Source organism: Macaca thibetana, chromosome 15 (assembly GCF_024542745.1).
Source record: "Macaca thibetana thibetana isolate TM-01 chromosome 15, ASM2454274v1, whole genome shotgun sequence".
Taxonomy (NCBI): domain Eukaryota; kingdom Metazoa; phylum Chordata; class Mammalia; order Primates; family Cercopithecidae; genus Macaca; species Macaca thibetana.
The window spans coordinates 65871437-66015615 of record NC_065592.1 but is presented as its reverse complement, the minus strand read 5'-3'; the positions used below and the strand labels follow the sequence as shown (position 1 = coordinate 66015615).

Sequence of the window (144179 nt, the reverse complement as noted above, 5' to 3'; positions counted from 1 at the left end):
AACAAAACCACATACATAAATAAAAAAAAAAAAAAAGAACAAATTGGTAGCCTGACTAATACTGATATTACCATGCTTTAGATATTTGCTCATTGACAGGTAAAAATAGATCCCTATTTTAATTCCTACATTTTGCATTACTAAGAGCTGTTATGTTTAATGGCTGTTTGGTATTCTACTTTACTGAATTTGAATTGAGCATGTATCATTTGGTCTGTTTCTGGGCTCTCTGTATTTTGTTTCAGTCATTTTGTCTATTGGGATTTAAAACTATCATATCTAAGTTATTCTTTTCACAACTACAATATTCCATTGCATGGAAGTATCCTAATTTACTTAACTGAAATTTTATTTATGGATGGATATACATTCCTAGTCCTTTGATATTAAAAGAAAACTGAAATGAGCATCCTTTATACAACCTTTACATAGATGTCTTTGCTGTCAAGTGAAAGTATATCTTTAGGATAAAACCCTAGTATGATAATTACTGGGAAAATAGTATATTCATTCAAAATATTGATATTTGTTGCATAAATGCCTTCCAAAGAAGTTGTAGCAATTCTCGCTTTTTTTTCCATCAGTGGATAAATGTGCATGCTTCCCTAAACGCTTACTAAAACAACATATCTAAGTTTATCTGATGTGTAAAATGGCAAATCACTTTTTAAATTTTGTATTCCTATTTGAATTATAGTAAACATATTTTTATTAAGTGTATAAGTTACATTTCTTTATTTCTCTTGGCAAACTGATTCAAATTTTTTGTTCTTTTTTTATTGGGTTGTTGGTTTTTTTCCTTATTAATTTTAATAGCTCCTTATATCTTAAGGACATTAGTTTTAACATTTTCTATTTATGTTATCCATGGTACTTCTCTGCAGAAGTGTTTCATTTTGATACAGCCCTATTTATTTACTATTTCTTTATTGTTTCTGGCCCTTGAGTCTTTATTCTAAAGGCATTTCCACTCCACTCTCATAAAAAATTATCACTCATATTTTTATTTGGTACTTTTATTTAGTTGCTTACTAACTTATTTTAAGTTTACATTCTTGGGCTCTCAGGAAATTATTTTGGCATGAAGAGCAAAGTCTTAAGTTTCTTTTTTCCAAAGGGCTAGCCAATGCCCTCATAGAATTAAAAAAAAAAAAAAATACATCAATTCCCCAGTGATTTGGAATACACTTTTATCATATAGCAAATTCACATATGCATTTGGCTCTATTTTTGAATTGTATTTTGTTCCATTCATCTGTCTTGTCTACTTTAGCAACAGTACCAACCATTTAAAATTAGTTTTGAGAATGCATTTTAATACTAGAGGTACCAATCCTCTTTAATTACTCTTCTTTCTTTTTTAAAATACTTTTTTGAGTATTCTCACATATGTATCTTTGATACACACTTTGGAATCAACTTATCTACTTTTGCAAAGGAGTACATTAAATTTATAGATTTTGAGACAACAGTTTTACACTTGGAGTTTTCATATTTAGAACTACGCATGTCTCTCCAATTATTCAAATTTATTTTATGTCTTATGTAAAGTTTTAAGCTTTCCTTCACTCAAATTTTATAAGTTCTTGTTAATTTTATTTCTAAGTATTTTATTTTAAAAGTTACATATAAGATTCGCGTTTCCACTACATTTTCTGAATAATGTGTACTTATAAGAATGCTCTACCATTTAAAAATCAATTCTCTCACCAGATACCTTATAGAATTCTCATTATGTCATCTGTAAAGAAGTAATTTGCCTTTATATTTCCAATTGTATATCTGACTTTTATAATTAAGGAAAAAAGGTGCTCCCAACTTAAATAAATACGTGGAAGTAAAACAGACTTTCCTGTATTTGTATAATGTATAATACATTGTCTCTCTTTTAAGTTGTGGCAAAATACGCGTAACATAAAATTTAACATCCTAACCATTATTTAGTGTACAGTTCAGTGGAATTAAGTACATTCACTTAATTCCACTAAATTGATGTTGTGCTACCATCACCACCATCCACTCTTTCCATCTTGTAAAACTGAAACTCTACTCATGAAAAAATAATTCCCAATTCTTCCCTATCCCCAGTTGTCAACCACCATTCTTTCTGTCTAGGAATCTGACTACCCTAGGTACCGCACATAAGCAGAATCATACAATATTTGTTCATTTGTGATGGGCTAATACATTGTCTCTTAATGGAATACAGAGATATTGGGGAAAAAACATTCTACAATTCATGTTAACATTCACTATTTCTTAATTTTTTTAACATATCAACTGCTCATTGTTTCAGAAGTTAAATAATTTTTATTTTATAACCAAAACTAAGTCACCACTGTATTATTCCACTCCTTGTTAAATTTATATGAATTTATCATTCCAAGTTCAATTGTTTATAGTTCCTTTACATCTGATAGACCTTTTCACATACGTATATCATACAGAGTTGTTCTTAATGTGCTGTTTTAGATCTGAAGGTAAATTAGAGATAATCTTCTTTAATACTTCTTTTCTTTTTAAAACAGAAATGCTGATTCCCCAAAATAGGACCAAACTTATAAAGAGGAAACTGAATCCCACCCAGCCCTAATGAACTGTATTTCAAGGGCATTAAGAGAAGTAGAGAATATGAAATTAAAATCATTGTCAACATTTTTTGTCTCTTAAATAAATCATAGAAACAGTTAACACTCTAGAACACTGGGCAAAGCATATACCCCCATAACAAACAAAAAAAAAAAAAGAGGGAAAAGATAACTTTGTGGGCAATTGTGTTATAAATTTAAGACCAATCCTGATCACCTTCTTGTGAGTATTTTAAAAAGTTGTGAAAACTTGAGGCTATCATATATTCACCTAAACATGCCATGTCAACTAAATTCAGTTATTTCATTACATTTTAATTATGTTCAAGTTCAATGGGAAAAACTAACAAGCATGGAAATGTTAATATATTTATAACATATATATAGTAATGTAACAATTTCCCTCTCAATCTTTTCAGAATGCATGCATATATTACACATAACTGTAATCAGATTTTATACAATTTTATTTCCTACTCTTTCAACTTGATGTCAATTAAAACACATTCTTACTTCTCTACATAAATCAGATCTCTTATGCTGAGAGGTCTGTGTTACTCAGAGGGAGGATCTATTGAATGGGTAGAAGAGGTATATAGAACTCAAATGAATTACATGCGTAAATTCAGGCCAAATTACACAAGTCTCCTAGGCCTGTGGAGAAAGAAGCCGAGCAGGGAGAAATGTCACGAGGTAGGGATGCTTGACTGCTTCCCGGCCTCAGGAGTGAGGTCACAAACACAGTGGAAGCTCAACTTAGTGGAGTTCAAGTCTCCAGAAAGGCAGAAACTGCATATGTCTCATTTCTGGTTGTCTGGTTACATTAATTGATGTGTGATAATAAAAACTGTGTGCAATCTGGTAAACAGTATCAGAGGTAGAGCCACAACTTGATGTAGGTCTGAGGAGAACTTTGGAAGAATTGTGCACTGAAAGCTCCCAAGGCTGGGATCCCAAGCTCCTAAAACAGTGTCCACTACCTACAGGGCTCTCTGTAGACATCTGTTAAATGAACAACTTCTAGTACTACACTGATAGGAGGAAGAGGCCAAAGACATTGTATGCCTTAATTTTGATAAACAGCACATAAAGCTGTGATTATATCCTGTGGATAAAATGCACAGCTTGAGTAATAGTTCTATTACATGTATTTTTACCTAATTGACAAAATATATTCAAACTGTGCATTAATAATTCAAGATACATGCCATAGGACTCTTGTCCTTGGCTTTGTCTGCTTTAGTATTTTCAGTAACAATTTGAGACTGTAGTTCTTCAAACTGATTCCTTGACGGACTTGGTATTTTGTTCATATTATTGCTTAAACATAGGCACACACAAGATTATAAATATAGCTATGGCTTTTATACAATTACAAATCTAAAATTTAAAAATAAAATGAAAATATTATAAAAGTCCAATTAACAACATTAATGTGACAGGTGATGTTCTTTGGTTGACATGAAATCACTGGTTTACCACATGTGTCATCCTGACCTCCATGGAGCAGGTGATTTTGAGCCCCTCGTGTTCATACTGTGAAGGGCCTGGTGACGTCTGTGCAGTTATCATTCCATAGTCTGACACCGTGTCCTTGGCCTTAGCCTAGCAAAAACACGTCAGCGATATACTAGGTTGCCTAGTTTTCTTTTCTCATTAGCCTTTGTCATTTTGGTGAGCAGTTTGCACGCTATTGCAAACAAATGCACCAAAATGTCATGTCAGTTCCAAGATGTCTAGAATGTTCAACTTTTTGTATCAACTTTAAAAGAAACACTGACAATTTTGAATTCTTGTAGAGAAGTCATTCAATAAATAATGACTGAGCACTGACTAGGCATAGGGCAGTTGCCAGATGTGGCAGATCCAGTGATGAACTAGACAGAGCTCACTCCTGCCTGCAGGAAGAACTTAAGGATGGTTTCTTGAATTTGCAGAGAACGCCAGACTAGGAAGGAGATGTAATAAATGGAAATAAGATCTGGATTATCAAGGATTTTTTGTGTGTTTGTTTGAGACAGGGTCTTGCTCTGCCACCCAAGGCTGGAGTGCAGTTGCACAATCACAGCTCACTGCAACTTCAACCTCTTGGGCTCAAGCGATTCTCCCCACTCAGCCTCCCTAGTAGCTGAGACTACAGGCGTGTCCCAGGCTAACTTTTTGTAGAGATGGGGTTTCACCACATTTCCCAGGCTGGTCTTGAACTCCTGAGCTTGACCTTCCACCTGCCTTGGACTTCCAAAGTGCTGGGACTACAGGTGTGAGCCACTGTGCCCTGTCATAAAGCATCTTTATACTTGTATCTTCATTATAATATTTTGAAATTGCTAAATCACTACATAAAACATAATTGTGAGTGATACAGAAGGCTATACACTAAAAACCGAAATCTTCCCCTCTCTGGATACACAGCCCCTAGTCCCACTACCCAGTGGTCACACCTGTGCTAACTTGAACCTTCCAGACCTTTCCACAAGATTGAAAAACAAATTCTGAAAAAGGTCACTCAGTGAGTACAATTCCTTATTTAACCCTTAGCCTCTTCCTCACCCAGTGGCATTTTCTGAAAGATGTCCTTCTTATGTGAGAGAATCCTCCTAGGTTGAAGCTAAAAGGGGTCACAGAGTCTGGACTTGGGAAAAAGGCTTCACTTTTGAAGATTCGTTACCCTGTTCTGAGTGTTGTGAAAAGGATTAACAATATTGTATGTACAACACCTGGCACACAGTAGGCACCTAACAAATAGCAAGTGTTACTATTACAATTTAATATGATGTGTGTCCTTGAATGATTTCCGGCTTTTCCAGTATAGTGTGTTTTGTTTATGAAGTGGTGGCAGTTCTTTTTTTGACAATCTTGAAAAAAATCGTCCTTTAATGTGGCTGCCCACTGGGGATTATAGCTTTTCATAATCTTTAGAAAAACCACTTCTCAGTCACCCTTCCAGTGGACATAATATGCCCCTTGTCTTCACGGAGGAGATGTCAGAGGAGAGGTGGAGGTTTGGTCATTTGAAGTGAGACAGGGTGTTAGTATCAGGACCATATTTCTTTTCCAACTCTAAAATCTAATTTCCTCCAAAACTGAGTTTAACAGTTCTGCATTTACAGCTCAAGTTCCTGGCGTCCCACCCCCTCGCCTGTGATACATCACTTAGGTCATGCTTGGAAAGTGCTTTGAAGGAAATGGGCCCAGAAGTGCTAAGCAGAATGACATGATGCGAGCGGACAGTGGGGAGCCACAAGAACAGATAAAATCTTCTGTCTCTGCTAGCTTTCATTTTCTCTGGTAGGTTTTATGGAAACTTCTCTGGTAGATTTCATGTTACACTGGAAATAAAGCAGGAAGTCACATTTTTATGAGTAATACGTATGTTGAATATTGAAAAGAATAACAAAGGAGCGGATTGGAATATTTGCACTCAGTTGGGTATAATAAAAATAGTTAGAAATTCAGAGTCAGCCACTTTCCACTATGCAATATTTTAAATAACAACAAAAAAAATGAATTTAGGAGAAGGTGAACCATGGAGGAAAGATTTGGGGAAAATTTCTTAAATTGGAGAAAGTAGTTCTGGAGAATTTACAAGGTTCTTGGTCTATGGAGAAAGTTTACTTAAGAAAATTCATTCATCCGTTCATTGATTTATTTGTTCATTTATTAAATAAACTTTTACTAAATACCTTCAGAGGTCCAAGCTGTGTACTGGGCACTTGTATAGAGAGCACTGATTCCTGCTATAGTGGGAGCAGGATAAGTGGTGTCCCTGCAGAACATGGAGAAGGAAATCTTCTGGGAAAGTCAGGGAAAGCGTTCCTCCAGGAAGTGATAACTGAACAAGGGGTGAACAAGTGTTTTCCAGGAAGATATGGGGAGGGAGTCCGTGGCAGTGGAACAGCATCTGCAAAAGCACAGAGAAAGACATGGCAGAGTGAGGGAATGATATCCTGGGACACGGGGTGTGCCCAGTTGGGTTTAGAAGTGAGACCAGAGAGAATAGTAACAGTATTTTGTTACTGTGTTCATTGGTACCACACCCAGTATATCATTTCTAAGATTCAAGAGTGGTGCAGCACAGAGGAAGGTATGGGCTCTGCAGTCAGACTTCCTGAGCTCAACTCCTGAGTCCCATAAACACTAGTTCTGTAACCCTGGGCAAGCTGCTGGCATTTCCTCCTCTGGAAAATGAGAGTACTCACAGTTTAATCTCTAGGGCTGTTGTGTAGACACAGCAGGCTGATTGCTCCTGTTCTGTGACTGCTCTATGTCCTTTGCAAGATCAAAACAGATAAAATTTAGACGTGTTTGTGCATTATCTTCCATAGGGTCATTATTATCATCACCAACATTGTCATCATCCCACAATACATTGATAGAAGAGGCTGCATTTTATTGTATTTGTATGTATTTATTTATTTTGAGACAAGGTCTCACTCCAGTTGACCAGTTTTGAGTGCAGTGGCACAATCTCGGCTCACTGCAACCTCGACCTCCCGGGCTCGGGTGATTCTCCCACCTCAGCCTCCTAAGTAGTTGGGACCATAGGCATGCACCGCCATGCCCAGCTAATTTTTTGTATTTTTAGTAGAGACAGAGTTTTGCCATGATGCCCAAGCTGGTTACAAACTCGGGTCCTCAATCAATACACCTGCTTTGGCCTCTCAAAGAGCTGGGATTACAGGCTTGAGCCACTTTGCCCAGATGAAGAGGCTATTTTTGTAAGTGCCTCCCAGCTGTGTGTAAGTAGCAATGAACTAGTTGGAAGGAAAACCCCAGGCCATGTAGCTCAAGAAGAGACACAATACTTTGACATAGGTAATAAACGGATTTGATGATTTTTAAAATAAAGTAAGTGGGGTTGACATCTGAGGAAAAGTGTTTTCTCTTCCTTCCAAATGCTAGAGTGCTGAACTTAGTATTGTGTTTCTGGGCGCATTCTCCCAACCTCATCTTCACTCCCCTCAAATTGAAAAATCATATGAGGAGATACATTCAGGAGACGAATCCCAACAACATTAATAAAACAGATGGATTACTTGACCTATGAATATATTGAGAGAATATTTTAACTTCTGGCAACCAGCTTAGGACTGAATCACTGATTAGTATATAGAAAAGTAAACCATTCAAAGATCATGGCAATTATTAACACATGGGAAAACAAAAACTTGCTCAAGGATGGAAACATAGTCTTGATATATAACACGGCTCGGTTGTGAAAAATATTCACCTAGTTATATTAACGCAGAAGTTGAATATGTTTCTATCAAAACTTACTCTATAATTATAGTGCAAGGATGTAGAAGGGAAAATGTATGTGTGTGAGTCAGACAGGCAGGAGAGGACAAAATACGTGTAAATGCTAAAGCTGAGAACTCAAAAGAGGACACTTGAACATGTTATTTAGAAATATGGAGGCAAACACCAGAAGAAAAGAAAAGAAAAGAAAAGAAAAGAAAAACAGTGAAAAGGTTGAAAATGATTACTTCTAAAAGGAGCAGAAACAGAGGTTACTATTTTTCACAATAAACCTTCAAAGGTACAATTTTTTCCACTATAAAACCTATGCACATGTATGAATTTAATAGAAATAAATATGAACTCTTTCAAAAAGCATGAAGAGAACAGTGTTCAGTTTGAAGTGTTTGAATCAAGGGCTGCATGGAAGGGAGTATCAGGATATTAAACCAGTGAATTTTGGTTGAGCCCATTGTGTAGGGCTTCAGAGGGCAAGGAAAAGATGCACATTTTTAAGCGAAGGAGCGACAAGGTCACATCGTACTCTGGAAAAATTTGTATATAAGCTCACCCTGCAGGAATTAGGAAAAGTTTAAAAACAGGGAGGTGAGTGTGCAAACTTTTGCAAATAGTTCTGGCAAGCAATAATGACTTGCAGAACCAAAGCAGTGGATATGGGCATTGAGATAACAAAACAAAACATAGATCTGACTGATATATGTGAGGTGGGCTTATCTTATCTATTTGAGGAGTGAGGAGGGCAAAGTGAAGCCAGGTTCCTGGCTTAGCAGACTGGGAGGATGGGGGTGCCAATACTCAAAATGGAACTTCACAAAGAAAAGCAGGTTCTTAGAGGCGAGGCCAGGGAGGAAAAAATGGTGAGTCTGTTTCTGTACCTATGAGAAGTGACTGAGGGACATCCAGAGAAAGAGCTAGTAAATGCCTACCAGGAGAGCAGGATGGAGAAAGGGCAGCTATCGAGTGACCTGGGAGTCCCTGGTTATATGTGGCGATGGGTCAGGAGGCCATCACAATGTCCAAGTGAAATGTATGGTGTGAATCAGAGCAAAGTCTTGGCTCTGGAGAATCAACATTTTAAAGAAATAATCAGTAGGACAAAGGCCAAAAAAGACAGTGAAATGTCAGCAGAGAAATAGGAGAACTAGGAGAGAGTGTCATCACCAAAGCCATGGCAGATGAAAAAAGGAGTGTGTGAATAGGTCCAAAGTTCTCAATAGAAGTCAAAGATGGACAAGGAGAACATCAGTGACCTTAACAAGGTATGTGTAGAGATGGAAGGTGAGCCTGATTGAATTGGTTGAGTGAACAAAAGTTGATTAAGTAGATACACAAAGCATGGCAGTGCCTTCAATACATTTGATGGAAAAGAGAAGAAAGAAAATACAGCATGTAGTGAAAATCCATTTATTTTTGCTGTCCAGTGCCCCTCCCTTCCTTCTGGCTACACCAAGCCTGCCTTCTTTTGAAGAACTGCTCTACCCTCCACTCTTAGCACAGGGGTCTGAAAATGTTGCAATCATGGTACCCATCACAGGGTAGCATGTGGCCCCAGGAAGGTTGATTGGAGTCATCCCTGAGGATGATTCCACTGGAAATAAAATTGGTCATTCCTTTCCGGTGGCAATGCTGAAGAGATATGACCCTGGGAGACACCCACAGCCATGTTTCCAGATTGGTGGAGAAATAGTCCGGGTGAATGAAGCCACACAGAGAAAAGCAGATATGTATAACACAGAGACAAGGCATCCTCTGGAGCCCCTCAGGGGCCTGAGCCACCCTCAGCTGTCTTTCCTGAAGCCTGGCTGCTTGTTTGGCTTCCACTTCAGCTGTCTGAGCCACCCTGGGACCCATCCTACCAATCCCTCTTGTGCTTAAATTCATTCAGGTTGCTTTTTCTGTCACTTGCTACCAAAATAAATAAAATAAAATAAAACCTTATAGAGAATGGTAACTTGTAGGAAAGGCAGGTTGGGAAGATAGATAGATAGATAGATAGATAGATAGATAGATAGATAGATAGATAGATAGATAGATAGACAGACAGATAGATAGATAGATAGATGGATAGACAGAAGACAGAGAGAAAGAGAGAGATGATAGATAGCTCAATCAATAGCTAGACAACGGATATACTATTATATGAAGATATTTATATCTGTCTCTCTATATGTTTAGGTAGTTATAGATGTATTGAGGGAAGAAGCATTGTTTGAAAGCAGAGGCAAATGACTCAGAAAATGGAAAGGCTGATCATATAAGGAAAGAGGATGGATGCTAGAGCTTCCAGGGTAAGTGGGATGAGATGGGACTGCAAGCTCAGGTAGAGGGGGTAGTCCCTCTGAGACAGAAAGCAAGAACAGAAGCAGCTTAATATGGTTTGGCTGTGTCCCCACCCAAATCTCATCTTGAACTGTAGTTCCCATAATCCCCATGGGAGGGACCTGGTGGGAGGTAATTGAATCATCTGGGCAGTTATCTCCATGCTATTCTCATGATAGTGAGTGAGTTCTCATGAGGTTTTATAAGGTACTGTTTCTTTGCTTCTCTCTGCACTCCTCCTTGCTGCCACAATGTGAAGAAGGACGTGTTTGCTTCCTCTTCTGCCATAATTGTAAGTTTCCTAAGGCCTCCCCAGCCCTGTGGAACTGTGAGTCAATTAAACCGCTTTCCTTTATAAAGTACCCAGTCTCAGGTATGTCCTTATAGCAGTGTAAGAACAGACTCACAAAGGTAAATTCAGTGGGGGAAAAACTTGAAGAAATTCAGCCCCATGCTACATTTTCTGCAAGGTCATTTCTGAAAAGTAGGGGATGGTTTTAAGGTAAGTGAGTCCAAGGAGAGGAGAAATCACTTCAAATCACTGCCCTGAGCCATGAGAATGGGAGCTGGCTAGGAACAGGAATCCAAGTCTCAGTTTCCTCATCTTTAAATACCATACCATGGCACAGTGCAGCGATGTGTGTGAAAGTTATCATCTGTAAAATTGTGTGCAAGCTGTTATTATGTATACGGTCTATTCATTTCAAACAAGAATATAAGGGCATTTACTTAACCAATTCTTGTTTATCTGAAGCAAATTGGCAATTTTTTTTTCTGTAAAGAACTGCATCATAAATTTAAGTCTTTGCAGCCCATATGAACTCTGCCATTGTAGCACCTAAAAAAGAAAGGAAACCCTGGCACATGCTACAGCATGGGTGCAATTTTGAGGACATTATATTACGTGAAATAAGCCAGTCACAGAAAGACAAATGATGCATGATTCTATGTATAGGAATACCTCAAGTAGTCAAAATCATAGAAACAGAAAGTAGAGTGGCAGCTGCCAGGGGCTGGGGGGAAAGAAGATGAGTTCTTTTTTTAATGAGTGTAGAGTTTCAGTTTTGCAAGATGAAAAGAGTTCTGGAGATGGGTTGTACACCAATGTGAATATACTTAACAGTATTGAACTATACACTTAAAAATGGTTGAAATAATATATTTATGTTATGTGTATTTCAACACAATTTGAAACAAAACAAAACAAAATAGGCCACTGGCCAAACTTGGCCCTCAGTCTAGTTTACCAACCTCTAATTGAGAGAGTCAGGGGCTAATGACTATTGAAAAACAAAAATAACAATTTCACTCATTCTAACTGCCTGTGAGTGCTTTAAGGGCAGGGCAATTCTTGGGCCTCCCTGCATCTCTAGGACTTAGTCTTGTGGGAGGTAAATCATGGGTGCTCAATACATACTCACAACTTGAACCATGGTTTCTCTACAGCACAGGTGTCCAATCTTTTGGCCTCTCTGGGCTACACTGGAAGAAAAAAAATTGTCTTGGGCCACACTAGCACTAACAATAGCTGATGAGCTGAAACAAAAAAATTACAAAAAACCTCATAACGTGTTAAGAAAGTTTATGAATTTGTACTGGGCCGCATTCAAAGCCATCCTGGGCCGCATGTGATCCACAGGCCATGGGTTGGACAAGCTTGCTCTACAGCAAACTCCTAGAGAAGGTTGAGTGTGGAGCAAAACAAATGTGAGGATGAGAAGGAAAGAGGTAGCAAACATTATTTTCCTCAAAAGAAAACTAGTTGCAAGAGCACCAAGGCTCTCCCCAGAATAAAGGTTCCAATACATTAAAAGTATCCTAAGTCCTGGGACCACTTAAGGATCCTCTGAAAAGCCATTGTGTCTGTACCCTCCAGGGAACTGCTTTCTTTCCAGTGTTGTTTTTTCAGGTGTACCTAAGACAATGTTACAAAATCTCTTGATTGAGTTCGAAACTGTCCTGCTACGCTGTAAATGTAAGATTTCTACCTTTCAAGTAAGAGAACAAAGTTGCCTGTGACAGGAAGGTCCACATTATACACATTCCCCTGGGAGTGAGCTCTCTGAGGTGGGGTGGGTGAGGCGAGACAGGTGGCTCCACTGCTTGGCAGTGACTGTCCTCAGAGATGGCATTGACGCCCATCCATTTATGCCAGTTCTCTGTGAGGACTACCTAACTACACAGTAGTTTCATCCAACCCATTTCTGTAAAGGGCATCTCCCCTGAAGTCTGGAAATGGTTTTGGTGAGAACACAGGACAACATAAGGTCACCACATTATCAGGGGGCATCGTAAAGGGATTTCTGGAGCCTTCAGAACCAATGCCCAGTTCATAGCTTTCCTCTCAGAAAGCCAAACCCCGGGCAGGGAGCTGGGAAACTCTCAAATCCACCTTCAAAGTCGAGACATGCTCATATTTTATAAGGTTCAATGTTGAAAGTGAAGGTTTGATTGTTGGCTCCATAAAAATGGGAAAGGAAGAAAAGGGACAAAAAAATGTGGCCTTGCAGGGTAAGACTTTTATCTAAAGCAGGTACATTGTATGACTCCAAGCCAAGAAACAAAGGGAGCCTTGTGTACCTTCCCTCTGCAGGTCGTTGTAATGCTGTGATGAGAGTAAAGGGAGTCAGGGAAATGGTTTTTGTGCTCCGTGGAAAAGAAAGAGCAATTCATGAGAGCTGCAAATAGGAGGCTTGCTCCCAGGCGCACCAGCAGGCCTGGCTTGACAAGCGGTCATGTTTCAGAGCTAGGAAAGGAGGCCTGCCGAGCTGGGGGAGGGGAGGGTTCTCCCTGCTGCTGATCAGCCATGCACAGGAGGGAGGATGCAGCCTCTCCCCGAAAACATAATCAGAGCAGACCAGGAGGCCCCTTCCCACTTGGGCCCGGTGCCCTGTGGGGAGGCACAGGTGGTTAAAAAACCGGCCCCATGGCTCCACTGCCTGTTCTCGGAGGCAACCCCAGTGCAGAGCCCTGTCCAATACGGCAACACCAGCCAGCAGCAGTTACTGCAGACTTGAAATGTGGCTGCTCTGAATTGAGATGTGTTGAAAGTTTAAAAAACACTCTATTTCTAAGACTGAGTACAAAAAAAGTTAAAATATCTTGCAAATAATTTCTGCATTGAATACATGTTGATGTCATAACATTTGGGGTATATTAAACTAAAGAAAATAAACAATTAATTTTACCACTGCTTGTTACTTTTTAAAAATGTGACTGCTAGAAAATTTTAAATTCTATATGTGGCTCACATTGTATTGCCTTTGAACCATGCTACCTTGGAGAACACAGACTAGCTCTAACATTCTCAGCTAATTTCCTTTCTGGTGTTTGGATAAATGAGAGAGTAAGACTGAGGAAATAAGTCCTAGGAACGAATTCATTTACAGTCCCAAAGCCTGTAGCTACTGCTGTGAGGTAGCTAGTTCCTACTCTAGCTTAGGGACGCTATGGATTCATCTACTGCCTTCTCGGCTGTCAAGCCCTTGGGTCTGATTTACATAGTGTTCTTGGCACCTAGCCCAGCACCAAGTGGTCCCTGCATTTGTCCATAGACTAGATGTGGCTGTATGGGCGAATGACTGTGTTCACTTTGTGAGATTTTCCTGTAGTTCTCCACCTCTTCCAAACCCAATTCATAAATAAAGAACTTTGAAAATGAATAGGCAGTTATAATAGCTTATCATTACTATACACCAAGTCCTGGGAAATATCTGTGTGGGAAAGACTGAAAACACAGGTAGAAATGGGGTGTCACCTCTCAGGAGTGGCTTCAGTTTTGAAGTGATGGAGTATGGTGAAAAGGGCTCCAGTGAGGGATCCAAAGCTCTCCATTTTTAGTGCAATGTCACCAGCACTAGCCACATGACTCTGGGCAAGTGACTTAGAGCTGCCACACCTTACTTTCCTTTTCTAACAAAAATGCTAACCGTTGTCCTGATTTCCAATTCAGGTAAAGAGCAAATGAGAAAACATATCCCAAAGCACATGCCAGCATTTAGAATATGAACAAATTAATGTTATTTAGTGTTGAGTCTTATGAATTAAAAAACAAAAGGTCTCAGTGTTTCCCTCTGAAGTGAGCAATGGTATCCGGGACTGGTCAGAGGGCAGGAGAACCAAACCCAACTCTGTCAGTCAGGCAACAGCCCTGTGGATGATCTCACAGAGTCCACAGCCCCACCAGCTGCTGGGGGATTGAAGTGGTGGGAAAATCAGAAGTGTGTTCACTTCACAAATGCTGGAACTGAAACAGCTCTGGGACGATTGGTACTACACCCTTCTATATCAATAAGAAACACACACAAGAGGCAGGGAGGTTAAAAGAACTGTCCTGGGTCACTCTGCCAGCAGATGCCCACCTTTATGTCAAATGCAGTTCTCCCAGTGCAGAGCAGAGCTCGTCCCATGGGGCCCCATGGACCCTCCTCCTGCTGAGCTTACGGTAGTGTGAGGGAGACAGAATCCACAGGTCATACCAACAGGAATGTGAGGCCCCTTGAAAAGCAACAATCTGATCGGCCACCAAGCTTTTTCATCTGCAGGCTCCAGCAAGGCTCCATCCAACAACAGAGAAGGCAGCTTCACTCACGGCCAAACAATGAGAAGACTGAGTTTGTTGTTGTTTTAAGTACGAAAAAGGCTACTTTTATTGAGATAAGATTATATTGAAAAGGAAAGACACTGTTAACAGGTTTATTTGATTGATGCTAGCTAAGTTCACAGTAAGTGGCTGCATGCTCCTGAGCACATTATGCTGAATGTGCTTTATCTCATAAATCACCCTAGCGTCACAATAAAAAAGTTAAATTAACTTTATTGACCCCTGCTGGTTTTTAAATCCTAAATAGGACTTAAAACCTATCTGCAAATTGTCCAGATTTGCTAATTACTGTAGCTGGGAGGAGTTGACTCCCCCAGTGCAGAGGGGAATCCAAAGAGACGGGTGTATTTAGTGCCAGACAGGGTCAAACTTTCAGGTCACCCAGCAACAACAAAGGGTGTCTCTTTCATCTCCCTGAGCCTGGCACTCTCCAGCTCCCAGGAGGCCTGCCTCTTGCAAACCCCACCCACTGTCCTAAGGCTGGGAACTACTTAGGTTTTGCCATCTGCCTTACAGCTTTTGTCTGATGTCCCAAGATAATTTTTTTAAGGGATGGGGAGGGGGTATACAATATGGAGGCAGTTTATGAAAAATCTTCCATCTTCTCACCCCCTGCCCCATCACACACACACACACACACACACACACACACACACACACACACACACACGGCTGGAGAATAGACAGTAAGGCTTTGACTAATGATTCGTATCTGATTCGAGAGATGGCACTACTGTTATTCATGGTAAAGCTGTTACCAAGGAGAAACTCTAGCTGGGGAAACCTGGTCCTAAGGGAAGAGCATTCCAGATGGAAATGAGCGATGTCAAGGGCAGAAGACTAAGTTCTTTTAGAAAAACCGGTTTTGAGAACCTAAGAAAACAGCAGATTGAACAAGGTATATCCCCTACATGAGGCTGCCAAAGAAACACACAGTTGATTATTGGAGAATGCAAAAGGCTAAGGAATCAGTGGTTTCCCTTTAAGATTGAGGGACAATGACTAGACAGAATGCCCTTTTCTTTAATAATCAAAAGAGCTAAGAAGTGGATGTGGAAATGAGTGTTAAAAGCAGAACTATCACTAAGTTACATGCTTGGTAACAAAGCTTGAGCATGAGCCTGTGGGGTTGGGGTGGGCCGGGAAAGCAGGAGGTGGAAAGTGATCTAGCCCCAGTGGTGGGAGGCAGGCAGGCAGGGACATTTTGAGAAAGAAACCCTGGCACCATGGTGGAGGCAGGAAAAAACATCCAAAGCCACAGCAAAACCCAGAAAAGGGACTGAAGCTCACAGGATTATTAACCCAGAAGGGACCTGGAAGATCTCGTGGTTGTCAACCACTGATGTCTGGTAAGCCTGCTGGCCTGGCTGCAGCAGAATCACCAGGGAAATAAAGGAAATTATAGATTTTTCATATTTATAGGATTGAGGGCAGAAGGATTATTTTCAACAAGCTCCTTGAGGGTTCGCATATGCAAAGAAGCTTGAAAACCACTTATCTGGTCCACCTCCCAGTGCCTTTAATTTACAGATGGTGAGGCTGAGATTAAGTGACTTGCCCAAGGACACACAACTGGTTGGTAGCAAAGGAAGAACTGGAATCTGAACGTGTCGTTTTAACCAGTATTATTTTCTTGGCTCCACAATGCCTCTTCAAATTTCTATTTGGGTACAAGATTGGTTAGCTCCAGTTGAATAGCAGTCAACCCCAAAATGTAGCCACTTCGCCACCACGTATTTAGCTCATAATTATGTGGGTTAGCAACTCAGCTGGGTGTTTTTTCTGGTCTCAACTGGGCTTCCAAATATGTGTGGTCAACTACAAGTCAGCCAAGTGACGCCTTCTGGGTCTGCCTGACTCTCAGCTGGGGCAATAGGGAATGGCTGGGTCATATGTCTCTCACTCACAGCAACCTAACTGAGTTTGCCCTAGTGGCAGCTGGGCAGGTTCCAAAATGGCGAGTGCAAGACGCAAGGCCCCATGTGGCCTAGTTGGAACCGTGTGTAATCAATCTGCCACATCCTATTGACCAAGGCCATCACAAGTCCAGCCCAGATTCCAGGGGATGGGGAGTAAACTCTCCTTCTTGAAGGAGAATACTGCAAAGTCACATTACAATGAGCATGCATGGAGGGAGAGAAATAATTTGAACTGTTTTTGCAACGGCATTGTCTGCTTTCCTTAGAGACCCCCTTGCCATTATACCCCATGCTCCAGCCAAACTACAATCCCTATTTCCTAAACATGCTGCCAGGTCTTTTTAGAAATCTACATTTTGGACCTGCTATTTCCTTGAACTAAAATGCCTTTTCATCCCCACATGCGCTTTCATCCTTAAATTGTCCTTTAGAACATAACTTACGATTCCAAGTTCCAAAAGGCAAATTGAAGATGCCTTTTCTTCTACCTCATGAAAACTTAGTAAAATCACATAAAAGGAAATTTCTTTATAAAGATGCATAAACCCACAAGGGCAAAGAGAAGAGAAGATGACAGGTGATAAAATATTTCAACAAAACTTTGGGATGTGCAAAGCACATATATGATATCCAACTTAGCAGACCAAAAAAGGCTGAGCACCTGCAAGTGTGGGGGAGCCAAGCAATAAGGTGAATCTCATCACAGAACCCAGAGGACTCAGAAACTAGGAGTACTGGATGCCTAGGAAGGCAGGGGTGGGTGGTGTGAAAACAGGATTTGTTGAATGTATAAGAAGTGGTTGACACTCCTGGATCTGCTCAACCTCCCCACACAATCATGTGAATATCCTTCTCCACCCAGAAGCCTGGAGAGATTAACCCTGAGGAACCCTGCACTTGGAAAGAGCATGCATAGCTCAGGATAGGGGTGCCATTCTGAAAACAGTAGGATAAAGGAGAAGTCTACATGCTGGAAGGTGAAACTCCCATCTGTATATCCAGCTTGGTTCTGGGAAAGCTGACAACTAGACATATACCTTCCAAGCAAGAGACTGTAGGATTCCTCTTTAGGAAAATTAACCAGCCCTGCCAGCATGGTGGCTCACGCCTGTAATCCCAGCACTTTGAGAGGCCGAGGCGGGTGGATCACTTGAGGCCAGGAGTTCGAACCCAGCCTGGCCAACATGGTGAAACCCTGTCTCTACTAAAAATACAAAAATTAGCCGGGCATGGTGGCACGTGCCTGGAGTCCCAGCTACTAGGGGGCTGAGATGGGAGAATCGCTTGAACCTGGAGGCAGAGGTTGCAGTGAGCCGAGAGAGCGTCACTGCACTCCGCCTGGACAACAGAGTGAGACTCCATTTCAAAAAAAAAAAAAAAACAAAAGAAGAGAAGACAAGAGAATTAGCCAGCCCAAGAGAGAAGACCTGAAAATGTTGACATTTTTGAGCTGGACAGTTAAATGCCAGGATAACCGCCTGATTCCCCCACAGTGGGAATCAGGTGAAAATTATAGTGAAGCCTCCAGTCAACAGGCCTAGCCCTTCCATACAGAGCTCTCAGGCAGCTTTATACAGGAACAATCTGCCAAGGTCATGAGACCTTGGAGCACCGCCTCTGCTATAACAAAACCAAACATCCCAAAAAAGAAATGGGCAGTAGGGAGTGGAGGTCCAGTAATAAGAAAGCGAAGTCCATGTTTTCCATGGAGATAAGCCAATACACAATATTTACCTTTGAAAAAACCCAAGAAAGGCATATTATTTAGAAAAATATTGCTAGCAGAACTAAGACCTAAAAGTGCTGGAAATCAGTCTCCACAGAGTGGGACCCTAAGGAGGAGAGAATGGAGGTTGGCTGCATTACTTTTGCTAGAGTAACTGTTTTTAAATAAACAAAATCTACTTACATGTCCTCTTTGTTAAAGACTTTGTCTCACCAGCTAGTCGATGTCTCGCCCGTGTTTTCACATAATTGTGCTCATAGGACTAGTTCATTGAAATGTGCGTAAGTCAATACATCGATGAGAAAACATTCATGCTATAGCCTTTAACTATACTTGATCTGTATTTTATTTTGTTTAATTGTCTGTCTTTCTTACTAGGCTTTAAGCTCTTTGCAGTCAGCACTAAATCTTAATTTGGTGCTAGACATTCAGAAGATGTTTCCTACATATGCGCGAGATGGGGTAGTGGGGAGTGGAAAGAAAATTACAGCCAATTCAAAAGGCAAAAATTTCTCCCTTTATTTAGTGTCTTTCTATTCTATTTATTTTAAATTTCTCTGTTTATAATCAGCCTGTTCCTAAAAAGTGTTTAAGTCACCTTACAGAAGCATATCCTAATTGAAAAGAAATAAGTGAAGAAATTAGGGTAGATGGAAGCCTGTTTTTTAAAAAAAATCACACCAGCACATTATTCAAAATGAGAAAGAGAGAGAGGGAAGGAAGGAGGGCGGAAAGAGGGAGGAAGGCTTTGACGTTTTTAATATAGAAATTTTTCATTTTAAAAATAGAATTGAATCTGTAGATTTTTCACTTGTGATTCCTTCTGCCCATCCATTTGTTGCTTTGGATCTCTGGAGAGTGAGATACAAGCATCATTTGCTTTGTTTATAGTGGAGCTAATGCCAATCATATTCAGTTTATCATTTAAATAAACAGCATTCTAAAACTAGAGAAACCAGTTCATCCAAAAACCAGAAGTTTAACTTCAGCCAATTCTAAAGCTCCAAGTTAGAAATTATTATTTTATTTTATTTTATTTTATTTTATTTTATTTTATTTTATTTTATTTTGAGACAGAGTTTCGCTCTTGTTGCCCAGGCTGGAGTGCAGTGGCGCGATCTCAGCTCACTGCAACCTCTGCCTTCCTGGTTCAAGCGATTCTCCTGCCTCAGCTTCCCGAGTAGCTCAGATTACAAGTGCCCACCACCACGCCTGGCTAATTTTTGTATTTTTAGTAGAGACAGGCTTTTGCCCTGTTGCCCAGGCTGGTCTTGAACTCCTGACCTCAGGTGATCCGCCCACCTTGGCCTTCCAAAGTGTTGGGATTATAGGCATAAGCCACTGTGCCCAGCCTAGAAATTATTTTAAATGAAGTGATGAAAAAATTTCATAATGTGTGTTAGTGATGCTGGGGTCAACCATAAAAATACATGTAATAAAGTTGCTAATTGTTCAGTTTATTTAACTTTTTAAAATCCCATTTCCTTTCCAGGTTTTAGGTTCAGAAATTTTAAATGCAAGACTGACCTGTGACTCTTTTAATCATGAATTTGAATTTAATGGAGTCAAACTCATCATATGTATTTACATATGTAAAGCATTTTACATATGTAAAATGCTTTACAAGCTTGGGAATCAAACGCCAAAATATTAGCATAAGAATTTGATATTGGCTGTGGGTTTGTCATACATAAATAGCTCTAATTATTTTGAGATACGTTCCATCAATATCTAGTTTATTGAGAGGTTTCAGCACGAAGGTATGTTGAATTTTATCAAAGGCCTTTTCTGCATCTATTGAGATAATCATGTGGTTTTTCTCATTGGTTTTGTTTATGTGATGGATTACGTTTATTGATTTGCATATGTTGAACCAGCCTTGCATCCCAGGGATGAAGCCCACTTGATCGTGGTGGACAAAACTTCTTGATGTGCTGCTGGATTGAGTTTGCCAGTATTTTATTGAGGATTTTCGCGTCGATGTTCATCAGGGATACTGGCCTGATATTTTCTTTTTCTGTTGTGTCTCTGCCAGGTTTTGGTGTCAGGATAATACTGGCCTCATAAAATGAGTTAGGGAAGAGTCCCTCTTTCTCTATTGTTTGGAATAGTTTCAGAAAGAATGGTACCAGCTCTTTTCTGTACCTCTGGTAAAATCCGGCTTTGAATCCATCTGGTCCTGGGGTTTTTTTTGGTTGGTAGGTTATTAATTACTGCCTCAATTTCAGAACTTGGCATTGGTCTATCGACTTCTTCCTGCTTTAGTCTTGGGAGGGTGTATGTGTCCAGGAATTTATCCATTTCTTCTAGATTTTCTAGTTTATTTGCTTAGAGGTGTTTATAGTATTCTCTGATGGTAGTTTGTATTTCTGTGGGATCAGTGGTGATATCCCCTTTTTCATTTTTATTGTGTCTATTTGATTCTTGTCTTCTCTTCTTTGTCTGGTTAGTGGTCTATCAATTTTGTTAATCTTTTCAGAAAACCAGCTCCTAGATTCACTGATTTTTTTAAAGGGATTTTTGTGTCTCTATCTCCATCAGTTCTGCTCTGATCTTAGTTATTTCTTGTCGTCTGCTAGCTTCTGAATTTGTTTGCTGTTGCTTCTCTAGATCTTTTAATTGTGATATTAGGGTGTCGATCTTAAATCTTTCCTGCTTTCTTCTGTGGGCATTTAGTGCTGTAAATTACCCTCTAAACACTGCTTTCGCTGTGTCACAGAGATTCTGGTACTTTGTGTCTTTGTTCTCACTAGTTTCAAAGAACTTATTTCTGCCTTAATTTCGTTATTTACCCAGTAGTCATTCAGGAGCAGGTTGTTCAGTTTCCACATAGAGAATAAAATACCTAGGAATACAACTTACAAGGGATGTGAAGGACCTCTTCAAGGAGAACTACAAACTACTGCTCAAGGAAATAAGAGAGGACACAAACAAATGGAAAAACATTTTATACTTATGCATAGGAAGAATCAATATTGTGAAAATTGCCAAACTGCCCAAAGTAATTTATAGATTCAAGGTTATCCCCATCAAGCTACCACTGACTTTCTTCACTGAATTAGAAAAAACTACTTTAAATTTCATATGGAACAAAAAAAGAGCCCATATAACCAAGACAATTCTAAGCAAAAAGAACAAAGCTGGAGGCATCATGCTACCTCACTTCAAACCATACTACAAGGCTACAGTAACCAAAACATCATGGTACTTGTATCAAAACAGAGATATAAACCAATGGAACAGAACAGAGCCCTCAGAATAACGCCACACATCCACAACCATCTGATCTTTGACAAACCTGACAAAAACAAGTAATGGAGAAAGGATTCCCTATTTAATAAATGGTGCTGGGAAAACTGGATAGCCATATGCAGAAAACTGAAACTGGACCCCTTCCTTATACCTTATACAAAAATTAACTCAAGATGGATTAAAGACTTAAACATAAGACCTAAAACCATAAAAACCCTAGAAGAAAACCTAGGTAATACCATTCAGGACATAGGTATGGGCAAAGACTTCATGACTAAAACACCAAAAGCAATCGCAACAAAAGCCCAAACTGACAAATGGGATCTAATTAAACTAAAGAGCTTCTGCACAGCAAAAGAAACTACCATCAGAGTGAACAGGCAACCTACAGAATGGGAAAAAATTTTTGCAATCTATCCATCTGACAAAGGGCTAATATCCAGAATCTACAAGGAACTTAAACAAATTTACAAGAGAAAAACAAACAACCCCATCAAAAAGTAGATGAAAGATATGAACAGACACTTCTCAAAAGAAGACATTTATGCAGGCAACAAACATATGAAAAAAAGCTTATCATCGCTGGTCATTAGAGAAATGCAAATCAAAACCACAATGAGATACAATCTCATGCCAGTTAGAATGGCAATCGTTAAAAAGCCAGAAAACAACAGATGCTGGAGACGATGTGGAGAAACAGGAACACTTTTACACTGCTGGTGGGAGCGTAAATTAGTTCAACCATTGTGGAAAACAGTGTGGCGATTCCTCAAGGATCTAGAATCAGAAATATCATTTGACCCAGCAATCCCATTACTAGGTAAATACCCAAAGATTATAAATCATTCTACTATAAAGACAGATGCACACATATGTTTACTGAAGCACTGTTCACAATAGCAAAGGTTTGGAACCAACCCAAATGCCCATCAATGATAGACTGGATAAAGAAAATGTGGCACATATACATCATGGAATACTATGCAGCCATAAAAAGGATGAATTCATCTCCTTTGCAGGGACACGGATGAAGCTGGAAACCATCATTCTCAGCAAACTAACACAGGAACAGAAAACCTGTTCTCACTCATAAGTGGGAGCTGAACAGTGAGAACACATGGACACAGGGTGGGGAACATCACACACCAGGGCCTGTCAGGGGGTGGGGGGATAGGGGAGGGATAGCATTAGGAGAAATACCTAATGTAGATGATGGGTTGATGGGTGCAGCAAACCACCATGGCACGTGTATACCTATGTAACAAACCTGCACATTCTGCACATGTATCCCACAACTTAAAGTATAATAATAAAAAAAAAAAGGAAAGAAAGAAAAAAAAAAGATTTTGAAGTGTTCTCAGACAGGAACTGAGAAGAATAAAAATCGAGCAATTCCCCTGGATCACATCTTCCCCGTCTTCCTTTTGCATCCTAGTCCCACAATGAATATAGTTTTGAAATACAATGAGAACATATAGGATGAAGGAGAAATCACATCTGAGAGAAGGTGAAAAGACTGAAGGAAATACATGGGAGGAAGTACTCCAGCCTCGTTCATATGACCAGCATCCAGTACAATGCACGGCCCACAGCAGACACTCAACGTTTGCTGAATATAAGAAGCTGAACAGCCCTGCTGGGAATGTACAATCAACATTTGATTCAGCGACACCTTATTTTCTTATCTCCTAAGCTTCTATTACCAATCTTATCCTCCTCTGGTTGACAATCTTTCTTTAAAATATGCTTACACATTAAATATGATTATTGGCAAATTTTGCTATTCTGGGAGCCATTCTGACAATAAAAGTTTATATGTTGATTTCACAGCTTTATCCTCTGAATTAATTTTATTTTCCTAATTTCTGATTTTGGGTGTGCACCTCACTTTTGCTCTCCTGTAGTGCCCATGTGAGGAAATGGTATCTGTTTCTTCATATTGCTGTGAGGAATATATTGTATACTGTAAACAAAGTACGTGACGTGTAGTAGGCTTTAAATAAATATTTGTCTAAAAGGATGGTAAATCTTAGGCATGTGTGCTGGAAATTTCCCCTCATGTCTGAAATAGATCAATTGCTAAATGATCATAATACTCTTCCTTATTGAGATGAAACACACCCAGATTTCTATTCAGTACGACCACCGCCAATTGACGAAAAATAGAAATTCAAACCTTATTTGCCATCCTCATTCCAAACTATGCAACCCATGGCACGATTCTGGGCTATTGCTGAAGTGAGTGGTCATCCCAGTTCCAACCCTGTTTTTAGTGAACATAGGATAATAAGTCTAGTAACCAAGCATTAGAGACACAGGGTTTCACGCTGCCGTCCTGGCTGGAGTGCAGAGGCGTAATCATGGCTCACGGCAGCCTCAACCTTCCTAGCTCAATCAGTTTTCCTACCTCAGCCTCCTGAGTAGCTGGGACTACAGGTGCACACCACCACACCCAGCTAATTTTTTGTATTTTCTGTAGAGAAGGGGTTTTGCCATGTTGCCTGGCTGGTCTTGAACTCCTGGACTCAAGTAATCCACCTGCCTTGGCCTCCCAAAGTGCTGGAATTACAGACATGAGCTACCGCTCCTGGCTGTCATCTTACATTGTACTTATATTTATACCCTTTATATACCATGATATAAATTCTTTTCAGATTTCTGGAAGATGAAAGAACTGACACATTTTTGAAGACAGATAAGTAGGCCTTTTCAAGGGTGACACAGCCTCTTTGTTTTAAGGGACTAGAAGAAATGTAACCAGGATACAGTTGGATTCAAGTCCGACAAACCAGTGTGCTTCCCTCAAGAGTGAATCGGTAAATATCAGTCTCCCAGTCAGCCTTCTTGACAAAGTAGAAAATCTTTGCGTCAGTCTCTAGGATGAGGCATGGAGAGTGAATATGTGCTTTAGATAGAAATTGAAATGAAAAAGAATGCAAAGTTGTATTAGACTATGAATACAATTATGTAATGAATGCGCATAGCAAAAAAAGACTGGATGGAAAGACATTAAAATAAAGATTGTGGTCTCTCTTAGGATGAAGTTATAGATACTCTTTTTCTTTTTTGATTTTCTATAATTTTTTTAACAATAACATTAAAAATAATGAGGTAACTGTTTCACAGTCTATACTTTTCTAAATAAAGAGAACACAAGAATAGAGCAAACAGGGCTCTCTCAATTTGTAAGGGACTGAAGTAGAGAGAACAGGCAAGTAAACAATGAGCATTTTCTTCATTTCCTGATTCTTGACTATGTACAGAAAGAGACAAACTCATCTGAAGGCAGCCACATGTCAAAATCATGAAACAATGAGACTTCCATATTCCCCAGGAAGGGAAGGTCTTGCTACCTCCAAAAGAGTTAAAACTAAGCACTGGTTCTCTAACTGTACTATTTTAGCTTCCCTGTCTCTCTGTCTCTCTGTCTCTCTCTCTGTGTGTGTGTGTGTGTGTGTGTGAGCGCACGTGTGTGTGCGCATGTGTATGTGTGTATTTTGAACACAGAGATAAGTATGAATGATCTGGAATCAGAGTCTATTCTTTGCATAATCTGGTTTTATCCAGAGGTACGTGATAAAGCTATCACACCTACGAAGAACTGAAAGTTTGTGTATCCTCTTCAAATACTCCAATATTGACTGTTTTGAAAAGACTCATTTTAATCTGGCCAACACTGTAACACGTTACAGAGATCTCAGCTTGCAAGAAAAGTCATAATAATAAGGAAAAGCAAAAGAGTGTTGTCCTTTCATTGTAATCTGTTGGAAGAGATGTATACTTTGAAATGAAACATTTAATAAGAGAACTCTGAACACTGTGTCACTATGAGGAAGCCGTCTTTTTTATCTACAAGAGTCCTGTGTAGTCAGGTGCATTACTAGCTATTTCCAGAAACTTGGTGTCTGAATTGGAAATAACGTAAGAATTTTTTTCTCTCAGAAGTTATAGTTTTCTCTCCTCTAATTACTAGTGAAATGTTGTATCAAAGCCAAAATTGTGATCTTAAGTTGCAAGTTCATTTCCATCCTGTGACATTGTGACATTGTATTTGTCTTCTCCTTCTCCTTCTCATTCTCCTTCTTTTTGAGAGGAAGACTTGCTCTGTCACCCAGGCTGGAGAGCAGTGGCTGGATCTCACCTCACTGCAAGCTCCGCCTCCCGGATTCACACAATTCTCCTGCCTCAGCCTCCCGAGTAGCTGGGACTACAGGCGCCCGCCACCACACCTGGCTAATTTTTTTTTTTTTTTGTATTTTTAGTAGAGATGGGGTTTCACCATGTTAGCCAGGATAGTCTCGATCTCCTGACCTCATGATCCACCCACCTAGGCCTCCCAAAGTGCCGGAATTAGAGGCGTGAGCCACCACACCCGGCCTGACATTGTATTTTTCACTCATCTTCTTTAGAAGAACGGCCTTAGAAATCTCCCTCATGTTGATTTTAAAAACTTTCTATTTTCTCCAAATCTTCTGAAAATACAGATTTGCATATTAACACAGCATATATCCCCTTTGACTTGCATGCAGCATGCCATTTGACACTGCAAAATGGGATTGAATTGATCTTGTCTCTTGATGAGAGTTTTACTGACAGATTTGCTGTGAGAGTTCGCTGCCCATTCATTCTGACTGGTCCAGCTCACTGGCTTCTTAATCCTTTGCTTTCTTGATTTCCCTAATGTCAACCCCTTCCTGCTCACAATCACTCCGAAATCAAACTTGCTCTTAAATTTTTTGTTCTGATTTCATCTTCCTTGACTATCTGTCACATTTCTTAATGTTAGTCATTCCTTTTTTTACTTCCTTACCTCCTTTAAGAGCCCCTTATCACCTGCCTGCACTCTAAATATAGAAATGCTCAAAAGTTGTGCCTTGTCTTTTTTCTTTACATGCCTGCTTCCTTGATAGCCTAAGCCACTGTCACCTTCCTCTCACTTCCTCCACTAACTGTATATTTGGTTGCATTGTTTTTCACTCATGTTGACGTACTTCAATTTTAATAAGTGGCTTCACCTCAAAGTGCCTTATTCCAAAATGAGATCATTATCTCCTCACCTAAATTAACCCATAATCCTAAATTTCCTATTTTCATTTGTGACAACATAATTTTTTTAGGGATCTAGGCTCAAACGTAAATGATATTTGATATCTTGTTCTTTCTGGTTCCAAACACCTAGACAGTTGTGAGGTATTGCTAATTCTATATTGCAGTATTATCTGAATTTTCCCGTTCTACATTTTCTATACTGGTTTATATTTTCCTTCTATCCGAAGGATCATTACAATGAGCTCCTCTTAGTCTCAGTGTTGCCTGCCACAAGAACCTTCCTTAAATTGTGGCTTCATGCCGGTGCCTGCTCACATCATTCCTGGGTTTGGGGATTGGCCTGCCCCACTTGCTGCACCTGCACCGGCACACACCACTGCAGGATCCTGAGTAGAGGCCTGTGCTGCCCACTACTGCCAGTGTGTGTGCATGTCATCCAGGAGCCTGGGGATCAACCTGTGCCCTGCCCACCTGTGGGCAACATTTGGGGGCTGAGGACATGCTTGCCCGACCCATGGCCACCGCTGCCAGCGGCTGCATGCGTCATCTGGGTTCAGAGAGCAAGCTTGCCCTGCCCACTACCACTGACACCTATACCTGAGGGCACTGCCCAGGGGCCTGGGGATTGATCTTCCCTGCCCACTACAGCTGATGCCTGCAGAAACCATCAGGGGGGTCTGAAGACACCCTCCCAACACATATGTACTGCCACCAGCACATACGTGTGTTGTCTGGGGACCTGGAAATGGACCTGCTCCATCCACCAGTGCCAGCACCCAGGTGCACCATCCAGGGGCCTGAGAATAGGTTCACTCCACCCACTATGACCAGCGCCCAAGTGCACTATCCAGTTTCCTAGAGATTGATCCACCCCCCCCTGCCCCACTGGTGCTCATGCATACAATCTGGGGGCTTGAAGACAAGCCTACTCTGCCCACCATCACCAAAAAGGGCACCCAAGGATTAGCCCACCTGGCACCTTTGTCCCTAGCACAGCCTCACCACAGCATCCATAAATAATTGCAGTTGAGACCACTGAGGAACTCATAGGACCACTGATGCTGATTACAGCCAGAGAAATCATACAGAGACTGCAGTGCCCACTCAGAGTCAAAGCCAAAGCACCCAACCAAACCAACACTATATATACATATACATAGTGTTGACTTTTTTCACATATATATATGAAAAAATATTTCCCTACAAAAGACAGTCCATAAAATGGAAAGCAGCTACTGCCACACCAGATGCACAGATTTTATGTAATGACACACACACAAAAATAAAACCATGTAAAAAGCAAGGAAACATAAAACCTCCAAAAGAACTCACTAAGTCTCCATTAACAGATCTGAAAGAAAAGGAAATTTGTGAAACGCCTATAAAATAATTCAAAATAATGATATTAAGGAAGATTGGTGAGACACCAGAGAACACAAGTAAACAATACCAAAAAATCAGAAAAACAATTCATGATCTGAATGAGAAATTACACAAAGAGGCAGATATCATAGAGAAGAACCACACAGAAATCCTGGAAATGAACAATTGAATTAATAAAATAAAAAATATAATTGAGTGCTTCAGCAATAGACTAGATCAAGCAGAAGAAAGACTATCTGAACTTGAAGACAGGTCTTTTGAAGAACATAGTCAGACAGAAAAAAAAAATGAGGAAAGCCAACATTGACATATGGGACCCTACAAGGCAAAGAAATACTTGAATCCTGAGAGTTCTAGAAGGAGAAGAGGTGGCCAAAGGCAAAGAAAACATATTTATTAAAATAATAGCTAAAAATTTCTCCAATCTTTCGAGAGATATATTCAGATACAGAAAGCTAAAGAATCCCTAAATAAGTTCAATCCAAAAAGGCCTTCTCCAAAGCACATTATAGTCAAATTGTCAAAAATCAGACAAAGAGAAGATTCTAAAAACAGGAAGAGATAAGCATCAAGTCACATATAAGGGAGTCCTCATCATACTAACAGTAGATTTCTCAGCAGAAACTTTACAGGCCAGAAGAAAATGAGATGATGTTTTCACAGTGTTGAAAGAAAAAAACTGTCAGCCATAAAGTTTCTCAGACAAGCAAACTGAGAATTGCCCTACAATAAATGCTTAAGGGAGTCCTATATCTGGAAGTGAAAGATGATCTCTACCATCACAAAAACATATGAACATATAAAACTCACTGGTAGGGCAGACACACAAATGAGAAATAGAAGGGAGTCAAACTTCACCACTACAGAAAACCACCAAACTGCAATGATAAACATATGAGAGGAAGAAAGGAACAAAGGATATACAAAACACCCAGAAAACAATCAATAAAATGACAGGAATATGTTCTCACCTATGAATAATAGCCTTGAATGAAAACAGATTAAATTTCCTACTTGGAAGATACTGACTGGATAAATGGATTAAAAACATCCCAATTATATGCTGCCTATACGAACACTCACTTCACTTGTAAAGATACATATAGACTGTGAGTGAAAGGACTGATAAAGATATTCCATGCAAATGGAATCCACGAGCCAGCAAAAGTAGCTATACTTATATCAGATAAAACAGGCTTTAAGTCAATACCCATAAAAAGTGAAAAAGAAGTTTATTATATAATGATAATGGTGTCAACTTAATAAAACAATTTTAAATATATATGTACACAAGCCAGAGCACCCAGATATATAAAGCAAGTATTATTAAACCTAAAGGTAGCAATAGATGCTAATATAATAATAGTTGGGAAATTCAACACGTCACTGTCAGCATTGGACTGATAATCTAGATAGAAAATCAACAAAGAAACACTGGACTTAAACTGTGCTTTAGACCAAATGAACCTAACAGATTTTTACAGAACATTTCATCCAATAGTGGTAGGAAACACACTCTTCTCAAAAACACATGGAACATTCTCTAGGTCATGCTTGGGCACAAAACGAGCCTCAAAAAAATGTTAAAAATCAAACTCATACCAACTGTTTGTTTGTTTGTTTGTTTGTTTGTTTGTTTGAGAAAGAGTCTTGTTCTGTTGCCCAGGCTTGAGCATAGTAGCAAGATCTTGGCTCACTGCAACCTCTGCCTCCTGGGCTCAGATGATTCTCCTGCCTCAGCCTCCTGAGTAGCTGGGATTACAGGCATGCACCACCATGCCCAGCTAATTTTCGTATTTTTAGTAGAGACGGTGTATCACCATGCTGCCCAGGTTGGTCTTGAACTCCTGATCTCAGGTAATCCGCCTGCCTTGGCCTCCCAAAGTGCATACATCAATGAATATGATATAGCACATCAACAGAGTGAATGTCCAAAACCACATGATCGTATCAATAGATACATAAAGTATTTGATAAAATTTAACATAACCTCATAATAAACATTTTCAAAAATTAGGCATAGAAGGAACATACCTCAACGGATTAAGGACATAGATGGCAAACCAACAGCTAACATCATACTGAATGGGCAGAAACTGACAGCCTTTCCTCCAAGAACTGGAAAAAGACAAGTATGTTTACTTTCACCACTTTTTTTTTTTTTTTTTTTTTGAGACAGAGTCTAGCTCTGTCGTCCAGGCTGAAGTGCAGTGGTGTGATCTCAGCTCACTGCAACCTCCAGCTCCTGGGTTCAAGTGATTCTCCTGTCTCAGCCTCCCAAGTAGCTGGGATCACAGGTGCTTGCCACTATGCCCAACTAATTTTTGTGCTTTTAGTAGAGACAGGGTTTCACTGTGTTGGCAAGGCTGGTTTCAAACTCCTGACCTCACGATCCACCCTCCTTAGCCTCCCAAAGTACTGGAATTACAAGCGTGAGACACCGCGCCCAGCCTCCCCAGTCTTATTCAATATAGTACTGGAAGTCCTAGCCAGGGCAATCAGGCAAGAGAAAGAAGTAAAAGGCATCCAAACTGGAAAAGAAGTAAACTGCCCCTCTTTGCAGACAACATGATCTTATATAGAGAAAAACATAAAGACTTTACCAAAAAACTCTTAGAACTTATAAATGAATTCAAGAAAGTTACAGAATACAAAATCAGCACATAAAAATCAGTAGCATTTATATAAACCAAACACAAACTGGCTGAAAATGACATGAAGCTATCCCATCTACAATAGTTACTCCCCACCCCCAAAATACCTAGGAATGAATTCAATCAGGGAGGTGAAAAACTTCTACAATGGAAAGTACAAAGCACCGATACAAGAAATTGAAGAGGACAAAAACAATGGAAAGACATCTCATGCTCATGGATTGGAAGAATTGATATTGTTAAAATGGCCACATTACCCAAAGCAATGTACAGATTCAGTGCAATCCCTAACAAAATAACAACGACATTCTTCAGAGAAATAGAAAAACACTCCTAAAATTGGCATAGAACCACAAAGACCCCAAATAACCAAAGCAATCCTGAGCAAAAAGAACAAAGCTGGAGGCATCAACTATCTGACTTCAAAATATACTACAAAGGTATAGTAACCAAAACAGCATGGTTTTAGTATAAAAATGAACACAGGCCAATGAAAGAGAATAGAGAATGCAGAAATAAATCCACGCATTTACACTCAACTGATTTTTGACCAAGGCACCAAGAACATACATTGGGGAAATTACAGCTTCTTCAATAAATGGTTCTGGGAACTGCATACTTATATGCAGAAGAATAAAACTAGATCCTCAGCTCTCACCATATACAAAACTCATTAAACTGAACTAAATTAATTAAAGACTTAAATGTAAGACCTAAAACTATAAAACTACTAGAAAGAACACATTTGGGAAATGCTTCAGGACACTGGCCTAGGCAAAGATTTTATAGCCACTCCTTAAAACCATAGAGAACAAAAACAAAAATATACAAATGGGACTAGGTTGAACTAAACCGCTTCTGCACAGCAAAGGAAACAATCACAGATTGAAGAGTGAAGTTGTCGAATGGGAGAAAATATTTACAAACTATTCATCTGACAAGGAACTAGTACCCAGAATATACAAAGAACTCAAACAACTAAACAGCAAATAACCAAATAATCACATTAAGAAGTGGTCAAAGGATTTGAATAAATATTTCTCAAAAGAAAACATACAAATGGCCAACAGGTATATGAAAAAATGCTCAACATCCTAATCATTAAGGAAATAAAAATCAAAACTGCAGTGAGACATCATCTCACCTCAGAATGGCTGCCATCAAAGAGACAAAAACTAACGAAGACTGATGAGGATGTGGAGAAAAGGGAACTCTTATACACTGTTAGTGGAAATGTAAATTAGTATAGCCGTTATGAAAAACTGTATAGAGGTGTCTCACAAAACTGATCCAGCAATGCCACTCCTATGCAGTTTTTCAAGGAAAATAAGTATATCAAAGAAATACCTGCACTTTCATGTTCACTAGAGCATTATTCACAACATCCATTATATAGAATCAACCTAAGTGTCCATGAATGAATGAATGGATAAAGAAAATATGGTATGTATATACACACAATGGAATACTGGTCAGTCATAAAAAAATTGAAATCCTGTCATTACAGCAAGATGAATGGATCTGGAGATCATTATGTTAAGTAAAATAAGCCAGGCACAGGAGGACAAATATTGTATGTTCTCACTCATATGTGGGAGCTAAAAAAGTTGATCTCATGGAGGTAGAGAGTAGAGTGATGGATACTAGAGGCTGAGAAGAATGAGCAAAGAGGGATGAAGAGAGGTTAAAGGATATAAACATACAGTTAGATGGAAGAAACCAGTTCTAGTGTTAGATAGCACAGGAGGCTGACTATAGATAATAATAATTTATTGTATATTTCAAAATAGCTAGAAGAGTTGAAATGTTCCCATCACAAAAATATGATATACGTTTGAGGTGGTGAATATGCTAATTATCCCGATTTAATAATTACATATTGCATGCATGTATTAAAACATCACTTGTACCCTGTGAATATGAACAATGATTATGTATCAATTTTTAAAATTGTTGAAAGTGTGACCTTGACTGTGACACATTCCTTGCTCAAAAACATTCAATGGCTCCCCATTCTCCAACAATGCAGGAGCTAATACTTCAGACTTGCACACATAGCTTTCTAGACTCATGTCCCAACACCCTAGGTACACTTCATATTGAAGTAAAGTAACACTAGCATTTTTTTGTTTCTATATTATCCATGTCTTCTCATTTTGCTAATCCTCTTCCATTCATCTGAAATATCCTTCCTGGTTATATCTATTTCTGGAAATCTTATTCATCCTATTAGGTCCAGTTCACTTTCTTCATAAGCCTTTCCTGACCCCACTGGACCACACACCTACCATTTTTCCTATTTTGTTTTCCTATTCTGCCTTTTAGTATTGCATTTGTGTGCTTTATTGATCAGAAGTGTATCATCAGAAGATGAGAGCTTGATTCCCAGTCTAACTGTCATACTTAGGGCTAGCCCATAACCCCTTTGAGCCTTGGTTTCTTCATTAATTAGATGCATATAATATTTTAGTATAACAGTGATTAAGATTTGGGGATCTGGAGGCAGATAGACTTGGATGTGAGTTTTAACCTTTGCACTGCAATAATGCTTGTAGTGGCCTTGTCTATAAAATGGAGATGTGAAAAGGATCTACCAGCTATGCTAAGGGTTAAATGAGACAATGTGGAAAACTCTTAGCATAGTGCCTGGCACATGGTAAATGGTTACTAAATATTGCCATCACTAGGACTGTCATTAATTCCTTCATAAGATTGTTATGATAAACATGTGAAGTAGGACAAAAGCACTCCGATAGCATCAAGGTCCCTACAAACACAGGTTATGATCAACTGTGTAAACATCGGCTGGAATACAGGATAGGGCAGCAATTATGGGATCTACATTCAAATCAGAATGCAGAATGTAGACGTGCATGCTGCTATAAACCACAATAGACTATGTAATATATAAAACACCATCATTAGGTCAGACTCTGTTCCATCTTTATCTTTGAATCTTCTGAGATGGTATGACACAGTGGAAAGAGGAGAGCCTGGGGTTTTATAAGTGCCAGAGCAACAAACTCTGAGTCTCAGGGTTTTTATCTGTAAAATACAGCTAACCACATCCATTGCAGATATTAAACAGGGTGATTATGAAATTCTTATTATAGTATTTGGCATAAAACAGCTGCTCCATAAAGGTTAGATTTATTTCCCTTATTTCCTCCTTTCCCCAAAAGTGCCTCATGTCTAGTATATATTTAACAAATTTTTGTTGAAGCTAATTAAACTTAAAAAATGCTAAGAGTACTTGCCTAGAATAAGTGTATTTGTCACAGGAGGATTGGTGACTTGTCTACCATCAGACTGACTCCTGGAGAAGCCAAAGTAGTCCCTGAAGATTTTTTTATTTTTAAATAAATTGTATTGATTTGAAAATAAAAACGTTTTACAAAATCTGGGTTGTATAAGAAAGCTTGTGTCTTGAAGGAGAGACATAAATCAAAGCAAGAATTAAAAGGAAACAATATACTGGCATTCCAGGGTAGCTCCAAAGGCTCTTGCTATGAAATGGCCAGATGTAGAGCAAGGGAATTTTCTGTTTTTCTATGTGAATCCAACAAAACAAACCTCAAAGCAAATGTTCTTTCCTCTATAGGCAAATCATAACAATGTATTCACAGAGATTGCTGTATCCTAAGTGTTTCACATGTGATAATTCATCTAATCCCCAAACTGCCCCATGAGGTAGATACTACTATCCTCATATAAGAGATTATGAAAATAAGGCACAGAGAGTTTAAGTATATTGTCCAGGGTCACACAGATAATAAGTGGCAGAGCCAGGGTTGGAATCTTAGTTCTAGAGAACTAAGTTGCCTGTGTTCAAATAAAGCCTCACAGTAACTGTTACATACAAAGGATATATTTAGTGATATATTTTAGAAAGCACTAACGTAGTGATTACACTAACCATAGCTGAATATCTCAATTGTCTGTGGATTGATATACGGATGCAAATTCCCATTTGCCATCAAGCCCTACTGAATGAAATTCTCCCGGTGAGGTCTGGCTGTGGGTACTTTGAGAAGTTTCAGTGGAAATGATGTAAGGGTGGAGGAGAATGGCCCTAAAGCTTGGCATGCTGAGGCTTGAGTAAGAAGAGTCTGTGGCCACAATATATCTCCGAAGGTGGTTCTGAGAGTCCCATTTCCTGTTGCGGGTTTCCCCTAGAAACATGAAGGCATCTGAAATCTCGACCAACTTACCACATGCCCGCATCCTCTCAAGGTGCAATAGTCAGGCACTCTGCAGCACTTTTAAGGGACTGAAGTCACAGTGCACAGAAAGAAAGGCCACCTTGGGCACTCTTATCATGCCCACATAAATCTTCTACTAGTGCTTGTACCAGTCAAAAAGGCCATGCCAGGTCCCTGCGAAATTCACAGAATTCAGAAGCTGACTACAGATACTGTAAGACGTACTTCTACAGAGGGCTGCCACCAAACAATCCCCCACCTTGACTGTCTTTTCAGCTAGATGGCTGTGAGTGCTTTTCTGCTGGTTTGGGTGCTTTTTTCTCCTTAGGGGGTGGGGAGCAAAATTGGAAAGGGTACTCATTTCTATACTGCTGCTTGCTGCTACAAAGAGGCAAAGTTGAGGGTAACTGCCAACAGCTTCCCCTTTCTCTTCTTTTTGTTCACTCCATCTGTCTGGACCAATGCACAAGGAAAAAAGGCAGCCAGAATGGCACTCCAAAGTTACACTCTGATTTAAAGCTGATAAAGGATGTGTTTTCCACAGCTTAAGAGAAAAATATATTATAAAGTGCCTAAGCAATTAAACAAATGGTATTTGTAAACATCTGTCGTCCAGTACTGTTGCCTGTGTTCAAACAAAGCCTCACAGTGTCTTTGGCAAACCAGAGTGAGAAAAGCTGGGTGCCATTTGCTGAATGAACTCTTCCAGATTACAATTCTGTGGCCTGGGGGAATTAATTCAAATCCACCTTGGGAAATTAATTCCCAGAGAGGCAGTTAGTACCTAAGAGAACAACGAAAGAAACGAGGACCTAGAATAAAGTTGGCAGTAATTCAATGAGCATTTTATTAACCTCTACTAAACCATATTTAATTATTTATGGCCAAATCACAGAATCCTGAAGTTAGAGACTCCAAGGAGAAAATGAGACTTCTGGCTGAGAATGACTTCTGTCTCACAGTGCTAGTGCATCTTCTCCAGTTCCTCCAACTGATACCTGTGAAGATGCACCTAAAGATGGAAACTCAGTAGTATCAATGTCCAAAATGCATAATCTGGAGGGAAAAACACCACTAGTACCTAAAAATGCAGACTCCAGGTTTGAATTCTGACTCTCCTACAGAATAGCTGAGTGACCTTAATTTTCTTACCTGTAAAATAGAGATAATAAGGGATGATATTTCATAGTCCTGAGGATTTGAGGCGGTAATGCCTGTAAGGATCTCAGTACCATGCATGGCATTTAATAAGTAGTCAGTAAATGTCAGCTACTAGTAGTATAGTTTCATGGTTGTTATTGTTGTTATTATAAAACAGAATTTTCCCCATTGTCCTGGAATTTCAGCAAATGCATAAACTGATGGCACAAAATGTTCTAGGTTTACGGCAAGGTGCTGGCCTCCGTCTTCCCCAACTCCAACCCCAGCCAACCTATTAAAATAAAGGAAGAACTGGCAAAGATGTGTTGCCTGTGAGTGAATATTCATAAGAGGCGGCTATAACCACCCTTTTCCCATGGGGGAGGATACCTGATACTTCTTCTCCCCAAAGCTAAGGGAGAAAGACACTAAAACAAATTCTAGCTAAGTTCTGTACGTTCCCCAAACCCGCACTTTTCATTAACCGAGATATTAATGATCATCTTTCCCCTGAAAGCTGGTAAGGCACCAGGCCTGTTGAGTATTTGTTGTATTGTTTGGTCTTGGAGAAATGAGTGACGACGAGATGGTGGAGTTGAGAGACCTGGCTGAGAAGCTGCTTACATTTCCACTGTTTTCATAGAAAGAATAAAATTCCACGAGTTGGGTGGATACCACCTAGGGGTGGCTGAACATTTTTCATTTCACCTATACCTCAATAAAGAGCCCCACCTACCATGCAAAAGCATCCCAGCTACAAGATGTTGCTGGGTAGACTGTCTTTCACTGGAGTCAAAGGAGACGAAAGAGGTCAAGCGGAAGCCTGATCCTTCAAATTAAGGGATCTGCAGAGGGGGGTATCTTTTGTCTCTCCCAGGGTTCTCCAGAGAGACTGTTAAAGAGCCAGTAAGAGAAAACTAGCCACACAGAAGATGTCAACAGTCAGCTGGTGCCAGCAAGAGAAGCAGGAACAACCAACAGGGAAGAACCTGGCTGTTGTCCTTTGGCCTATTCCTTTTTCCTATTTGAACCTCTGCATGAGAAAGCAGCTCTGGAGTCTCAACTCCAGCCTGACTTAGGTGTAGGGGTGAAATAGACCTTTGAATTGTACCAAAGATTAAAATTAGTCTGGGCATGGTGGCTCACATCTGTAATCTCAGTGCTTTGGGAGGCCAAGGTGGGTGGATCACCTGAGGTCAGGAGTTCAAGACCAGCCTGGCCAACACGGTGAAACTCCATCTCTATTAATACAAAAATTAGCTGGGCGCAGTGGCAGGTGCCTGTATTCCCAGCTACTTGGGAGGCTGAGGCAGGAGAATCACTTGAACCTGGGAGGCGGATGTTGCAGTGAGCTGAGATTGTGTCACTGCACTCCAGCCTGGGTGACAAGAGCGAAACTCTGCCTCAAGAAACAAAACAAAGTAAAACAAAACAAAAAACAAATTAGAATTAAACACGAGTAAGGCTTAACTGTCAGAATAAATGTTTTGATAAACAAAAGTGACTGAAAAACATTACAGATCTGAGCAAAATGTCATTAAGGGAGCCATCATCCGGTAGCACAAATGGAAGTTAACAGGGCACAATTATTTACAAAAAAAGCTTTATATCTTGGCTCCAATGGGTTGAGATTCCTCAATAAAGTATAGATGATGATGGTGGTGGTAATGATGATGATAATTAGTTATAAGGCTGACGGAACAAGATCTTTTAAAAAGTATCTACAGAGGCTTCAATTCACAATTGACTCTGGCTTTATTTCATGCAACAGAAGAGGCCTGAGAAAAAGCATAAAGGATTCCGTATGTTTCCACAATGAGCCCACTGACTCAGATGATCAAGCCGATATCAATGAGGAAAATGGGGTAGTATCCCTCGTGACCCATGAGAAACTGCTCTATCAAATGAATTTATCCTACAGTAGTCCTCCTCCTCATCATCTTGCAACCAAGCAGGTAATACAATGAAAATACAAAAAAAAATTCTGGCTCATAAATCAGAGAAGCAGCTGTGATGCTATATGACATCTGCAGCACACATTCATAAAGCACTGGGGTAGGGGTCAATGAATGAGCCTCAACAGAAATGCTCTCTAGTCACTGTACTTCTCCATGCTCTCTCTTGGCTCAAACTGCCAGAGATACACATAGTGAAGAAAAGGAGAGGCAACTGCAACTGCACTACTGTTTGAAAAGTAATGGAGGCTCCTGTAACAATGAAATAATTGGACAAAATGTACGAAACAACCATTCTCACACATTGGCTGGCAGGTGGTATAGTACTACTATGATCACTGAAAAAAGGAAAATAAATGAGGTGACTCCTGAAATTCCCTTGGATTTCTGTTTGCAGTCACTTTGTAGACCATTGTATAAGAGGTGAATCCAAGCAGAGTAGTAGTTTCACTGAACTGAAGAGATGGAGGCTGGAGTTTTCAGGGCACATAACCACGAAGGAAGGTATCCTGCAGAGCAAAACTTTCAGAAATCTTCGTGAGATCTCTGAGACTGTTGTTGGATACAGAGCCACACTTGAGTAGGATGAGACTGCAAGGCTGAACAAAAAAAATTACTGGGAAATTGGGAGCTGAACAATTTTCAGAGCTCACACAGGGTTGGAGACATTCAAATTGAACACATGCCTTAGTTCTAGGATAAAACTAAAACTAAATTTTATTATACTTGAAGTAGCATAGCCTTTTCAACAAAAGTTAAAAACAAGTCTCGGAATGATCAAGCTGACTTGCAAGTAATTCAACTATCAAAACAAAGTCCAATACTTTTAAAGGAAAGCACAAAAGGAGTCACTCCAAAATGCTAAATTAAAACAATCCAGCATCCAACCAAACCTTACTAAATATGGGGAGAAGCAAGGATATGTGACCATGATGAAGAAGAAAGTTAGTCAATAAAAACAGATGCAAAAATGACAGATGATGGAATTAACAGACAAGGAGCTTAAAACACAGCTGTTATAACCATGTTTAAGTATTTAAAGAAAAACATGTATATAATTAAAAGAGAAATGAATGATATAAAGAAAAACTAAATATGACTTCTGGAGATGAAAAGTACAATATCTAAAATGAAAATTTCATGGTTTGCAGCAGGGTTAGCAGCAGATTAGACACCGCAGAGGAAAAGACAGTGAACACGAAACATAGAAACAGAAACTATTCAAACAAAAGGACAGGCAGAAAAAAAGCCCTGAAAAATATGAACTGAGTCTTAGTAACCTAAGGGACAATACTAAGTGATATTACATGTGTCTAGAAGTAAGGAATTGGACAAAATATTTGAAGTTATCATGATCAAAGTTTTCCAAATCTGATGAAAATAACAGACTTACAAATTTAAACTCAAGTAGATAATCACAATGAAAACCACACCAAGACACATCATATTTAAACTACTCAAGACCAGAGATAATGGGACTATTTTTAAAATGGAGAAAAATGACATATTGAATAAAAGAAAAAAAATTTCACAGACTTCTCACCAGAAAATATAAATACCAGAAAATAATAGAATGGAAGGGGCTGAATGTGGGGAGGGGACAAACTCCACCAACCTCAAATTCTATATTCAACAAAAATATGCTTCAGAAATGAGGGTGAAAGAAAAATTTTTCAGACAAACAGATGCTGAGCAAATTTATCATCAGCAAGCCTGAATCACAAGAAATGTAAAAGGAAATTCTCAGACAGAAGGATAAAGATGCTACATGAAAACTAGGATCTACAAAAGGAACGAAGAGCACCAGAAATGATAAACATATGGGGAAATTTGAAAGATATTTTTCCTACTTTTAAATTTTTTAAAAAGATAACTGACTGGCAAAAGAAAAGTAATAATAATGTTTCAGGAAGTTTAGAACACATATCTCGGAAAAATACATGACAACAATATGCAACAGGACAAAGGGGGAAGTAGAAGCAAAATGTTGTGTGTTTTTACATTCTACTTGAAGTAGCATAGTAGTATCTAAAGGTAGTCTGTGATATGGCATATTGTAATTCTAAGAGAAACCATTAAAAATTAAAAGAGGTATAGCTAGTAAACCCATAGTGGGAATAAAATGGGATAAAGGAAAACAGAGTTACTCCAAAAAAGGCAGGAAAAGGGAACAGAGAACAGATAGAATGCTATAATTTGAATATTTCTGTCCCTTCCAAAATTCATGTTGATATATAATCCCTAACATAATGGTATTAAGAGGTGTGACCTTTAGGAGATCATTAGGTCATGAGGGACCTGCCCTCATGAATGGATTAGTACCTTATTAGAGGATTGAGGGAGTAAATGTGGTCCCTTTTAGCACTTTTGTCCCTTTTGCCATGCGGGGGCACAGTGTTTGCCCCTTCTGCCATTGAGAATGCAACAAGAAGGTCATCAAACACTGAATCTGCCGGAGCCTTGATCTTGGACTTTCCAGCCTTCTGAACTATAAATACATTTCTGTTCTTTATATATTCTCCAGTCTGAGGTATTTTGTGATAGCAGCAGACATGAGACAAAGAGTAAACAAATAGCAAGATGACAGATTTAAACACAACTATAATGAAGTTATATGAAATGTAAATGGCTTAAGTCAGCAGTTCTAAAACTGTGGTCCATAATCCCTTCATACAAATTGAGACATAACATCAACCTTTACTAGCAATCATTGTATTGTCCATCATGAAAACTGCAAGAAAAAAATCCAATTTCACTTACAAAAATACTTCATGAAACAGTAAAAGTTATTGATATTAAATTATAACCTTTCAGTATATCTCTTATAGTTATAAAATATTCTTCTATCTCTAGTAATATTTCTTAGCTTAAAATCTATTTTGCCTGATATCAAGGTAGCTATTCTAGCTCTTATGATTACTGCTTGCATGATTATCTGTTATTTAATTTTCTTATTTTCAACCTATTTATGTCTGAATCTAAATTTTATCTTACAGACGGATAGTTGGATCTTGCTTTTTATACAGTCTGAAAATGTTTGCCTTTTTATTGAGGTTTTTACTCCATTTACATTAAAGTATCATCGGTACAATTGATGTCTGCATGCCATTTTACAATTAGTCTTCTGTGTCTTATATTTTTTCTCTGTTCCTTTCTTCCTGCCTTTTTTATTAAACATCTATTTTTAATATACCATTTTAATTCCTCTATTGACTTTAAGCATATTTTATTGGCTTATTTTCTTAGTAGTTAGTATGACAATTAGAATGTCCATTGTAACTCATTACAATCTATTCTGGATTTACACTTATTTAATTCAGTAAAATACAGTAACTTTATTTCAATATAATTCCATTTCCTTCCTTCCTCTTTCTCTTTTTATATATATATATATATATTTACTGCTTCATGAAGGATTTTCTTAAGTGATATTGACTTGTACATGTATTTTCTGTTATAAACCCAACAGTACAGTATACACTCAGGACCATATAGCAATTATAAATCTATACACACCTAACAATAACACTCTAAAATACATAAAGCAAAACCTGAAAGAATTAAAAGAAGAAATATCAATTCAACAATATTTAAAGATTTCAATATCCTATTCTCAATAACTGACAGAAAATCTAAACAGAAAAGCAGTAAGGATATAAGACTTCAACAAACACATTAACCAACCGCCTTAACTGACATTTCAGACTACTGTAACCTACTACTATCAGAATACATGTTCTTCTCAAGCACATATGAAAAATTGTTCAAGATATATCATATGCTAATCCATAAAATAAATCCTAATAAATTAAAATAACTGAACTCATACAAAGTGTGTTTTCCAGTCACAACAGAATTAAATTAGAAATCAATAGCAGAAACAAATTTGAGAAATCTCCACATTTGGAAATTAGACAACATAGTTCTAAACAATCCATGATCAAACAACAGATCAAATGGGAAATAAAGATAGTTTTAATTGAATTAAGAAGAACACAGCATATCAAAATTTATGTGATACAGCTAAAGTAGTGCAGGGAGGGCAATTTATAGCTTTTAAAATCTATATTACAAAAAATAAACGTTTCAACCCAGTAACTTACACTTCCATCTCAAAAAGTAAACCCAAAGCAAGTAGAAAAAAAGAAATAGGGAGGAAATTAGAAATTATAGTACAAAGGAAATGGAAAATGATGCGGTGGCTCAAGCCTGTAATCCCAGTACCTTGGGAGGCCGAGGCGGGTGGATCACGAGGTCAGGAGATCGAGACCATCCTGGCTAACATGGTGAAACCCGTCTCTACTAAAAATACAAAAAACTAGCCGGGCGTGGTGGCGGGCGCCTGTAGTCCCAGCTACTCGGAGGCTGAGGCAGGAGAACGGCGTAAACCCGGGAGGCGGAGCTTGCAGTGAGCCGAGATCCGGCCACTGCACTCCAGCCTGGGTGACATAGCGAGACTCCATCTCAAAAAAAAGAAAAAAGAAAAAAGAAAACAAGACAAAAGTATGTATTTTAAACAGATTAACAAAATTGACAAATCTTTAAAGTACACTAACGAAACAAAACAAAAGAAGAAGATAAGTTACCAAAAGTAGGAATGAAAGAGAGGATATCACTACTGACACTATAAAAATTGAAAGGATTTTAAGGGACTACTATGAACAACTTTACATCAACATATTAGATAACGTGGATAAAACTGACAAATTCCTAGGAAAAAAAAAAACATCAATTTCCAAAACAGGCTTAACAAGAAATACAACATCTGAATAGATCTTCCCTACCCTGTGCTGGCCAGATGTCACACGCTACGCAGTGGTGGTGAGTGGGACAATGACAGTGGACTGGGCTGGGCAGGCAACCTCATGACACATGACACAATGTTTGCTCAAGGACTGAAGAGGAAATGCGTTGACTACAAGGAAGACAAGGAACAAGCCCTGATCAGCTTTAAGACTGTCCCTTCCTATAATCTGCAATGACAGTCACTTCTGGACATGTCCCTAGTTAAGCTACAGCTCTGCCACGTGCTGGTCCAGCCCAACCTCTGCCACTGGGTCCTCATAACCAACACTGTCCTGCAGATTCAAGAGAGACGACCCAGGATGGAAAATGGTGGATGGTGGTGCCCCAGGATGAGGGGCAGGTGCTTCTAGACTACCTGGTCTCTGCAGAGATCCTGAGTCACTAAGTGGGAAGAGGTCCCTGAGCCACTAACTGGGAGCAGGAGGGGATGTACCCTGTTCCTGGCTTCGGAGACAGCTCAGGAAACAGGGCCTAGTTTCTGAACTCTCCCTGGTCACCTCAGCACAGTAATCAAGGAACCCACAGAGCAGCATCTAAGAAATGGACAGCCCCTCAAGCAAATAGAGGAAGCTTTCAAAAGTTGCTAGATAAGATATTTGAATATCTGGATAATTAAAACCCCAGTTCCATGGAAAAGCTTTTTTCAGATGTAGATAGTTCCTACTATGACCTGGATATGGTGCAATGGGTATGGTGAGCAGCACCGATTAGGATCAAAGAATCCTAAAATTCATATGAAAATATAAAGGACCTAGAATAAGTAGAATAATTTTGAAAGAAAAGAACAAAGGGTGGTATTGCTATAAGGATAAGAACAACGGAACATAATTCAAATGCTAGAAATAAGCATTAAATTTATGATTAATTGATTATCAATAAATTTGCCAAAACAATTCAATGGGAAAATACAGTCTTTTCAGTCAATGGTACGGACACAACCGGATTATCTATATGTAACAAAACAAAGAAAACTTAGACCCTCACTTCACAGTATACATAAAAATTAACTCAAAATGGATCACAGCAGATAGAAATGTAAAATCTAAAACTATGAAACTTCTAGATAAAAACCTGCATGACCTTGGGTTAAGCAAAGAGCTCTGAGATAATATCAAAAGCATGATCACTTTTAAAAATGATAAATTGGAATTCATCAAAATCAAAAATTTTGTGCTTCAAAGGATATCATTAAGAAAAAGAAAAGACAAGCCACAAACTAAAAGAAAATATTTGCAAATCATATATCTGATAAAGCCCTTGTATCCAAAACATATAATTCTTATAACAATAAGTAAACAACTTAATAAGTGGGCAAATATTTTGAATAGACAGTTTATCAGAGAAGATATCCAAATGGTCAATAAACATACACATAAAAATATGTTCAACATCACTAGCCATTTGAGAATGTCAAATTAAAACCGCAATGAAATGCCACTACATATTAACTAGGATGGCTATAATAAAGATAATAAGTTATTAGTGCAGATGTGGCAAACTGAAACCCTCATACATTTCTAGTAGGCAGGTAAAATGTGACACACACTTTTAAAACTAATTAATAGTTTATTAAAAAGTTAAATATAAATTTACCATTCAATGCAGCTTTCCACTCTTACGTGTCTACCCCAGATAAATAAAACATATGTCCACACACTTTTATGTAAATTCAAAGCAGTATTACTCATAATAGCCAAAAACTGAAAGCAATCCACATGTTCATCAACTGACGAATAGATAAGCAAAATGTGGCATATTCCTAAGATGGAGTTCTGTTCAACAATAAAAAGGCATACATTACTGACACATGGTACAGTATAGATGAACCTCAAAAACATTACATTAAGTGAAAAGAGACATAAAAGACTATACAATGTATGATTCTATTTATAGTAACTGCCTAGAAAAATCAAATCTATAAAAGCATATTAGTGGTTGCCAGGGTACAAGGGGTCCTGGCAAGGTGATGGAAATTTTCTAAAACTGAATTTTGGTGAAGGTTGTACAACTATATATTTACTACGAAATATTCAATTGTGCACAATACAACAGGTGAATTTTAAGGCATGTAAGTAACAAACAAGAAGAAAATACAAACACATCTATCTGACAAAGGAATGGTATCCAGAATATATAACAAACTGTTTTGACTCAGTAAGAAGACAACCCAATTAAAAATGGTCAAAAGATATGAAAGGACATCTCCATTGGCTGCAAATGTCATGAGGGAAAAAAAAGAAAAGACATCTCCAAAAAAAGAAAATACAAGATTAGTCAATACACACATAAAAGATGTTCAACATCATTAGCCGTCAGGCAAATGTTAATTAAAATCACAACCAGATAGACTAGAGCAGCTAAAACTTAAAAAAACCCATAATACCAAGTAGTGGAAAAGACGTGAAGCAACTGGAACACTCATACATCGCTGGTGGGAGTGTAAAATGCATGATCATGGAAAATTTGGCAGTTTCTTATTAAATCAAATATAAACCTACCATTCAACCCAGCAATTCTACTCTAAGGCATTTATCCAAGGGAAATGAAACATGTCTTTACGAAGACTTGTATGTGAACGTTCACACAGTTTTATCTAGAGTACAAAAAAATGGAAAGCAACCCAAATGTTTATAGTAAATGAATAGATAACAAATTGAAGATTGTTAATACAATGGAATTTGGCTCAAAAACAAAAAGGAACAGCAGAATGAGTATGACCCCCCAGTGTCTCTTCACCTCATCCTTCCATAGCGGTGTTAGCCACAGCATCACTCTTCAGTGGCAACATGAGGCTGCACCCCAGGCAAGCTGCTAGGTTGTTGGTATGAAAAGGTGGGGCTGAGTGCCCTGAAGGAGTGTGTGTAAGATGGGGACAGCTACCTGGGAACGGGTGGTGTCCCTAGATAACCTTCCACATACCTACATGCTGCTTGTGTGTGTTGTTGGCCACCTCTCCAAGAGCAGAGCAGTGAGAGTAACCACTGGTCCTGTGGGAAGAGCAGTGGGGAATGAGACCTGGTACCATCTCCTGGTCCTCCCTGCAGAGAAAAGAAGAAATCTAGCAAGAGCTTGACTAACAAATGCCTGGACTCAGATAGGAAGACTTCCTTTGTCTATTGCTTCATTCCTGGAAATTGCACTGGAACTGTCTGATTAAGAAAAAGCAAAGAATTCTGAAAGAAATAAAAATAACAGAGAAGAAATATCCCAGAATTCCTAATAGAATAAATTACTGGCTGGTGGCTAGAGGTACCTGGCACTTACCTCCTCCAGAAAGGACCAAAACAGTGAGTAGATCACACATTGAATACAGTGTCTTAGAGAGAACACTGGAATTCAGCAGGACAGTGTCAGAGAACGTCTGAGGCACGGAAGGAGAGAGAATTGAAGCAGTCAGCCTGGTTGGGATAGGCTCGTAGCCAGGAGAAACTTTCCAGTGCAGGGAAAAGGTAAGTGAGAGATCCCTCAGTTCACTTTTCCACTGCAAACTGCTGCAATGTTAGCCTGGGGAGAGCCCCTCAGCCCTCGCAGACCCTGAGACTAGTATAGGGAAATGCCTGAAGTCCATGCAACAGCATTGTTCCAGAGAGGGAGTTTGTTTGGATGGGTCCCACACACCCCCTGAGACCCAAGCAACTATAGCATGGTGCCATTTGAGAGCTCAGCTCCCACCAGACTACATTCTTCCCTGGGACCCAACACCCTCTGTATCTCCACATCCCTGGAGCCCTGCTGCCATTCCGCCACATCCACCAAGAGGGCTGCAGCAGAACAATGCTGGCTGGACTCAGCAGTGTGGCTGGGCACCCAGCACTCTAGCCCAAGCAGTGTCTTACATCTCAGGGAATGGACAGTGCAGTGCACCAGGGAGGCTGTTCTGGGACAAAGGGAGCTGAAGCACACACTCCTCAGAGTCTGAGAGCGGCCTGCCTTGGGCCACTGCCACCAACAGCAACCCAGCCCCTTCCCTAGCAGCAGAGTCACCACACACCTGCATGTGCTTTCAGGAGACCTAGGGACCAGCTTACCCCAGTGCCACACAGGGGCCTGAGCCCAGGTCTGCCCCAGCCCCCACTGCTGGCACCTGCACATACCATCTGGGGGTCTGAGGTCAGGTCTGTCCCACCCACTGCCACTGCTGCCTCCATCCAAGTGCACTATCCAGGAGCCTGAGAATTGATCTGCCCTACCTGCCAGCACTGGCAGCCACACACAGCAACACGGGCCCTGACAACGGGCCTGCTCTGCCCACCACCACCAGCACCTGTGCCTACCTTCTGGGGGCCTAAAGACAGACCCACCCTGCCTACCAACACCCAGACATGTCATCTGGGTATCTGAGAATTAACTCACTCTACCCACTACCATCAACATGCCCTCCCCCTCCACACAACTTAGGGGGCAGAGAACTTGCCTGCCCAGCTCACTGCCACCACAACTGGTACCCACACATGCTGCTTGGGGGACTGAGGGTTGGCCCACCACCACTACTGGCATCATCAAAGCCATACATACTGACCAAAGGCCCAAGGGCCCACCAATCTCTCCGACCCACTGCCTCCAAAACCAGCCTTGAGCAAGCTGCCTGGAGGCTCAAGGATTAGTCCACCTAGACCTACTACTACTACAGTGCCCATGTATGCTGCCCAAATACCCAAGGGCCAACATACCTAGCCAACTGCCTCTACCACTGGTGACTGAGTACTAGGCCACCTAGTGTGCTCATCTCCAGCAAAGCCTCACCACACCCTTCACTAACAACTACAGCCTAAGCCACTGTGAACTCACAGTAGTCTGATGCTGATTACACCCATAGAAATAATACAACGACTACACCACTGTGCCCACTCAGAATCAAAACCAAATCACCCTACCCAACCAACACTATAGATACATCTATAGGAAAAAGTCTTTCCCTATGAAAGCCAATCCATAAAAAACGAAGCAGCAACTGTTATATGAGATGTGTGGATATCAATGTAAGGACACAAGAAATATGAAAAAGCAAGGAAATGTGACACTTCCAAAAGAACACAATTATTCTCCATCAAAAGATTCCAACAAGAAAAAAAATCTATGAAATTCCTGGAAAAAAATGCAGAATAATGATATTAAAGAAGCTCAGTGAAATATAAGAGAACACAAACAATACAAAAATTAGAAAAGCAATTCATGACCTGAATAAGAAATGTATTTTTTATTTTATTGTTTATTTAATTAATGTATTTATTTATTTTTAAGACAGGGTCTCACTCTGTCACCCCAGCTGGAGTGCAGTGTGGCACAATCATACCTCACACTGCAGGTTCAATCTCTCCCAGCACAGGTGATCCTCCCACCCCAGTCTCCCGCATAGCTGGGACCACAAGCATGTGCCATCCCATGCCTGGCTAAGTTTTTGTTGTTTTTGTAGAGACAGGGTTTCACCATGTCACCCAGGCTGGTCTTGAACTCCTGAGCTCAAGCGATCCTCCCACCTTGGCCTCCCAAAGTGCTAGGATTACAGATGTGAGTCACCTCACCCATCCCCGAGTGTGAAATTTAACAAAGAGATAAACATAAAAAAAGAATCTGATTCTCTCTTGTTGCCACTATGTAAGGAGTGCCTTTATGGGGCTGGCAAGATGGCTGAATAGGAACAGCTTTGGTCTGCAGCTCCCAGTGAGATCAATGCAGAAGGCGGGTGATTTCTGCATTTCCAACAGAGGCACCCAGCTCATCTCATTGGGACTGGTTAGACAGTTGGTGCAGCCCACAGAGGGTGAACCAAAGCAGGGTGGGGCATCACCTCACCCAGGAAGCACAAGGGGTTGGGGAAATCCCTTCCCTAGCCAAGGGAAGCCATGAGGGACTGTGCCACGAAGGACAGTGCTATCCAGCCCAGATACTATGCTTTTTTCATGGTCTTCACAACTCACAGACCAGGAGATCCCCTCGGGTGCCTACACCACTAGGGCCCTGGATTTCAAGCACAAAACTGGGTGGCTATTTGGGCGGACTGCAGACCGAGCCAGCTGCAGGAGGTTTTTTGGTTTTTTGTTTTTGTTTTTTTCATACCCCAGTGGCACCTGGAATGCCAACAAGACAGAACTCTTCACTCTCCTGGAAAGGGGGCTGAAGCCAGGAAGCCAAGTGGTCTAGCTCAACGGATCCCACCCACACAGAGCCGAGCAAGCTAAGATCCACTGGTTTGAAATTCTTGCCGCCAGCACAGCTGTCCAAAGTCAACCTGGGATGCTCAAGTTTGGTGGGGGGGAGGGGCATCCTCCATTACCGAGGCTTGAGTAGGCTGTTTGCCCCTCACAGTGCAAACAAAGCCACTGGCAAATGTGAACTGGGCAGAGACCACTGCAGTGCTGCAAAAGCACTGTAGCCAGACTGCCTCTCTAGATTCCTCCTCTCTGGGCGGGGTATCTCTGAAAGAAAGGCCCCAGTCAAGGGCTTATAGATAAAACTCTCATCTCCCTGGGACAGAGCACCTGGGGGAAGGGGCAGCTGTGGGTGCAGCTTTAGCTGACTTAAATGTTCCTGCCTGCTGGCTCTGAAGAGAGCAGTAGATCTCTGAGCACAGCGCTCGAGCTCTGCTAAGGGACAGACTGCCTCAAGTGGCTCCCTGAAGCCTGTGTCTCCTGACCAGGAGACACCTCCCAGCAGGGGTTCACAGACACCTTATACAGAAGAGCTCCAGCTGGCATCTGGTGGTTGCCCCTCTGAAATGAAGCTTCCAGAGGAAGAAAGAGGCAGCAATCTTTGCTGTTCTACAGCCTCCACTGGTGATACCCAGGCAAATAGGGTCTGGAGTGGAACTCCAGCAAACTCCAGCAGACCTGCAACAGAGGGGCCTGACTGTTAGAAGGAAAACTAACAAACAGAAAGGAATAGCATCAACATCAACAAAAAGGACATCCACACAAAAACCCCATCCAAAGGTCACCAACATCAAAGACCAAAGGTAGACAAGTCCATGAAGATGAGGAAAAATCAGCACAAAAAGGCTGAAAATTCCAAAAACAAGAATGCCTCTTCTCCAAAGGATCACAACTCCTTGCCAGCAAGGGAATAAAACTGGACGGAGAATGAGTTTGACAAAATGACAGAAGTAGGCTTCAGAAGGTGAGTAATAATAAACTCCTCCAAGCTAAAGGAGCATGTTCTAACCCAATGCAAGGAAGCTAAGAACCTCAAAAAAAGGTTAGATGAATTGCTAACTAGAATAACCAGTTTAGAGAAGAACATAAATGACCTGATGAAGCTGAAAAAAAACAGCACAAGAACTTTGTGAAGCATACACAAGTATCAATAGCTGAATTGATCAAGCAGAAGAAAAGATACCAGAGATTGAAGATCAACTTAATGAAATAAAATGTGAAGACAAGACTAGAGAATAAAGAATGAAAAGGAATGAACAAAGCCTCCAAGAAATATGGGTACTATGTGAAAAGACCAAACCTACATTTTTGATTGGGGTGCCTGAAAGTGGTGGGGAGAATGGAACCATGTTGGAAAACACTCTTCAGAATATTATCCAGGTGAACTTCCCCAACCTTAGCAAGATAGGCCAACACTCAAATTCAGAAAGTACAGAGAATACCACAAAGATATTCCTTGAGAAGAGCAACCTCAAGACACACAATCATCAGATTCTCCAAGGTTGAAATGAATGAAAAAATGTTAAGGGCAGCCATAGAGAAAGGTCAGGTTACCCACAAAGGGAAACCCATCAGAGTAACAGCGGATCTCTCTACAGAAACCCTACAAGCCAGAAGATAGTGGGGGCCAATATTCAATATTCTTAAAGAAAAGAATTTTCAACTCAGAATTTCATATCCAGCCAAATAAAGCTTCATAAGCAAAGGAGAAATAAAATCCTTTACAGACAAGGAAATGCTGAGGGATTTTGTAACCACCAGGCCTGCCTTACAAGAGCTCCTGAAGAGAGCACTAAATATGGAAAGAAAAAACCAGTACCAGCCACTGCAAAAACATACCAAATTGTAAAGACTATCGACTCTATGAAGAAACTGCATCAATTAACGGGCAAAATAACCAGCTAGCATCATAATGACAGGATCAACTTTACACATAACAATATTAACCTTAAATGTAAATGGGCTAAATGCCCCAATTAAAAGACACAAACTGGCAAATTGGATAAGAGTCAAGGCCCATAGGTGTGCTGTATTCAGGAGACCCATCTCACGCGCAAAGACAAACATAGGCTAAAAATAAAGGGATGGAGGAATATTTACCAAGCAAATGAAAAGCAAAAAAAAAAAAAAAAAAAAAAAAAAAAAAAAAAAAAAAAAAAAAAAAAAAAGCAGGGATTGCAATCCTAGTCTCTGATAAAACAGACTTTAAACCAACAAAGATCAAAGAGAAAAAAAGGGCATTACATAATGGTAAAGGGATTAATGCAACAACAAGAGCTAACTATCCTTAATATATATGCACCCAAAACAGGAGCATACAGATTCATAAAGGAAGTTCTTAGAGACCCACAAAGAGACTTACACTCCCACACAATAATCGTGGGAGACTTTTAACATCCCACTGTCAATATTAGACAGAATGAGACAGATAATTCACAAGGATATTCAGGACTTGAACTCAGCTCTGGACCAAGCAGAACTAGTAGACATCTACAGAACTCTCCACTCCAAATAAACAGAATATACATTCTTCTCAGCACCACATCACGCTTATTCTAAAATTGACCACATAATTGGAAATAAAACACTCCTCAGCAAATGCAAAAGAATGGAAATCATAACAAACCATCTCTCAGACCAGAGTGCACTCAAATTAGAACTCAGGATTAAGAAACTCCCTCAAAACTATACAACTACATGGAAACTGAAAACCAGCGCCTGAATGACCACTGGGTAAATAATGAAATTAATGCAGAAATAAATAAATTATTTGAAACCAATGAGAACAAAGACACAACATACCAGAATCTCTAGGACACAGCTAACGCAGTATTTACAGGGAAGTTTATAGCACTAAATGGCCACAAAAGGAAGCAGGAAAGATAAAGAAATCAACACTCTAACATCACAATTCAAAGAACTAGAGAAGCAAGAGCAAACAAATACAAAAGCTAGCAGAAGACAAGAAATAGGTAAGATCAGAGCAGAACTGAAGGATATAGACATGAAAAACTCTTCAAAAAATACATGAATCCAGGAGCTGGTTTTTTGAAAAAATTAACAAAATAGACTGCTAGCCAGAATGACACAGAATAAAAGAGAGCAGAATCAAATAGATGCAATAAAAAATGACTAAAGGGATATCACCACTGTTGCCACAGAAATACAAACTACTATCAGAGAATACTATAAACACCTCTACACAAATAAACAAGAAAATCTAGAAGAAATATTCCTGGACACATACACCCTCCCAAGACTAAACCAGGAAAAAGTTGAATCCCTGAATAGACTAATAACAAGTTCTGCAATTGACGCAGTAATTAATAGCCTACCAACCCCAAAATTCCCAGGACCAGACGGATTCACAGCCGAATTCTACCAGAGATAAAAAAAGGAGTTGGTATCATTCTTTCTGAAACTATTCCAAACAATAGAAAAAGAGGGACTCCTCCCTAACTCATTTTATGAGGCCAGTATCATCCTGATACCAAAACCTGGCTCAGATACAACAAAAAAAGAAAATTTCAGGACAATATCCCAGATGAACATCGATATGAAAATTCTCATAAAATACTGGCAAACTGAATCCAGCAGCACATCAAAAAGTTTGTCCACCATGATCAAGTCGGCTTCATCCCTGAGATGCAAGGCTGGTTCAACATATGCAAAACAATAAACGTAATCCATCATATAAATAGAACAAATGACAAAAAACACATATCTCAATAGATGCAGAAAAGGCCTTAGATAAAATTCAACACCCCTTCATGCTAAAAACCCTCAATAAACTAGGTATTGATGGAACGTATCTCGAAATAATAAGAGCTATTTATGACAAAACCACAGCCAATATCATGCTGAATGGGCAAAAGCTGGAAGCATTCCCTTCAAAAACTGGCACAAGACAAGGATGCCCTCTCTTACCACTCCTATTCAACATAGTATTGGAAGTTCTAGCCAGGGCAATCAGGCAAGAGAAAGAAACAAAGGTATTCAAATAGGAAGAGAGGAAGTCACATTGTTTCTGTTTGCAGATGACATGACTGTATATTTAGAAAACCCCATCGAGTCAGCCCAACATCTCCTTAAGCTGATAAGCAACTTCAGCAAAATCTGAGGATACAAAATCAATGGGCAAAAATCAAAAGTATTCCTATACACCAATAACAGACAAACAGAGTGCCAAATCATGAGTGAACTCCTGTTCACAATTGCTACAAAGAGAATTTAATACCTAGGAATACAACTTACAAGGAATGTGAAGGAACTCTTCAAGGAGAACTACAAACCTCTGCTCAAGGAAATAAGAGGACACAAACGAAAAAACAATCCATGCTCATGGATAGGAAGAATCAATATGGAGAAAATGGCCATATTGCCCAAAGTAATTTATAGATTCAACGCTATCCCCATCAAGTTACCATTGGCTTCACAGAACTAGAAAATACTACTTTAAATTTCATATGGAACAACAACAACAACAAAAAGCTGGTACAGCCAAGAGAATCCTAAGCAAAAAACCAAAAAACAAACAAAAAAACAAAGCTGGAGGGATCACGCTACCTGACTTCAAACTATACTACAAGGATACAGTAACCAAAACAGCACAGTACTTATACCAAAACAGAGATATAGACCAATGGAACAGAACAGAGCCCTCAGAATAACGTCACACATCCACAACCATCTGATCTTTGACAAACCTGACAAAAACAAGTAACGGGGAAAGATACCCTATTTAATAAATGGTGTTGGGAAAACTGCATGGCCATATGCAGAAAACTGAAACTGGACCCCTTCCTTACACCTTATACAAAAAATTAACTCAAGATGGATTAAAGACTTAAATGTAAGACCCAAAACCATAAAAACCCTAGAAGAACACGTAGGCAATACCATTCAGGACATAGGCATGGGCAAAGACTTCATGACTAAAACACCAAAAGCAATGGCAACAAAAGCCAAAATTGACAAATGGGATCTAATTAAACTAAAGAGCTTCTGCACAGAAAAAGAAACTACCATCAGAGTTAACAGGCAACCTACAGAATGGGAGAAAATTTTTGCAATCTACTCATATGACAAAGGGCTAATATCCAGAATCTACAAGGAACTTAAACAAATTTACAAGAAAAAAACAACCCCATCAAAAAGTGCTCGAAGGATATTAACAGACACTTCTCAAAAGAAGACATTTATGCAGCCAACAGACACATGAAAAAAAGCTCATCATCACTGGTCATTAGAGAAATGCAAATCAAAACCACAATGAGATACCATCTCATGCCAGTTAGAATGGCAGTCATTAAAAAGTAAGGAAACAAGAGATGCTGAAGAGGATGTGGAGAAACAGGAACACCTTTACACTGTTGGTGGGAGTGTAAATTAGTTCAACAATTGTGGAAGACAGTGTGGCAATTCCTCAAGGATCTAGAACCAGAATTACCATTTAACCCAGCAATCCCCTTAATGGGTATATACCCAAAGGATTATAAATCATTCTACTATAAAGACACATGTGCATGTATGTTTACTGCAGTACTGTTCATAATAGCAAAAAACTATGATTTTTGCCCATCAGTTGCCCATCAATGATAGACTGGATAAAGAAAATGTGGCACATATACATCATGGAATACTATGCAGCCATTAAAACGGATGAGTTCATGTCCTTTGCAGGGACATGGATGAAGCTGGAAACCATCATTCTCAGTAAACTAACACAGGAACAGAAAACCAAATACTGTATGTTCTCACTCATAAGTGGGAGTTGAACAATGAGAACATACGGACACAGGGAGGGGAACATCACACACCAGAGCCTGTCAGAAGGTTGGGGATCTAGGGAAGGGATAGCATTAGGAGAAATACCTAACGTAGATGATGGGTTGATGGATGCAGCAAACCACCATGGTAAGTGTATACTTATGTAACAAACCTGCACATTCTGTGCATGTATCCCAGAACTTAAAGTATAATAATAAAAACATAAAATAACTTAACAGAAATCTCAGAACTGAAGAATTCAATGAATGAAATAAAAAATTCAATAGAGAGCTTCAACAATAGACTAGATCAAGCAGAAGAAAGAATTTCTCAACTTGAAGGCAGGTCATTTGAAAAAATTCAGTCAAATTTAAAAAATGAAGAAAGCCTATGATGACATATGGGACCTCATAAAGTGACAAAGTATTCCAATCTTGGGAGTTCCATGAGAGGAGATGGCCAAAAGCACAGTAAACCTATTTAATGAAATAATAGCTAAAAACTTCCCAAGTCTTGCCAGAGATACAGGCATCCAGATAGGCGAAGTGCAGTGATTCCCAAGTATATTAAACCTGAACAGGTCTTTTCCAATTGCACACACAATATAGTCAAACTGTCAAAAGCCAAAGACAAAGGAAATAAATCTAAAAGCAACAAGAGAAGAGCATCAGGTCACATATAAGGAAATCCCCATCAGACTAACAGATTTGTCAGTAGAAAACTTATACGTCAGAGAAAATGGGATGACATTTTTAAAGTGCTGAAACGAAAAGAAACATACTCACAACATGAATGAATCTCAAAAATATTATGCTGAGCAAAAGCCAGTGAAAAACAAAGGACAAAAGCTGGGCACAGTGAATTGCACCTATAATCCCAGCCACTCGGGAGTCTGAGGCAGAAGGATTGCTTGAGCCCAGGTGTTCGAGTTTGCAGTGAAGTTATGATCATGCTACTGCATTCCAGCAGCCTGGACAACAGAAAGAGAGAGATACTTTGTCTCTAAGAAAAAAAAAAAAAAGAGAATTTCATTCATGTGAAATTCTGTAAAAAGCAAATCTAACTTATAGTCACAGAAAACAGATCCGTGTTTCCTGGAGGCGTGGGAGTTAAGGAGGGGGAGCTGTAAAGTGGCCTGAGAAAACTTTTGGGGTGATTGAATATTCCATATTTTGAATATGTTGATAGCTACATGAATATACATATTTCTAAAAACTCACTGAAATGTACTTAAAATGAATACATTTTGTTGTGTTTAAACTATCCCTCAATAAAGTGATTTTAAAATAGAAGACAGAAAATAATCCATTAAACTCCAAATTATATTTTTAAAAGTATGACGATAGAAAATAAAAACATAGGCTGGGCACGGTGGCTCACGCCTGTAATCCTAGCACTTTGGGAGGCTGAGGCAGGTGGATCATGATGTCAGGAGATCGAGACCACCCTGACTAACATGGTGAAACCCCGTCTCTACTAAAAAATAAAAAAAATTTAAAAAATTAAAAAATTAGCCGGGCATGATGGTGGGTGTCTGTAGTCCCAGCTACTCAAGAGGCTGAGGCAGGAGAATGGCGTGAACCCAGGAGGCAGAGCTTGCAGTGAGCTGAGTTCACGCCACTGCACTCCAGCCTGGGCGACAGAGCAAGACTCCGTCTCAAAAAAAAAAAAAAAAAAAAAGAAAAGAAAAGAAAGAAAAGAAAAACATAAATTCTTATTTCAAATAGGAGGAGTTACTAACAGATACCATTTCTTACATGAACATTACAATTAGAAATACATAGGTAAATGCTTCTGAAATTTTTAACATAACCACTAGAAGAATTAAATGCAAGCTATACTTCAAGGACACAAATGATACGGCAAATCAGATGTGAAAAAATGTGCTAAACAAAAAATTGTTGTGGTATTTTTCCCCAGTGTGGTTTTTACTTCTATGAAGACCCAGTAACAGTTAAGCACATCTGTAACATGAAAGATTTGGATTCAACCACTTTTACTTAAATTCAACCAAAGCTCATTAATTTACCCTCATGTGATTATATAAATTATTGAGCTAATCTTGATTTGCTAGATAAATAAAATATGAAAATAAGATCTCAACAGGCAATACTTATTAATTTTTATAAGGACTTTACAAATTTATATTCTATCTGTGAAAGATTTTAAAAAAGGGAATCACTGCTCTTTATTAAGAAACAAATACAATCAAGTGGACCCTGAACTTTAGAGGGGTCGAACTCTATTCTTTAATGTGGTTTATCTCTGGCTACCTCATAAGAGCATATTTTTTATTCATATTTACAGTCTTAGATGTTGACTCATCCCTTCATTTACCTTTTTAAGAAAATATATCCTTCATGAATTATTGAGTTATTAGTCATGTTTTTATTCACTTTTTCTCTTGATATTTACAAAGACTTTTCCCAGAAAATTACATTAGATTCCTGGCAAATTATTGGACTGACAAACGATGCAGGAAGATGCAAAAATATGTATCAATAACAAATTGGAAAAATTCATTATATATAATGATATCAAGGGTTAGTGAGGATGTGGGGGAAGATGAAACGATATGTATGTTGGTGGGAGTGTAAATTGGTTTGACTACTTTAAAGAGCAATTTGGGAAAGCTTTTACAGTTGAAGATGCACATACCTTACCATTCCACTATTTCACTTCTCTTTGAACAAGTTAATAATAAGGGAAATAATCCACTTAGTGAATAATATATAAACTACAGCTTATTCAAATAATTGTTCTGTGGGATTTATGATGAATGACCCAGATCTACACGAATAAAGACGTTTTGTTTTAAAAATGTGATGCTGATTGTAAAATTTTTAAATAGTATCATTTATGGGTGCTACATCCATCATAAAAGTACAAAAACGTCCATGAAAATAATTCACACTGACTTTAGGATGGTGGCTACCTCCAGGGAGGAAAACTGCAGGAGGTAGTTTTGGGGATTTAGATGTATCTGTAACATTCCATGTTTTTAGAAAACAAAGCGAGAAACCAAACAAAAAACAAAACATTAGCATGTAATTAATCTTGGTATTTTTAATTACACAAATTTAGTATTATACTCCTCAGCTATTATTTTTCATACTTCACATTACTTTTTATTGTGGCAAAAAGTACATGAGATCAATCCTGTTAGTAAATTTTTAAATATATAGTGCGGTACTGTTAACATTTTAAGTATAGTACAGTACTATAAGCATAATGTTATACAACAGAGCTCTAGAACTTTTTAAACTTGCATGATGGAAATTCTATACCTTTTGAACAACAGTTTCCCAATTCCCCCTCCCCACAGCAGCCACCATTCTACTGTTTCTACAAGCTTGACTACGTTAGATTCTTCATATTGGTGAAATCATGCAATATTTGTCCTTCTGTGGCTGGCTTATTTTACTTAGCAAAATGTTGTCAAAGTTCAAGTTACAGCATCTAACAGTATTTCCTTCCTTTTCTATGGCTGAATAACATTCCATTATATGTATATACCAAATTTTCTGAATACATTCAATCATCATTGGACATTTAGGTTGTTTCCATCTCTTGGCTATTATGAATAATGCATCAATGAAATGCAGAGTGCAAATATCTCTTCCAGATCCTGGTTTCATTTTCTTTTTTTGAAAAATATCCAGAAGTGGGAATCCTGGATCATATAACATTTCTAATTCTTCTAAGGAACTTCCATACCGCTTTTCAAAACAGCTGCACCATTTTACACCCCTAGTAACAGTACACAAGGGTTCCAATTTCTCCACATCCTCACCAACATTTTTTTCAAATGGCCATTCTAAGTTTTGATATGTTACCTTGTTACAGTTTTGCATTTCTCTATTAGTGATGTTGAGCATCCCTTCACGTACCTGTTGGTCATTTGTGTGTCTTCTTTGGAGAAATATCTATTAAAGTCCTTGGCCCATTATTTAATCAGTCTTTATACGGATTTTTTCCTTGCTATTAAGTTGTAGGAGCTCCTTTTGTATTTTGATTAACCTCTTAGCAAATATGTGGTTTGAAAATAACTCCTCCCATTTTATAGGCTGCCTTTTGATTCTATCAACTCTCCTTAGCTGTGCAGAAACTTTTAAAGTTGATGCAGTCCCACTTGTCTATATTTGCTTTTGTTGCTTGTGTTTTTGGTGTTATCTCCAAGGCAGTCAACAATGTTATGAAGCTTTTCCCCCTATGTTTTCTTTTAGGAGTGTTATACTGTCAGATCTTATGTGTTGTTAATATTTTGTCCATCTGAAATAATTTAGTTTCTCACTATACACTATTACAGAAACAAAAGTTTCCAAAAATGTACAAAACATTGAAGTTCATAAAAATAAAGCTACATTGGAGTTTATGAAAATAAACTCCAAATGATTCAAGAGCATAATATTTAAAAAAAACAAAAATATCAAAGTTTTTTGGAAAAATGAAGGAAAATACATAATCTTGATTTAGGAAAGACCTTTCTAAACAAGGTAATAAAACCCAGAAGTAATAATAAAAAGTATTAAATTTCAAGGTAGTTTAATTCTTCCATACAACGTAATGATTGGGCAACATCTCCCATCCTATATACTTTTCCTGAAAAGTGACTCTGACACTCTTCCCATAAAATGGAGTTATGTTCTCTCCCACTGACTCTGGGTAAGCTTGTGACTACAGTAGGTTTGTGACTTCTGAAGCTAGGTGATAAAAGGTGATATAATTTCTCTCTGGTTGTCTTGGGCCACTGTCTTCTAGAACCCTGACACCACGCTGTAAGGAGGCCCAGTTATATGGAGAGGTCCATGTAGGTGTTCTGGAAAATAGTCCAAGCTGAGCTCCCAGCTGACAGCCAGCATCAACCATCAGGAATGTGAGTAAACGAGGCTTCTGTGGATTGCAGTTGCCAGCCATAGAATCTTCCAAGATCTTTCAGTCTTCCAGCTAAGACCTCAGACACCATGGAAGACAGAAAAGCTGCTGTGCCCGTTCTGAATGCCTGACCCACAGAAACTGTGACCATAAAAAAATGGTTGGTTGTTTTATGTCACTAAGTTTGGGATTGTTATACAGCAAAAGTAACTGGAACAATCACCATAAACAAAAACAAGTGACTGGGCTAAATTTTAGAAATGTATTAAATAGATTAAAAAATAATACCCAGGAAATACATTAATAAAAAGTTACTAACATTCGACAAGGAAAGGTAATCTAGTCAAAAACCATAAACAAGGAATACACAAGAGAAAAAATTGGATGTTCACTTCTATTACTTTGCTACAAATTTTAAAGATTAATAGTATTCGTGTGAGAATGTGTGTAAAGAATTTTGGAAGACATTTTGGTACTTCTTAACAAAATTAAAAATATGTACATCCTCCGACTTGTCAATTTGACTTCTAGACTTTACCTATAGAAATACTAGCAAATGGGCACAAAGATTTCTGCACAAGACTGTCCTCCATAGCACTGCTACTAATAGAAAAAAAAATCTTTATGATGTCCACCATAGAGGGATGGTTAAATAATAGTTTATTGATATGAACTGTAAAGAAAAGAAGAGGTTGGGCACGGTGGCTCATGCCTATCATCAAGCACTTTGTGAGGCCAAGGTGGGCATATTGCTTGAGCTCAGGAGTTGCAGACCAGCCTGAGCAACAAGGCAAAATCCCGACTCTACAAAAAATATAAAAATTAGCTGGGTGTGGGAGGATGGCTTGAGCCAGGAGGTGGAAGCTGCAGTGAGCTGAGATTGTGCCACTGCACTCCAGCCTGGGTGACAGAGGCAGACCCTGTCTCAAAAAAAAAGTTACTATATGTTAATAGGGATAACCATATATCATTATATGATAGGAATATCATATAACGCGTATGATCATGTGAAGAAAGGGGAGTGGAATGATGCACACCCAATTATGGCCAGTAGCTACTTTTGGGGAGGAGGGTGGGAGTGGAGATTTTGGTAACAGGAATTTTTTTCCATTTTGTTCTAGATGGTGATAAGTGCTATGGAGGGGGCGGGGGGAAAAGTAGGGACAAGAGATCAGGGCTGTTGTGGGAGGGTTATGTAAATTTTAAAAACTGATCAAACTACTTTTCATGTTTACATAAAGTATGAAAACATGTATCAGAATGCTACATACCATGTTTATTTTTTTTTATTTTTTTTTTTTTTGAGACGGAGTCTCGCTCTGCCGCCCAGGCTGGAGTGCAGTGGCCGGATCTCAGCTCACTGCAAGCTCCGACTCCCGGGTTCATGCCATTCTCCTGCCTCAGCCTCCTGAGTAGCTGGGACTACAGGCGCCCGCCACCGCACCCGGCTAGTTTTTTGTATTTTTTAGTAGAGACGGGGTTTCACCGTGTTAGCCAGGATGGTCTCGATCTCCTGACCTCGTGATCCGCCCATCTCGGCCTCCCAAAGTGCTGGGATTACAGGCTTGAGCCACCGCGCCCGGCCTACATACCATGTTTAAAACAGTGTTCACCTCTGAGGAGGAAAAAGAAGATTCTACAAGGCTTTGAATACCAAAAAGTAAGGATCACTGAAGACCCTCTTAGAAGGTTCCTCCAAATTATTAGAGACTTCCAAATGTAAAAAAATGCACATGAAAAGTAAATGACAAAAATTAGAGCACTTCACAGCACAGTACCGTGCACTGACTGGATCAACATTTTCCACATTGTGGGTACTTTTCCATGATGAGAATATCAGAAATGCTTTTGAACACTGAAAAACTCTCTAAAAGCCAGACATCAAGTTACAAGTGCAGACCATCCAAACAACCTTGATACTGGTTACTCCTAAACACCATTTAAAATATGAACCTGTTTAACATAATGAGGATATCTGGTCTACACCTACAAAGCTTATACAAGTTATAAAACAAATTTCATTAACTTGTTGGTCCTGACTTCAGCTAGGATTACCCATCCATAGTTTCAATGTGGAACTATAAAACCTCCATCTCGAATTAGGTACTAAAACATTTAGTTATGGCCAGTAGCTACTTGTGGGGAGGACAGAACATGTCTAATTTTTTAAAGTTGTAAATTTCAATACTAAGAAAGATAAATATCACCCAAACCATGCTACAATGAAACTTACTACTAAAGACACACTCAAATACATATCTACAGTAATATCTGAGTGCTTGGAATTGTATATTCCAAGTTCCTAATTTCCTCAATAGTCTGGCTTTTTAAAAAAATGCAAAACACATTGCTATTTTTATTGTGTTTGATCTTTAAACAGAGGTGCTTTCTTGTTTGGAGAAGGGGCCTAATTTGAAAATACTAGTCATCCAGAGGACATACAAAGAATGTGCTTTGACTGATACAAATATTTTTTTTAAGTTAGCTTAGATGTATTTTTTTTTTTTCAAGCTAACATATCCTCTATCCTTCCTCAGTACTGTTTGCTCAGCTGGATGTCCACAGGGTCCAATTTTCCTTCCAATTGCCCTTGCACGCTAATATAATTGCTGCTCATATGGGTAATTGGTCAGCCTAGAGCAGCATTTGTATGCATTTGTTCATCTACAGTATCTGGCAACTTCTCAAATGATTTTGCATTCTTATAATAGTATCACATATTTTTAGTTTTTGCCTCTTTATAACAAGGCTAAGTAGATGTGAATCTGTAAAGGATACATATTTTAAGTGTTCAAAAGGTGGAATATACAGATACAAATTCAAATTATTTTTATGCAGTGGACGTTTCTTCTCACTTATCAGAGTAAATCAATCTAGTCTCAAAAGTATGTTGCTCTGCTCTGCCTTCCCCAATTGCATTCCTCCCCAAACAGAGCCAAATTAACTAGATTAAACCACACTTTAGCTTAAAAAAAGTGACAAGCCAGTTTCACTTAACACTGATGAAACAGTAAAAACCATTAATTTTACTAAAGCTTGTTCTTGAGCACACTTTAAATATTCTGTCTGACAAAATGGAAGTACACATAAAGCACTTCAGGTGAATTCCAGAGTTTAATAGTATATTACTAAAGAAAAGCACTTATGTGACTGTTTGAGTTGCAAGCTGAACCAGTCACTTTTTTTCATGGAACACCATTTTATACTTGAAGGAATGACTGACAAACCGCAGTTTTTCAGAGTTGGGTATTTGGCAAGCATCTTCTCAAAAATAAGTGAAGGTAACCTGTCACTTCAAGGACAACTACTGACAGTATGTGGTTGCCAATGACAAAATTCAAACTTTCATGTGAAAATCAGAATTCTGAAAAATGTAATCTGTCTCCATAAACTTAACTGCTTCCCAATACTTACTTTTCTGACAAGGTCAGTGGTAATATTAATCAATTTAATTTTATTTTGTATGGCTAAAAGCAATACTTCTGACAAGACCAGTGGTAATATTAATGAATTTAATTTTGTATGGCTAAAAGAACTTTCCAAAGTGAAAAAGAGACCAGTGGATTTTAAGAATATGAAAAGTTCCTTGGTATTGTTTCAGACTCCACATTGCAACTAACTAAACTTTAAGAAACCATCACTTGAGTATTTGTGTAGTACCAGAGAATATCCAGTTACTTGAAAAGATGATAAGAATACTCCTCCTTTTTCCAACTACGTTACCTGCACAAGATCAGACTTCTCCAGATACTTCTAACAAAATAACAATTCGATTGGTCTAATGCAGAAGCAGTATGAGACCCAACTTTCTTCTATGAAGGCAGATATGAGAGCTTTGCAGAAACATAAAATCATGGGTCTCTAAATAAAAACGTTATTTATGTTAACACGCAATGAGTTTATGTTTAAATGAATTAGCAACTATTTAAATTTTTTCCCATTTTGTTTCAAATTCTCATAGATCCTGATCAGTTTTATTTTCTATTACAATAAATACTGATAAACATAACTTACATAAGCAAAAATTATTTGGGGCCTGCAGTAATTTTTATGAATGTAATGGAGTCTTGAGACCAAAAAGTTTGAGAACAGTTGTAACTTATCACTAAGAAAACATTATTATAAATGCTAGCTAGAATCAAAACAAAGGAAATTGCAAAAGAAACAAGATTAAAGATTTATAATTCTTAAGTTTGTCAGAAGGCAGACTTTCTGACAAATCTGCTTTGACTTACCAATAGAGCAAAATTTATAGTTTTATTTGGCAAATCTATCAAATAATTTATCTACTAATCTAGGATATTTTTCAAAATTACTTTTCTGGTAATAAAAATTTTTTAAAGAATTTTAAAAATAAAGTTAAACCTCTTTCAATCTCAGGGCAGTTTCTACTAACTCACTGTTTGTAAGACCTACTGATTGATTTGTCTTTTCAGAGCTGATGATTTTTTTTGGCCAACTCATGTTTACTGGCTTTGTGACTTCTTACAAGAAAAGTAATTAGTTTAGGCTTAAGAACATTTGTCAACAAAAAACTAAGTACTCTTAGAATGTAACTTCTTAAGAGCAAAGTCTTTAATTCAATATTGCCAGATCTAAAACAGTGCCTAGATGTAAACTTAAACTTTCTGCATTTTATTGTATGTACATTATTCCCCTCAAGAAAAAATACTTCTATAAAATAGTGTCTGCCACAATAAATGTTAAATAAATTGGGTGACTGAATCCAGCCATCTGGGTCATCTCTAAGATAAATATGCCTAACTAGAAATATTGCGTTTGTCAATTTCAACCCTAGTATGTACACCTAGTTCTTTTTGAACAGTTAATGAATTTTGTGATTATGGTAGAACAATATCCTAAGACTAGTAATCATGAATAATTATCCACATTGTATAAAATGTTTTAAAGTGACCTATTACATTGGTAGTGCTGAAATCTAGAATTTGGGTTAATTTTCATAAGTAAAAAAGGTAAGATGAGAAAAACAGTCCTAGGTTTTTAAAAAATATTTATTTAAAAATAAGATTTAAAAAAATACAGTACATAATACATTTTGAGAAGTAAAAATTCCACAATTTAAATTAAAAACAATCTGCAAAGAAAATAGAAATATTACGTGAATAAAACTAAATCACTACAATAAATTAAAAACAACAACATTGTTCTTAAGGTAGATACATGGTTTGATTTTCATATTAAGAACCAGTGTAGACTTTTCATCTAAACAAATACATATCAGCTGCATGGTTCCCACTTGTCATTTTCACCCATTTTACTCCCTCAATCTATTCTTATATCCCTCAACCACTATTTTCCCAATTACCATCAGCATAAGAAATGTTGGTGAAGATTTTCTTTAAATTCTCTTAGGGGAAAGACAAGGTAAAAATAAAAGACAATGCAAGGAAAAGAGCACTCAGATCTATACATATTATGCACTGAATAATAAAATGCTTGACAAATTTAAAAACAGGATCTTCCGATGGCACTTGGAACATACTACTATCAAAATAAAAGCATTTTAGGGATATAATACTAGACAGAACTTGGGGTTCACACACAATTTTAGGAGCCTCAAAAATAACACAGATTTTGGCTATTCATTAAACTTGCCAGCCAGATCACACACAAAAAACACTAATTCCAGGGACACAAAGTGAGCTCATACAGCATGATCCATGTGTGCTCTGTCCTTCCAAGAGCCTATCTTTGTCTAATTTTTTTTCTTTAAAATGTTCATCTCTGGGAGACAGTGAATAGTGGTGAATTCTCTACTACTCAGTAACTTGAAAAAGTACTGCATTCAGCCACCCGCATTTAAACCATGCATAAACAAGCCAAATTACTCAGAATCAATATAGTGGCAACATAATCTATGGAATATTGTTGGCAGATTAGAGAGAGACAATGTTGCTTCATCTCATTAGGCTTTCAAACAAATTTTGCTTTCACCTCTAATGATTACGTTCACCTAGATATCTACATATCGTTCAAATGATCTGAAGCCACATTTCACATAAACTTCAGACTTGATTCTTTTTTTCCATTCAGAATTCACTGCAAAACCATATACTGTATCTACATTCAAGGAGAGGTTGATTTTAGCTAAGAATAATACAAAATATTTTCGAATGTGATTGTCTGCTTTTCCAATACACACACTGTCACCTTCTTGACAGAATGATTAACCATTTTAGCTGCAGTTGTAAGGACATTGAGTGTTTTGAGAGTTTTAAAGGGAAAAATTTGGAACCAAAATAGTATACACAGCAGTATTACATTTGGACAATTACATTTGAAAGGTGTTTTAAATTACGAGTACACTTAAAGGGTGTTTTTCTTCATTTTTGTAAAACGAACTACTAAGCAAAATTAGTTTTAAAAATAATCTTACCCTAACTTTCTATGTAAAGTGAGCAATCATATCCAGACTTTTTTTTTTCATTAAGTTCAATTTTCTGTTATCAGTTTTGCTTAAATCAAGGTACATATGCATTTCCTCTTGGGAAAGCATCTCTCTCTCTGTCTCTCCGTATCTCTCTCTATATATCTACACACACAGATGTACACATACATACATATGTGCACATACATATATTTTAAAGGTGGTCTTTTCTCTGTTTGCAAAGTAGACAAATGGCAATATTATTCTTTAAAGCCACTAAAGATTACACACACACACACATACACGCTGAATTCTTGATTTGTAATGAGAATGAACCCTTAACTCTTCATTTTAGTATTTTGTTTCAGTGTTCATTAAAGTGCCCAATAAGCTATATAGTTAATTTATATAAATTAAATATTAGAGTTCTTACTTTTTTATTCATTGTTGCGGAAATAAAACAACTCGTGAAAAGTGCTTCAATTATCTTTTGTAATTTCAGCCTATCAAACTACCTTTTAAAGTAGCCAAGCTATATTAAAATACAAAATTAAAATCCACACATGCCTAACTAAAAAATAGTCCAAGTGAGAAACATTTAAAATCCATTAAATTGCCACAGCAGCATGCAAAAAAAATAAGATCTGTTAATCAAACTGTTCTTAGTAACATTAAATTCTACTTTATAAACACACAATGATGTGAGAAGAAAACTCAGTCAACCCAAAAGAAAATTAACTCTTTGGTACAGGAATTAAAAATGTCACTCAATGCTAAAGTGAATAGCACCAGGATGTTTTATAGTTGTTGAGGTTATAAAACACTAACTTCAGGCACCAGTAGGTTAAAATATCATCCAATGCATACTGGCAAGGATATATAGCTTGCAATACGCAGATAAGCCTTCCCTTTAGTTAACAGCCTGCAAAATAAACCCTGTGTTTAGTCAAACAGGCAGGCGAAGCCACAAAAAAGCCCACAACTTTTGTTAAGCTATTTTGTCCACATCTTTGTTTATATATAAAGCTATCAATACCAAAAAAACCAGTGTTGAACTGTTATAAGCACGACATTACATGTTACAGATATTCAAAATACCAATACAAATGGAGACCTTCAGGGTATCAAGAACTCCAAAATATCCCAAATGTTAAAGTGAAAGCCACCCTTATATATTGTTTATTTTTCCTCTGGTGACAAAATTTTCTATATACTCAGTATCTTTTCTTTGCAATAAAGATTTCCAGAAAAGGTACCAGTTTTTTCAAACTTTGGGCAAACTATTCATTTCTCCTCTGCATTAAATAGCTGTGTTTTCCACATTATTTTTAACACTTTACGTTACCATACTCTACACAATTATAATATTTAAAACTAAAATATTTATTAAAGGCATCTGACCAACTGAAGAGAAACATCAATATAAATTCCTTAAGTTAAATAATTCAAACTAAATGTTTATATGCACTAACAACTCCTCCAATAAAAATGGTATAAATAAGAGATAAGGCTAAATGATTATAGCAAAGAGATTTTCTGATGTCAGAAACTGGCTCCAGTCAACTCTGTTGCTGAGATGCTGATTATTCATGCCCCATCTAGCCTTCTCTCCATCTTAGTAAGTTTTTGGATACTCACTACTCATTTGTACCTATTCTCTAGGATGGACAAGGCAAAAAGAACATAATAATAGTAAAAAAACTGTAATGATAATGGAAAATACCAGTAAAATCAATGACTTTTAAAATAGCATTGTTATTTCTGTTTCAAATTAGCAGGCAGTATTGCAACATCTGAAAAACTGACAAAGATGTAGTAAGTTTTGTTGTTAAAAACTGCACAATGATAATAAATCAGAGAAAAGCCACTTTCCTGAAGTTAAACCATCATCACCTCAAAAGCAGCAGAAATGCTAAATACCGATTAATAACAGAATTACAACATTGGTTCAAAACAGTTCAAGCAAGTTGGTTCTAATACTTTCTCACATTGTACTGTGGAATATTCTAGAATTCAACTGAGAATGACTAAATATAGAGCATAATGAAATTTGTGATTTATAGATAAATTCAGAGGATGATTTCTAGAGTAAAAGTTAACAAACTTGGGCATTAAATAACACATTCATTAATTATACAGTTAATACTAGCAAGTAGAACACATTAAATGTACATGGCTTATTTGCTACACTTACCAATACTTATGTTTTTTTAAAGCAGTAGTAGAGTTGTGTGAAAATCTAATATTTGTATCTATTAGCAAACTACTCAATGTTTATATGTGTGAATTTTATCAAATAAATTCTAGATATATCTATGTATATTAGAGGTCATGTCAGAAACTTATTTAATAAAGTAACTATAGGTTATTAAACTCGATAAACTTGGGCTAATCTACTGACACAGGAAGCGCAAGAGAAGCAGAGACTAAAGTCCAGAGAGAGACTAGCAGCTCTGTTAATTAATATTAATGGCATATTAAACCAGAGCTTGATACGTCGTGATTTTATAGCAATACATGTGAAAACACTTAAACTGCCCCAAGAACTAACACACAGAAAATTGTGTGGCCATAATCTAAATCAATTCACACTTCCTGGTTTGAAATGTTGTCCTAACTTAAGTCTTTATGATTAGCATTCAGAATTAATACACCCTTTGGAGCAAAACATATCACCAACTAGTTACTTGTATGGAAGTGACTTGAACGTCTAACAAAGAATAGTTATCATTAGCCATCATACTTAGAGAAAAATGCCTCTATGCATTGGCAAAAATACAATGATGTTAATTCTGACAGACGTTTTAACTCAGCTGTTACAGTGAGCACTATGTATTATGTTCTCTTTCATTATTAAAAATAAACTATGCTTTTTTCTGAAAAAGAGTTAATATGTTAACTACAATTTAAAATAGCTATTTCTAATGTTAAGCACAAATATTTTTAATACAACTCTTAAGCAAAATAGTATTTTTATTATAAAGAAACATCAGCTAACTTGCTATTTTTAACCTATAAGTCTGGGTTACAAAGTACCACTTGCTCTATAACTGAATGCCTACTGCTTGAGGGGTCCTGAACTCAGTTCATCTTTGCCTACAATCTTAAGCCTACATGAAGCCCATAAACATTTTTGTTTGAAGAAAACAACAGTGACAAATGTGATTGTTAAGGAGGTGTAACTTACAGTATCTAGGTAAAAACCTTTCATTTCCAGAAGGCCGACAAATGACTTTACTGATGTAAAAACATCCTTTAACATACATTTTGCTTAAAATCAAATAGAACGTTTATAAAGAAATACTTCAGTCCAACATACATATTACATCAGTAATCTTACTGCTCACGATTATTTTCTAATGCCCAACACCTTTAGTTGTTTTCATAGTTATCCAGAATACATAATAAATTGGCTACTAAAACTATAGATATAACTCTGGGAAAGGTAAAAAAAAAAAAAAAAAAAAAAAAAAGAACAAAGAAAAGAAAAGGATAAGTATACAAAGAATCATTAATCTCTTAGTTATTTAAGGCATAAGTCAGTAAAAAAAAATCATTTCAAAACTGAGTAAAATAAACTAAATGTAGTTTTTTAGATATTCATTAAAACACAGTAAATGCTTGGTTGTCTTTGTAGCTACAATACATTTCTATGTTTTGTAATAAATTGGTCATTTTAAAGTAACAGCTTTTCCAATTCTAAGGAATTACTCTGCCAAAGTAAGGTTTAAAATAAAATACATAAAATAGCTTAGTTTATCTTAATCTAATATAAATTTGTGATTGACAGCAAGAATATAATGGGAACGAACACAAACGAAGCAAAGCAGTCATCACATTCTACGAACTAGAAATAACATCATAAAAACATGTTCATTTTCATAAAATTTTACATTTTTGTACATATACTCCTAAGTTTATACTTTTGATATGTTCAGAATGTGGCTATACTATTTACTTATGGGGCAGTAAATCTTTAGAGCCAGTATAATTACATCAATTAGCCAAAAGAGGGCGCAGAAGGAACACCAGTAGATATGCTTAGGAAACTGACAGTTGGTTTTTCTCTAGTGTAGTCTAACAAGAATTAACAATACCCACAGGAGGGTTAGGTATGCTAACTGGGGAATACTGAAAGTCACAGTGTAAGTATATATAGACATACTTTAATATACATTCTTATGTAAATATACTGATAGATAGCATTTCTGCCATTCAAATAAAATAAGCGTATGCTTTTCTAGTGTATTAGTGTGTAGTCCAATAATTTAAGAGAACTGACTACAGAGTGATCAGGACCAGGAAAGGTAAAGAGGAAGAAGGAAAAGAATATGTCCTAGAAGTGGTAAATCTAGGAAAAATAAGAACACAAATCATCACAGTGGGAAAGAGACCCCGCCCAATACCTTTCAGTGTACCTACTGCTACTACAGGAAGTATAAATCAGCTACAAAGTTCTTTAGGGGATCTTCACTTGGTTCTGCTGTTTTCTCAAGGTCCTTATTTGAAAGGAATGTATACAATATAAGGCATTCAACTGATATCTACCTACATTATCTATATATTACTTCCTTATAAAAGTTCTGTCACCAGGCCAAATGGTGGCCAAATAGCTTGCACAAATTCCAACCCATTTGCCTGACATTAACATTCTAATTTTGTGTTTCACTAAGCTTTATAAATATATTTCTTCTATTTAATTTACTACGTCTCTTTTCAGTACCAATAAATACGTTCATCTGCCACTTCGGAGTTTGTAAGTAATAAAGTATTCCAATTAGAACATGAAAAACATGATATTGACATCTCTGAGAAGTACTTACTCTATTATTTCAGAATATGCTACAAGATATTTACAATTTCTGAAAGAACTAACCACAGTATAGCCAACTGGCTAACAATGGTAACCTTCTGTTTAATTATTTCCCAGGTATTGTTCCTTACTTTCAAAATTAACTAAAAGGAAAATATTAGCATGGTTCATGAACAGTAGACTTTTTCAATCTTCTCTTCAAGGGAAAGACTGTGAGTACATAAATTTTTTAAAAAGATATATGCGTTTTGCAGTATTCTAATGGAAAAAAATCAAAAGCTGAGTTTTCAAAGCATACTAAATGTCTTTTCATACAAATGTTCTATGCCTTGCGAGAGAACATCACTATTAGTAATTTACATTTGTATAAGGTTAATGATAAACACAGATCATTGTATTTTCTTATTTTAGGGTCACTTCCTAACACTAGCTACTAGTAAAAGGTCTCTCAATGCAAATTAGAGCCGGCCAATTAAAATTTAATTTGAATTTAGGGATTATTAAAGGTAAACAAAGTTAGTGACTTTTTTCAGTAGTAGCTTCCTATAAATAAAATTTCTATATGAGTTGGCCAATATATATAAACCTTCAATGTGAAATTTTACATCTACTAGTACATAAATAAAAGTAAAAAGTATAATCTTTTCAAAAGCACAATATTCCTCTTTATACTGTACATTACGTATTATCTAGTTATACCAGTATTTTAAAAACATATGCATTCTAATATAACTGCACTAGAAAAGGTAATTGTGAAGTTATTGCAAATTCTCTCCCCTTTTTGCTCATTAAAATCTTAGGGTAAAATAGGAATACATGCCCACAGGTCAGGAGTTCTCCTGGGAGCAAATATTTCAATCACAATCAATAATTACAACAGTAATGGTGAAAACTGAAAAATTATTGTGAAAAAGTTTTTAACATTTCCTTTATAGTAAGGTAGGTAGTTGGTGTTTTACTTCAGTGGTCCTTTAATGTTGGTTTTGGTGAAGAAAAAAGAAGAAAATATAAGAAAGCCACTCCTAAGAAACCAATGCCCATTTTTTGTTGCTGCTGTTCACTCCTATTGCTGCTGCATTTTTAAAAATGTTGCAGCACATTTAAAAGGAAAGGTTATTTTAAATTGGATTTGAAAAAGAAAATTTACCTACATTATAAGAAGGTGTATCAACTTTTGTAAAACCTGAATAATTAAACTTAGATTTGGTTACTGTTTAAAAGTGAAAATTTTAAAAAAACATCTGAAATTTACCACAAATTAGAATCTGTAACACTGTCAGTACTAAAAGAAATTATGTACAATTATTTCATCCTAATCACTGCCTTTTGAGTTTAATAACAAAAGCATTTAAATAAATCCCTGTGGAAAGCTAATTTGAAAGTAAACATGCTTTAAAACTTAAATATAGATCTTGTATTAGTCCCACAACAGGATCAAGATCACTATTAACATAAAGCCTGGGGCACATTATGATGCCTAAGATTGGTGGGTGGATTTTAATTGACTTGAAGACTGTCATAGTTCTATTATCATAAAACCTGTAACGCATTTCCAGCATGGAGGACCCATCTGTGCCCACCATCCATCTGTTTAGACATGATTGGCAAAGTGGTAGGGAACTCGCAGTGGTTGCCTCTGCCTGAAAGGAATGAACCACAGGATCTTCCAACGAGTGCCAAAAACTTCTGAGAAGGTCTGCTGCCATGGCTTTCGGGGCCTCGATCTACAGAAGACAGCATTATTAGTGAAAGACAGCACTCCCATGGTGCACTTCAGTCAGCTAAAACAATACAGGTTGGCTGGGGATCCATTACTGGACTCTGATGAATTGTGTCCCAGCATCATAAATACAGCTTTTCTTTCATTATGGCATGCAGCTGAGTTTTAACTCTGGATAGCAGATATTGTATCTGTGTCGTCAATCAACCGAGCACAACTTTTGAAGCAGAGGAAAATCTCAGGATTAACAGAATGTGTGTCAACAACACAGTAGCAAATCTCTTTTGATGTACTTTCAGGACAAATAATTTAACTTACTTTAGTTAGACAAGGCGCGAGAATGATCAGCATTTTAGTGTGAAAATTATCATGGCTGGAAAACCCCTACTGTAAGACTGGGGTAGGCTTGTCTAGCACAGGCCTCAGACAAGGCACCAAAAAAAGCCATCATTATATTATCTTTTACTACATGCACATATTTCTCAAATATGTCCAGTTCTTTCCATTTTTAAATAATACTATATACTTCAGTTTTATACTTACATATCTTCACAACAGTTTGACATCTTTTCAATAGATGTTGTATCCTATTAAAAAAAAAAAATTACATTCAGATGTAACAAAGTCATTAAGTCTTTATTCTGTATCCATTCTATGATGTTTTTAATCTTATTCCAAGAATATTCTAAAGATTTAAACAGTTTATATATGAGTATTATGAATTTTAAATGATCTTTCATACATTGCTGGAATCCCCTTGGAAAAACAAAATCAACATTATATTACGCAAAAAAAAACCTATTTAAATACAAAAACCTCACAAAAATTGTGAGAGTATCACTTCATTAAAATATAACCTTTTATTACACTTGCTTTCTTGATGATTCCTCTGAAAGTCTACAATCTACTTTCAATTTAACTGTTAGTGAATATGCATTAAAAAATAAATAGTAAAATGACATATGAAATAAACTAATGAACAGAAAACTGCCTAAGAGAGTGCTACTGGTTCTAGGTTTCTGTAAACAACAACAAAATTCAACAAGGCAATCTATGAATTTGCCATATTACAACATCTATTATTCTGAAAACTAAACTGACCAGAGTTCTTTTTTAGCAGAAAAATAACCTTTTTCATAATATAATTTCCTAATTGTATGCTTTCTATGAGGCTCTAACATAAATATGTAAAAAAAACCAAAAACCAAAAAACAAAAAACATTTCAACAAACAGAAGATCGCTTCTAGAAATGCTGGTTTAATTTGTGTTATCAGAAGACTTATCATTAGACTGGTAAATTGTTATAAGTAATAGCCAAATAATCAAAATACAAATTACACAATCTTATTTTTAGGTATTTATTTGTATTTTAAATATACTTTGAAACAGTGCAAAAGAGTACATTCATTCAAATACACCAAAAGCTGGAGAAGTTTTCCTCTTTTTATCCCTTACTTTACCTTAACACTTTGTTTACACATAGGTAGACTTATTAAGCAGTACGATTCATGCGAACACTTGTGGCTACAAGTAAAATCCCAAGAACTTATTTGGCTGTAAAACTTTTCCAGTGATGCTAATAAACAGCACTTTCATTCAAAAACAACTCTTTAGAGATGTTAAATAAATAGTTCATAATATTAAATTCTCATTATGAATAGTTGCATAACTACAGTTAGCCTATATAAGAGAAAACTGATCTACTTTTAAGATAACTAATAACCAATAACAGAGTTTCATTTACAGATTTTCCAGGAATTTTTTAAAAGTTATAGATTAGCTACATATTCTATATTCATTAGTTTTCCTATGAAGCTTTGTAATTCAAGGTATCCAGTGACAATTCTATTAATAATTAACCTTTCTCAGCTCTGTTGTAATTTCCTCAAAATGTCTTACTTTATGAAAACACAGTCTACAAACATATGAGAAAATTGATTAGGGTCTCAGAGGAAATTTGGGCTTCAGGTTCCACATTTGTAAAGGAGGTAAGTGAAGTCATTTTAATTGTTTCTTAGAGTTTTGATAGTGACACATTGTTCCAAAGCAATTAAAACAGCTTGTGCAAAAGTACAAAGAAAAAGATGAGATAGAAGTCAAAGAGAAAGATGAAATAGAATAGCTATTAGGAAACGTATATGAATGGCCTAAGATCGCAGATGTGGACAACACTTAAAAACTATACAGTATTCCATGGTGTATAAGGCAAATGCAAGGTCAGACTACTCTCACCAGCTAAGATTAAGGGCAATTTTTACTGTGCAGAAATTACAACTTGCTTATAATCCTAAGGGATTTATTGGTGGCATTAAAAAAATCTACTTTAAAGATTTCAGATTTAGATTTCATACAGAAAAAGCTTTTATTTTCAAGTGTTTTTGATACCTTTCTTGAATCTGTTTTGGGAAATAACTAGAATACTATCTATCAAATCATCATAAGCATGGTTATTCGGTTATTCTTTCAAACAATGTGATGTTTACCATTACTTTATGAGTAGGATTTGTGAGGTTGGCCAAAATAGGCTATTTTTTTCCTCTAGAAATGGCAAATGCTCATCTCTCTGTAATTCTGCTATCCAGAATACTGTTATAAGTACAATTTGTGTTTTGGTAACCAAACATATCATCAAGTTTTTGCACTGGTGCTTACATATAACATACCCAGAGCAATACAAATTAGGTTATCACATTCACTAGCAGGACAGAAACAGCAAACTAGAAGAGGACAGGAGTTACTACTATCAAGAATACGAAAAACCACAAGTTATCCTCAAGTGTCAAAATAAGTTTAATATATTTTTGGAATAAAAAAACACTAAAATAATTAAAATATTTTGATGCAGATAACTTCATTCGATACTAAGGACTCAACACAGTGCTCATCATGAAAGGACCAATAAGATAACTATTATCCTCAAGGAGTTTAAATACAAAGTATAAGTTCTTAGTTATATGTAAAACTCAGCTATCCAAAGAAATTCATTTGTCCAGGAATGATAACAAACAAGTTTTTACTATGTGTTGTCTATAAGAACACTTTTATTTATAAATATTTACACCTTGATTACAGTCTAATGATCAAAATATCTAAGACTTTCCTCAGTCTACATGACCAAGATATATGAGAATGATGTACTATTTTAAAAGCTGGACGTCCTTAAAAATAATGAACTAGAAACAGCAAGACATACAGAAATATAGGCCCTACCTATTTTATCTAATATTTTATCTTCTGATGGGTGGTCTTACCTAAGAAATTATTTTTCAGGCCTAGTCTAAAAAGTTATGTTGACTATTGAAACTGCATCCTAAGTAATAAAATTATACCTGGAATGGGGGGGGAAGTTCCTAAGAGAAAGGGAGAAAGTGGTATCTCTTGGCTTGATGTTAGGAAAATGAGAGGTTGCAAGGGGGGCGGGATAAAGAGCAAGAATTTATCACCAGAGGTTTCCTGGTTAACAGACCTGAGAACCCAGTCCTCTTGGCATAGAGCGCTTGATGATACAATCCATCCAACTAACTCATCCTGTTTTGAGTTCATTCTCACCAAGCAACACTTTGCCACATATGTTGTCATACAGGAGAAAGAATGTGCTGAAGAGTCCTTTGGCACACCTGACAATCGCACATAAAGGAATAAACAATCTGTTATATGACTATCTCTTTTGAGTCTGGAAGTAAGAGCCATTGCCTCTGGACCTGTTTAACCCTGCAAACAATTTCAAAATGGAGTTTCTAGATCTGCCAAACTGCAGACCTGAGGAAAGTAAAACAATTATTTTTGTTAGACTCCTTGAAAACAGTTCAATCTAATCTCAGTTATCCCCTGCATTCTTTATTATTATAGATCTCGTTGATGCTTCTAAGTCTGCTACACATAGTCACCTAATGACTCTATGGTGATTTAATCTAGAGCTTAAAACACTGTTCTATACACAAAATCAACTCAAAATGGATCAAAAACTTCAATTAAGACCTGATCCTATGAAACTACTGGAAGAAAACATGGAGGAAATGCTTTATGACATTGCCTGGATAAAGATTTTTTAGGTAAGAAATAAAAAACAAAGGCAACAAAAACAAAAATAGAGAAATGAGATTACATCAAACAAAAAAGCTCTGCGCAGCAAAGGAAACAACACAGTGAATGGCTGGGTGCGGTGGCTCACGCCTGTAATTACAGGACTTTGGGAGGCCGAGGCAGGTGGATTGCTTGAGGCCAGGAGTTCAAGACCAGCACAGCCAATATAGTGAGGCCCTGTCTCTACAAAAACAAAAGAAAGACCTTTAAAAAAATAGAAGGTATGGCATGGTGGCATGTGCCTGTAGTCCTCGCTACTCAGGGGACTTAGGTGGGAAGTTTGCTTGAGCCCAGAAGTTCAAGGCTGCAGTGAGCTAGGATCATGCCACTGCACTCCAGCTTAGGTGATAGAGTGAAATCCCATCTCTTAAAAAAAAAATACATTGAAGAAACAACCTAAAGAATGGAAGAAAATCTCTGCAACTATACATCTGACAAGGGGGTAATACACAGAATACATAAGGAACACAAACAACTCAACAGAAAAATAAAAGAGAGAGAAAAGAAAAAAAATCTGATTCTAAAATAGAGAAAAGATTATACAAATGACCAACAGGTATATGAGGAAATGTTCAACACCACTGGTCATCAGAGAAACGTAAATTAAAAACCATAATGGGAAATCATGTCATCCCAGCTAGAATTATCCCAGGGTATTATCAAAAAATACAAAAGGTAAATGTTGGCAAGGATGTGGAGAAAAGGGAACCCTTACACAGCCTGGGGAAGAAACCTTACTCCTGTTGGGGAAAATGTAAATCCATACAGCCATTATAAAAAAACAGTATGGAGGCACCTCAAAAAGTTAAAAATAAAACTTCTGTATGATCCAGAAATCACAGCACTGGGTACACAGTCAGCCCTCCATATTTGTTGGTTCTGTAGCTGTGATTCAATCAACCATGGATCAAAAACATTTTAAGAAAAACTATTTTTAAAAATTAAAAAAATACAGATAAAAATAATATAGTTTAACAACTATTTACATAGTATTTACACTGTATTGGGTATTATAAATAATCTAGAGGTGATTTATAGTATAAGGGAAGATGTCCATAGTTTATAAGCAAATACTATACCATTTTACAAAAGGAACAGGAGCATCAGTGGATTCCGATATCCCTGTGGGGTCCAGAAATCAATCCCCTACGGAGAGTGAGGGACAACTGTATATTCAAAGGAATAAAATCAGTATGTCAAACTTCCATGCTTATTGCAGCACTCTTCACAATAGCCAAGATATGGAATCAACCTGTGTCTAACAGCAGATGAATAAAGTAAATATGGTATATATACATACTGGAATACTAATCAGTCATAAAAAAGAATGAAGTATGATCATTTGCGATCACATGGATAAATGAAATAAGCCAGTTACAGAAAGACAAATACTGACTGTTCTCACTCATATGTAGAATCTTTAAAAAGTTGATCTCATAGAATTATGAACAGAACAGTAGTTAGCAGAGACTGGGGAGGGTAGAAAGAAGGGAAGGATGGGGAAGAGGATGGTCAATGAGTACAAAGTTACAATTAGAAAGGAGTAATAAATTGTGGTGTTCTATTGCACAGCAGTGTGATTACAGTCAACAAGAAGGTACTGTTTATCTCAGAACAGCTTGAATATAGGATTTCGGATGTTCTCACCAAAAATAAACCATAAATGTTTGAAGTGATGGATAAGTTCATTACTGATTTGATCATTACATTATGTATAAAAATATTGAAACATCACATTGTACCCCGTAAATATGTACAATTATTATATATCAATTAAAAATTAAAAAATTGAAAACACTACTCAGGCAAGTGTTTCACAATTCGAGATTTGCCTGTTTTATCTATTACTAATTTATATTAATTCTAAGAAAGACTTTCATTTCACTTCTTAGCACCTCTGATTAGTTATGAACAGTAGCTCATTTAACTTTAAATTTTTCCATAGCACTTAATTAGCAGCACATATTGTACAAAATGGTCAACTTAATATAAATTTGTGGCACTAAACTAACTGGACATGAAGAAATAGCATGATTCCTTATTTTTAGTTTTGTTTTCAATCAAAAGAGGGAAATGTTCTGTTAATCTCAGCTCTCTCTGTCTTCCTTTTAAGTCAGAACTACTTTCCTCACTTCAAATGAATGGTTCTTTAAGCACCCATTTCCAACAAAAGACCAGCTATGTCTTTTATTAGGGATCTGAAGTTCACATAAACATCTAATCAATCATAGAACAAAAGTGAGAAGGCAACAGATCTTATATTTATAGACACTGAAAATCTCTTTCCAAAATAATCCCCCCACTTCTCTTAATCACGCCACTTTCTGACTATACAACCTAAAGAAAATTGCTAAAACTCCATACCTCCATTTCCAAATAATAACCCTTACCTCATAGGTTTTTGTGGGGATTAAATGAGTTAATAATGTCAAAACTCCTTAAACTCCTCAATAAATGGCAGTCTTAGATTTTAGTGATATTGCCTACTACCTACTTTCTGAGACAGCTTGGAAATAAATACCTCAATTACCTCAAAATGTAACTTTTCAACATTATGTTTAAACACACAAACAAGTGGTTTTATAATGAAAAATAAAACAATAGAGACTACAAGAGACTACACATATAAAATCCTATGCCCTCTAAGAGCTTGTAATCCAGTTGAAAAAACAAGTCCTAAACACGTAAACCATGATGCATTTATTCATTTATTCATCTATCAAAAATTTACTAAGTATCTATTATGACACAGTCCTTAGCATCATGGAACTTACAATCTAGTAAAAGTAGTCAAGTATACAAGAAATAATTATATAGGAATATAGAGAGAAAGCCAGCGAGGATGATTATACACAATAATGTTTTCTATAAATAAGTCTTGCACTAATTAGAATATTTGGAACAGCTGAAAAACTATGTTTATAATCAAAACTCAAATTTAACTACTCTTACACTTTTAACACCAAAATTATACTTTGATAAGATTTTTGGTTATTAGTAGAAATAAGATGGGTACTTAATATGCCCCTTTCGCTGAGATTCAGGGAATAACGTATCAATAAAATGTACATAAATTATTGTGCTGAAATACCATAAGCAAACCATAAATATAAGATTCACTGCTTTCTGCAATCCTATGTTTTAATGTCAGATTGAATATTTGTGTGGATTTAAATCATGAAATATAAAATGAATGTCTAGGAAAAATGGTTAGTAAAAGGAAAACCCATAAATGTTTACTTTTCTTACCAACATTTTTTAAGCATCTATTTAATCACTCAAGCAATTAGTAGTGATTTAAGAACATACAAATTATAGAAAAAGATTTGTTTTTAATTACTTTTATCAAAAATACTTCAAAGCAGTTTACTACACTGAGCAAAGAGAAATTATGCAATATAAATATGCTTTTACATAGGAACATGTGTATGGTAAAGAGTAATCCAATTCCACACATCACAATTATCAAAATAATTTTGATAATTCTTTTTCAGAAACAGTATTTCATGTAAGTATGAAATGTAACTTGGTATTTAAACAAATGCCCTTGGCAAGGGGGAACCTACTTTTTAATAAACTTATCATATACAAAATTCTAAAAAATATTACACCCAATTTTACTGTATGACATTAAAAGCATATTTAAAAAGAAGGGACATTTTAAATTTTAATTAACTTTCTGGATTTTAAAAAAGCTATAAAATCTTTCATATAATATTACTATTACTATATTAGAAATACATTTATTTTGTTTTTATCAAGCAAAAATTCAGAGGAAAACAAAAATGGTATACAGAGCTTCCTTTATAGAAGTATAAGTGAGCTGGGGTCAATATAATTAGCACTGATGTTCATGTCTGCAATGCTGACCTGGAGTTGGGCAGATCAAACATAATTGTTATAAAGAGTTTACTGAATGCTGTTAATTCAAAACAACTTGGCAGAATACTAGGCAAAATTTATAGGGATTAATAATTTCAGGACTACATTTCTGTGTATAGATTAAAAGGCAAGTAAATCAACTAATTGATTAGTAAAATGATGTTTAGTAGTCTCCTTTAAACTGATTTAACATTTTGAACATAAGATACTTTTCATTGAGTAAGATAACCACCTTAAAATGGTCACCCCTGCATTTATGATTTCTCCTGTAGTTACCTAAGTAAATATTAACTTTATGAGTTAAATACGAGCCAGTATTTTGGGGAGAAAATATTTTCTTCTTAATTTGAAAAGCTTTGATTTAAGCTATCTTCAGCAATTCAAATAGACTCCAACAATAGTACCTGTGAAACCAAATGCAAAAATCACTATATTTTTGTTTGAGAATTTACTCTCTTTCAAAATTGCAACTAAATACATCTGTCTCACCCTACCCCCAACCTCACCACAACTGAGAAAATCTCCAGAGACATCATCAAAAGCTTACACTATTATATAAACTTCACAGAGCCCAGAAAACAAAAATGCTTGTATATAAAATTTAGATAAACTGTCAGAGCAGTGTCATGGTACACAATAGCTCACTGTCAAAACCTCACCAGAATGTGCTGTACCAGCTGTTACAGCACTTCTTGATTAACTCTCTCCAAGCCCAGTGACTGAAAACATGACAAATACAATCATCCAGCACTATCAGTATTGGCGCTCATCAGAATGGACATTATTGTTGGCTATGTGTGAACTACTGCTCAATAATTCAGACAACATCAATTACATTAATAACATCACTATCCATTTCATTCAGAAACAGAAAAAAAAAAAAACAGGCTAAACAGTCTGAAGTCTAAAAAATAATTTGACTAACCTGTTTCCCTTAGAAGTAGATTGATTTGAAAACATTTTTATTTCAATATAAATTGTAGTAAAAATGCACAAACATATAAATTTGAATCCTGTTTAAAATTAAATCGAAAAATAATCACAGGTAATCCTTTTGAATTGGGCTTCAGATTAGTCTATTTAACAGAAACATCTGGTTGTGTTTTATCTTTTAACCTTGAAAATGAGATTAGAAATCCAGTATTTTTAAGTTAAAGTAATTTCTAATTATTTTATCTGGGTCACAGATAATCTACTCTTGCTAGGTCTAAAATGACATCAGATTATCACTGCTATGATTATCCTGTTACCTTCCACTATCAATAGGAAGATGAGATTTTTCTTCCTATACATGAAATAAATGATTTATTTATTCCAAGAAAAAATGAATAATGGTAAAAAATTACTGAAAACTGATATGCCGCTTCCCTGAAATCTCAAGCTAAACCCCAAAGAGACAGCACTTATTTTGCTTGTTTGACATCTAATAGGTCTACATTCAAGCTATGCAATAAAATAGTGTATGTAATGAAATGATATCCATATCAGTAGTTTCCCAAAATGCCTCTAGGATCTGTAGGGTTCAAGAGTAGGGGAAGAAGTAAGACTGCAATGGAAGGATTAAGTTTACTGTGATTCTTTCTCCCACTTCTTTCTTATGCTACCTAACAAATTCATCACTTAACACTGTAAAGAGAGATCCATGGATTCAAATTATGACAAAAACATGTGCAGATGTAAAATTTCTTGTAATCTTAATTTTATCACAAAACAGCAAACTTATTTTATAAAGTAAGCATAATCTATATTTTAACTTAATTAAAATATTGAATCGTATTAAAGTGCTAATAATTCATTAGATTTAAAATTAAACACTGAATGCATTAGACTTTTAAATAATCAAGCCTCAAAGAATCTTAAATCAATGTGAGGAGGAGTGTATTCTGGAAATCCTTTTTAATTTTTTTTAAACACTAAAAGGATAATGCTTGAGGTTCACTATGAAATCCCAGCCAAAGAGATTTAAAAATTTATTGTAATTCTAAAAAGTACTTGTATTCAAGAGAAAGTAAAGTGACTAAGGGTTAGGATAACAAATACAATATATCCTCTCTCTTGCTTTCTTTCTTAATCATTCTTTTTTGAATGTTTCACAGAGATACAATTGCTATAAACAACAGCACTGTCTGGTACAGTGCTCCGAGAGGGTACTACATATATGCAGAAAGAGATGAAACTTTTGGAGTAAGCATTATTTAACAAATGTGGTTTCTACTCAGTTTTAGAAATATCACATCATAACCGAATCTCTCTACCTGAATAAAATATGATGTTGCTCAACACTACAGAAAAAAAAAAAATACCCTTGCAATTTGAGAATTAACATGTTGATAGAAGACAACAGAGTCAGAATCAAACCTGATATATAAAAACCATAAATAACTTACAGAAACACCTCGAAGATATTGCAAGTTTGGTTCTAAACAATGAAGCCAGTATTGCAATAAAGCCAGTAACAAAAATTTTTCGGTTTCTCACTGCATATAAAAGTTATGTTTATGCTATGCTCTATTAGGTGTACAACAGCATTATGTCTAAAACACAATGTGCATACCTGCCTTAAATTAAAAATACTTTATTGCTAAAAAATGCTAATGATCATTTGAATCTTCAGGGAGATGTAATATTTTTGCTGATGGGGGTCTTGCCTCCAAGTTGATAGCTTCTGATTGGCCAGGGTGGTGGCTGCTGAAGGCTGGGGTGGCTGTCACAATCAAAACAATAAACCGGTGGCTCACACCTGTAATCCCAGCACTTTGGGAGGCCGAGGCAGGCAGATCACAAGGTCAAGCAATCGAGATCATCCTGGCCAACATGGTGAAACCCCATCTGTACTAAAAATACAAAAATTAGCTGGTGTGGTGGTGCACACCTGTAGTCCCAGCTACTTGGGACTAAACCCGAGAGACAGAGGTTGCAGTGAGCTGAGATCATGCCACTGCACTCCAGCCTAGTGACAGAGTGAGATTCCGTCCCAAAACAAGCAAAAAACCAATAAAATCTGCTGCATAGGCTGACTCTTCCTTCCATGAAAGATTTCTCTGTAGCATGTGATGCTATTTGATAGCACTTTACCCACAGTAGGACTTTGTTCAAATATTTGGAGTCAATCCTCTCAAATACTGCCACTGCTTTACCAACTAAGTCTGTATATTCTTCTAAATCCTTTGTTGTCATTTCAATAATGTCCACAGTATCTTCACTAGGAGTAAACTCCATCTCAAAACATCACTTTTCAGGCTCATCCATAAGAAGCAACTTCTCATTCATTCAACACTGATCATGAGATTGTAGCAATTTGGTCACATCTTCCACTTCTTATTTCTCTTGTTATTTCTAGCACATCTTTAGTTACCCCCTCCACTGAAGTCTTGAACCCTTCAAAGTTAACCATGAAGTTTAGAATCAACTTCTTCCAAACTCCTGTTCATATTGCTATTTTGTTCCCCTCCCATGAATCACAAATGTTCTTAATGGCATCTAAAATGGTAAATCTTTTCCAGGTTTTCAACCAGATCCATCACATGAATCACTATCTATAGCAGCTACAGCCCATCAAACATGTTTGTTAAATGGTAAGACTTAAAAGTTGAAATTACTACTCCTGATCCATGGCATGCAGAACAGATGTAGTAGGCATGAAAACAACATTAATCTCCTTGTATATCTTCATCAGAGCTCTTGAGTGACTTGATGCATTGTCAATGAGCAGTAATATTATGAAAGGAACTCTTTTTTCTGAGCAGTAGGTCTCAATAGTGGGCTTAAAATATTCAGCAAACCATGCTGTAAACAGATGTGGCTGTCACTTAGGCTTTGTTTTTCTATTTCTAGGGCAAAGGCAGAGTAGATGTAGCATAATTCTTAAGAGTCTAGGATTTTGGGGATGGCAAATGAGCACTGGCTTCAACTTACAGTCACCAGCTGCATTTAACCCTAACAAGAGAGTCAGCCTGTCCTGTCCTTTGAAGCCTTGAAGCCAGGCATTGACTTTTCCTCTGTAGCTACAAAAGTTCTACATGGCATCTTCCTCCAATAGAAGGCTGTTTTGTGTACACTGAACATCTGTTGTTTTGTGTAGCCACCTTCATTAATCATCTTAGATCGTTTGGATAATTTGTTGCAACCTCTACATCAGCACTTGCCACTTCACCTTGCATTTTTTATGTTATGGAAATGCCTTCTTTCCTTAAGCCTTAAGAATAAACTTCTGCTAGCTTCCAACTTTTCTTCTGCAGTTTCCTCACCTCTCCCAGCCTTCATAAAATTGAAGAGTGAGGGCCTTGCTCTGGATTAGGCTTGGTTTAATGGAATGTTGTGACTTGTGTGATCTTCTACCCAAACCACCAAAACTTTCTCCACATCAACAATAAAGTTGCTTCAGTTTCTTATCATTTGTACGTTCTCTGAAGTAGCATTTTAAATTTCCTTTGAAAACTTTTCCTTTGCATTCATAACTTGGCAATTTGGCACAAGGGGTCTAGTTTTTGGCCTATCTCAGCTTTTAACACGTCTTTCTCATTAGTTTTAATCATTTGTAGCTTTTGATTTGAAGTGAGGGGCATGCAACTCTTCTTTCCACTTAAATACTTAGAGGCCACCATAGGGTTATTATTTGGCCTAATTTCAATATTATTGTATCTTAGGGAATAGCAAGGCCCAAAGAAAAGAGATAGAGGAATGGCCAGTGAATGCAGCAGTCAGAACACACACAACATTTACCAATTAAGTTTGCCATTTATATGGGCGCAGTTTGTGGTGCCCCAAAATAATTACAATAGTAACATCAACAATCGCCAATCACAGATCATCATAACAGATATAATAACCATGAACATGTTTGAAATATTATGAGAATTACCAAACTATGGCACAGAAACAACAGGTAAACACACACTGCTGGGAATATTGTACTGAAAGACACACTCAATGCACCGTTGCCGCAAACCCTCAACTAGTTTAAAAAAAAAACACACACAAAACACTATTTACAAAGCACAATACAACAAGTATGCCTGTATAGCATATATACTGTGGATAAGAAATTAAGTGTTTATCAGAATATATTCAGTAAAAATGTATGAAAAATGTATCAAAACTACTGTCAAACAACAGTAAGAAAGTGTGCTACTGGCATAAAGGTATCTCTATGTCATAAAGATAGACATATAAATAAAATAGAGTTAAGAGTCCAGAAAATAACCAATTAATTTTCAACAAAGGTGTCAAGACTATTCAATGGTGGAAAGAATCGTCTTTGCAAGAAATGGTGCTAGGACAACTAGATATCTACATGAAAAAGAATGAAGATGGACCCCTACTTCACACGATCTACAAAAATTAACTTAGAATGAATCGTAGTACTAAATGTAAAAGCTAAAATAATAAAATCCTTAGAATAAAATACAGGAGGGAATTTTGTTGACCTTGGATTAGGCAATGGTATCTTAGATAAGACACAAAAAGCACATACTACCAAAGAAAAAAAATAGATAAATTGAAACAATAAAAAGTACAAACTTTTGTGCTTCAAAAGACACTGATAATAAAGTGAAAATGTAATTAAGAGAATGTGAGAATATTTGCAAATCACATATTTGTAAATAATATATCTGAAAAGGGACTTATATCTAGAACATATAAACAGCTTTTCTAACTCAACAGTAAAACGGCAACCCAATTAAAACATGATCAAAGGATTTCTCCAAAGATACATAAATGGACAATAAGCATGTGAAAAGGTACTCAATCTCATTAGTTAATCAGGGAAATGCAAATTAAAACCATGATGAGGTACTACTTCAAAACCACTAGGATGGTAACCATTTTTTAAAAGACAGGTAATAACAATTGTCACCAAGGCTGTAGAGGAATCAGAACCCTCAAATACTGCTAGTGGGAATGTAAAATCATGCAGCAACTTTAGAAAATAGTGGCAGTTCTTTAAAAATTAAATGTAGCTTCCATTAGACTCAAAAATTCCACTTCTATATACCCCAGAGGAATGAAAATGTATGTCCACACAAAAACCTGTAGGTGGGCTTCAAGATAGCTGACTAGAAACAACTGGTACTCACCTCCTCCACAAAGAAGAACCAAAATAGGGAGTAGATAATCACACATAAAATATATCATCTAAGAGAACACTGGAATTCAACAGAGAAGTGACTGGAAACACCATCCTAAAGCAAGGACTGAGAGGAAAGCAAGGCGGCCTGGTTAGCCAAAACTGGCTGGAGGCATGCAGAGGCTCCCCAGTGCAGGAAAAGGGTAAGTCAGTGACCCCCAGTGGCCAACATTCCCACTGCAGACTCCTGCATCCTAGCGAGAGGAAAGCCCCTAGACCCTCTCAAGTCTCAAGACTAACGGGAGCTGCCTGGAGAATACATGAAGGCACCACCCCAGAGAGGAAGATCATGCTGGGTCCCACACAGCCTTTGAGCCCTAAGCAGTTCCAGGAAGGCACCATATGAAGAGTCCAGCCCCCACCAGACTGTATCCTGCCAGTGAGCCCAACAGCCCCTGCATCTCCACATTTCTGGAGCCCCACTGATATTCCCTGCCCACAGCCACTGCTGCCATTGGCTGCCACCACCAAGGTTGAAGCACAAAACCATTGGCAAAGACCCTGCTGACTCCAGCAGCAAATCCAGCATGCATTTTCACATGCCCCAAGGACAAACCCCCCGCCCACAGCAGCTGTTGTGGGCTGGCACTGCCAAGCTGACGTGCAAGCAAAGTGGGCAATCCCCAGCCCACTGCATACAGCTGCAACCACTGAAAGCAACCCCGTCCTCCCCAGTAGCAGGGCTGCAATGGATGCCACCCCCACCCCAAACATTTTGCCTTGGGCCTGGAGATCACCCCACCAATGCCTACCATAGCCAGTGGGTGAATGTACCACCAGGGGACCTGAGGCTAGGTCTCCCCAACCCCAAACTCCAGTAGCTGAGGCTAGGTCTGCCCATATCCAAACTCCAGTACCTGAGCACACTGTCCAGGAGCCTGGGAACCATCTACAGCCCAGTCTACCATTGTCAGCACCTGAACACTTCTCTCTGGGGCCAGAGGTCAGGCTCACCCAGCTTGCTACTACCACCATAGCTGGCACCCACACATGCCACCTGTGGGTCTGAGAGCTGGCCCACCCAGCCCATCGCTGATACTGTCAACACCTATGCAAACCACTTGGGAGCCAGAGGTTTGTTCTGCCAATACTACTGCCATCACCCACGACATGCCCATTTACCAGGACCCAAGAACCTGTCCACCTGCCTGGTGCATTGCTGCCACTATCCGCACCTGAACAAGCCACCTGGAGGCCTAAGAATTGGTCTGTGTGGACCTGCTAACAGCAGTGCCAAAGCCACCCTGGTGCCCATGGACAGGCCCACTTGCTGCTGCCACCACTAAGGACCAAGGACAAGCCCACCTGACAACCCAGTCCCTAGCAAAATTTCACCACAACATCCACTAACAAACATACCCTAAGCCACTGAGGAAATCACAGATACCACTGATGCTGTTTACAGCCAAACAAATCATACAGCAACTATAATACTGCACATTCCCAGAATCAAAACCAAAGGGGCCCCAACCAACCAACACAACAGATACATCTCCAGGAAAAAGTCCTCTCCTACAAAAGCAAAAAAATTAGAACAAACATCTGTTGTTTCTTCTACATCACATATCGTAGATACCAACATAAGGACCCGAGAAACATAAAAAAGCAAGGAAATATGGCACTCCAAAGAAATACAATAATTCTCCAGTAAAACATTACAATCAAAAAGATATATGAAATCCCAGAAAAATAATTCAAAATAATATTAAAGAAGCTAATTGAGATAAAGAGAATACAGCAAATATGAAGCAATTAGAAAAATAATTCCAGATCTGAATGAGGAATTTACTAAACAAATACAAATAAAAAAGAACCAAACAAACTGAAGAATTCACTAAATGAAATACAAAATATATTTCAAAGTTTCAATAATAGACTAGATCAAGGACAAGGAAGAATTTCATTACTTGAAGACAGGTTATTTTCAAATAACCCAGTCTGACAAAAATAAAGAAAAAAGCATTTAAAAAATGAACAAAACCTATGTGACAGATTGAACACCATAAAGTGACCAAATACTTTAATGTGTAATCTCCCAGAAGACAAAGAGAAAACAAAAAAACCTAGAAAACCTACTTAAGGATATAACAGCTGAAAACTTCTCAAGTTTGGCAAGTGATCTAGACACCTAAGTACAGGAAGCTCAGGGATCCCCAAACAGATACAATGTAAAAAGATCTTCTCTGGCACACCATAATCAAACTATCAAAAGTCAAAGACAAAGAGAATTGTAAAAACAGCAAGAAAAAAGCATCAAGTCCCATACAAGGGAATCTCCATCAGACTAACAGTGGATTTCTCCACAGAAACTTTATAGGCCAGGAGAAAATGGGATAATACATTCAAAGTGCAGAAAGAAAAACACTTTCAGACAAAAATACTATTTCCAGCAAAATTATCCTTCATAAATAAAGGAAAAAGGCAGGAGATAACAAGCAAAAGCTGAGGGACTTTATCACCACTAGACTGGTCCTATAAGAAATGCTTAAGAGAGTCCTACACTTGGAAACAAAAGGATGACAGCTACCATCATAAAAACACATGAAAGTATAAAACCCACTCTTGGGAGGTTGAGGCACAAGAATTGCTTGAACCCGGGAGGTACAAGTTGCAGTGAGCCGAGATCACAACACTGCACTCTAGCCTAGGCAACAGAGCAAGACTCTGTCTCAATTTTTTTTATAAAAAATTAATTTAAAACCCACTGGTAGAGCAAACACACAAATAAGGAAGAGGAAGAACTCTAATGTTACCATTACAGAAAACCACCAAACCACAATGATAAACAATAAAAGAGAAAGAAAGGTACAAAGAATATACGAAACATCAGAAATCAATTAATAAAATGACAGGAGTAAGCCCTCACATATCAATAATACTCTTTAACGTAAATGGATTAAACTCCACATTTAAGACATATAGACTTTCTGAATGGACTAAACAAACAAACATGACACAATGATATGCTGCCTACAGCACACCCATCTCACCTACAAAGACACATATAGACTGAAAGTAAAAAGACAGAAAACGATATTCCAAGCACACGGAAACCAAAAGTAAGCTGGAATAGCTAGCTATACTTATATCAGATATACAGACTTTAAGTTAAAAATAGTAAAAAGTTACAAAGCAGGCCATTATATGATAGTGAGATCAATTCAGCAAGAAGATATAACAACTCTAAATACATATGCACCCAACACCAGAGCACCCAGATATATAAACCAAGTATTAGATTTAGAGGGAAAGATAAGACTCTAATACAATAATAGTTGAGGACTTGGACACAGGATTCTCAGCATGAGACAGATCTAGTAAAATTGTTAACAAAGAAACATCGGATTTAAACTGCTCTCTAGACCAACTGGACCTAACAGATATTTACAAAACATTTCATCCAACAGCTACAGAATACACATTGTTCTCATCAGCAAATGGAACATTTCCAAGATAGACCATAGGTTAGGACACAAAACAAGTCTCAAGAAACATGAAAAAAATCTAAATTGTATCAAGTATCTTCTCAGACCACAGTGGAATAAAACTAAAAATCAATAACTAGAGGAACTTCGGAAACTATACAAATACATGGAATTTAAGCAACAACCACTGGGCCAAGAAAGAAACTAAGTAGGAAATCACTTTCTTGAAACAAATAAAAATGAAAATGAAACATATCAAAACCTATGGACTAAAACAAAAGCAGTGCTAGGAGGGAAGTTTACAGTAATAAATGCCTATATCAAAACAGTAGAAAGATTTCAAGTAAACACAGTCTAATGATGCACCTCAAGGAACCAGAAAAGCAAGAACGAACGAAACCCAAAATTAGTAGAAGGAAAGAAATAATGAAGACCAGATCAGATGTAAAAGAAAGAGACTAAAAAAATAAGCAAAGAGGCAACAAGACAAAAAGTTGGTATTTTGAAAAGATAAACAAGTGAATAAATCACTTTCAAGACTAAGAAGAGAGAAGACCCAAGTAAATAAAATCAGAAATGAAAAAGGAGACATTACAGCTGATACCACTGAAATACAAAGATTATCAAAAATTATTAAGAACAAATATATACCAACAAACTGAAAAACCTAGAGTAAATGATAAATTCCTAGACACATAAAACCTACCGAGATTGAATTGGGTAGAAATAGAAAATTTGAACAAACCAATAAAAAGTAATAATATCAAAGTAGTAATAAAGTCTCCCAACAAAGAAAAGTCCAGGACCCAGACAACTTCACAAATTCCACCAAATGTTAAATTAAGTAGAACTAACACCAATTCTCCTCAAACTATTTCAAAAAATTGAAGAGGAAGGAAGTGGAACTCTCAACAAACTAAGCACAGAAGAAACATACTACAACATAATAAAGGCCATCTATGGCCTTTTGTGTTGATGATATTATCTTATATCAAGAAAAACCTAAAGGCTCTACCAAAAAACTCTTCAATCTGATAAATAAATTCAGTAAAGTCACAGGATACAAAATCAGCATACAAGAATCAGTAAATCAGTAGTGTTTCTATACACCAATAATGAACTAGCTGAGAAAGAAATTTAAAAAAATCCCATTTACAATAGCTCCAACAACAACGCTGTAAGAAATTTAACCAAGGAGGTGAAAGAGCTCTATAAGGAAAACTGCAAAGAACTAAAGAAAGAAATCAAAGGAGGCGGCAAAGGAAAGCTATCCCATGATGATGGATCAGAAGAATTATTACTGTTAAATGACCATACTGCCCAAAGCAATCTACAGATTTGATGTAATCACTATCAAAATACCAACATAATTTTGCACAAAATTAGAGAAATAATCCTAAACTTTGTATGAAGTCAAAAAAGTGCCCGAATAGTCAAAGTAACCCTAAGCAAAAAGGACAGTGCTGGAGGCATCACATTACCTGACTTCAAAATATATTATCAGGCTATAGTAACCAAAACAGCATAGTATTGGTATAAAAGCAGATACATAGACACATAGACCAAGGGAACAGAATAGAGAATCCAGAAATAAATTCACATATTTACAGTCAGCTGATTTTTGACAAAGGCATCAAGAATATACATTGAGAAAAGAAAAATCTTTTGAATAAATGGGAAGTGCTGGGAAAATTGGATCTCCATATGCCTAAGAATGAAGAATGAAACTGGACCCCACTTCTCACCATATACAGAAACCAACTCAAGATGTATTAAAGACTTAAACATCAAACCTACAACTGTGAAACTACCAGAAGAAAACCTAGGAAAAATATTTCGGGACATTGGTCTAGATGAAAATTTTATGGCTAAGATCTCAAAAAGTGCAGGCAACAAATACAGACAAATGGGACTCTATTAAATTAAAAAGCTGTAAACAATCAACAGAGTGAAGAGACAACCTGTAGAATGACAGAAAACACTTGAACTATCTGCTTGACAAGGGACAGTATCCAGAATATACCAGGAACTCAACTCAACAATAAAAAACGGTACCATTAAAAAGTGGGGAAAGGACACGAAGACACGTATCTCAAAAGAAGATATACAAATAGCCAACAGGCATATGAAAAGTACTCACTATCATTAATCAACAGGGAAATGCAAGTCAAAACCACAATAAGGTATCATCTTACCTAAGTTAGAACAGCCTTTATTGAAAGGACAAAAAGTAACAGATGCTGGCAAACATGCAGAGAAAAGGGAACTCTTGTACACTGTTGGTGGGAATGTAAATTAGTATAATCACTAAGGAAAATAATACTGAGAATTCTCAAAAAAAAACTAAAAATAGAACTACCATAAGATCCAGCAATCCATTATTGGGTATTCATCCAAAGGAAAAAACATCAGTATATCAAAGGGATACCTGCACTTGCATGTTTATCACAGCACTATTCATGAGAGCAAGGATACGAAATCAACTTATGTGTCTATCAACAGATGAATGAATTTTAAAAATTTGGTATATATACACAGTGGAATAATACTAATCAGCCATAAAAAGAATGAAATTCTGTTGCAGCAACATGGATGGAACTGGAGGTCATTGTGTTAAGTGAAACAAACCAGGCACAGAAAGACAAACACCATATTTTCTCACTCATATGTGGTAGCCAAAGGAGTTGATCTCATGGAGGTCAAGAATTGAATGAGAGATTCAACAGGCTGGAAAGGGTGCGTGGGTGGAGCAGGGAATGAAGAGAGTGTGGTTAATGGTTATAAACATACAGTTAGAAGAAATAAGTTATAATGCTCAGTAGCACAGGAGGGTGACTACAGTCAGCAACAATGTATATTTTAAAGTAACTAGCAGAGAGGACTTGAAATGTTCCTAACATATAGAAATGATAAATACCCAAGTTGATGGAGACCCCAAATACTCTGATTTGATCATTATACATTACATGCATGTAACAAATACTCATATGTACCCCATAAATACGTAAGATACTGTGTATCAATAAAAAACTACAAACATGATGTCTATGCTCACATAAAAACACTATATTTGTTAGCTTTCAAAAACAGGATACAGAATTGTATGTACTTTGTACTTGATTATAACTACTTTAAAATTACATAGGCATATGACAGTACTAAAAAGCATTGTTAATTTTCTCCTTTAATTTCTAAACTTTCTATAACTTTTTAGAATTACATTCATAATTAGGTAATATATTCATAAATGTTACTTTACATTAAAAATATACTTACTGTGATGATGCCAATTAGTTGAGTGTAAAAGAGTCCAGTTATTCCGACTAACATAGTAATGCCCATAAAGGCAGCTAGTCTCATTATGGCCAATTCGTGTCTAACAACAAAGAGGTCCTATAAAGAAAAAGAAAGTCTTAAAAACAATTCAGAGTTGCTTATATTGCTTACAGTTGCAATAATAATCAAGAATTGAGCCATAACACATCTTACTTATTATCTTACTAGAACTCCTCTCCCTTTTTTATACTTGTTCTAAAGTGGCACATATACACCATGGAATACTATGCAGCCATCAAAAAGGATGAGTTTGTGTCCTTTGTAGGGACATGGATGCAGCTGGAAACCATCATTCTTAGCAAACTATCACAAGAACAGAAAACCAAACACCGCATGTTCTCACTCATAGGTGGGAACTGAACAATGAGATCACTTGGACTCGGGAAGGGGAACATCACACACCGGGGCCTATCATGGGGAGGGGGGCGGGGGGAGGGATTGCATCGGGAGTTATACCTGATGTAAATGACGAGTTGATGGGTGCAGCACACCAACATGTCACAAGTATACATATGTAACAAACCTGCACGTTATGCACATGTACCCTACAACTTAAAGTATAATAATAATAAATAAATTTAAAAAAAAATAAAAATAAAAATAAAAATAAAAAATAAATCAATGTATAAATATTTAAAAATTTCAAAAATAGGTATTTTAATTTACAATAATAGCAAGCTGGAAAATATAGGAGTTTACTACTCTACTGCATCAAAACTCCTCAATCTTAGGTGCCAGTTAGCCTCGTTTTTTGAATCTATTTTGGGCAAAAAACAAAGAAAAGAAAAAGAAACCCAAAACAAAACAAAACACAGATGGTTATACAATCTTTGGTTTACAAAAGGAATTTTATTATTTTTCTGCTAAAAAGTTTGAATACACAGCATAATTCATATTAAAGTTCAAGTGACCAAGATATCTAGAAATCATTAATACGGGCAAAATGACGGGAAATCATATATAATAGGATCATTTAAGAACAGCTCTCTTCAAGCCTACTTCATTCACTCTTCCATCCAGTCACCCAACCACCATTGCCAAGCACTGTGTTATGTAATAGAAATGTATAAATGATAAAAATATGGTCCATGCCCTCAAGAAGTACAGTTTATTTAGAAACAGAGCCCAACTTTGGAAAATTCCAAAACAATGTGATATATTCTATAACAGGGATGCATGCAGAGTACGGTAGAAACACAAAGGAATGCCTAGATAGGAGGGAGGAATTGAAATGCTGCGATTTAAAGGCAGGCCTTCTGGCTCAGAGATTGAAAATGAGTGTTCTAAAAGTAAACCAAAGATACTGTGGTAGGAAGACAGAAAAACAAGAAGCCTTTCATTTAGCCTCACTGTTACCAACCAACCAGACCAGAGGAAGGAGAGAGAGTTAAAGACTTCTCCTGGAAATCTGCTGTTGCTAAGCTGTGGAATAAAACAACCACAGAAAATAAAAGCACCAAGTGGATGGGAAGGACACCCAAACACAACCACCCACATGCTTTCTTTTATACTGATTCATGTTAGGGATTAAGGTAACCTAATAGCAACTTCAAAAATAGGAAGGCCACCAGAGATAGTATGCTTGCTTGAAACAAAAGAACTGATACTTTTCTGTGTGTATTATATTGAGTCACCACCAGACTTAGGCAAAAATCAGGTTCCACATCCACATTACTTATTCATTAGCCTGGAAAAACTTAAGAATTCAGTAAGACACTTAAAACATTATGTAGCAGGTAAATATTAGGCAATCATTTTAAAACTTCAGTAAAAAGAACCCAATATAGAATCCCTATGAAACATATAAAACCAGAATGATGGGCCTGTGGATGATATAAAAAATTAAATTCTGCATTAATGCTATTTAAAAACACAAATTTGTTCTAACATAATTGATACATTAAACAAGTTTGACCACAGCAATCATTCTTATGCATAATTTTATCTGTGAAAAAATCCTAGGTGAACACAAAAAATTGTACCAAGATGAACTAAAATATGTAGGAATACACAAAACACACTCACCCATCAAACATCTACCAGCCACCTCAGTTTATCTTCCATGCTATGAGCCACACCCACCTGCATCTAGTATTACAACTTTCCCTCCAATTTCACAGTCCCTCCTTTCATCACTTCACAATAATTCACATTCTGCAACCCTCCTGATGCTCACTTCCATAAGAAAACTTCAGGTCTTCTTCAAGGTAAAGTGCCATGTTTATCACAGTATTTATGTATTTCTGAATCATTTAACATTTATAAAAGAGTGCTGTTGTTTTTATTAGGTTCCTATCCTTTTAAGTGTCGCAGACAAAGTTTCGGAGTGGTAAGCCCTGTGGTTTTAATGCATGGTTTTACACAGTGAAGTGATTTTTAGGAACGCACATATTGCATTATAGCAGAGCTTACTGTACTAAAATTACCATCTATGACCAAATAAAATCCATCCACTCTTCTCCCAGTGAAAAGATTTTAAAATAATTTTTGGCCAACTACAATTTATAAATGTCAAGGATGGAGATGAGACTAAAAGATCCACTTATAATATTACATTTATTCATTTGGTTATACATTTATATTTAAAGTATTTATGTAAAATACAGTAGTAAAAAAACTTTAATCTAGAAATTGCTTTTTATCACTTTTACATTTTCAAAAAAACAACTGTATTCCAAGTTCACACATGCATAATTAACATCATCAGCACTAAATCCGTATTTTGAGTCACTTAACACTGTTCTCTAGAGTACATCTTTACTTCTGTCTTAGATTTTTTTAGATGTAACACTTTTTGAATCCAAAAATTGGCTTAAAAATTTTTATCCAAATCACAGGAACCCATTTGCTATCCCAGATCTTTACTACATAATCAGTGTTATGGACTCAATTGTGTGCCCCAAAATTCATATGTTGAAGCCCTAACCCCTGTACCTTAGAATGTGACTGTAGTTGGAGACAAGGCCTTTAAAGCAGTGACTAATATAAAATGAGGCCCTTAGGGTGGGCACTAATCTAATCCGACTGGTGTCCTTATAAGAGGAGGAAATTTGGACACACTGAGAGACACCATAGATGTTCCCAGAGGAAAGACCATGTGAGGACAGAGAGAAGGCGGTTATCTGCAAACCAAAGACAGAGGCGCCAGGAGAAAACAAACCTGCTGACATCCTGATCTTGGAGTCGTAGCTTCCAGAATGTGAGAAAATGAATTTCTGTTGTGTAAGCCACCCAGTTTGTTTTATTTTCTTAAGGCAGGCCTAGCAAACTAATATAATCAATAAATGTATTTCTTTATTGTTTACATTTCTTCCATTTTGTTAAGAAATGTGCTCATATACAGACAAATTCAAAAAACATGTGTCCAGTTTAAAGAACAGTAACACTGGGCCAGGCACGGTGGCTCATACCTGTAATCCCAGCACTTTGGGAGGCCAAGGCAGGTGCATCACCTGAGGTCAGGAGTTCAAGACTAGCCTGGCCAACATGGCAAAACCCCATCTCTACTAAAAAAAAAAAAAAAGAATACAAAAATTAGCAGGGCATGGTGGTGCATGCCTGTAATTCCAGCTACTAGAGGGGCTGAGGCAGGAGGATCACGTGAACCTGGGAAGTGGAGGTTGCAGTAAGCCGAGATCATGCCACTGCACTCCAGCCTAGGCAGCAAGAGTGAGACTCTGTCTCAAAAAGAAGAAGAAGAGTAACAGTATCCTCTCAAGAATTAGAACATCTGAAACCAAGTAGAGCCTCCTGTGTATTCCTTCCCCATTGCTGGCTCTCCCTCTCCCCTCCCCTCCCCTACCCTAAAGGTAGAGGTTACTAACTCCTTCTTCATACATTTTGGATATTGCTGTGTTTCAGTTGCATATTGCAAATATCTTCTGCTCTGAAACTATCCTATTCACCCTCTTGATGGCATCTTTTCATAAACTCAAGTCTTCATTTTAAGTAGTCCAATGTATCAATCTTTTCCTTTAGTAATTTTTATATCCTATTTAATAAATCTTTCCTGATGCTAAAATAAAAATGGCATTCTCCTATATTATCTTGTAAAGCCTTTTAAAAGCTTTGTAAGTTTTGCCTTTCACATTAGGTCACTAATTCACATAGCATTATTAACTAATTTTTTTGTGCACAATGAAAGATAAGAATCTGAATTTACTTTTTGAATATGAATATTCAACTGTTCCAGAATGACTAAAAAGCTATCATTTCTTCAGTGACCTGAGATGAAGTATCCATACATACATGGGCTCTCTACTCTGTTCCCTTGGTTTGTTTATCCCTGTAACAGTGACAAATGTCTTAGTTATTACGGCTTTGTAATAAGTCTCAATATCTGGTAGGCCATGTCATCCCATCTTATTCTTTTGCAAGAATGTCTTGATTATTCCAGATGATTTGTATTTGCATAAAAATTTTAAAGTTAGATTTTCAAGTTACAACACATACTCAGGCATATATTCACATATGATATATTCTCTCCATTATCTTTCGCCAAGTTTCTCCTAAAGGCCTTGCACTTTGTCAGATTTAATTCAGTAATTTCCCAGTTTTTGATCTTATTATAAATGGCATTTACTATTAATTTCATTGTCTAAAGGTTTGTTTGTGAGCATATAAAAATAGATTTTTTAAAATATTGTTTCATAGTCACATTTTTTATACTTTCTTAAAAACCCAAAAAACCTATAGATAAATCATTTACACAATTACATCATCTATGCGTAATGACAGTTATATTTCATTTAGCAGTTGTACCTTTTCTTTCTTTCTCTTATCTTACTGCATTGACTAGATTTCTAGTACTATGTTTAATAATAATAATGGTGATAGTGGGCATCAATGCCTTGTCCCCAACCTGGAGGGAAGAAGTTAACATCTCATCTTAGCATGCTATAGTTGGTTGATTTTGTGGGTTTTTTTAAGGGGTTGGGGGAGAAAGACCATTTATCCAATCACAAAACTTCTCCTAGTTCTAGTTTACTAAGAGTGTGTAACCTGAATGAATCCTGAATTTTTATCTTTGTCTTCATACACTGAGATGCTCATTTGAATTTTTTTTCTAATCTGTTAATGTGATAAAATATACTGACTGATTTTCTAGTGCAAAAAACAACCTTTCATTCCTAGGATAAGCTCAACTTGCCCAGGTTATATATAACCACATTACATACTATATACATAGTATGTACATACATACTATGTACTCTACTGGTGGGATTTTTTATATATACTTTTTTACTTTGCTTTAGTCTGTAGAAATTGCTAAGCTGTTTCTTTATTTCATAGGAAAAAACAAACACAAAGAATACCATGACACTCATATAAACAGAGAAAGGTAGGAAAGTCAGTTCTACTGCACGTATTCGCGACAGGGTAAGTTTTGCTCCCAAGTGGGAGAAAACTGGTTCTTAGAGGGAGAAAAACAGTCTTAGCTATCACTATGGTTTGTGGCCCTACACAAGTCAATCTTATCTGACAAAATCTTGTTTCTTAGTATTTAACTTCACGGGGGTGGTAAGAAGAGAAAATTTCCGCAGGAGGAAAATGGGAATGAAAAAAAAAAAGGTTAAAAACGACTGTTCTACTAGATAATAACATTTCTTATAAAACTATAGTTATAATGACAGTGTGGTATTGTCTCTCCAGACTAGAAACAGAAACACACACACACACACACACACACACACACACACATCATGATTATGAGGAAGATGGCACTACAGAGTGGAGGGGAAAGAATTATCTTTTCAATAAATGGTGATAAATCAACTGACTATTCATCTGTGAAAAAACTGAAACCATGACTTCCATCTCATGAGAATCACAAAATTCAATTCTAGGTGGAAATATGAAAGACAGAAAAATATAGTACCTAGATGATAATAAGGGAGAATTACATTGGTTTTAGAAAGGATAGAAAAACATTTTATAAATTGAACCCAAAAACACTACTCAAAAATGAAACGGTTGATAAGGTGGAGTACATTAAAATTTAAAACCTCTGTTTACCAAAAAACACCATTAAGAGAGTGAAAAGATAAACCAAAGAGTGGAAGATGTTTACAACACATACCAAAAAAGGACTAAACACCCTACAATTACCAACAAAAAGTCAAATGGGAGAAATACTTAAATAGGCACACTTTGCCAAATAGGCCAGTCATATCACCAGTAAATATATGAAAAGAGGTTGAGTATCATTAGTCATCAGAGAAGTGTAAATTAAAACAATAAAGTACTGTTCATACATACCAAATGGCTAACATTAAGAAGACTTAAATGAGTATTAGTAAGATATGAGGCAATCAGAATTTATATACTCTACTGGTAGGAGTTTAAATCGGTACAACTATTTTGGAAAACTGTTTAACACTATCTAAAAGAACATACCACTTAACCTTTGAACACCAGCACTTCTAGCTCTACATCCAAGTGAAACACATGCACATGTACAGCGGGAGGAATAAACAAGGCTGCTTACAATAGCATTATTTATAATCTCCCAAAACTAGAAACAAAGTAAATATCCACCAACAGAACGAATAAATGGCTTTATATTAAAAATGAAATATTATGAGGATTCACAACAATGAAAATAAACTGTATCTAAGTAACAAAAAGGATAAATCTTCCAAATGTTGCCCAAAAGAAACATCCGGATGATTCACTTCACTGTTTTTATTTTTATGCACTCCTTCATATGTGTATCACATTTTACAATATAAAAGGTACAAAAAGTTGTGACAGTGAAATATAGAATATAAAAATACTTTTAATTTTAGAAAACCAAACTCTTAAAATACATATAAAACATAAAAGTTAGTTATAAATGGCCTATAAAAAGAGAGACCAAAATTTGTGAAATAAGACACAGAAAAGGATGTGAGAGACAGGAAAAAAGGAGAGGAAGAGTCAGACCAGCTCTCTGATCTCATCTACTACTTTCTTCCTGGCTCACCTTCAACTACACTGACCTCCTTGCTATTTCTCAGACATAGCTAGCCAACTTCCAAATCAGGACTGCTGCATTTGTTCTTCCCAGAAAACTCCCCAGACAACCACATGCATACTCCCCTCACTTTCTTCAGGTTTCTACTTAAATATTGCCTTATCAGAGACCTTCTCCTTGACCAAATTACAGAAAATCCCACTATTCCCTATTTCCTTGCTGTATTTTTTTCATAGTATTTATCTCCATTTGACATATATGTATTTCTTTATTGTTTTGTCTCTCTTAGCAGTACGCAAATTTCTTGAAGATGGGGACTTTTGCCTGTCTTGTTCAATGATGAGTTTCTGGAACACAGAATCAGCTCCAACTCAACAAATATTTATTAAATGAATGAATGAAAACAAAGAAAGTTGGACAAAGAACTGTCTCTTCCCTCAACATGTGAAGAGACAGAGAACAGTATCTACAAGGATTGTTTCACATGTATAATAGCAGCGATAAACACAGAAAAAGAAACACACAGGCAACATGTACATAAACATAGTTATGTTTATGTTTACACATAAACCAGCAGAGGAGAAGAGGGTTACTCCCATGAAATATTAACAATATTCCTATACTCCTATCTGGTAATCTTTTAGAACTGTATCATTAAAAAATTTTTAAATGTTACAAAACTAGCAGTAGGGGGGCACCACCTCTTAATGCAAGCTAAATGAAAAGAAGAGTCAGATTTGGCTATTTATGATCTAGCAAACAATTAAATACTTGATCTGTGAATTCCTTCAGCTCATTTCTTCCTATAATCTTATCTTCTATTCTAATCTCAATTCTAATTCTAAGGCTATATACTGTATCTTATCATTTCTAAGAACTGCAACTCATAACATAATTATAATTTCAAGTATGTCACCTTATGAATACCACATGCTTTCTTTTGAGCTAATTCCCTGTAGACTATCAGTGCTAACAAACTCTTAACCCCAATGGGAGCTCCAATTCTTTGGCCCAACCACCGTATCATTGACTTTCCCCAACACATTCAACTCCCTACTTGTTTATATTCCACAGTCCATCAAGATAAATTCTCCTTTAATTTACCACCAACTTTCTTGACCCTCTCTCACCACCATTCTACTCCTGTTTCACTGGCTGCAGTCTTAGTCACCTTTCTTGTACCTTTGATCTTTCTAACTTCAAAAACTGAAGAGTGCCTAGAGTTTGGTCTTCAGAACTCTTTTCTTTTCTATTTGTAATAACTGCTAGGAAATCTCCAGTCAGTTTCCATGTCTTTAAATACCATCTTTATGCTGAAAGCTCCCAAATTTATTTATCTAGCTCAGACCACCCCATTGAAATCCAGATTTTTGTATCTAGCTGCTTAATTAACATCTGTCCCTGGAAGTCAAATAGGCAGAGTAAACATGTGTAAAACCAAACTCTTTAACTTCTCCCCAAAACCTATTCTTCCTTCAGGCTCCCTCTCTCAGTAATTGGTATCTCCATTCTTCCAGTTGTTTGGGCTGTGAAGTCTTGGAAATATCCTTGACGTTTCACATTCTATCTCATAGCCCACATTCAAATTATCACCAAATTCTGTTAGCCCTTCAATCTATAATAGACCACTTGTAAGCGCTTCTACCAATACCATAATCATTTCGTGTTTGGACTGTATTTTAGCAGCCTGGTAGCTGGTCTTCTTGCTATTATCCTTGTCCCTCAGTTTATTTTTCATAGCAATCAGGTTGTTGTTTTTTTTTTTTCTAAAATGTAAATGAGATTCTGTAGTGGCTCAAAACCCTCCAACAGCTTACAAAGTCCCAACCACTATCTTAATAAAGCATCCAGTCCAATCACTGCCCTTACTACTCTCAACTCATCATCTCCTATTGCTCTGTCCCTAACTCACTCCACTCAAGATATGCTGGTCTCCTTACTGCTCCTTGAGAATGTCAACAGGGACTTGCTTGAGTTCCAGGTCTCTGCTCAAGTGTCCCTATGAGAAAGGTCTTCCTTGACTATATCCACCCCTGTACCCTGCTTTATTATACTTCATAATACTTATATTGTTTACCATACATTTGTTTATTGACTGTCTTCTCTAATCGGAACGTAAGCTCCTTAAACACAGTAACTTTGTTTCAGAGCTTAGACGACGGGGAATAATATGTACATTCAATAATATGTACTGAATGACTGAATAAACGTTCCTCATAATTTTTTAAAATTAAAAACTGTGTTTTACAAATAAAATTTTATATATAAAATGACAATTTTCCTATGAGTCTGAAGCAATTTTTATTTATAAACCACAGCTTATACTTACTTTTCTGTGTTTTTATGAGACTACTCTGAAAAGTAAAAATATGTGTTTTCTTTGTGATCTTCCTCCTACCGAAGAGTTTCTCAACCTCAGCACTACTGGCACTAGGCTGGATAATACTTTGTTGCAGGGGACTCCCCTGTGCATTGCAGGACATTTAGCAGAATCCCTGGCCTTCGCCCACTAGATGCCAGTAGCACTCCCCTAGTGACAACCAAAAACGTCTCCAGACATTACCAAATGTTTTGTGTGGGAGAAAGTCAACCTCCTCCCCACTGAGAACCACTGTACCCACTGGTAAAGGATTTTGTTTTTCTCTGTTGTTCAAGAATAGAAACACCTAGAGACAATATAGATCATAAAATTAAAAAATAAAAATAACAGAAACAGCTTAGATCACATCTGAGATATTTAAAGCATACAGATTTGAATTTTCAAAATAACAAAATAACCAACTTCACATGCTGAGGGTAGGTTCATAAGGCTAATACTCTGACATTAAAATAAGTAATCTTAATTTAATCCTAAAATAAAATCCTATGATATCTGTATGGTTATGAGCACTTTTTGGAATGAGCCTTAGCTTAAGTTTATTATATTCCAAAACATAGGAAAAGAAGTTACACGCTTATTCGACATAAAACCCCTCTACTCCCCAACTCAGTGCTCAGGTAAAATGTACTTTTTTCAGTCTTATTACATCCTAATGGCAATTAATATCTAAAGTGAAACAAATAATTATTTATACCTCCCTAATGGCTATCACTGAGTGTTCAGAATTATCCACTAAATTTTGGTAGTCATATGTATGCAACTACCTTACAGAGCATATTTCACTAGCATCTGACTGTCAGGTTAATAGCTGAGGGTGAAATATTCCAGAAAAATTATTTTGTCTGCCTGACCATATTTTAGCAGTAAAAATTCTAGAAAAGTTTGGGCAATCCAATAAGAGAACAGAGTAACATACTTCCTTACTGCATTCACCAATTAATGCAGTGCTACAGTGTTTGGTAAAAGTAAAAGTAAGACAATAAAATTGCTGCCAGGTTTTAACCATTTAAATTCACAGTAACTGTAACAGTCTTACAGAGAAAAAAAAACTGATAAATTTTCTATGTTAAATGCTATTAATATTTATAGCTTACTATAGAAACATGTTTAACAAGGACATACACTCAGTCAACCTGGTATTGTAGGACAGGATTAAGATTTATTATAAAGTTTCTGTGTTCCATCTCTCACTAAAAGCATAGAGATATACTGACAGAATTGGCAATTGTTAGAATAATAAATAGATTATTCTTATTTCTTTAGAAATATAAACTGTATATCTGACATTATTCTTTTCAAGCAAAAAACATAAAAAATGTTACTGAGGAATAATATCTCTACTAGCATCTCAGGAAACAAGAACAAAAAAGCCAAATTACTTTTATATTAGCATTAAAAATAATTTTCGTCTCATATCAATTTTAATTCCACAATATTCTTGGCTATTCTTGACTCTTGGCTATTCTTTCCAAAAATCTAAAAAGCTAAATGTGTATTTCAGCAATTTTTTTCCATCCTTCAGTGAACAAAATAAATGACCTCCTAGATATTAAGAAAACAAAAGTTATTATTAAGCCTATAATATTTTTTCAAATAGCAGAAGTACTCAGACTACTTTAAAACTGATTATAGGAAAAGATTAAAATAAATTATGAAAAGATTTACCAATATTCAAAGCTACCTGCAGCCAAGTCTTCTGACTATTTCTATTTTTTGTTAGCCAAAAGGCTAGGCAAATAATTCTGTGGCACAGTTCTGACATCAAATCCCTAGCAACGCTATTAGATATCAGCCAATTGGAATAATAATAATGTATCTTCCTAGCAGAAGAGTTGGCTAGGCTGCTAAACATTATTTATTTTCCTCTTCTGAATTTTGGCAGCATTTCCTTTATTGAAATTCTCTCTCCTCTCTTCCCCTTCTGTCACCCACTGCTCTCATAGCCTTAAATGCAGTTAGTATGCTTTTCCCCTTCAAATAAAAGTAAGTATACAATAATTAGAAATTATCAGAACCACTTCATCTAAAAAGAAGCTAAAAGACATAATTTTAGAATTAAAGTGGTATGCCATCAATGATTAGCTGTATAAACTCTGATACTAATAGCCACAAATTATTTTTTTTAAGCTTATACTATTTCTCATGTAGAGAAATAGTAAACATTGCCCGCATCTGATTTCCAGCAGGTACACATTTAAAAACTAGTCTTAACCCACTATGATGCCTTTATAAGATATAACAGACTGCCTCAATGAAAAATGAAAACAGCAAAATATTAATCTACCAATCAGGAGGTTCATTGAGCTTTCTCTGAAGACCACATATTATGATGTTTAGTATTTTTAAATATATTTGATATTTTTAATCCTACAATAATATTGCTAAAAAATTTCTTGAGGGAAAAATGCAAAAAGCAGTATTGAATGGGAGCTTGAATAAGATATAGTAATAGCAAGAACATGACTTAGGGACATGGGCCCAAATCACACCTCTGCCAAGTGGCGATTTTGTGACTGGACAAGGTATTGAATTTCTCTGAATTTCAGTTACCGTACCTGTAAGATGATAACCATACTATTTATCCCTTCAGAAATATTTCAAATGAGTAGACATTTTCCGCTAATCCAAGTAATATACAAATCCAGAATAATATAAAAAAGAAAACACGTTACCAATAAAATATTCATGGATAAATATACAATAAATTTAAGGTATACTCTTTAAATACAGTGGTACTTTCCTTCATATTTAATTTAAAACCATAAATTTCTAGTATTGGTTTTGGTAAATAACCAGTATCCAATAAAATGAAATACATTATTAGAATTTGACCCAATACACCAAATGACTAGGCATCTGTTTATAAGCATTTAAAGTAACTATGTGAAATAGTCAAATATGGACCTTGGTAAAAAATGAAAGTTCATTTTCTTCAATATCCATCTATTTTATTCACTTAAATGCCAAATCATTACCCAATCTACAGGTTTTAGAACCTAGACAATGATTTTCATCCCAATAAATACTTAAAGTGAAACATTACCTTCGAGAGGGCTTTTAAGTAAAATTCAACGTTATTCTGGAATGATAAATGCAAATGATGCAAACTAATTTAATGTCTAACACCTGAAAAACTTCTCCAAACATCTCAAAATTTATAATCTTTATTGATTTTGTGATTCTAACAAAAAAAAGTTTAATTTATCTCCATTCATTTAGAAAACAAAATTATTACTCAAGTTTCTGCAATTTTTCTAGATATACATTTTTTAAACTATTTGAGAATTTCGGGATTTTTTTAGTTACTATTTCTGAGGAAGACAGTAAATACTAATTCTTTTTAGGTTCATAGGTCTTTTTTTAGTGTAAGACTCAGAATATAAATCAGTATCTATAGCTTAAAAAATAAATCCTAAATTTGGGCATTGATTCATGATAAACTATAAATTCCTTATCTCCTGCACATCTTAGTCCTTACTTCCCTCAACAAAGGATAAATTCAAGTATTTCCTCAAAACTTCACATGGTAAAAACATATAAATCTTTGAATGTCCATAATAAAAGAATATTTTAAAAGATTAAGAAGAAATCTAAAAAGCATTAAGTTACTATAAAAAACAATGGGGCACTTGCAAGGAAATTAAAATAATCCAGCTCAGAAAGAGCTCTCCTGAAAACAGAAGGCGAAGAGAAGAGAGAAATGGAAGAAAATTAGGCTCCCAATCTGTTCATTTCCCAGAATTTGTGAACAACCTGCTTTCTCTCAACTGTCTTTACCATGAGCATGAGCATAACCCACAACGTACCAGTTTTCTACTGAATACAGGTTAAGTGCTAGTACAGCAATGGTCAAAGTGCAACTCATTTTTTGTCGTTGTTGCTGTTAAATGAATAAACATTTTCGCCTTAAAAAAACAAGAAAAGAAAAACAAGAAAGTTAACACTTTCTTTTCCAACCCAGGCAATTCCATTCAGCTTTGGAATTTAAAGATGGGCTAGAAAAGATACTATGCTGCCACCTATCTACCTAAAATGGTAGAAAGAAAATGCAGACTACAGCTTTCGCTTCAGTCTGGATGACAGAAGAACACAGGGTCAAGGTCCATGGCATGCTTTAACTGCATCATTACTCCCAAAAAAAATATGTATAATAATCATTAACATAATATCCAAAGATAGGTAGGGACTTTGGAGGATCTTATTCCATATCCTGAATAACAGAAAGAGTAATAAGATGAATGAATGAAATTCCTGATACTATCTTTATTCACACATAGTTTTATACACATACACATAATCAAGAGCTTGATACAGATTTTTGTTTTAGAGAAAAATGAAAGAAACCCAGGAAAGGGCTTGCAGAAACACTGATGGGACAGTATTTTTTGAAGAATATTCCACCATAAAACATTATTTTTTTCAATGTCAGTGGTAATAATGGTGACTTTTGTTCTGAAATTATTGGTAAATTTTTTCTACCTTTATGAAAAACACAGTAAATATAATTTACAAAAGAACTGCTGAAGTAAGAACATTATTTTATTATTTAGCTTTAAATAAGTTTGTTATACAGCTGGAATTTTACAATGGATTTGCCCTTAAAACCAATTATTCCAGTTAAAGTCTCAAGGCTTTTGTTGTTTTTTTGGCCCAGCAATGACTTCCTTCATCTCCCCATTTGGTTAATCTCTACCTCACCTATAAAGTCCACCATGAGTCTCATTCCCTACACTATAGCAGTTCTCAAACCTTATAGCCACAGAAGTTTTGCGCTGCACAACTCTACAGGATACTATTTACATAGACTATGATGTGAGTGTTACCTCCTGGAGTTATGCAATTAGGCAGCAATGATTAAAATCACCTGGGAAGAAATTTTTTTAAACAAAATGTTATTGCCATTGACACCTATGAGGAAATAGTTTGTATGGGACCAACCCTCACACCAAAAACACTATTAAAAACCAGATAAAATCCAATTAATTAATAAATACACAGCTGTTTGAAGACATTGGCAAGTAGCCAAAGTCTCCAGAACTTATAGGGCCAAAATCTCAGAGAAAGTAGACAGGCATTAAGGTGATCCATATATTCTGCACTGTTTTTTTGTTTTTTTTTTTTTTTTTGAGATGGAGTCTCGCTCTGTCACCCAGGCTGGAGTGCAGTGGCCAGATCTCAGCTCACTGCAAGCTCCGCCTCCCGGGTTTACGCCATTCTCCTGCCTCAGCCTCCCGAGTGGCTGGGACTACAGGTGCCCGCCACCACGCCTGGCTAGTTTTTTGTAGTTTTTTAGTAGAGACTGGGTTTCACCGTGTTAGCCAGGATGGTCTCCATCTCCTGACCTCGTGATCCGCCCATCTCGGCCTCCCAAAGTGCTGGGATTACAGGCTTGAGCCACCGCGTCCAGCCTCTGCACTGCTTTTTATCTGAAAGTACTTGTCAATTCACACTCAGTACTGAATGAAAAGCCAAGTAGAACTGGAGACTCAGAACATCCTGCAAAATCTCCAAGGCCAGGAAAACAGTAACTGTAGGGCACAATCCACAATAAACACCTCAGTTTTTCAGCTGAGACCCCGAAGGACTATACTATTGGAATGAAGGCAAATTGAAACTAGTCTTTCACAAAGACAAATCCAGCAATCAAGATTCCTTACAAAGTACCAATAAACACAATAAACAGCATCTTCCCAAGAACTGCCATGTTGAGACCAATGTTCTGTTATTTAGCATTAGAAATTCTTGTTATACAAACCCGATTGGATAAAAATGAGCCTTCTCTTATATCCTATCAAAAAAAAAAAAAAAGAGTAAAGCAAATCTGAGGAAGGAACACATCAACCACATTTTCTACAATTTGTCATGCAAAATGCTCAGTATTCTGACTTCGGCATGTCAGAGGGCAGGACCAAATATCTGGAAATTGAGAGGAAAAAAGAGTCAACAGAAACGAACCCACAAGGGGATCTCAAAATTAAAGTAATCAAACACAGACATTACAACAACTGTGATTAACATGTTCAAAAAAAATAGATGACAAAATAGATGATTTCACCACAGAAATTATCAATGAAAGAAAGTATCAAATGGAAATTCTAAAAGTGAAAAATAACTGAATTAAGACTCTTTAGAAGGATTTAAGGGTAGATTAGACACGGCAGAAGAGCTGATTAGTAAACCAGAGGATAAATTAATAAGAAATATCCAGAATGAAGCACAGAGAGGGGAATAAAAAAGGAAAGTGAAGAAATAAATTTAGAACATATGCAGCACAATGAGACCTCATGTACATGTAAGTAGAATCCCAGAACTGCAGGAGAAAAAATTGAGCAGAGGTACTATTTGAAGTGATAAAGGCCAAGAAATTTCCAAAACTTAAGAATGACATCAGGCCACAGATTCAAAGTTACATAAACTCTCCAACAGAAAAAAATGCAAAGAAAACAATACCAAAGCACATCACAGAATCACAGAATAACTGCTAAAATACAAAGACCAAAAGAAATCATAAAAGCAGCCAAAGAAAAACACATTTCATTGGAGTAACAGTAAGACCAACAACTGACTTTACAACAGAAATGATGGAAACCATAAGACAATGGAATAACATCTTTTAAAAACTAAACAAAAGTAACCACCAACCTGCAATTCTGTGCCAAACAATAAATCCTTCAAAAATGAAGGAGAAATAAAAACATCTTCAGGGAACCAACACTGAGAGAATTTGTTCCAACAGACTTGCAATAAAAGCAGAAAAAATAAGCCTAGAGGAGGCTCAGACATAAGGAGTACTAGAAAAAGCACCAATACGTAGATAACTCAAAACAAATACTGACTATAGGTAACATATAACTTATATAAGAATATAACACATAATGTATATGTAATAATGATAAAGTCCTGTTACCATGTGATTTTTTTCTGTATCTACTTTCCACCCCAAAATACGAAAAATGATGATGACAGAGGGTGTTCCAAGGCCACTGCTTTCATTAGGTGCACAATGATAAAGTACTAACTTATATTATACTTCAAAAAAATCAGAATAATGTTTTCATTTTTGGGAAAACTATAAAAAGAGTAAAAGAGAAAGCCACTAGAAATAGAAAACTGGAATTTTTTTTTAATTAGAAATTCCAAAACAGGCAAGAAAAGGAGAAAATGGGAACATAGAAGAGATAAAGTCAAATAGTAAATAAATAGGAAGATGACAAAATACCAGTTATACTAAGTAAAAATTTACTAAATATTTCATATTAAAAGACAATTTTTTAATGATGAAATATCTGCTGTCTATAAGACATATGAGACATAGTAACCAAGAAAGGTTGAAAGTATTAAAGACAGAAAAAGATATACCATGAAAACACTAACTAAAAGACAACTGATATAGTTAAACTAGTAACAGAAAAAAAATTTGAAGGTAAGAACCATTATTAATAAAGAAGCATGTTTTATAATGATACAAGAGTCAATCCACCAAAAAGATGTAATGAAGTTTGTATGTATCTGTAATATAGCTTCAAATTCTCAACTTCTAAATCAATGAAATGACTCGAAGTCATTTCAATGTATATTGAGTAACTACTGAACATTCATTTGCTTCAGATCACTGGAATATTTAGAGCTACATAGATTATAAAATACTTTCTTCAAGTTTAGTTATAATTCTGGTCCTAGAATTTAGCTTTACTCTATTAAACTTAAGTAGGTTAGAACAGTGCTAATAAACATTCAATTTTATATATTTAAATTCATCTGTCTTTTCTTACAATGGGAAATATTGTGGTAAAGCTCTTCTCTCTATATACCTAACTTGATAATATATATGAATTACTTCATTCATTGAGATAATATATCATAAACAAAACTAAAAATTACTTGATTCCTCAAAAGGAAGCAAAATGACCCTGGAAATTTCATAAAATAATCTCTGAGTTTTCATTTCATTACCGCTAATATAGTGGTAATTATACAAGTACCCCACTTGATACAACAAGGGAACTGTAAGACTTAGGCTAAGAGAACGATTTCTGCTCAGCACTACTAGACATAAATAACTCTGTCAGATCCCTAGAATTATTTATAATGTAGTGCTTCATTCCTAAAGTAGCTTTCTAACAACCAACATAATGATTTGATTTTCATTTGGTAAAATGCTAACATATTATGATTTTTATTTAAAAAAACACCTGCTTGCATCTACAATTGATTGCTCTAAGGAAAATCTGGTTTGACTTTTCAAAACCCACTTTTTACACTCATTTTTTATATACTTTCTTCTTCCTGATATATTTAATCTTTTAACAAACATTTGCTATGCTGCTGACCTTTTTCCAACATTATGCATGTAAACATATACATATATGTAGCATATTCAAATATAACCTATAATCCATTTCTCCATTTTAAAAAAAGGTGACTGCCTAATTGCCATTAATTTCTCCAGTTTTTACCTTTCAGTCAGAGAAGAAAATTCGTTTGTAATTTCAAACACCTTACTCCTTCATTTGATTACTGGAATTTCCTTAGTTGGTCATCAATCTTCCAGTAATAAATGCTTACTGTAAAACGGTCTCTAAAATTTTCACGAAAATAGACCAAGAAAACTGTTTCCTCCCTCTGAGAGTTTTCACTAAAATCAAATGTAACATAAATTGAATGTCTATCACATACCAGCTAAGTTTACATATACTATTTCATTTAATCTCATTATTATTAACATTACAATGAGTGTAGAAGAAAATCACCACTCAGAGAGGTTAAACAATGCGTCAAAACTCACTCATGTAATAAGAAAACACAGGCTTTAACCCTAGGTATGTCTGTTTATAAAGACAAGATCTTTCCACTACCAGAGGCTGGCCAAGTTACTGTAAAGAGCCAGACAGTTAATATTTTAGGCTTTACAGACCATACAGTTTCTGCCACAACTATTCAATTCTGCTGTTACAAAACAAAAGCAGCCATAGACAATATATAAACAAAAGAAAGTAGTTGTTTTCCAGTAAAACTTTTTTAACAAAAACAGGCAGAGGGCTGAACTTAAACAAGGCCCAGAGATTGCCAATACTGCACTATACTACAATGCATTCATTACCTCTTAGCTGCTCTTTGTTTTTCATTAACACCACTAAATTCTACTTCTCTGTTACTTAAAAAAATTACTACCTTAATCCTACTGAGGAATTTCATTTTAATGCTTTTCTTATTAGGCTCAACTATTTGAAACAGATCACTCTGGGGAATATGTACATTCTTTCACATGATCTAACTTTAATGCCAATTGTATCAGAAATTTATCTACAAATAAGATGAAACATTTCTAAAACTATCGTACTAGCATGCATTATATTCTCAGTGGACAACTTTTTAAAGCATCTTGCAAATTCATGTTATCATTGCTGATGAAAGTCAGGGAGAAAAAAAGTTCTTTTTCTCAAGAACATAACTATTTGAGAACCTTTAAAAACTACATTCTGGGAGTTGAACAATGAGGACACTTGGACACAGGAAGAGGAACATCATACACCGGGCGGGGCCTGATGTGGGGTGCGCGGAGGCAGGAGGGATAGCATTAGGAGATATACCTAATGTAAATGACGAGTTAATGGGGGCAGTACACCAACATGGCACATGTATACATATGTAACAAATCTGCATGTTGTGCACATGTACCCTAGAACATAAAGTATAATAAAAAATAATAAAAATCTTGATGACATTATGCTAAAAAAAATACATTCTACATTTTTATTCCTGAAAAGAAACGAACATTTCATCTTTGTTTTTCATTATTATAGATATTTTTAAACCAAGACACATATATTGAAGATTCAATGTGTTGCTTTCTAAAGAAAGCCACTCAACACTAATAAATAACCATAAATGAATTTCATGAAAAGGAAATGTCAGAATAGGGCCCACCTTCTCAATCCCAATATAGTTCAAAATTCACCAATTTGGGAGTTTATTTTCGTTGTTTTGTTCCCAATCTTTTGTACTTAAAGGAACCACATGTTAATAATTGTATGCTACAACTGCTCTAATGTTAGTGGATATAAACATTTCTTACCAAATTACGCTTTTTTAGTGGAAGAAAATAGTAATAGTGGCAGAAAGAAAACATCAGTGCGTAGCAAGTAAGAAGTTCAGTGTAGAAACACAACTGCAGAAAGAGCCAATGATTATCTTCACCAACACAATTGTTAATCCTAAAGAAAAAAAATGAAAAAGAAACAATATTTTAAGTTCACCTCAGGATCAACAAGACTAAAATAAAAACAAATAATATCACATATGCTTGACTTCATGGAGATACGCTAAGGCCACTCGAAGGTAAAAACAAACTATACAAGGAAAAGTATAAATATACCATCTTACATTTGTAAAGCACTTCACAAAGGAAGTCCACATATGTGATCCCCTTCAACTCATAACAACTCAGCGAGACAGGAAGAGCAGACGGTAGCTTCCTGTGTCACTGATAAGGAACCAGGGAACAAAGGAGTTAAGCCAGAGGATGTACAGTTAGAAGACATAGGGGCCAAGAGAGCAAGAACCCTGCTTCCCTGTATATTGCTCTTCCTTTACAGTATTCTAGCTGTGGAAAGCAATCTGAATGCCCTGAAGTAAAACAGCTGAAACATACCACTCCGACATGACTAATAAGCATTCACAACTTTTTTTGATTTTAAAAATCTATCCCTGGTTGCTGAAAATAAAAATGTATTCAAAACTATTTACAGATACATAGAGCAATACTTCCACCAATACAACAGTGAACCCTAACTAGGAAAGAGGATTAATGTTACAATAAAAAATTTTCAAGGCTAATTTAAGCTGAATATTTTATTGTTCCAAATTTATTGTATCCAAATTGTCAAAGTATCCTAAAATTCCAGCAAAAAACCCTAGTTCAAAACTACAAATGACTTTGCACAAATGTCTTCATTTCAAAATAGTATTATGCTGTCAATGAAAAAGAAATGATGTAACAGGTTTCGGTCCTAACTTAAATCGCTCTTTTTAACTTGTCATTAAACCATTTTTTAAAGTCAAATATAGAACTGAACTGAAAAACCCTAGAGAGGTATTTCTTAGACTTAAGAGTGCATGTTTTGTAAACAAGAAAATCTACTGTGCTTTGTTATTTGCAAGCAGGATTATAAAAGAAGTGTGCTTATACACACTCAAAAATGCTCTTCAACAGCTGCTGAATGAAAGATGGCTTATCCTTGTTCTATCCTTCCTGTCCCCAGGAAGTTTAAGAAACAATGTCTATGATCACAGCTTTCCTAACCAGAACAGCTTTAAGAAGCACTAAGGTACTCAATCTATATGAGTTCTTTTTGCAACATTTGAACTACTTAGAAAGAATGATCAAGCCCGGCGCAGTGACTCACGCCTGTAATCCCAGATTTTTGGGAGGCCGATGGGGGCAGATCACCTGAGGTCAGGAGTTCGAGACCAGCCTGGCCAACATGGTGAAACCCCATCGTTGCTAAAAATACGAAAACCAGCCGAGCATAATGGCATGCGCCTGTAATCCCAGCTACTCAGGAGGCTGAGGCAGGAAATCACTTGAGGCCAGGAAGCGGCGGTTGCAGAGAGGTGGAGGTTGAGATCGTGCCACTACACTCCAGCCTGGGCAACAGAGTAAGGCTCCATCTCAAACAAAAACAAACAAACAAACAAAAAGATCAAAGCCAGAAATATAGAAAACCTTGAGGCGTTGTGAGAATTGACCTCCAAACCTAAAGGCAGCTAAATAGTACAATTTCTGAAAACGTCAAAAATTTTCCTTGCTTCCAATTTACACTATATATTCCCCCTGTTCTCTGAACATTTCAGCGGTGCTCTATAGGGAAATTTAATCACAAAAATTCCTGAATCTCTTTAGGTCCCTTGTCTACCCTCCTTTCTGATCCTCCGAATCCTTTTTATTTCCCCCTCACTGCTAACAACTTCTGAAAAGTTGACTAAAACTATGGAAGCAAGAGGCCTAGAAAGAGAAATCACCCCAAGGTTAGAATTAAGGTTAAATAGCACCTTATTTGGTCACCAGTAAGTGAGTCTTTCCTAGTTGATTTTTTTTTTATCTTAAACTATTGCATTCATTTGAAAAAAAGGCATCAATATCCACTTGTATCATGAACATTTGTATTTTAGTTAGTAAGAAACACTACAATAAGAAGTGCTTAAAAACTGAGTTTTCTGTATGATTAGCAATTATCTGAATACATGTTTCACCTAGCTTTCTAAAAATCTATTACTATTGTGACAGCAAACAGATCACTGAGCTTTAGAAGATTACTTGGGAATTAATCTGTTTAAATTCAAGGCACAGTTCTGAATATCAACTATATGTCATATACTATTCTATCTTGTTGACAGATTGAGAAATTTTTTAAATTTTTATGTAGTAACAAAGTGCTTTTATCGAAAATGCTCTTATTTTTTCCTGTTTCAGGAAATTATCTTCTATTTAAATAATCAGTCTATGCAAAACAACAAATTTCCACTGAAAGTTTGCTGATTATCTGTGCTATCAAAATAAGTTATCAAAAATAAGGAAAACTCTAAACTGACTAACATTAGAAAAAGCTAAACTCTACTTGAATCAATTTTAAATAAATGCAATTACAAATTAAGAGGCTCACTATGTACATTTGCATATATGCATGTCTGTGTATACAAACATAAATACTACATATATGTATACAGATACATTTGTCAAACTCTACACTATACCAGTTTAAATATTTATACAGAGAGCCAATGCTAAGAAAACAGAATTAAATACAATATCTTGTTCACAGATTTTTGTGACAGCTTTAAAATGAGATACAATACAGAATTCACACAGCATTTGTTTTCAGAGAGTCTATTTCTCAACTGAACATTTTCTTTAAATATTACAAGAGAGCCCCCTATTGACCAAAACTGTTGGCAGTTCTGCAGAATCATCTAATTATCACTCACATACTTCAACACGTACATAATGGTAGTAGCTATATCCAACACATAATGCTTAAAAAGCTTTAAGGGGTAAGGAAGAGGTTATCAAGGTGTCTGAAATATTATTAATTAAACAAATAAAAAGGGAATACAAACATTCGGATATATATGGTTTACTACAATTAGAAATAGCTACCATTTAAGTACATCCTACATGTCAGATATTTTATTACATGTTTTATATACATTGCCTCATTTAATACAACCACCTTTATCCTTTTGTATATTAGGTTGCATATTATTAGTTTTTTTGCTCAAATCTCTCCTTGTTAGAAAACATAGGATTTCTGTGGAAAAATGACTTTGGGAGTTGACCAATCATATAATCTAAATAACGATATCCTTATTAAGATATTGTAAAACTATGTAACTTTAACGTAACTTTTGTTTAAAGCTGCTAAGTTGTAAGATTTACATTTTATTACCCATCCCCCTATTCTTTACTAGAAGTGAATCACTCTTACCATGGACAGTGATGATCCATTCTCCTCACACAGTGGCCACAGCGGCTACAGTGATGGGAACGCTTTGGTCTCATCAGATTACACTTGTTACATAATTCCCAGAACTCCCTTTCTAGAGAAGGAAATTAAAATCCATTTAATGAAGGCAAGTGGGTAATGCTGAAATTTAGCACCAGTTGTTTAGAAGATTTTATAGGAAGACTTCAACATATAATTCTAAGAGATTTTTCTTCTTCTAAGCCTTTGGTGTAAACGTGTTTGCCATAAATGTTGTGGTTCTATTCTATATATGTCTTATTTTGTGTGTTTCTAATTTAAAAGACTATAAAAATAAGACACTATTGTTATAGTCAAAGTAAAAGACAGAAAACAATGTATTTGGATTCTGGGTATACTGTGAGAATATAAGTAAAATCCAATGACAAAACCCTAAAGCCTAACCAAATTATTATACTAAAACAATTTTATTTAAACAAATTGATTTCTAGAAATTTTATTTTTTGAAGGCTCTAAAGAAGAAATAATGCTGACCCTGGTTTCAGTTGATTAGTAAGTTGAAATCAATCCTATAAACTCATTTGAAAAACAGAGATGGCATTCCCCTCCACACACTTTCCCTAAATCATTTAATTTTTAAAAACATCAATAGATTCATTTAAGAGTGTACGTGACAGGTTAGAGAAGGAGGTCATATGGGTTTAGGAGGTGTCAGAATAGTTTCAGTAGTTAAAAATGTTGTAAGATGACTATTATTTTTAATGAAAATAAAGCACTTCTTCACAAAACACTGAACTACCATCAAGTAGCAATTTCCTCTCATCTGTAGTGAAACAGCACACGATTAAGTTCTGTGCAAAAAACACGAAGTTTGCATAAGAGAAAAGGCTTTTGTTTTCATTAAAAATTGTCCTAATCAGATCCATGAAAACTATGAAAGAGTCATCTTCCTAGAAAAGACAATTGCCTTTTTATACAAAAATGTATCTTTTAAATATGTTGGAATGGAATTTTACTTTTGCAAAATTCTTTTAATTTTCATCATTCGTGTTTATACTATTCCATAACCTCATTAAAAGTACGGGCACAGTAAGATTAGCCTAATTCCTATATTCAGATTGAATATTACTATATGAAGAGTGGGACCCTAGCACATAGTAGGTAGTCACTAAATGCTTGCTGATGTATGAAAAGTCTAAAATCAAAACATGAAAGATTCAAAATAAAAGTGAAAGATAATAGTAGACAGTATTCAATTTTTGAAAAAGATTCTCTATTTGAATTCCATTATTTTAGTTGAATGGTCAGGAGCAACATCAACATGCTGGACTTTTATACAGTAAAGCGTTGGGAAAACATTCCCACTACAGATATCTCTGAAGAAACAAAGTATGAATAAAACCTATATCAAATTAATTGTTCCAATGATATGAAAGTTGAGAAATTATCTCTTATATTTGAAATCTCATTTTAAAAGAAAATCCTTTTTCATTTCTTAGTTATTTTAATGAAAATAAATCATGCAAGAGCAACAATATTAAAGCTTAACTGACATAGTTAAACTAGTATTATTTACCTCTAAGTGAACTAAAAACTCATTTAATATATAGCATATTACAATGTCACAAGCATATCATATCCCACTCCCCTGCTTAGCTCAATGCTCCCAAACATCCCAATGTTAAAACTTTGAATTCACACATTGCGAGGAATATAGACAGGAAGGAGGCTCTCTCCACAATGAGCCAATTTTCATTAAAAGGCAATATAAAAACTTTGTTTTTATCAACCCCTTAAAACATAAACACGGTGTATTCATTATTGGTAATTTCTGAGAAATCAGTATATAATTCTTCACTTTATATCTAAAATGTATTCTCAGAAAAGAGGAGAGCACATGGCTATAGTTAGAGAAAGCCTATAATTCTTTTTTTTTTTTTTAATTTATTTATTATTATTATACTTTAAGTTGTAGGGTACATGTGCATAACGTGCAGGTTTGTTACATATGTATACTTGTGCCATGTTGCTGTGCTGCACCCATCAACTCGTCATTTACATCAGGTATAACTCCCTATGCAATCCCTCCCCCCTCCCCCCTCCCCATGATAGGCTCCTGTGTGTGATGTTCCCCTTCCTGAGTCCAAATGATCTCATTGTTCAGTTCCCACCTATGAGTGAGAACATGCGGTGTTTGGTTTTCTGTTCTTGTGATAGTTTGCTAAGAATGATGGTTTCCAGCTGCATCCATGTCCCTACAAAGGACACAAACTCATCCTTTTTGATGGCTGCATAGTATTCCATGGTGTATATGTGCCACATTTTCTTAATCCAATCTGTCACTGATGGACATTTGGGTTGATTCCAAGTCTTTGCTATTGTGAATAGAAGCCTATAATTCTTAATTTAGACCACAGATACAAACTACAGTCTGCAGGCAAATCCAGTCTACCACCTGTTTCTGTATGACCTATGAGCTAAGAATAATTTTTACAATTTTAAACTACTGAAAATAACAATTTGTGACATGTAAAAATCATATAAAATTCTAATTTCTGTGTCCATAAAGTTTGATGTACCCATCATTTACATATTGTCTATGGCTGCTTTTGTGTTTCAATGGCAGAGCTGAGGAGTTGTGAAAGAGACTGTACGGCCCATAAAGCTGAAAATGTTTACTACAGGCCTTTATAGTAAAAAATAATTTATTTGCTAATCTATGGTCTGGACCATAAATTGATTTAAAGAAAGAACTTGAGTCATTCCTTTGATAACATGAAGATACCACGTAAGTATCTCAAATGAGAAATACCTGTAAAAACTCACAGTTTCACATATCTATATGAGCACATACATCTCTATATACTTAGGGAAGAAAGGAGAAATCACTATTGTACAAAATCTAGAAATTTAATGGATCATCTAGAAGGTGCTTCTGCCTTGTGTAGCAAGAAAAAAACCCATCCATCTTAACATACCCTACGTATCTCCAAAGCCTTTCTTAGTCATTTTCCTTTCCTTTCTTTACTCATGTCCACATAGGATCTTGGTGACTGATACATTCTGATGTCTGATGATTTTTGTACTAGCCATGTAGTAATATTTTTTAAAAGCCTATGAGAAAAAGAATTCAACTGAAAATTTATGATAGCTTTAGAAAAATTAAAAGCTAACAGATACATTTTTAAGGGAGAGAAAAATCAAAATATAAAACAAAATCAAAAAAAAAAGGCAAACTCCATAAATGACTGAGGCTGTTTAATGTGAATAAATACATCATTTTGTTTAACCTGGAGATTTATTAATGCTGTAAATGCTTGAATGAATATAATACAATGCTTGGTTTGTTTAACCCTCAGAAAGGAAGAAATCACCCTCGACTTGAGTCTTTTAAGAGACTCACCTTTTAAGGGACCCTCACTCAATTAATACATTTAAAATCACTAAGTAATGCTTTGAGGAGAAAAACATTACTTGAAATAACCTAAATCAACACAAAGTTTGGGTCCTAATAGAGATTCCCTGACAAGAATCAGTTGTCAATGTAGGAAATAAATGTCAATAAGTCTCTCACAGATCACCTTTAAAAAGCAATATAAGAGGGAGGATAAAACCAAAACTGTGATGAATACATGACCCTGATCACTGAATACAGGCATCCTTACAGCTTGGGGTAAATTTTTCAGAGACTGCATCAAAACATGACGCATTTTTTTTTAACTTGAAAGAATTTCCTCTGTAATGCTATGTCAAAAAAAAAATGGCTCTAGTAATGACAAAACCACATGTCGAACATGCAAGTGAAAAACTTGATTAAAATGTTCTAAAGTTGATTGCGGTAATGGTTACGCAACTGTGGGTATACTAAAACCCATAGAATTGTACACTCTAACTGGATAAATTATATGGCATGTAAATTATATTCAGTAAAACATTTTTAAACATAGTTAAGAACTTGAATAAAATTTCATAAAATATGAAAGTGATAAAAACATTTTTAACTGAAGGTGTTCATTTTATATTTTATTTCAAATACACATGTGAACAACTCAAGTAATATAAACAAACGTAACAATTTCATTTGACTGTTTCATCTACATGCTCAAAAGTTTATAAAGTCAAATTCTGGGAATCTTTTCATGAGAAAATGGAACATTTCCTTATATTCAAATTGCCTCATATTTAGTAAGTCACATATATACTAAAGTCATTGTGTTTCAAAAAAGCAGAAAGGCATGTAAAATATTTCAGAGTAATTCAATAAAAAAAATAGTTAAAATCACCAAAGTATTAGGGCTTTAAGTTCCCTTTTCTGAAGAATTCAGTTATATGAAATTGCTCAACCTTTAAACATTCCTGAATAAATGTCACTCTTCTATAGTTTCAACTCTCTAGGCATTCAATATTATTTTTCACTGTTAAAATTTTGTAATGTTTTTTACTAAATTAAAATAATATTTACAAAAGAATCAGGTAACCAGCATCAAAAAGTAAATGATGACTTAAGTTTTCCCCAGATTTGTAACAAAGGTGAATAAAAAGCTAAAATTATCAATCTGTATATAGATCCATGGTAATAAGATGACAGAGACAAGGTTCTGGGTCTCTGGGCTGGATCTCACACCAACAACCAGCTGTTTAATCCAGGAAGGACAATCTATGCTCCTGACCACCCAGCCTACCTACCTCATACAATTACCATGAGGATCATACGATAATGCGATACTTTTAGAAAAAGACTATGGAGAAACATTAATATATGATAAGTAAGTGTATTTTTGTCAATGGAGTGAATGGGAAGATTTTTGAATTCAGGGAAGAAAAATAGGCCACATGCCAACTGAGACAAGATGTAAAGCAGACATCCAAACAGTCAGCAAGATGCCAGGGTGTCCTACATCACTACAGTCTAGACATTAAAGATAACAGAGTTGTTACATTTAGACTCAATTAGTCAATTAGGCCTAAAGATACAAATTTTGGGGCATATACAACATTCTTAACTTTTAAATTAGTTTCCAGTGTCTTTTTTTAATCACAAAATTTCTAATAAAAATTAGGATTCCCTGTATTCTGAGAATTTTAAGATCTAACAATCTAATTGCATGACAATTTTACTGTAGCTGAGTAGAGACAACTACTTTCAGATAAGGTATGAAATACTTGCTATATGGCCCCTCTCATTGATTTGCAGTGTCTGGAACATCTAGGCATTTGAGTCTTTCACCACTGCAAACTAAAGTGTTCATCAGAAACAGGTCTTCAAGTTAGAAAATACCTGTTTCTTTGATTTTCATGGGCCACTGGATTTTCAAGTTGAAGTAGATAACACATGTATACAATATTTTAGAGAGTTTTTAGCTAAGCCAGGTGGGAAGAAAAGTGATTCTATACAAATTGCAGAGTGCCACCCTCCCTGCTCCTGTCCCACTGCAAAACACATATACATACACAAACTTCTAATGACAGTCCTACTGCCTCTATACATTAATAAAAACTTAATATTTAATGTAGTATACAAAAACTTTTACAGTTATATAAACATCAGTGTAATATTCCCATTGAATCTCTGAATTTTCAAGGCCAACTAAGCCTCCAAATGATGGGTGTCGAAAAACAATAATCAGAATTTAAGGGAGACTTTATAAGTAACTTGTCACTTAATCTAATTTCCTAAGAAATTACTGCATTGGTTTCCAAACTGTGCCACACACTGGAAGCACCTAGGATCTTTCAAAAATACTGATACCTGGTTCCTATGCCCCAGACATTCTGATTAAACTAAATGGGGTGTGACCTGGACATTGAGATTTTTTGAAGTTCCCCAGGTGGATTCTAACGTGCAGCAAGTTGGAAACTACTAAATTACTATAAAAAGTATTTTGCTTTGCAATGTACTACACAGGCATATAAATTTCTTACTAGAAGAAAGTTCAGAGAGTTCTCAAAGCTTATATAGCATACAATCAAAGAGTGAGCCTCAGGAATGAAAATAAATAAGGCTATACAATATATACCCAGTATGTAATAAAACAAGCAATACATTTTTAATTCATTTTTGAGATCTGAATGGCTATTATGCAATAGAGTAATCAAAAATCACCTTTGACTGAAACTAGAATAAATGCTTGCCATTTTTCACTGAATTGTTAGAACTTGGAAAAATAGACAATAGTATTCTTAATACTACAAGTATTTATTCTAAGCAATATTGTATTTATAACATAACGTAAGTGGCACCATCAAGAAAACTCCTTTATAGAATTAAAATATAACTTCTCAGATAATTATGTATCATTCAACAACTATGTACTGAGCATCTTAAATGATAGAGACTCTTCTGGATATGAGGAATACAGCAGTGAGTAAATGAAGACAACAAAAACAAAAAATCTATACTCTCACAGAGCTTATGGAGATCTAGAATGGGAGGTGGAAGACAAACAAACAAGTAAACTGAAAAGGAAGCCAAGAGATGGGGTGTGGTGAAATTGCAGGGGTGCCGGGGGAGCAGGGTTGCAATTTTAAGTAGAGAAGTTTGGAAAAGACACATACAAGCAAAGACTTCAAAGTGGTGTTGGATGACATACATAACCAATACATATTAAAGGCAATAAAATATGTAAATAAAGACAGTAATTCTGGCATCAGCAAAACTGATAAATCCAGAGTACCATACCTCCATGTGGGATCTTGGGGTTCTCAGGGAGTCTTCCTGGATCAGTTATTGAGGCCCTCACTAAGGCAACCAGACAGAATATGGCAATGCCATAGAATACTTTAAAATAAATAAATTAAAGAAATTAGTTACTTATCCTTCAAAACATTTTATCAACAATCATAATTAAAGTTTAAAATGTATATTTTAATAAACACCATCGGCAGAAAAATTTTCAAAAGATTAAAAAATAAATAATTTAACTCACCAAATAATACTGTCAGGAGGACTATCTTAAATAGTACTAATTTTAATTATTATTTTACATGATAATAACTCAAACTTCTTATAAATCAGATCCCTTAACAGGGACTTCCTATTAATAATGGCATAAATGAATAGGCTCACTTTTAATTACTACATGTTCTATATTAGAAAGGATCAAAATACCAACAAGTAAACTTTTTTATTAACTGGGTATCTTCAATGTTACTCTGAATTAGTGAAGTTCAACTGTCCCTTTTGATGGATCTTAAAACAATTAATTTGAGAACTAAGACTTCGAAACGTTTTCATTTTAAAATTAATAACCAGAAAACAAAAATAGTAAGGGAAAATAGATTTGGCCACCATAATTCTACATTTTTAAATTAGTAAGAATAGAGGAATTCTGTTGGGGGGATTAAAAAAAACACTGTACATGTAAAAGGAACAGTCTGAGTGCTCAATCCAGGACTGACTGCATACTACTGTTCAGTTTTGTCATATATATAACATTTCCCATGGTTCGTGTGAGGTCAGAATGAGGTAATGGGCATGAAAACTGTAAATGCCATGTACATGCAAAATATATAATTTCAATTTATTTTAATCATAAGCAAGCCATCACTAATTGACTAATAACTATCCAGAAGTTCAAAGTGTTATTATAATCAACCTCGTAACCAATACTTTTCTTATGAAATTCTTTCTTCTCAGTAACATATATTATCTCTATTCTTAAAACGACTACATTTGTAATTAGGTACAAAACAGCAATATTGAAAATACAGATAGACATGCAAGTTATCACTACTGTGTCAGTTTTCTATTTTTAACAAAATGGTCTTTACGTACTTTGCAGTTAAAAATGGAGATATCACTTTTATCTAACTGCAAATCTATAAAGGCCATTATTTCTGCAAGTTCATAAATAAGTAAATAACTGAATATTGACAGCACTGCTAAAATACTAAATATATTAAAAGGAAAGTTAACATAGTGACACTACACTCCAAAAACGTTCACAGTGAGAAAAATAATTATACAAGAAAATAAAGATCAAGAAACTTACTTATTATTAATATGCCTGGAATATGTCCTTCTTCATAGTGAGGAAAGAGGACAATTTTGGGAATTAAAACAAAATTGTATAACCAAACAAAGACAATCAAACCCATGCAGCACCAACCATGTGGGTCAACAACAAAGTGAATCCGGAGACCCATTTTGCAGTCTTATAACTGCCTGCTAACCCACAAGGAAGGATGATCCTAAGGAGAAGGAACAAAGAAAACAATTACTTACATAGAAAAATTTGACTAAAAACTGTATTTCTGGCAAAACTTCTATAAAATAACAGTGAGTTTTCTTTGCATATTTGATATTTTCTTTCTATAGTTGACATATTTATTGATACTTCTTTGTATATATATTTTTACAATAAATACTTGGGAAAACAAACAGAAGTTTCAGGATATTCAAATTTTACCAAGCTTCAAATAATTTCAATGTTTCATTATGAATTGCTATCACAGCTATAAACTGGAATCATCTACTGAATTTAAAACACAAGTTTGTCCTTAACCCAGTCCTTACCACAATGAGTTGAACTTCCCGTGTAAACCCAAAAGAAATGAATACACATGTCCACCAAAAGATTACGTACAAAAATTTTTAGTAGCTTTAATCAGAAGACTGATGGTCACACAAGTCAAAATGGTGGTTATCTTGTGGTGACCGGGTGTATGTTAACTGAAAAGGAACATGAGAGAACCTTTGAGGGGTTTGAAAATGTTCCATATCTTGCTTCCTCTTTCCCTAAGCGGCCTGAGGTAATCTGTGAAAATGGTTCGCTATTCACTTGACCCGGAGAACCCCACGAAATCATGCAAATCAAGAGGTTCCAATCTTCGTGTTCACTTTAAGAACACTCATGAAACTGCCCAGGCCATCAAGGGTATGCATATTCGAAAAGCCACGAAGTATCTGAAAGATGTCACTTTATAGAAACAGTGCATACCATTCCGACGTTACAATGGTGGAGTTGGCAGGTATGCCCAGGCCAAGCAGTGGGGCTGGACACAAGGTCGGTGGCCCAAGAAGAGTGCTGAATTTTTGCTGCACATGCTTTAAAATGCAGAGAGTAATGCTGAACTTAAGGGTTTAGATGTAGATTCTCTGGTCATCGAGCATATCCAAGTGAACAAAGCACCTAAGATGTGCCGACGAACCTACAGAGCTCATGGTCGCATTAACCCATACATGAGCTCTCCCTGCCACATTGAGATGATCCTTACTGAAAAGGAACAGATTGTTCCTAAACCAGAAGAGGAAGTTGCCCAGAAGAAAAAGATATCCCAGAAGAAACTGAAGAAACAAAAACTTATGGCACGGGAGTAAATTCAGCATTAAAATAAATGTAATTAAAAGGAAAAAAAAAAAAAGAAAGAAAATGTTCCATATCTTGACCTGGGTGGTACTTTATGGGTATATACATATGTAAACATTCACTGAGCTGTATACTTCAGAACTGTGCACTTTAGTTTAATTTTAAACTACAATAAAACATTTTTTAAGGATTTTGAAAAATGACAAAAAGTGAAAATTACAAATTGCCAAAAATACTAAAATTCATAGAATGAAGCCCAGCAAATCTCATCATGATCAATTCAAGAAGACTCCTGTTTAAATGAGGCTTTTCTTAGTTGAGTGTTAACAATATGCTAACAGATCTCTCAATGAGACACTTAAGGAGTTAAGATACTTCTATATATATATATATATATGGTACCAAAAAAGTGACTTAAAATACATCCATACTTTGGTAGATAAAACTTCCAAGGCTGAAATAATAAATTGTTGCATAAAGTCTAGAGGGCACCTTTTACATAAAATGTAATGGTATAATAATAAACTAGGACAATGGTTCTCTAGCCTGTAAGAAAACCAAAAACACCTGGGGAGCTTTTTAAAAATACATATCCCCAGACCCCATTCTACATTTACTGAATCATAATTCTTCATAAAGCTCAAAAAGCAATAAAATGTTGTAAAATGCTCTGCAAGAGTCTGATAACAGCTGACTGGTGTCTACGAACCACTGACCCATGAGCTTCACAAACACTTCAGTGTTACCACAATGAGTTGAACTTACTTAGTTCAACAAATATTCACTGAGCCTCCACTACACACCTATTACTTGCTAAACACTGCAGATACAATGATGAAGACATGGTCTTTGCTTGAAACAGTCTAATGGGAAAAAGAATCAGAAAAAAGGCTCAATATGGTAAGTTCCAGATTTGCGGACAAAATGTTAATAGGGGCACAGAAGATGGGACTAGATAAACTAAGTCTTCCTATAAGAGATGAAACCTGAATTCAGTCTTAGAAGGTTAGTAAAAGTTATCTAAGCAATGAAAAGTGACAACAATACTGCAAACAGAAGGAATAGCAGGAGCAAGAGTAGAAACTGTGGGAGGTATTACAACCTGCCATCACAAATCATAAAGCTTTCTGTGGAGAGTGAGTGCTAAGAAATACGGGCCTATATCATGAAGGCCATAAAGATGCCATGTTAGAATGCTAAGACTGAATTCTTTGGCAATAGAAAGCTATTGAAGCAGGGGATTAACATGATGAAATGTGTACTGTGAATAAATTACTGAAGCTCTGGTGTGAATGATAAAATTAAAGACAGAGATCCATTAGGCTAAGACAAGGCAAAAGCCAAAATTAGGTTTGCAGAAAGGAGCAATTGTTAGAATCAAACCAGTCTGACTTTCTGGTTGATTAGATATTAGGTGTTACAGGGGAAAGTGTCAAGGGTGACTCCCAGATTTTCAGCCTATATCCCAGTCAACTTCATTCTAAGAACAATTCATAATCAATTGAAAAGCCTCAGGGTACCATCCCTTAGAGGCCTTGCCAATGTTCTTCAAGCTATAAAGCTACTGAAACAAAGAAAAAGACACTAAGGAATACTTAATTTTAAAAGAATACCCCCGTTTTCTCATCCCCAGATCCTGCAAATATTGGGGCAGCAGAAAAAAAAAAAAAAGAACCCAAATGCAATACCACTCAATGGTTTACATCAGATATATTCTAACTTGTGTATGAATTCTAAAACAGAAATAGTGCCTAGGCCACTAAACTAATAAAAGTTTCATTTACTTATCTTTTAATTTAAAAATCAAAAGACAGATTGGTATCATTAAAATGAAGAAAGTCAGGAAAAAGCATGCTATTTAATTTGCTAAGAATCATTTTAATAAAGGAATCTCAAATACAAATGGTAAGCTATCTACACAGTCAAAAAGAGAAACATTCAAGACAATGTTAATTTTTTAGCCTTGCCAACTATCAAGTGCTAAAAGAAATGACAAGTGCTCTTTCAACATGTTCAATATTATTATTAACGTTTCAGTTCTATTCAAGACTAAAAACAGAACATGAATTTCATTAAGTATATATGAGAGTAACTTCATTACTTATTTCTAAATTTATTAACTTTAGAAACAGAAAAGTACATGAGCCAGCAAAACAAGTGGCAAAATTATCAAATATTCATTTTTGAACTCCATTTTTATTCTCCTCCACTAGAGAACAACAAATTTTTCTTTATCACTAGAAGAGATCTCTCACAACAAAAAAAAAAATTACAAAGTGAAAAGTATAGTTTAAAATGTATCCATTTTTCCTGGATGTAAACACACATAGATGACAATCTCTAAAAGAGCAAGTATCCCTAAGGAAAAGTGAGCACAGGATAGAAAAATATAACAACAAACAAATAAGATGTTGAATATATTTTTTAAAATACCTGACTGGTAAAACTTAGCTCCACATAATCCTCTCAAATGGGTTGCAGAACACAAAACAGTGATCTTCCAAGTGCTCCAAATCAGATGACAAACCACAAATGCGTAACTGGAAGAGGTGCAAGATCATCTCTCCACTCAATTAACATCTACCAGGCGTGGCTTATGGCTGAAGAGGAACTATTACACATCCTGAGCAATGACCAAACTGAACACAATGCTGTTACTTGGTCTTAAGGAGAGCATTCATAAAATACTTTCATTAGCAGGAGATTCCAACATACTAATTTGTATATTAAATGGTGAGCTCATAACTCAAAACTCTAATTAAGTAACTAGTGGATATACTGGTACTTCAACTTTTTTTAAGATTGCTATCTGGTAACTATAGTCGACTACAGGGACTAAATGATGTAAATTACTACAGCACAAACTTTAAAAACAATTATAACTTCACTCTAATAAACCAGACTGAGTAAATATTTATAATGTTCAACTTATTCCAGTGGAATACTACCATTTTTTGCCTTTTCAGGCAACTTTATTTCACCACATATTCTCCTCAAGAAGAATACTCAAGTCACTATGAAAATGACAAAACTATTAATGGACAGAAAACTATAACATCAAGATGCAGATTTTAGAAAATCATAAAGATTAGCCAAAATAATTACCAAGAAATATATCCAAACACATATGTCTACGCTTACAGTTTTATATGACTCTTCACCTCAGCCTAAGGGGTCCTGTTACCACTGTTCGACGATATTCCATTAGTCATTCCTCCTATCTGAAACGTCCCTACCATTCTGCTTACTCCATCCAAATTCAACTCAGACTTCAAGGCCAATTTGAATCTCATTCTCCATTTGAAATTTTTCCTGGCACTTCCGTTCACAATGATTTATCTTTTTCTTCTAAATTTCATTGAAAGGAAAAGTATTAGAGTAGCAAGTGGTTTTATATTCCTGGAAGAAGGAAGGCCTTCACAATGAAGACCCATCAGCCATGTCTGACCAGGTAAAAATGAACACATCTGAAGCCCAAAACACATGGAAAGCAAAGTTAAAAGACAAAGCATTCCTGGAAAAAATACAACACATGACTGACAAGAGGCATACAATGTAAATATAAAAAGAAGCAATTCACAAAGGGAAAGAAATCCAATGGCTAATCATTACTGATTAGGAAAATGTGAAATAAATAACAAGGTACATTTTTCATGTATTGTACTGAAAAACTTTTAGAAAGATGATATCCAATGTTAAGAGGGCACAGAAAAAAAGGACACTCTCATACATTACTGGTGGGCATGTAAACTGATACAATCATCTTGGGAGGGCAATTTGGCAGTATGTATCAAAAAGTAAAACCCTTTTACACAGCAGTTTTATTTTTACTATTACCTACAAAAGTACTCCTGAGACTGTATATACATATACGAGGATGTACAAGGATATAGCACTTTCCGTAATCACGAAAGCATGGCACAATCTAAATGTCCATGTAGAGAAAAGGGAATGATCAAATAAATTCTAATACACCCATAGTGTAAACTATTTCCAAGCTATTGCAATTTTTTTTTAAGGCAGAAAAGAAGGCAGATTTAGATCTGCCTATAACTACCCACTACATACTGCTGAGTGAATAAAACAAGTGACATAGACAAAATCCGTTAGGAGTGGAGAGGGAAGAGACTTTAACTGACTTTCTGGAAAGAGACAGGGATAGAGACAGACCAGAAACAGGCATGAGGGAACTCTCTGTGGTGCTAATAAGTATGTTTCTATTGATAATGGAGTCTGAGTTACAAAGATGTATGAATTTGTCAAAACTCAGCAAATGTACACTTAAGATTGTTGCATGTCAGGTAGGTAAATTTACCTTTAAGAAACTGTAAACCAATACTGAGCCCTAATTAACAATATGTATACTGAATTATGTAGAGGGAAAGCATACCGATGTCTGCAATTTACTTTGAAATGAATCCCCCAAATTAATAACAAAGTGGATAAAAGATACATGAACATGCTGAAATTTGTTAAAATGTTAGTTAGGAATCTAAGTGATAGGTATTCAGATGTTACACAATAAAATTCAATGCTTCTGTTGGAAATTTTTCAAAATTAAGTGCTGGGGGAAGCAAATTATAGAACAGTTTATATAACATTTTTGTTAGAAAAAATATGTGTGTATGTGCATAAGTAATTTCTGCACAAGGGCAGGAAAAAAAGACTGCAAGAAAACAGACCAACCAAACTGCTCTCAATGGGCTGAGAAAGGAGTAGTGAGAAGGAAGGCTTTCAAATATTTATATGTTCTTCTAAGTTTATCAACAGCCATGTACTTCTAAATTCTTTTCAATTAACTTAAAAATAAAGATAACCTAAGAGATACTAAACTTACAAACAAAATGTTTAATTTAGGCCTCTTTGTCACTATATATTATCCTTATAATAAATGCTTTTAAAATTATTTTTAAAAATGAAGCACGGAAGGATTTGCTGTAAAGCCATATAACACTTACGATAAGATGTTTCCCAAACTTATTCTTTACAGATTATTTTTCTCTACGGAAAAAGTCTTATTTAAGAAAACAGATTTGGTTAAAACTTAGTATAAAAACTTTTAAATAAACATAAAGTAACTACATTTGCTAACTGACAATTAAGTGCATCTAAGCATAAGACTCCAAGGATACTATGGCACATAATTCAAAAATATATTACCAAGTAAAATCAAAAGCAAACTTACCACTTGCAAATTCACTGAGGTGTGCTGTAATTTTTCTGGCACCAGCATTTAGAGATTTTCTTTTGATTCATTTTTTTAAATTATATCCCACCAAATGGATCTCTCTTCAAGAACAGTTTTCCATGAGGACCTATTAATGGTTTAAGAAACAATTATTTCTCACAAAGATAAAAACGATAAGCAACTAAATATTCTGTCAAAATGCCAATTACAAATGTCTTAAATTTAGAAATAAGAACAAAAAAATTCAACTCCATTTGATTCTGTGCTTTCATATCCCACCCATCCCCTCAGAATTTGCATTTGGTTACCATTATACATGAGAGTCTCTCTTTTAAAATCACCCACTTCCCATAAAATCAAATAAGCATTGTATGTTCAGTATTTGGGCTCCATTACACACTTCCTTGGCCACAAGTCACAAAATAACAATAGATTCTGCTAGAAGTACATAATCACAATTCATAAACAAAGATAAACAGCTTAAAATGGAAGTTTTAATTTAAAATGTTTTAAGACAGTTAATCCTCCTGTAATGAAACCATTAAGAGAGTCAAACATAAGTCAGTTTCTACAATTCAGGCTTAAAAATATATACTGTAAAGTGCTGTATATAACATATACTGATGCACTATTTTATTAACTCAATCAACATTTAACTACTATACATACTACACTTTAACACAGGGTATAGATGAAAAAGAAAGACTCTATCTTCAATGGAGGCAGACTAGCAAACAGACAAGACCAGTAAGACAAGTTAAGAAAGAGGGCAAGGGGACAAGACTGCTACCTCATATGTTAAGGATATTGGTTCATAGGTCATATTACAAAATTTATTTCTTACGGTACATAGCCATCAGGAAAAGATTCCTGAAGACAACAAACCCTGTGAGTTTGCTAGATGAAGAATGGAGACTCTTCAGACCAAGAGAACAGAAAAAGCAAAGGCATAAAAGCAGGCAAAGGAAATCTGAGTAAACTGAAATAACAAGAATCACTGCATATAGAATGGGGTAAGACGTTCATCCTTTTGACCACAACCAACTCTAATAAATTTTATAACATTACTAGTACACACAGATATATATGAATAACTAAAAAAGTTTAATGAAGTGATATTTACCCTTACTACATATGACACACGCTGATGTTGCTATTCCTTCTTTTTTTTTTTTTTTTTTTTTTTTTAGAGTGGGTCTGACTATGTTGCCCACGCTGGAGTGCAGTGGCTATTCCCAGGTGCGATCATAGCACACTGGGCTCAAGCAATCCTCCTGCCTCAGCCTCCTGGGCCGCTGGCACTACAGTTGGGTACCACTGCAACCTATTTATTTTACTTTAATAAAAATGTATAATACTGGTCATAGCCTACTAAACCGATTTCATGACCCACAGGTAGATCCTCAGATTGAAAAACACTGTTAAACCATGCCAATGAGTTTGGATTTCACCTTGAACACAGTGGAAAACCACTCAGGGATTTTAGGCAGTAAAACGTCATGATCAAATTTGCATTTTCGGAAGAACAGACACAATCTGAGGGCTGAATTTTGGTGGACTGATAAAGCACTGAGATTGACTACATGCAACTGTTAACCCAGCAAGAAATGATAAGGGCACATGGGGTAAGCACCCCAAAAATGGTAATTGATAAGGGGAATAGTGTGTGTGTGTGTAAGTGGGTGGGGTAGTGACACTTAAGACAGGAGGTATATTGAAAAAGGGCAGATCTGGCAGAACTTAAATAAATAAAACTGATAGGGCTTAGAGATCAATTGGGAGCAAAGGGCAGACTAGGATGGCTCCCAAGTTTCACATTAGGATCTAGGTGAAGGGTGGAACCATTCTCCAAGACAGGAAACAAAGGACAAGTTACAAGTGTGTTAAGTGTGCTGGTTACCACAGCAATAGCAAACTATTAAATACTGAGAATGTAAAAAACACACCAAAATTATTACCATTACATTTCTTTTGCCTTTATATATTTGTGGGGGGCAGGGAACTTGTATTTCCTCCCAAGGTCAACTTCTCTATGGTCCATAATTGTTAGATTGTCAAATGAACTTTGTTTCTACTCTTAACTTTTTAAGCTAATTTAAAGTGGGCTCCTTGGCTGCACCTTTGCTTTTCAGAGACTAAACACAGAATTACAATGTTAAAGGCTGGGTACAGTGGCTCATGCCTGTAATCCCAGCACTTCGGGAGGCTGAGGTGGGAGGATCATTTGAGGTCAGGAGTTCAAGATCAGTCTGGCAAACAGGGCAAAACCCTGTCTTCACCAAAAATACAAAAATAAGCTGGGCATGGTGGTGTGTGCCTGTAATCACAACTACTTACGACGTTAAGGCACGAGAATCGCTCGAACCCAAGAGGCAGAGGTTGCAGTGAGCAGAGATTGCACCACTGCACTCCAGCCTGAGCAACAGGGCGAGACTTCATCTCAAAAAAATAAAAAAGTTAAAGAGCTGCTACCCCAATGGCAAATAAATGAACTCTTTCAGGAAAAAACTCAAACAGAATTAAATGTGGTACAACAAAACGTTTTTGAAACATGGCCAAAAACAATAATGCTGCTAAGTCTATGACTTGAGAGTGGCTTCCTAATGTTTCAGCAAAACAGTAGTTTCTGTCAGTAACGTTAGTAGGTTATAGCACACGTCAATCACCCATGAGTCAAATCCCAGTCACTCACTGGCTTAAAATCAAGAAAAATCCTACTTTACATTTATAGTTATCAGAGCTACACTGCAGACTCTGAAATGAGATTCGTATTTCAGTACTAGATAAACACCACCACCGCTAGAAATCAAATCTCATCTATGTGGTAATAAAAGTAATGCTGGGCCAGGCACAGTGGTTCATGCCTGTAACCCCAGCACTTTGGGAGGCCAAGGTGGGCAGATCATCCGAGGTCAGGAGTTTGAGACTGGCCTGGCCAACATGGTGAAACTCTGTCTCTACCAAAAATACAAAAACTAGCCAGGCATAGTGGCGCCCGCCTGTAATCCCAGCTACTCGGGAGCCTGAGGCATGAGAATCACTAGAAGCTTGAACCCAGGAGGCGGAAGCTGCAGTGAGCAGAGATCATCGTGCCACTGCATTCCAGTCTGGGTGCAAGAGCAAGGCCCTGTCTCAAAAACAAAACAAACAAACAAAAGTAATGTTGGGCCTAAACATCCAAAAAATTGGAATAACAAAACAATTCCAAAGTTTCAAAACTATATGTCATTAAATATTTTTGATATTGCTACACCTGAAAGAATACAATCAACAATTTACAAGCTAAGTTTTCAAACACACCAAATTTTTTTTCCCACAGTGCCAAGAGAAAATGCTTATTAGATGAATATATGAAATTTTAAACTTATTAATTACAGGCAACAATGAATTTAGAAAGCACAGTTACAGCTAAAAACATATTTATAAAACTTTTTGACTTCTGATATCATTCTACTCTGAAAACTGGTCAAGTGTAGGCAGTTAAATAATTCTCTGTAAAAATCACGCTCTCCCTGGCAATTAGGAATTCAATTTTTTAAATATCACATAGATATTCAGTTGATTATCAACAGATTAAAAAATTAATCTTCTACAGATGTTAAAAGAGAAATTATGACACAGTCTCTTATTCACTTTCCAAGCTTCAGTTTATTTTCAAGCTTCAGTTTGACCATCTGTAAAATGGAGATAAAAATGTCAACTTACACAGTTGCTGTCACGCTTAAAAGAGAAATTGCCTGGCAAAGCAGCACCTCCAAAATGCTAACTTTCCAGGGGAGTGAAGGAGAGAGGAGAGGAAGGGAAAGTGAAAGATAAGTTTTACTTCTAGTTTTACAAACTCCAGAATGAAACAATGTTTCTGGGTCCCCATCATTAAAAGTAATGAAACGGTTTAACAATACCCCAGGGCCTGCTCTTGCCTGTAATCATAACACTTGGGAGGTGAGTTGGGTAGGATTGCTTGAGCTAAGGAGATCCAGAGCAGCCTGGGCAACATAGCCAGACCTAGTCTCTAGTTAAAAAACCAACAGCAGTGGCTCATGCCTGTAATCCCAGCACTTTGGGAGGCCGAGGCGGGTGGATCACCTGAGGTCAGGAGTTCAAGACCAATCTGGCCAACACGGTGAAACCCCATCTCTACTAAAAATACAAAAATCAGCCAGATGTGATGGCAGGTACCTGTAATTCCAGCTACTCGGTAGGCTGAGACTTGAACCCAGGAGGCAGAGCTTGCAGCGAACTGAGATTGCCCCACTGCATTCCAGCCTGGGAGACAGAGCAAGACTCTGTCTCAAAAACAACAACAACAACAAAAAACGAACAAACAGAAAACCAGCCGGGTGTGGGGGCACTCGTCTGTAGTCCCAGCTTATTGGGAGGCTGAAGTGGGAGGATCGCTTAAGCCAGGGAGATGGAGACCAAGGTTGCAGTGAGCTCTGACTACACTGCACTCCAGCCTGGGCAACAGTGAGACTCTGTCTCAAACAAAAAACAAAACAAGCACAAGAACAACAAAATATGCCCCGTTATCTACTTTTCTAAAGTCTGAACAAGTTAAAAAAAACTTCAAATATGAGAGCCCTTCAGCTAGTATTACACTAGCTGAAGCTGTATTTCTACATGTTGGCTGGGGGGGGGGTTCTTTAAGCAGAAAACCAAAAATAGAGATTTGATCTAAAATAGAATGACTGAACTAGGCCGGGCACGGTGGCTCACGCCTGTAATCCCAGCACTTTAGGTCAAGGTGGGCAGATCACGAGGTCAGGAGATCGAGACTATCCCGGCTAACACGGTGAAACTCTGTCTCTACTAAAAATACAAAAATTAGCCAGGTGTGGTAGTGGGCGCCTGTAGCCCCAGCTACTCAGGAGGCTGAGGCAGAAGAATGGCGTGAACCTGGGAGGAGGAGCTTGCAGTGAGCTGAGATTGCCCCACTGCACTACGGCCTGGGCAGCAGAGCAAGACCCCATCTAAAAAAAAAATAGAATGACTGAATTAAAGCCCCTAAAGTAAATCACTTTCAAGTAAAAGCAGGACTGTTGAGCAAAGAAATAAAGTGTGAAAGAAAATCAGTACTTGATTTCAGAAGCTAATAAAGAAAGTACAATGCAAGCAGGGATTCTGAATCAATTGCTGAGTTTTCCAGGAAGACTGTAAAAATGTGGGTGGACAAAGTGTCAAAGCATAACATACGTGCATGCACCATCAATAGTTTCAAGACTACTCTGTAGACTAAGTTTTTAAATTACATTCTGGGCAAAACTGAGCATAAGCTGTTGCTCTTCTCATAAATTTGCTTTTGTGTTTACCAGTCTCATGAGTAAAAAGTAAATACAAATGACTGTATTAGTAGTACTACACTGAAGTATTATTAATACTGTTAACACTATCCTGTACTAGCAGTACTAGTACTAGTAGTATTAGTACTGCTAATACAGGCATTTACCTTTATTTTTCCCTGCTTGCATTAACTTGCTTTAACTTTAGAGAAAGTAGGTAACTGGGGCACTGTTTTTTATGTGTGTTTGTCTGAGACAGGATCTCACTATGTTGTCCAGACTGGAGTGCTGCAATCAGAGCTCACTGCAGCCTCGGTCTCCATTCTCCCCAGCTCAAGCTCACTTCATTAGAATCTTCTAACAAAAAGTAAAAATAGCTTGGGAGGTGTGGGGCAATATGAATTAAAGACCACCAAATGTTGTTTCAGTCAGTACAAAATGTCTCTGTGGGAGTTTTCATTTAGGGAGATAGGAGTGGGAAAAGGGACTGAAAGGGCAAGATTAATTGCAGGATAGGGACGGGGATGAAAAACAGATAACTTTTGTTCCAAAATCAGCATAAGGAAAAACCGTCAGATACAGTAAAAGTCAGAAATGAAGAGGCCCAGGCTTTTCCTGGATATGAATCAAGTATGTTCTTCCAAGAAGGAAGGGGAAGCCTGCTACTTACCTTTTAGTACCCACTGCACCAAGAGAGATTGGGTGGGGTGGGGGGTAGGAGACTAAATTAGATTTCCTTCACACCAGGCTTTACCAAAGCAGGCATGATTTAAGAACACTAACACCATAAGAAAAATCTCTCCTCACCTGCTTGCTGAAGCTGAAAATCCTGCAGTAAGTGAAAAAGTTCTTCATTCTGTAATTACAGATAAAAAGCTTAAAATCAGAAGCCTGGTTGATATCACACTTGAGCATTTTACATTAGAATTTTAAAAAATTCATCAGTGAATGGTAAAATACCTATTTTACCCAACCTGCCCTTTTGTAGAAGGAGCAACACATAGGTTAAGAGAATCTCTGAAATGGAGAAGAAGGTGAATCTACCCTGAGAGAAATAGCACAGAGGAAAAAGCAGCTTGAAAGGCAGAAGGCAAACTTCAAAAATGTCACAATTTTACCCAGGTTAGATCTAAAGAGCGAAACAAACAAACTACCATCATACTAAGGTATTTTTGTTCAGGGAGCTATCAATGAGCAGTGATGATTCACATGTCTAAGAAAATGTGCTTTTTAAACTAGCCTGACTTATCAAGAATTCTTAACAAATCACTTTCAACAACAAAAACTGTTTTAACAATTTCACCTGTATTTTAAACTTTAATAAAAGTTATTTAAGCACTGATTATTCTACTAGATGCTAAATTGCCTATTATAACTAATGTATGTGAAAAGTTGAATCTGAGCCCTAATGTTTTACTAAAACAACATAAAAGGTTACATTCCTTAAAATAAAATAAAACTGAATTTAGGGAACAAGCTCTTGGCAATAAAAACAGCCTTTCCTTTGCCTTCCCCATTTTGCCTGGTAGTACTGATACTGCCACTGTGTCACCGCCTATGCTATAAAAGTTTTCATTGAGTCACATTCAATTACAATTCCAGAAAAACAGCTCCATGGAGACATTACTCAACTTCTCAAGCAGTTTCTTCACTAAACCACTATATAATAAGACTAGCAGGAGGACAAACAGTTTGCTCCTTTATTGACCTTCTCACTCTTTTCCTCTCCATCCAAAGAGGTTTTCGGGAAAATGGCTTACGGATGGCAGCAGCTTGCATTTGTTACTATTCACTATAACAAGTCCCTGGATTGTAACTGCAGAGGCCATTTAAGTCATGGTCTTTTTCAAGCTGTATGTGGGTCACATGTTATAAAACTATTATTTTATTCATGTGCTTTTCCATAGGTTCTGAATCGGTCATTACGAATTAAAGAAATGAGGCAGTAGGCAAATAAGAAGTACAAATGTTATGATTCATTGATTCTTATCTCAGAACTTCCTGTTAAGCTGATTATGTGTCTGCATTTTTAAACGCTTAGATTTATCTTATTAAACAAAGCACCTCATAGGCAAAAGTGACACAGTCCTCATTATTTTCTTTAAATGATGTTCTATTTCATTTATTCCAACTACAGCTTCCCAAGTATGTTAACAGAAATCTCAACAGTGTGAAAGGATCTAACAGAATTGTTTCCATCGAAAATGATGAATTCTGGAAGAGTACTACACCAAAACAATTATGGAACTATACATTTTAACTTGTATTTAGATATAATTTTACTAATACGTCGTACATGTTTTTAATGTACCTTCAACACGTTAAAGGGTCTTATATTATTTAAAAACATAACATTTTCCAAGTAAGCATGGAAAAGCTAAAATAAGCCTTAAAGAATTTATGATGATATACAGAAAATAACATGGGTCATTGCCCTACCCATGACCCCACAGCTGGATAGTGACAGAAATGGGACTAGAATCTAGTTTTTCTTTTCATGACACCAAATCTCATTTGGTTTTCTTTCCAATTGATTTCTCATCTCAATTCTTCAAACATCTTTTTGCTTTTAAGAGATGGCACAACTAAGGAAAAATAGAGCATCTCTCTGAAATTTTATCTTTAAAATAAGTAACATCTAAAGAGTTGGAAGAATTTAATATTACACCAAAAGCCTTTTAATCCAGGAATGGCACATACTAAGTAGTCATCAAATGGTGACTGTTATTAATATCATTCTTACCACAAGGAAGGCAGTGAATTTTTAAAAGTGCACATATTAGCACAGTAGGCTGAGGACCTATTTAACACATCTTTTTAAATTGCACTTAATTATCGTTGGTCGTCTTTGGACTGTAACTTTACAATATAATTTATGACCCGCCCACAATGACCTTGATTTTTTTTTCTCTTGTACTTTCAGGGAATGCTATATTGCAATATTTTAAAGTAATAATTGGTCATGTCCTCTCAGCCTGATAATACAGACAACCACCCTGACTCTCAAGGGATCTTAAAATGTGACCCACATATAGCTTGAAAAAGACCATAACTTAAATGGACTCTGCAGTTACAATCCAGCGACCTACTATAGTGAACAGTAACAAGTGCAAACTGCTGCCATCCGTAAGCCATTTTCCCGAAAACCTCTTTGGATCGAGAGAAGAGGAGTGAGAAGGTCAATAAAGGAGCGAACTGTTTGTCCTCCCTGCAGCTTCACACCAGAAGTCTGGAATGAATGAATGAATAGCTCTGGAATAGCACAGAGAAACCAGGGATCCCAGTGTAGGTCTCCAGACGGGGGTGCGGAGACAGAAACTGTAGTTTACAAGCGAGAAACTCAGGATATAGATTTTTTAAAAAATAAATAAATAACTAGCCAACACCATCTCGACTACAGCAGGAACCCCCCACCGCCAGTTTGAGGGACGGGCACTTAGCAGGTGGCTGCATCTCTAGCAGAAGATGTTCTGAAAAAGGCCAGGCCTGGGGCGGGGAGGCACCGAGAAGCCCCGGGGTTCCAAGCAGAGCAGGTGCAGGGGGCGTGCAGGGACAGGTGAGGGCGGCCCGGCGCGGAGGAGCGGCGGGCGGGCCCGGCGCGGCGCAGCAGGGGCCGGGGGTGGGGGCGGCCGCTTCGCCCCCGCGCCTGCACACTCACCGTCGCGGCTGGCTCGCCTCTCGCCGCCGCAGCTCCTGCGGCCGCCAACAGCTCTTTCCCCTCCTCCTGTCGCGCCACCTCCGCCTCCTCCGGCGCCGCCGCCCAGGCCGGGCCGCTCTTCCCTTCCGCTTCCGGGAGCCTGAGAGCCTGGACCGGCCGAGTGGGTGTCCGCATGCCCGCGCGCCCGCGTGGGGAGGGACGACTGCAGCCGTCGCCGTCTCGCTTCGCTCCCGGGAGCCGCGATGGGAGCCGCTGAGGGCCGAAACTCCTGCAATCGCGCCGCGGCCCCAGAACCGCGGGCCCAGTCCGACCGCACTCTCCTGAGCGCTTGCACCTGGCGCGCCTGGGCACCTCTGCCCCTCCCCAGCCCTACTTGAGCCGTCCTTCTCATTGTCCCCATATCCTCACTGCTCACCTCTCCCGAGAGACAGGACAGGGACTTTAGCTTAGAAGATTGCATGTATCCTGCCTTCTTCAGGGGATGTGGCCAGCAGGCCTCTCTCGCCGCAGGCGTTCTGGATGTCCCATGGTACCTTGCTTCAAAGCGCGGTCTGCAGCATCAGCATCCTCTAGGAACTCACAATCTTAGAAATGCACAATTTCAGGCCTGCTGAATCAGTACCTGCACTTCAGCAAGGTCACCAGGTGACTCCTAAGAGGTGCACCGTAAAGATGGAAAAGCATTGCACTGTATTACATGGTCTCGTCCGCTTCAGACCCTCTATTGGGTTGCCTCAGACATCCCAGGATATTTCCTGTTCCTGTCCTCAACCTACATCCACACCCAAACAATCTTTTCTTATATTTTGGGAGACCTCCAAAAGTTTCCTGCTTTCCCATCCCTGCAAAAGCCGGCAACTTTTGGACTCAGCGATGCAAGTAATCCACCTCTCCGTCTAACTTAGTATCTTCATCAAACGCCAGAGATTTGCTAACGTTCCCACCTCACCCCAGCCGAACGGTGTTTGGGGAAGGTTAAACCGTCTGCAGTAATGTGGAGCTAGATCTTTGTGCCCACGTGCCACAGGAGGAGATAGTGTGTTGGTGGAAGAAATACTACCTGTTGTATAAAATCTGTACTCCTTATGTGATTAAAAGTCCTCCACAGACACATCCCTACCTACCTCTCCAGTCTTAGCTCCAACTAATTTGGTTCATTTCCCCATTCTAGAATGCCCTGCTCTCTGATTATCTTAACCCTATCCAGATTTGAGAGTGGAAATCTTGCCTACCCAGAGTTCTCTCACCACTGTGCTTGTAGAGCACACATGGTTGCTTGTTTGGGGCCTCATATTGCCTTCTATTGCTAAGGAGTTTTAAACATGTTATGTCCTGGTTTCTGAACTAATTACAAACACCTTGTGACCTTAAAGACTTTGGTCAGTGGTTATCAAAGTGGGATCCCTAGACCAACAGCATCATCGTCACCTGGCAACTTGTGAGAAATCCGTATTCTCTTGCCCCACCCCAGATCTACTGTAGTAGAAACTGTTTAGGTGTAGCCCAGCAATCCGTGATCTAACAAGCCTTTTAGGTGATCCTAATACACACTCAAGTTTTAGAATTACTGACCTAGATTACTAGATATCCCCAAAAGAACCCAGTGGTAGGAACTGATTTACCCATAAACAGGTTTTATTGCCTTTCAGGTTAACAAATACACTCCCCCATATATGCATAGCTAGGTTGAAAGACTAGTCACAATTGCTTTTGATAGAATTACCTTTATTTTTCATAAATCATTTGATGTAGTAGGATTTTTGTAACTTTGTTTGAGAAGAAGCAGATATTACATATAAAGAATCACTTTGAAGGAAGAGGAAATGTGGAATCCCCCCACCCAATTCCACCTACCTGATTGCATATTAAATGTGGAATCCCCCCCACCGGATCCAGCTACCTGATTGCATATTCAATGTAGATGCCCCCCACCCGAATCCAGTTACCCAAATACATATTAAAAGTGAAATCACCCCCACCTGAATCCAGCTACCTGAATTGCATGTTGTTTTGCTTTCTCTTCAGATAGCCCTGTGAGAGGGGAATAATTTGTGACAAGTGATCTCAAAATTGCCAAAGTAAGAATTAGCTGACAGGTCCATGAATGCACATGACAATTGGAAGTGCATGGATTTTTCAATCCCTTTTTAAAGTAAGTTAACCTGTCTTTTATAAGCCAAATCAGTTCCACAGAGAAGTTTTAAGGAAGGGAATAGGAGAGAAGAGGCAGGAGAAACATCCTCAAAAACATGAGCCTTTTTAGCATGGGCATTTCGTAAGTATAATCAAAGGCCTGCCTATCCCTTACACTGAAGGTCAAGTCATCTGGTTCTATCATTCATGCTAAACATTGATGGTGTTGTATTGCAACCCATATATTCAGGCACCTGGGTAACAATAAGGGAGTGAAGGAGATGTGTCATTTAATCTTTTGAAGAGATTTTCTATTTACTGGGTATATTATGGAAGGACGGTTTAGATGTACCATATTTTTTCCCTCCAGAATTCTAATCTACTTCATGGGGCCTGTGACAAACTGAAATGTGATTATTAATCAAATTAATATTTATCTGGAAGTAGAACAAGTAGACAAGGACAAGTAGTATTGCTGCCACTGCCAACCAAGCTTCTAACAAAGGCACAGTCAGGGCATTTATGAAGGTAAACACAGCCAACTCCTGTGCTTCTGTGCCATGACTAGGGAGGATCTGGATTTTAGTGCAATTTCCAAAAGTCAGTGCAGTCCAGAGTTTAATCAGTACTGGCTAATGGCCCTTGGCATCTTTGGATGGATGGCGTTCTCCACCTGCCCAGCTGGGTACCATGCCTTAAGCACCCACATTTGATGCACAGTCATGATTTCTTGGTTGCCTATGGTTGTCTCTCCCATCTGTTTGAGTGGCAGAGTGCCTGTTCCACAACAATCTAATATTCTAAAAGTTGTTCTTAACCTCTTTTAGGTTACACATCTCTTTGAGTATCTGTGAAAGTTGTGGACCCCAGCAAAGTACACACACACACATACACAAATATATATAAATATATATATATATACACACACACACACACACACACACACACACAGGAACATACATATTTATATATATGAAGTTTCACAAGTTGCCCCACCTTCCTACGCCTCCAAAGGATCCAAGTGAAGCTAGGAACATCAGGCTAAGAAATATCCCTAGAATGTAGAGAGTAGGTAAAATAAGCTTTTTTCCCCCCAAATATCAAGGAAAACTGAAAAACAAACAAACAAACAAAAACCACTGTGTGCTTAGGAGAAAAAACGATAGCAATGCTAAACAGAGTTGCAAAGAAAGTTTTATGGAAGTGCTAATGAAGAAACTAGTAATTTCAATGGAATGGTTCAAGGGTGGCTTCTTGGAGAATGGTTCTTGTATTAGGGAAGTGAGATTAGGATTTTGACTGGGAGAAAGGACGGAAAGAAATTTCAGGAGAGAGGAAAGTGTAAGCAAAAACATAGAGAAATGAAAGTGCAAAAATCCCTCTGGTGTGGCTCAAAGGTAGGATACATGGAAAGAGAGAGGGCTGGAAAGGTAGAACAGATTCCAAGTATGGTGAGCCTCAAAAACAATGCTATTCCCAATGAAGAGCCCTTAGCCTTTTGGCGAAAGGTAGTGACCCACTCCAAGCTGGAAGAGACGATTAGTGAGGGTAGTGGCATTATCAAAAGACAGAGTAGCGGGGCATCTGGAAAAGTTCTAAATATTCTACATTGGAACCTGTTAGTGAGGCCACATTGCTTTGCCTCAACTTTGGATTGTTTGATGTTGGCTCTAGAAGTTTCTACTCCATTAAATCACGACGGACCTGAGATTCTTACACTTGGTTAAGTGCTAGTGGGGAAATGCATCCTAGTGAATGTTCTGATGAGTTATGAGTCCAGGATGCTGAAAGAGTTAAAATCTCTGTTGGATTAAAAGAGTGAGAATCAATTTGGACTGAAAAGCGAAAAGAAGCCCTGCCACTAATCAGACAGGGAGGACAGACACGGATAAAGCCAGCTGCAAAATTAGCAGGAAACACTTTCTGCCAAAGTCATGCAGCAGTTACAAAGTGCCATAATGATCCCCTCTTTAGGTGATTGCTGACTTCTTACCAGTGATGCCCCCCGATTGCTGGCTATTTTCATTTATTACTAGAGATACCCAATTGCTCAGCCATCATTCTCTCATGACAGCATCCAATCCTGGTTAAATCTCTTTTCCTAATTCCACTTCAAAACAACCAATCCAAAATGGATTCCTGCTTCCCTTAGATGCTTTTCAGAATTCTTCAATGGAAGTTCAATTTACAAAAGATGCCGCCTTCCTCCCTCTTGCCTAGGAGTGACATCTCTCCCTGCAAGGAAATAACTCTGAATTTGTCAGGCTACAGGTGTAATCCTCTAGGTTTTGACGACCCATTTGATGATTAAAGTTTTCCACTCCCCAGGACTCATAGTCAAGAAAGAGTCTCCCTTTCCATGTCAATAGCACAA

General features: G+C 36.7%; 1 protein-coding gene and 1 pseudogene across 6 annotated transcripts; one reads left to right on the top strand and one right to left on the bottom strand.

The window, feature by feature from the left end:
- Window positions 1–64645: 64645 nt before the first annotated feature.
- On the bottom strand, window positions 64646–139805 carry ZDHHC21 (zinc finger DHHC-type palmitoyltransferase 21). Of its 5 annotated transcripts, none has more exons than XM_050759603.1 (11): window positions 139673–139805; window positions 136822–136870; window positions 130733–130862; window positions 127981–128087; window positions 124231–124429; window positions 122919–123017; window positions 116243–116354; window positions 112834–112972; window positions 93364–93480; window positions 73113–73156; window positions 64646–72573 (listed from the first exon to the last, which is right to left on the bottom strand). In XM_050759603.1, exons 5-11 carry the CDS (start codon window positions 124382–124384, stop codon window positions 72441–72443), a joined length of 798 nt encoding a protein of 265 aa, XP_050615560.1. In that variant the 5' UTR covers window positions 124385–124429; window positions 127981–128087; window positions 130733–130862; window positions 136822–136870; window positions 139673–139805; the 3' UTR covers window positions 64646–72440. The 5 variants fall into 5 exon arrangements, 4 of the variants coding, with proteins under 4 accessions (XP_050615560.1, XP_050615559.1, XP_050615562.1 ...); XR_007719580.1 differs by lacking the exon at window positions 127981–128087 and adding an exon at window positions 76037–76187 and having other exon boundaries at window positions 72526–72573; XM_050759602.1 differs by lacking the exon at window positions 127981–128087.
- Window positions 124973–125598, top strand: LOC126936817 (60S ribosomal protein L17-like; annotated as a pseudogene). The gene has a single exon (XR_007719581.1). The product of XR_007719581.1 is annotated as a 60S ribosomal protein L17-like (transcript).
- Window positions 139806–144179: the final 4374 nt, after the last annotated feature.

Coding starts and splice junctions, on each gene's coding strand:
- ZDHHC21 (XM_050759603.1), bottom strand. CDS start 124,384: ATGGGTCTCCGGATTCACTTTGTTGTTGACCCACATGGTTGGTGCTGC. Junction 93,481..112,833: donor CACTAAAAAAGCGTAATTTG/GTAAGAAATGTT, acceptor TTTTCTTTATAG/GACCTCTTTGTTGTTAGACA. Junction 72,574..73,112: donor TCAAACTGTTGTGAAGATAT/GTAAGTATAAAA, acceptor TGTCTTCTGTAG/ATCGAGGCCCCGAAAGCCAT.